Source organism: Geotrypetes seraphini, chromosome 3, assembly GCF_902459505.1.
Source record: "Geotrypetes seraphini chromosome 3, aGeoSer1.1, whole genome shotgun sequence".
NCBI classification, from domain to species: domain Eukaryota; kingdom Metazoa; phylum Chordata; class Amphibia; order Gymnophiona; family Dermophiidae; genus Geotrypetes; species Geotrypetes seraphini.
Window position 1 is genome coordinate 402,870,246 of NC_047086.1, and position 101,664 is coordinate 402,971,909.

General features: G+C 44.1%; 1 protein-coding gene across 1 annotated transcript; it reads right to left on the minus strand.

Annotated features, from left to right (window-relative positions):
* Positions 1–587: 587 nt before the first annotated feature.
* LOC117357305 lies at positions 588–87,423 on the minus strand. Its single transcript, XM_033937676.1, has 19 exons — positions 87,417–87,423; positions 82,760–82,848; positions 69,217–69,392; positions 61,115–61,365; positions 52,077–52,247; positions 51,860–51,950; positions 43,707–43,860; positions 40,101–40,261; positions 35,934–35,979; positions 31,410–31,540; positions 29,590–29,740; positions 24,190–24,350; positions 23,940–24,097; positions 18,846–19,014; positions 14,051–14,119; positions 6,871–7,762; positions 2,916–3,105; positions 2,497–2,666; positions 588–1,133 (listed from the first exon to the last, which is right to left on the minus strand). The coding sequence occupies exons 1-19, from the start codon at positions 87,421–87,423 to the stop codon at positions 1,074–1,076; spliced, it is 3,297 nt and encodes a 1,098-aa protein (XP_033793567.1). The 3' UTR covers positions 588–1,073.
* Positions 87,424–101,664: the final 14,241 nt, after the last annotated feature.

Genomic DNA, 101,664 nt, shown 5'->3' on the forward strand with positions numbered 1-101,664 from the left:
TTAGAAACACAGGGATACATTCTGTATAGATGAGGGGGTAAAACATGGACTGGCCTAGCCCAGGGGTAGGCAATTCCGGTCCTCGAGAGTCGAAGCCAGGCCAGGTTTTCAGGCTATCCACAATGAATATGTATGAGATGGATTTGTATGCACTGCCTCCTTGAGATGCAAATCTATCTCATGCATATTTATTGTGAATATCCTGAAAACCTGACCTGGCTCCGGCTCTTCCTATTCCTGGCCTAGCCTATCACACAGGGCATGAACTTGTCCTTTCACCTTAACTATTTGGTCTAATGTAAATTCACATACCTGCCGCCACAATAAAACCTTGTTTCTTGAGGATAGGAAAAAGGGAGAGTGTGGTATAGTGGTTAAAGCTACTGCCTTAGCACCCTGAGGTTGTGGGTTCAAACCCACGTTGCTCCTTGTGATCCTGGTCAAGTCACTTAATCCCCCCAATGTCCCAGGTACATAAGATAGATTGTGAGCCCACCAGATAGGGAAAAATGCTTGAGTACCTGAATACATTCATGTAAACTGTTCTGGGCTTCCCTGGGATAACAGTATAGAAAATTAAATGAATAAAAAGAACATAAACCTTTATTTATATCCCACAATAACCTTCTGGTTCTATGCGGTTGTCATAAAAAGAAAATTGTACATTAGCAGTGAATTATAACATTCATACATAATTCAAATTATTGAATCAGCAAACATTAATGTCCCACAAATTTACTAAATAAAAGTCTTTAACATACGCCTAAAATGAGGATAAAATGTAGAATTTTTCATCAGTGAACACAATTCAGCTGCCTGGTAGGAAAGCATTGGTCCTAAATATCTCTTGCATGCATCCTCACACAAAAGGAAGATCGAACTGAGTTATTAAATTCAAAATGATCCATAAGAACCATTTTCTTATAGTGATTACCCAGGTGCTTTCATTTGACTGGCCAAAAGACATTTTCTTGCCTATTCTCGTAGACGAGGTGTGTCTTGTGGTGAAAGTCCGACTTCACTGTCTATCTGCTCCTGTGATATACACACTGTCACAGCTGATACCTGTCAGTTCAGTGTAGACTGGGGATCGAGGGCAGGAAGCCTTTCCTTGTCCCGTTTGCACTGTCCTCCTGTCAGAACACACAATCCCACATGAGAACTCATTAGCCGTACATTACAAATTACAGCTACCTCCTGGTGATGTGGACTGACCTTCAGTGACCATGCAGTGGGCTTCAGCTCTCACACACCCTTCCTCTTCCTCACGCTGCCTCACAGAACTTGACAACGGATATCATGCCTACAATATACACCAATAGGAGGCAGGTACACCTGCTAGTTTTAGCACGGATGCTATGGGCAGCTTCTCTGAAGCTAGCCACATTCCTTGTTGTTGCCCGTTTTCCTGACGCCCGAGTAAGTCTACTACTACTAATTATTATTTCTATAGCGCTACCAAATACACAGCGCTGTACAGAGTCACAAAGAGTAAGAAAACAGTCCCTGCTCCAAAGAGCTTACAATCTAAACAGGCAAGACAGACAAACAGGATGTCTTGGATACAGTTAAGGGGAAGGGTTAATCAGCTGGCTGGGTTGGAGGGCAGAGGAGAGTAGGGTTAAGGATTGAAAGCTATATAAAAAAGGTGGCTTTTCAGTCTGCTTTTAAACAAGGGAAGGGGCTTGAAGCTCCTTAAGTCACTTCACTGGCTCCCTATCTGCCATCGCATACAGTTCAAGATCTTATTGCTGACTTACAAGTGTTTTCTTTCTGCTGCCCCTCTATCTCTCCTTTCTTCTCTCTCCTTATACACCTCCCTCTCCTAGGATGTGCTGAACTTCAGCTTGGGAGAGAGAAGAGGGTTTGTTTCGTGGTCCGTAAGAAAGCCCAACTCAGTGAATTAATAGGAAAAAGATTCCAGCAATACAATATCAGCCCCTAGCCCCTTTACAAGGCACAGTTCAACTCATCCTCCCATGAATGAATAATTTCTCTCTTCCTCAGCAATTATAATTCGTTTACCTCCAAGGGCTGCAAAGATTAAGGCAGGGGTTCTCGACCCACTCCTTGAGACACACCTGGCCAGGTGTGTTCAGAATTCCTACAATAATTTACATAGAATGCAGTGTATGCAAATTTATCTCATGCATGTTCATCTTGGATATCCTGAAACCCTGACTGGCTGGGTATGTCCAAGACTGGGTTGAGAATCCCTGGATTAAGCTGTCTCCCTCCTTGTTGTCCTGTAGACCTTTGAGATGTTGACTTGTGTGTTGAAAGTTAATGATAATTGATGTGAAGAGAATAGATCCCTTAGAAGGGGCATCAAAATCTGGGAAGGAGAGAGAGAGGACCAGTGGAGGATGTGTGTACCTGGACTCCGTTCAATGTAGATGTATTTGGCACTCTCATTAGATAATCTGCAGGTCTGCTATGTAGAGAAAAAAGCACACTCTACCCCTAGTTTAGAATGAATATTGTTTGCCCTCTGACCTTAAGGGTTAGGCCGCTGCAGATAGAGAAGTGATAGGTGATACTGGATTCTGCAGATCTCTTGTTTCTTGATAGCGACTGTTTGGAGGGAAGTTGAAATAGCTGGGTTGGGTCTCTTGCCTTGACAAAGTGAGCAAGTCTTCTCTCCAGTAGCCGCTGGGCTCTGAGTTCTGAGGAAGGAGAGAAAGCACTGCAAACAGCGGAACACAGCCTGGAAAACGCTTTATGCTCTTAAATGCGCATCCTTAGTTCTCTGCTATATCTAACCTGCTTTGCCAGATTACTTTATTACTTCTGCTTTCCCTTCCCTGGTGCCATGTCCTAAAATTTTTCCTGAACTCTTTCTACCGATCCGAAATACACGGCACCAGTAACTCTTTCAGTGGTCTCTGATTCTGGATAATGCCCCCCTGACTTACCTGGAGGTCGCTGTGCACTGGCTGAAGTTCGTGACTGCCATGTCTTCCGAAATCCAGCCCAGAATGGCAGCAGACTGTTAAGAAGGACTTCGTGCAGTTCATCAAATAGAGACGGTGAGGTAATATCTTTTATGATTGAACGGTTCACAGCCTTCATGGCACGCTCAAACCTCTCAGTATCCAAAGTGATCTAAAGGAGAGATGGACAACAGAGTGACTTTCCCAGGATATGCCTAAAATCCCCTCTGCTTTGGAAGTCCCGGCTCCTCCATATCAGACTGCATTTATGGAACACAGACTCTGACCATTTTCAGCTTCCTAGTGGTTGACCTCTTACTTCCCGCGACTCTGAATTTCTTTCATATGAATATCCATAGTAGGTCATATCAATGGGCTATCGAGCCTAGTATCCTGTTTCCAACGGTAGCCAATCCTGGTCACAAGTACCCTGCAGAAACCCAAATAGTAGCAACACTGAAAAGATAGAAATGAGAGAGTAGGTTTAAAGGTTCATAGACATAATCGTGGAAGACAAAGGCGCGCGCCGACAACTGAGCGCAAGACGGAGGCGCGCGCCGAAGAAAATCAGTTTTTAGGGGCTCCGATGGGGGGTGTTGTTGGGGAGCCCCCCCACTTTACTTAATACAGATCGTGGTGGTGTTGGGGGGGGGTTTGGGGGGTTGTAACCCCCCACATTTTACTGGAAACTTAACTTTTTCCCGAAAAACAGGGAAAAAGTGAAGTTTTCAGTAAAATGTGGGGGGTTACAACCCCACAACGCGGCGCGATCTGTATTAAGTAAAGTGGGGGGGTTCCCCCCACACACCCCCTGTCAGAGCCCCTAAAAACAGTAATTTTCTTCGGCGTGTGCCTCCACACTGCGCTCAATTGTCTGCGTGCGCCTTTGTCCCGGCGCGCTTTTGACCTGACACCGGTTTAAATGGTCAATATTCTTAATGGAGAAGGGTAAACAGCGGGGTTCCCCAAGAGTCTGTGCTGGGACCACTGCTTTTTAACATATTTATCAATGATCTAGAGATGGGAATAAGTGGTGAGATAATTAAATTTGCTGATGACAAAATTGTTCAAAGTTAAGTCGCAAGAGGATTGTAAAAACTTGCAAGAGGAACCCGGGAGAACTGGGCATCAAAATGGCAAATGACATTTAATGTGAACGAGTGCAAAGTGATGCGTTAGGAGTCACTGCCAAGGAAAAGGATCTGGGTATCACTGAAACCCTCTGCTCAATGTGCGGTGGCTAAGAAAGCGAATAAAATGTTAGGAATTATCAGGAAAACGAAGATGAAAATGTTGGGGGGGGGTGGGATTCATTGATTTATATATTTTGTATATGTAATTTGCTTTGAGATTCTTGAATTAAAGATGGATAACCAAGCACTGCAATAAACAAAATCAATTGCTTATGTTTTTATAAAGCTCTTCAAACAATGTTACTTTCTTTTTTTTTTATTCATTTTAAAGCAATAAGTGCAAAATAAAATACAATCATATAATTCTATAAAAGCACTTAAATCCAATTACAATTATAATCTGTGACAAAAAGATTCTCTCACCCCCCCACCCCATAATTATATCTAAGAACTACACTCAAATTGAGAATTGAAAAATACATTCCAACCCGCCCTGGACGTGTATGACCAAAGGGCATAATCAGCAATCCCTCTTTGCAAAATTTTGTCAATGGCTCCCAAATCTTCAGAAACTTCTTATAATATCCCTGATGTATGGCCATATTGAACAATGTTACTTTCTGATATTTTTGCTGTTCTCAGGAATAGGAGATAAAGGTTGGAGAGACTTCACAGGAAGGGATTACAAAGATGGGACGATGTTCATTTTAGGCTATTTGAAGAATTTCGATGATTGATTATTTTTCTGTGGTATTTAAATTGGAGTGGCCAGTGGGTATGGTTTTATCATTTAAAAAAAAAAAAGTTTTATAATTTAACCAAGAACTTTGACTAGAGGACAAACTGGTTTTGGTAAAGAAACCAACCCAAAAAAATAGTGGTCGCTGCGGGGATGGGGACAAAGCCATTACCAGAGGCGGTTATTGCAGAATCCACCGTTCTAGGATTTAAAAGCAAACTAGATGCACATCTCCTTACAAGAGGCATAGAGGGATATGGGTGACTAAAATTACGCCAGGTGTATACCTGGCTGGGCCTCCACGTGTGCGGATCGCCAGACTTGATAGACCGAAGGTCTGATCCGGAGATGGCAGTTCTTATGTTCTTATGTCTTGTCTCCGAAGTGAAGCAATCATGGATCACACGGTCAAGCATCCCCCACCTGATCATCGCATCCCGTGTCCTGCCATCTCCCTCCCTCCACCTCACCTTAGGTGCTGACTTTAATTCTTCTCCCAGCCGCACGCTTTCAATAAGCCGTGCGCGCAGCTGCTCGAGTTGTTGAATCTTCTCCTCTGATGCAACTTCCTGTTTCCGGTTGGGTCAGAGGAGAACATTCAACAATTCAAGCAGCTGCGCATGCGGCTGGGAGAAAAAGAAATAAATTTGGCACCTAAGGTGAGATGGAGGGGGAGCTGGCGGAACTCTGCGATTGGGCGGGAGGGGGCTGCTGAACCATGTGATCCATGATCGCGCGTGTTCCCGGCTCACACTAGGAAGGAGGGAGTGAAAGGGAAAGAGATTCTGGGCCAAGGGGATGAAGAGGGAGAGAAACAAACCCACAGCATGAAAGAAAGGAGAGGACAGGCAGGTGAGCCAGATGCTAGAAGCAGGGGGGGGTGAGAAAGAGGGAATGAAGCTAGATGGGGTTGCAGAGAAGAGACACATTGGTGTGGAAGAGAGGGGAAATCTGGACACAGGAAGGTAACAGAAACAGAGGGAAATTATGTGCATGGGGGCATAGGGATAGAGACATAAAGGGGACATAAATGGGGATGGGAGCACAGGGGGGGCAATGCCAAATACATAGGGGAGATATTAGAAATGGGGAAAATAGGAACACAGAAGCGAGATGGTTTGTGGGGATGGATCGGGGACTGAGCTCACAGGCTCTGACGGCTTGCATAATTTACATTGTAACGCGCCACGAAGGTAAGAGGGAGAGAGGCAGGTGGATGGATGGTTGGTCGGTCCAACTGACCGACCGAGGGGTGCTGAAGGGCGGTAGAAAGGAACAGATGGTGAAGGGGGTGGCGAGAAGGAAGGGTGGTGGTGGAAAGGAATAGAACAGATGCTGAAGGAGGGTGGAGAGGAACAGACGCTGAAGGGAAATGTAGAAGACAGAGTGGGGAGAAGACACTGAAGGGAAATGGGGAACAGAGAGTGGGAAGATGCTGGAAGGGAAGAAGACAGAGATGCCAGACTAGGGGGAGTGGAGGGAAGAAGATGGGTGCCAGACCATTTGGTGGGGGGGGGGGTGAAGGGAGAAGCATAGTAACAGAGCAAATGGAAGATGCAGAGAGAAGGCAGACAGTGGATGGAAGGAATCGAATGAGAAGATGAGGAAAGCAGAAACCAGACAACAAAGGTAGAAAAATTTCTATTTCTTTTCTTTTCTTTTTTTTTTTGCTTTAGGATAAAGTAGTATATTAGTTGTGTTGATAAAAATTTATAAACAAAGCCCTGCCAGCTGAATATCTCTTTCTCTAGTTCAGCAACCAGAACTTTGATTATAAGGAAGGAATAAGCTAAACATTGCAGTACTGAGGCTTGTATGGATGCGACGGGGACAGGGATGGCGGAGACAGAGATGGGGCAGGGAAGGGGATGGGATGGGGACGGGGCAGTGATGGGGACAGAATTCTTCCCTGTGTCATTCTCTAGCTGTACCATCTCCACAGCTGTGGTCTCAATGCTACTCTGAATCTACTTCTCTTTCTCTATCTGAATCTCTCCTCTTTCTCTTCCCCTCCTTCTTGATCTTTCATGGAAGAACCTCTGCCATTCCTTTCACATTGGTTTACCTGAAGTGATGGTTCAAACTTGGTGGTGAGGAAGCAGTCTCGAATGACCTGAACCTTCTTCTTGAGCAAAGTCCTATCAGGATTGGTCTGGTGAGCATTCCTAAACTTTAGCACCTCTAGGCAGAAGAGCAGGTGATTCTCCAACAGGGGCATCTCCTCCTTGGGACCGTAGGTCTCCAGGTACTTAAGAAAATGGAGCATCTCCAATGTTGGCCAACCTTCTGTAGATGCCTCTAATGCCCTGAATAAGAATTCTTTGTCATCTTCTGTGGGAACAGCCCTACTTCCCTGTCTTAACTTGCCCCCTTTAATTTTTAAGCGCTGCTGGATCACCTTAGAAACTACAACATAGAGAAGGGACTCCAACCGAGTCCAAGCTTCCTGTTCCAGCTGCACAGGTTGGACTCCACACCCTTTTAGACCTTCTGAAACATCCATCCAAAAGCATTCAAATGAGTCAGCCAAGATAGAAGTTAGGGCATTTCTAATCTCATCCAGACTTGCATGGCATATTTTTCCCTGGCTAATCTCTGCCTTTAACTTCCTACTAAGAGCTTTTGGAAGGATGTCCTGGTCCATGAGTTGCATCACAAGGTGCAGCTGCTGTCTTGGGCATTTGGCGTTCTGGCAATTGTTCAGTCTTTGCAGGAAGTCCAGCACTTGCTGAAGTTTCTTGTCCTCTGTTTCTTGCACGGTTTTCTTGTAGGCATTGAAAATTGTTTGGATACGCAGCAGCTCTAGAGGGACCTTGGGGATATCGGCATCTCTCCCCACGGCAGGATCATTGTTGGGATGCTGCAGCTCGGTAGTTCTGACCATCTTTTTCTTTCTCTTCTTCTGCTGTCCTTGGACCCCATGGGTGAAGATGCTATTCCTGCCTCTCTTCTGAGCTCTGTGCATAGTAAACGAAGTATAGAATTACATTCCTGGTCATGTCAGGATAGAAAAATCCTCATATTTTGTATTATAATATGAAACAAGAGAGAACCTCCAGACTGAGATAAAGGATGCCCGATTACTCGTTGATAGTCTTGCTCTGTCATGTTTAGGCCAAACCTCAAAAGATACAAAATCACACTATGTGACATGTATAAGGAGAGCTCTCAGAGAAACAAGTTTAGAACAGACCTTTAAGATTAGGGTTACAGATGTCCAGATTTCCCCAGATGGCTTTTCAGAATCTAGCACTTTGGTTTTGAGAAGCTTCCAACGTTGGGACGGCATCCACGATGATGCAGATGCAATGCGGTGACGTCACGTGCGCAACGTTATCGCGTCGCATGCGTGGATGCCATCCCGACGCACGAACAGGTTAAGGGGGTGGGGATGGGGCGTGATGCAGACGGAACTGGGCGGACCTGGGGGTGTGGCCACGGGTCCAGATTTTCCTTCAGGAAAATCTAGTAACCCTATTTAAGATTTAATATCACACATTAACTACATCCAGGAGGGTCACATTCTGCACACACGTTTTCACTCTGCTAGGGGCACTGACATGGGCGTCCTGCCTCTGAAGCATTTCATTGTACAGTGGTACCTCGGAATCTGAATGCCCCAGAACTCAAACAACTTAGAAGTCGAACTAATTTTGGGATTAAATTTTGCCCCGGAATCCAAAAGTACGTTGATGGTGCGTATGTGCGTACGTTTCTACAGCGTAAATGCCCCCGCACGTTGTTTATGAGTACATTTCCACAGCGCATTGTTCCTGCACAGCCCTCAGGCCATCCAGATTAGCCATGTGTCCAGCGGAAATTAAGAGGAAAACTGTTAGAGCTACAATTGAAGTTAAGAAAGAGCTTATTGCTAAGCATGAAAGCGGTACACGTGTGGTTGATCTTGCTGCTATGTTTGGGATGCCTAAATCGACTGTGTGTACAATTTTGAAAAATAAAGAAGCTATCAAAGCAGCTGATGTGGCCAAAGGGGTTACTACACTGACCTCTAGGAGATCAAAAAGTATGGAAGAGATGGAAAAACTGCTCTCTATTTGGATTAATGAAAGACAGCTTGCTGGTGATGTGATTTCTGAGACAATCATTTGTGAGAAAGCCAAAGTTCTTCATGATGATTTAGTGAAAGGCCTGCCTGATACTGCTGATGAAAAGGTGGAGTTTAAAGTCAGTAGACGGTGGTTCGAGAACTTTAAGAAAAGGACTGGGATCCAATAGCGTTGTTATTCATGGGAGGCAGCCAGTTCTAATCTGGAAGCAGCTGAAAAGTTTATAAAGGAGTTTAATGAGTTTGTGATCAGTGAGGGCTATGTTTCGAACCAAGTGTTCAATTGTGACGAAATTGGCCTCTTTTGGAAAAAGATGCCCAAGTGAACATACATCTCAAAGGAAGAAAAGTCTGTACCAGGCCATAAGCCAATGAAAGACCGCCTTACTCTTTTGGTGTGTTGTAATGCTAGTGGTGACTGCAAGATCAAACCTCTCCTTGTATACCATTCAGAAAACCCACTGGTCTTTAAGAAGAATAACATCATTAAGAGCAAACTTAATGTTATATGGAGATCAAATGTGAAAGCATGGGTTACCAGGCAGTTCTTCACTGAGTGGATGCACGAGGAGTTTGCTCCTCATGTAAAGGCTTACCTGCAGAAGAAAAACCTCCCGATAAAGGCTCTCCTTGTCCTCGACAATGCTCCTGCACATCCACCAGGGCTGGAAGATAATTTGGTGGGCGAATATAGCTTCACCAAGATCAAATTTTTGCCCCCCAGCACCAGTCCTCTTATACAGCCCATGGATCAGCAGGTGATCTCAAACTTCAAAAAATTGTACACCAAGGCTATGTTCCAGAGATGTTTTAAAGTTTCAAATGAAACGGAACTGACTCTCCGAGAGTTCTGGAAGGATCATTACAATATCCTCCATTGCCTAAGAATCATTGAGAGAGCATGGAGAGAAGTGTCTTTGAGAACGTTGATCTCTGCCTGGAAAAACCTCTGGCCAGAATGTGTTGCTGAAAGGAACATTGAAGGCTTTGAGGAACCACCTGTTGTTCCTGACATCGTATCTCTGGGCAAGTCCATGGGTTTGGAAGTCAGCGAAGAGGATGTCAATGAGTTAGTGGATGATCACAGAACAGAGCTGACAATGGAAGAGCTTCAGCACCTCAACCAGCAGCAGCAGAAAGAAGTAGCAGAAAGAAATTTCTTCAGGGGAGAAGAAGGAGATGCCAGTACCATACCCACTGCTGAAATCAAGGATCTGCTCAGATGTGGTCAAAAAAACAGGCAGTCGTAGAGAAGTGGCATCCTGATAAAGCCCTTGTTAACAGGTGTTAACTTATTCAATGGTAACATCATTAAACATTTTAGAAAAGTTCAAAAAGGTCGCCATCATCAAACCACTTTGGATCGTTGGTTCGCAAAAGACACCAGCAGAATGCAGACACCTGAACCACCTGATGCCAACACAGAAGATTTTTCCAAGCCCTCTACAAGTGGTACCTTGACAAAGAGCATAAAAAGGAGCAGAATGCAGACACCTGCCTGGTAACACATGCTTTCACATTCAATCTCCATCTGAACCACCTGATGCTAATCTGGAAAGCGACTTGTCTTCCAAACAATAATCTCCCTCCTGTTCCAGGTTCCACATCATCATTCTCTATCATTGGTTACTTTACATACTGTACTGAACATTACTTTACTGTACTGTATTATCATTGGTTAATATCTGAGAGTGTTATGAATAAATAATTACAAAACAAATCCAGAGTGTTTACTGTTAAATTTATTCGAAAATCTGAGTTTGTGGGACCAAAGAATGAATTAATCCAGTTTGTTATTTTCAATGGGAAAAATTGTCTTGAACTGGAACGGGGTTCTAGAACGGATTAAGTTCAGATTCCAAGGTATCACTGTACATGTGAGTTTTGGGTGGTACTGTTTTTAATATCCTCATTGTTCTCCAGGGAACCTTCTCTCTGTCTTTGTCTCGCACCCAAAACTTCCTGGCAGTTTGCCCATTTGTTATGAACAGAATAGGCAATAGTTAATTAAGTGCTAGCAATCAATGATTGAAGTTAACAAGCACTTAATTGGCATTCATTTGGGTTTATGCATGGATCTGCCATATGTGCACCTAAATTTCATAGTGCCCAAATTAAAAGGGGTTTGACCATGGGAGGGTTGGGCGTGATGATAGAGAATACCTGTACTTGTTCACCTAGCTGCCATTGGTTGGGTGCCAGCATTTACATCGGCTTCCGGAAGGCACAAGTGCTTGTACCCAAAATTAGGTATGAAAAATGTGCTAAGTCAGTATTCTGTAAAGATCGCTCTGCCAGGGAACCGTTTACAGAATACTTCTACATGGAGGAGAGTCCAGGCTCAAAAGAGCCTACAATCTAGTTATGACAGACAAAGAAGGTGTATCTATACACAGTGCTCAGGTGGGGAATTACAGAGGGAATGATAAGACAGATAGTGGCACTTGTATAGTTGACACTCCATGGTGTGACCTCATATGGAGTATTGCTTAGCAGGTGGGTTGGAGTTTGGAATTGAAAACAGCTTCAAAGAAGTGGACTTTGAGCATGGATTTGAACACTGCCAGAGATGGCGCCTGATCTATCGAGTCAGGCAGTTTGTTCCAGGCATATGGTGCAGCAAAGTAGAAGGGATGGAGTTTGGCTGTAGGGGAGAAGGGTACAGATGAGAGAGACTTATCTGATGAGTGGAGTGCTCAAGGGGAGTGTGAGGAGAGAGGAGAGATACTGAGGAGCTGCTAAATGAAGACACTTATAGGTCAGTAAGGGGAGTTTGAACTGTATGTGGAAACGGATAGGGAGCCAATGAAATGACTTGAGAAGGGTAATGTGGGCATAGTGATGGAATATGAGGCGTGCCGCAGAGTTCTGAACATATTGAAAGGGAGAGAGATGGTTTAGTAGAAGGCCAGTGAAAAGCAAGTTGCAGTAGTCTAGGCGACAGGAGATGAAGGTATGCATTAGGGTCTTAGCAGTGCGCTCAGAAAGGAAAGGCCGGATTTTAGAGACATTGTAGAGAAAGAAACAACAGGGTTTGATGGATTAGTGAAGAGAGATGAGTCAAAGATTACTTCAAGGTTGTGAGCCAACGAGACAGGGAGGATGAGTGTTGTCCACAGATACAGAGAGGTGGGTTTAGGAGGAAAGATGAGCTCAGTCTTGACCATGTTTAATTTTAGAGGGCGGTGAGACATCCAGATAGCAATGTACACATAGCTTTGCAAGGATTGTAAAGGGCTTCTAACTTTGGGCACCATGTACTCAATCTGGCTCAAAGAATATACCGGTAATTGAGCTCTTTCTGTGGAAATGGGCTTTCTTGAAGCTGCCTGCCCAGTTTACACAGTTACCTGCTGTGGGAAGAAGTGTTCTTTGGGGTCAGGTAAAGCTTAGTCATGTGCAGATCTTTTTACTGGAATGAGTACCCACACGCCTTATCTCTTAAAATCTGGCAAATTACACCTATTTCTTCAGGATTATACAAAGTTTGATTTTGAGGGGCATTTTTGATATGATGTTTAAGTCTGAGTTTGGGTGTTTTGTGAAGTGCGTCCAAAAATTGGATAGAGAAACTGGTCATTTTCTAAACCACAAAACGTCTTTTATTTATTTATTTATTTTTATTGATCTATTGTAAACTTTTAAAAATTATAATCAAAATGTTGTTATACAGAAATTCAGATTCGATTAGACATGTCCCTCTTAGTGCGTCTTTTTTTGACCATTAAAAAAAAAAAAAATGAAAAGTCCAAATGAGAAATGCAGAAAACAAGCCATTGGCATGTAGGAGGGGCCAGCATTAGTAGTAGACTGGCCAACCAGACATACCTTAGGGGGCACTGCAGTGAACTTCACATAAAGGGTCCCAGGTACACATCTCACCATAGCCCCCTTGTGGGTTCCAAAATTAGCTTTGGAAAAGGATATTGGGTAGGAATAAATTTTGTCCAGAAGGGTATGAGATGGTTAACCTGCATCGAAAGTGCCTCGAAATAGGAAAGTTTTTAATATAGATTTGAATACCGGTAAAGAAGATTCAAGTCTGAGTTGGTTGGGCATTGCATTCCATAGTGTACGGAGAACCCTCCAAAAGCCTACCCAAAACCTACAGGACCACAATAGCCCTTATGCCTGCAGGTGTCACCTATATGTGGGTACAGTAGGATTTGGGTGGGTTTTGGTAGGCTCACACTCTTCACCAGAAGTGTAGTAGTTAAGAGTGGGATACGGGCCTGTGTCCTCTTCTCTGGAATCCACTGCACTGACCACTAGACTACTCCAGAGACCTCCTTGCTGCTCTTGTTGGACTGACCATAACATCTGCAGCTGTCGTACAAAGCACATATGCACTGTTTCATTTACATCTTTGGGGGGTGGGATGGGGTCAGTAATCCCTGAATAAGTGTGAGGGGTCATGCTTCCATCCCTCCAGTGGTCATCTGGTCAGCTTTTTGGCACTTATTTGTTTTTAAAGCAGGTCTAGCCCCAAACATCCAAATTTTGCCCTGGACATTATCTAAAATGTTTGAAAAATGTCCGCGTCATAAGCCTACCCTAGTCTAACCCACACCACGCCCCCTTGAGATTTAGACGAACTGCAGATGAACAGCTTTGAAATCTGTCTAGAAAATAGGTTTCAAAAATAGCCATTTTGGTCGGTTTGGCGAGAAAAAATGTCCATCTGCCACTTTATGGACGTTCTTCTCTTTTGAAAACGAGCCCCTCTCTCTGTCAGTTTTGGGTAATGTGCTTCTCTGATTGCGTTCTGTTTTTTAAATTTAGTTTCTCTGGTGTTGCATTGTGTGCTCGTCTTCTGGATTTTCTCTCCTTCGGTGCTTGTTGCGAGAGACATAACCTAAAATCGGATTTCTTGACCACATCGCCTGACGGTTCAGTGCAGTTAACAAAAGATTAATTTTTTTTAAAAACCCATAAAACATTGTGTAAGGGAGAATCTAGTTAATTAGAAATCTAGAAAAGAGTTTAATTGTTTTCTAAGATTCAAATAAGAACGGGATGAAGGTAAAGTGTGTTGTGGGTCTTTATCATACGAAGCCTGAAAATCAAGAGTTCGATCATGCAATTTTTGGCTCTTGCAACCCTTAACAGATGGAAATACAAAAAGGGCTTGGAGAATGTACTAACCAAATAAAGAAGAGCTTGGCCAAAACCTACCTACCTTCCTTGTGTGTCCTCCTTAACGCTTTGGTTTCTTCTAGTTGAGGAGTCTGCAGATGGCACACATTCCCTGAAAAAGACACAGAAGGACTTTCAACCTGCTACTGCCACTTCTCATCCTATAGCTGTTCTAGGCATTCGCAGCGCTGTACCTAGCGGGTTCACAGTCTAAGGTGGCTTTTTGTAACTGAGCACCAGATAATGAGGACAAAACTATATTAAATGGATTTTTCCGCTAGACCTCAAACACCCAAGGTATTCGTATACTTACTGGGGTGGTGTTTTCATCATTGGTCTTAGCAAGTAGCATGTAAAAAAAAAATTTTTTTATAAATTAATTTTCTTTTCCGGCTCTGCATAAATTATAAAGTGCTATAGAGTGCTGTGAAGGAAAGGCACTTATCTTTATGCCCGACGGCTGCCCAACCGTTTCACTCCTAGTTTCGTAAGGGGCTATGCCTCCTTTAATGCAGACACCATCATTTTTGGTTAAGAAAGCCCTTACTTTGAGCCAAAAACGCCGCTGTTTTTAGCCCTGCACTCAGCCGATGTTGTCTGAAAACACCACCCCAGTAAGGGTACGGATAGAAATATTAAGTAGTAGCTTGGGTGTTTGAGGTCTAGTGGAAAAATCCATTTAATATAGTTTTGTCCTCATCTGGTGTTTATATCTATTTGGACACTTCTAGAAGTTTCCTTATTGGGTTGGTTTTTTTGTACCTGGGGCCATTTTCCCCTCTCTTTGTAAAATAAAGCAAATGTCAGAGAGGTGTAAAGCAAGGGGGAGCCTCTGAGACATACATCTGGCCCCAGGGCTATTGAAAACTGATTCTGAGGGCGAGCGGCTTCACCTAGTCCAGTGGCACCAAAAATTTGGCGTAGTCTGTGCTTGAAATTTGAGGGAGAGCAGAGACCCACAGCGTAAGTTACTTGAAGGAGTATCCTAGTGGTTAGGCAGCGGCCTAGGAACTAGGTTCAATTCCTGTTGCAGCTCTATGTGGCATTCAGTGGCGTAGGAAAGGGAGGGCAGGGCAGGGGGACAGTCCACCCCGGGCGCCCTCTTGGTGAGATCGCAAGCACCCATCTTCCTCGCCACTTCACCCCTCCCCCCCCCCCCCCCGTAACTCTGTAACATTTCTGGCGGGCGCAGCAACCCCCATGCTGCTGTCATGCCGGCATCTGATCACTTCCTGGACACCTACCTAGGAAGTGATGTCAGAGGAAGAGCCGACGATGGCACGACAGGAGCTTAGGGGTTGCTGCTTGCGCCAGGAATATGGCAGAGTTATGGGGGGAAAGGGAAGCGGCACGCATGTGGCAGGAGGGGGGCGAGAAGGAGTGGGTGGAGGTGGAGGGGGGGACCTCTCACTGTCTCCATTGTCCCAGCTAGAAAAGCACTAAATCTGCTTTGACTGTAACCACAGACAGGCGGTCTATCGCGTCCCACCCCCTTTCTTTTGAAATCCCAAGAAATGCTCTCTGTTTTCCCACCACCCCAATATTAACTGCTACTACCAGCCTCATCCGCAAATGTTGCACAGCTGCTCTTCTGCTGTGTTGTTTGAGTGGCGAATTTGCAGGGTTTTTATTGCTTCCCAGAACCTGGGAGTGGAGGGATTTTGTGTTGCTGTTACTGAGGTGATTCCAGAATTTGAATATATATTTGTTTTGTACGACAGGCTGAAACGGGAAAAACCCCAAACAAACTCGGCATGTAACTGTTGATAAAGCCTCACATGGAGTAGCGAAGTTGCTCAGAAGAGTTCTTGAAGAGACTAATGCAGGGATTTTACATAAGAACCTAAGAATAGCCTTACTGGGTCAGACCAAAGCCCAGGAGCTCGTTTTCACAGTGGCCAATCCAGGAGGGGCTGTTCTTGACATATTGAGGGGAAGGGGATATAAGCATAAGCACCTGCCCTTTTGGGGAGGGCTGCGGGGGATATTATTGAGTGCGTGGCGCAGTGGTTAGAGCTATACCCTAAATATTTTCAAATCCCACGCTGCTCCTTGTGACCCTGGGCAAATCACTTAATCTCGCCATTGCCCCAGGTACATTAGATAGATTGTGAGCCCATTGGGACAGTACCTGATTAAATTAATGTAAACCATTCTGAGTTCCCCTGGGAGCACAGTATAGAAAATTGAATAAATAAATAGTGTGATAACCAGAGCTGAGATTGTGATGTCACAATGCCTCATTCCGCCAATGCCCATGAGGCAACCTCATCAGTGATGTCACAATTTTGTAGATAATTGGTGGAATTGCCACTTCCAATAGAAACATAGAAACATAGAAATTGACGGCAGAAAAGGGCCATAGCCCATCGAGTCTGCCCATACCAATGACCCACTCCCTGACTTTTACTCCCCTATAGATCCCACGTGAATATTCCATTTTCTCTTAAAATCTGAAACGCTGTTGGCCTCAATCACCTGCTGAGGCAGCTCGTTCCAATGATCGACCACCCTTTCGGTGAAGAAGTACTTCCTAGCATCACCTTGAAATTTCCCTCCCCTGATTTTCAGCGAGTGCCCTCTGGTTACCGAGGGCCCTGTAAGACTAAAGATATCATTTTTCACCTCTATATGCCCAGTAATATACTTAAAGGTCTCAACCATGTCCCCTCTCTCTCTTCGCTCCTCCAGTGAGTACATCCGCAGTTTTTTTAACCTTTCTTCATACGTGAGTTCCCTGAGCCCCAAAACCATCCTGGTAGCCATTCGCTGAACTGACTCAATTCTCAACACACCTTTCCGGTAGTGTGGTCTCCAGAATTGAACACAATACTCGAGATGAGGTCTCACCATGGATCTGTACAGTGGCATTATGACTTCAGGTTTTCTGCTGACAAAACCCCTACGGATACAGCCCATCATTTGTCTTGCCTTGGACGAAGCCTTCTCTACTTGATTGGCAGCCTTCATATCGTCGCTAATGATCACTGTCCTCATTTGGAGGTTCCACAATAGACACTAATTTCTAAAGGAAGGGAAGTGACTGTGGACGTAGAAATACACCCACACCACTGGGAAACATTGCCCTCATTAGCACATTCTGCCTAGTGTCAGCATTGCAGGTTATACCGAATTCTTCACAGCTTCATGTCTTTTCCTGTTTCAGTGACTGGCTACTCAAGGAAAACATCTTGGGTGGATCATCCATGTAGTGCATCAGTCAAGTACTCTAATGTCTCGGCTGGAACTGAAAGTGGCTGTGGCAGACATGAGTCAATGATGGCTCATTTCAATGCAAACTAAGCCAGCAATATGGTGGTGGGAAACTTGCATTATGTTGCGAATCTAATTCCTGTATCGTATCTCCAATGCAAAAAGCCCAATGGTGCCCAAAGACCAAGTGTAATCAGTTATTCAGGTATGAGAGGAGAGCATTCCGTATCATGAAGACTATTTGCATTCTGCTTTGACTCAAGGTTTATTCTTTCAAATTTTTGTTCCTTTAACTACATCTGGTTCCAACTTGGGTTGGGGATGCTCAGCTACAAAGGCTTAAGAACTTAGGAATAGCCTAACTGGGTCAGACCAACGGTCCATCTAGCCCAGTAGCCCGTTCTCATGGTGGCCAATCCAGATCCCTAGTACCTGGCCAGTAGCAACATTCCAACATTTCAAAGAGTAGCAAGATTCCGGAACCCCAATGAGAGCAACATTCCAGAGCTGAGATTGTGATGTCATAATGCCTCACTCAATAGTGCCTCAGAGCCAACCTCATCAGTGATGTTACAATGGCTTAATTGTCTTATTCTTGGCTCACATAAGAATAGCCATACTGGGTCAGATCAAAGGTCCATCAAGCCCAGTAGCCCATTCTCACAGTGGCCAATCCAGGTCTCTAGTACCTGGCCAAAATTCAAGGAGGAGCAACATTTCATGGTACATGTCCAGGATCATTGATCTCTCCAGGAAAAAAGGATGCACATCAGGCTGATAGAGTTACAGGCAGTCTTGAACATTCAAAAAGGCTTTCAGAAATCAGATGGCCATGTTCAAAGCGAACAAGAAGGGACTAACAGTTTCCATTTTTCGTATCTGGAAACTGTTAGGTTTGGAACTGGGATGTCTCGCACAGGCTGCCCTCATGATCTGCAATCTGGCTATTTGTACCCCCTCCCCAAATCTTAGTCCACTGAGGAGATTTGCCAGGCTGTGAGGGTAGAGTTCAGTTTACATATTTACATCTGAGTGCTGTATGGTCCTGACCTGATCTCCATCACCTCTGAGGAATAAAACCCAATTTCATAGCCTAGAACTCTATGAATGTCTGGAGCAGCGCAGATCATTCAGTGCCCTGGCCTGCGCTAAAAAATGCTTTTGTAGTTTTATAAAAATCGGGGGGTGGGGGGGGGTAAGTTAGGTCTGTTCTATATCTATTGGAGTTCTTTTTCTATTTATTTGATGTATTTTTATTGTAAACCGCTGTGAACAGTTGTATGCTACGGCAGTATATTAAATTTAATAAACAAACACCCCTGTTTTAGAGCTTTCCAGAAAACTTTGGAAGGACCTATTTTTGGTGCCAAGCAGAGTCATGCGCTCTCTCATATTGTTTTATTTACATGCAAGAGTTGTCATTGGCAACACATACACATTTTCATATCAAAGTAGCATCCAAAATGGTTAAAATATAGAGCAAAAATATATAAGTATAGCCATAATTACAGTAAAAATTTTAAAAAAATCATACTCTCTCTCTCTTGACATAATACTTCCTTACACTCTTGCTACTGCTAGGCCCCACCTCATCCTTAACCTTATTCCACAGTCTGGTCACTCACTCCAGAAACGAGGCGATGTCGTAGCGCAGATAGCGGATCCATGCTGCGCAGAGAACAGCGAGAACGCGCTCGGCCACAGGCTCAAAGGCCATCGCTGCAGGCTCTGTTGGACAAGTGCTGAGGAAGATGTGGAGGTTCTTTAGAAAAGCTGAAGCATCTGCGCCGAGCCCTGCAGAGGAAGGAACGTCAGCAACGTAAGCTTTTAACAGATTTTTATTTTTCTCTCGTCAGCTTCCGCCTCTTACTTTGGGTTTCTACTTCTGTTGGAACGAGCTCTCCCGAATTGAATAATGGAACGGGGATCGCAATCTGCCTTAATTTGTACTGATTGAAGTTGATTTGGATTTATTTATTTCATATAACAGTTTTAGTGGATATGTTTTAGATATGTTTTAATGTATATTTTCATTTCTTTGATGCTCTCAAGCTCTGCCAGTGACGGATCTGTGAATTGGGCTGGAGTTGTATTAAGTCCTGCACTAAAATAGGACTGTTTGTTATCAGGCCGCTTCAGAGACTTTTCTATCTCTTAAATTTGTTTTATTTTTAATTTTTAATTTTCTTTCATTATTTCTATTTCTTTGATTTTTGATCTTGGAAATGTATTATATGTTGTTATGGAACAAATCTAGGTGGAAATGTCCAATCAGAAAGGTGCACAAAAAAAGTATCTTTCAACTCATCTGATTGATCCAAAATCTTTATTCATCCAAAGTAACTCAATGACCCGACATGTACATGTTTCGGCCTCACGGCCTGCATCAGGAGTCTTGGAGGTCTTTGGGTCTATAAACAGTTATGTGAACCACTTGAAATGCCGTTTCTATCAAAACGCCGTCATACCGCAGCCTTGCAGCAAATGAAAAGCTAATGGAAATGTTGTTACTTTGGATGAATAAAGATTTTGGATCAATCAGATGAGTTGAAAGACACTTTTTTTGTGCACCTTTCTGATTGGACATTTCCACCTAGATTTGTTCCTTTGTATTTTGTGGATTTGTTTCCAATGTTGTTATCACATATTTTTAGTTTATCAGGTATTTTAGCTAGATTGTGAGCCTTTGGGACAGATACGATTATGTTTAATGTTTATAATCTTTTGTAAACCGCCTAGAATTTTTTGGTAACGTGGTCTATAAGTATAATGTTATGTTTTTTTCAAGTACCTTATTTTATTTTAGTTTGATACATTGCAAACCGCTTAGGTCAGTAAAATGCAGAAGCGGTATATCAAATCTTAAATTAATATAACATATTGGGCTGTGGTGCTATGAGCCTTCAATTGTCACCCCTCTGGAGGGGGTACCCAGATTTTACCCAGTCTCCTCACATCAAAGCAATTTTCTTAGTCTGATTTCCTAATCTACTGCTGTTCTTTTTTTGTTTTTAAATCTTTATTCATTTTCATATATTACATCAAGTAAATTACATGAATTCAACAATAATTTTAATATACATACTTGATAAGCTCATATATTAATATTTAAGTTACCTTTTTATTTAGAAAAAGTGATATAATATTCATATTTATATTTTAGTAATCTAAATTTATATATTACTTAGTTAATGTAATAATAATATCCCCTCCCTTCCCCCCTCCCTTTTTATCAATTGTAATTGAATAAATTTTTTTTTTTTTTTTTTTTTTAATATAATTTCTTTCCATAGTTCATATAAAAATTCAATTATATATATTTATAAATATATTCCCTCCCTCATTCCCTTCTGAACAATTATATATGGGAAAATTAATCATTTTTCACAATACTCAGTTAATGGTCTCCATATTTTTCTAAATTTACTTATATATCCTTTCTGAGTTGCTATAGTGAGTTCCATCTTGTATATATGACATACAGAATTCCACCAGAATACATAGTTCAATCTATCATGTTTTTTCCAATTAAAAGTAATTTGCTGTATTGCTATTCCAGTTAAAATAAACAATAGTTTGTTATTGTTTGATGATATTTGACTCTTTGCTCTCATAGTTGTTCCGAATAATATAGTATCATATGTCAAGGCTACTGGGTTTTCCAACATCCTATTAATTTGGGGCCAAATGGATTTCCAGAATGATAAGATAAATGGACAGAAGAATATAAGATGGTCTAATGTCCCAATTTCAACATTACAGTGCCAGCATCTATTAGATTTTGAGCTATCAATTCTATGTAAACGTGTAGGGGTCCATAAAGCTCTATGTAAAAGAAAAAACCAAGTTTGTCTCATAGATGCTGACATTGTACATTTTAACCTCCAAGACCAAAGTTGTGGCCATTGAGATGCACTAATTTGATGCTTTATCTCAATACTCCAAATGTCTCTAAGACCATTTTTTGGTTTTTTATTTATATATCCTGATATTAATTTATACCACTGTGCAGCTTCATGACCTGTTGAATTAATCTGGAAACATAGGAATTCCAAACTGTGATAATTAGTAAGATTTTTCCATTCAGGGAACCCTACCTGAATGGATTGCTTCAATTGCAACCATTTAAAATATTGAGTTTTATTAAGATCAAATTTATGTTGCAATTGTGAAAACTCCAGCAACTTACCATTTTTTATTACATCATCCAAAATACGAATACCTGCTTTTATCCAATCTTTCCAGATTATTTTGAAACCGCCGATTTTGATCTTGGGGTTTAGCCAAATTGTTTGAGTTGTTGATTTATCAATTGGTATAGGAGTTAGATTATTTACATATCTTAAAGTTTTCCATGTATCCATGAATATTTTGTGTTCTTTGTATAACCTTGGCAATATGATACTAATGCTGTTCTTTTTTTGTATCGCTGTTCAGATGCACAGAAAAGTGTTACTGCCACATGGAGCTCAGAGTCTGCATTGGGACTGTAGATTTAAATTATGTTCCATTCCAAATCTGGGCTCAAGCCGAGTTAGGTATTTTCTTACCCCAAAGAGCCTATAATTTAAGTTTGGAAATAAAGATTAATACACCAAGGCCCTGATCCTATAAATGGAGCCTGCCAGTAGACGCCTAGATGGCCAGTAGACACCTAGATGGCCAGTAGACGCCTAGATGGCCATGCCTACTGAGTTACGCGTCTCACTTATTTTTTTTTTTAGATTGGTTTATTCAATAATTTTCTATTGAATTTTAAGAACAAAATATAGATAACAAAAATCGGCCATTTTCAAATGTTGGTCTGAGCCTTAACATGCAGTAGAGAGGAAAAAGGATGAGTTCCTTTTCGCAGATACTTTGGACTAAATAATTCAAATTTTTTTTATTCAACTGAATTAGTTTGACTGAAAGTTGTTTTTGCCTTAGCTTCGCTGAAAAATTTTGTTTATTACTTTTAGGGGGAGTGAGCCTTGAAACAGCCCTAGTGGCGAAACATGATCGTGTCGGCTTGTCCATTCCCTCCTTGACGCGACCACAAAGCTAAGTTTGCTGTATTTTTAATATTGGAACAGTATGCTGAAGGATATTTACGTATTAGTATATACTGAAGACAACAGTTATGAATTTTGAGTTTACAAGCACGTCTATGCACTTTATCAAATATATAACACAACTTTAAAAATCTAACAAAAAATTCAAAAAAACGGGATTACAGATAAGACACTGTGCTATAGCCATCTTGCTATTTTAGTCCAACTGGCGTTATCTCTAATGTCCTACAAAAAATTGTGTATTATGATTGAAGAGTCTACATAAGCTAGCTTGAAATAGCTATTTAATAAACACATTAAAATCCCCACTATTCTGTATTCCTCTTGGATGACAAAAAAAGACTTCAAGTATGCTGGGACCCATTTTTCTAGACAAATGGTTCTCAATCCAGTCCTTGGGACATACCCAATCAGTCTGATTTTTAGAAAATCCTCAATGAATATGCAGGAACTAAATTTGCATGCACTGCTTTCATTGTATGCAAATTGAGCTCATGTATATTCATTGGGGATATCATGTTTATATTTATTCAAGGCTTATATACTGCCATTCACATAACCATCAGACAGAAAAGAAGTACGATGAAAAGACAGGACAGAAGAAAAAAATATATCCAGGTGCTGCAACGGCCAACCCCCACCTCCAGGCTAGACTCCCTCTGGGAAGGACAAAACAGGTGTACCTTCAGGAGTGCCCATACATCATGTAAGAAAATTCTGAGTGTATCTCAACTGATAAGGAATTCCAAAGCCTAGGGACGGTAGCAAAAAAGGACAAGTGTTAAGTGGAAGTCAATTTTGTAAAATACTCAGATGGTAGTAAGTTGGTGGGCAATTGAAGAGCATAGTGAATGGAGAAGTCTATAGCTAAACAGAGAGGGAAACCTGAATGAAGTGTTTTAAAGGCTAAGGTCAAAATCTTATGGCCAATAAGGAACTTGATTGGGAGCCTGTGGTGTTCTTTCAAAAATGGGGTTACATGGACAAAATGACGAGCATGGGTAAGTAGCCTAATAGCGGTATTTTGAACTGTCCAAAGCTTCTTAAGTGCTGATGCAGGAAGACCTGTGTAAACAGTGTTACATACAGAAGTGTTGCACAGCAGGAGGAGCCAATGTAAGGATGAAAAGACCAGATCTGACAAAGGGAATAAAAACTTGATCTAACAACGGAAGCAATTTGTGGGTGAACAGTAAGAGCAGTATCAATGTGAACACCCAGATACTTCATAGAGTCAATCAACTGGATTGGGCTAGAGCGAAGAGAAGGTGCAAATGAAGGAGAGTGTGGAGTGCTTGTCGCCCAAAGGCCAACAGTCTTTTGGGGATTTAGAACCAGCCTATTCTCGGAACTCCAAGCATCAATCTTGTCGAGTTACGACTGCAACAGAGATAGGTCAGGATCATATGGATTCTCTGTGGATACCGGCATAGATGTAACATCTGATCTAAGATTTCTAAATTAGTAAATCAAGTGGGCTAAGGAAACCATTAAACAGCAGAAGAGATAACACAAATCCCTGAGGGACACCAGACTGGCTAGGTGGGTTGAGAACTCCTTTAGACCCCAGCCTGGAGCACAAAGCCAACCCCTGGTGCCATTCTCCTCTGAAAGGACACAAGCCCAGTCTGTCCTGTCTCTCTTGGTGACTGACCAGGAACTCACCGACGCTATAGGCAGCATCACACAGAAGATACTTGTTGAAGATTCTCCAGGCCAAGCACTGTATATAATGTCTGTCTGCCCTTCTGGCCTCTGCTGCCCGCAAATCTTCCAGGTCCCTCCAGAGCAGAAATGCACGGGTCTTATCAGCACTCTCAAACCTAGAGAGAGAGAGAAACAGGGAGTGACTGTACACACATGGGTTACTGGCTCTCTCAAACTCACTAATTGCAAGAGGAGGTATGCCAGTCACCTGGTGAGGTAATACAGGAATGCACAGCCCATGTCGCTTGTCCCTTTCAGAGCTGTGAGCAGCTTATCCATCAGAAGAGCCTCGGGGATGTTCCCCTGTGCATCTGGAGTCTGGGCAGAACTGGGAACCCTGGGATTCTCATTCTTGTGAGGGGTCAAAAGCTAGAACACACAGGACATATGGAGCACATTACTTTTCATCACCTAAGCGGTACCAGAAAAGAACCTGTTCGACCCTCACACTAGCTAGCGTTATTGTAAAATAGTTGGGAATGGGGAAAATCGAGCATTGTACTTTGTGGGTGTCATCATGCCAAGTGAAGAACATTACAAATGTGGTTTCCAAGTAAATTCTTTGCATGCTTCCAAAAGCAGGGCAGGGTTCAGATGGTGGTAGCCTCGGTGGTGCAGGAAGAAGCTAAAGTTTTGTGCCAGCTGTAATTCCTTTTATTTAGGGTTATCAGATTTCCTCTTTCAAAAAACAGAGGCCTGCACACAAACCTCGTGTCTTCTTCCCTGAGCTCGGGGCTGCGTCTGAAGGGCCTTTGCACATATGCAGATGTCAGCATGATGATGTCATGCACATGCATGCATGCATATGACATCATAACATTGACGTTCGCACTTGCGCAGAGGCCCTCCAGACGCAGTCCCAAGCTCGGGGCCTTCCAAAACCCAGACAATCTGCCAGGTTTTGGAAATCCTGGACACCTGGACAGCCCTCTAAAAACTGTCAGGAAAACATGGACAGAAATCTGCTGGGAAAATTTCAGAAGGATGTTGTTGACCTGGGCTAAAGATTGTAATTCACTTTATATTTGTCTGTTTTGCTTAAGGCAGCCATTCCCAACCCAGTCCCATTGGGTTGTCAGGATATCCACACTGAATATGCATGAGCTAGATTTGCATGCACTGCCTCTCTTCAGTATTCATTGTAGACATCCTGAAAACCCGATGGGACTAGATGTGCCCCGAGGCCTGGGTTGGGAATGGCTGCCTTAGGGATTTCGTATTGATTTTTTTTTTTCTTTTTTAACGTTTAAACACCAGCTTATCTTATATAACAACTATACACATTCTTTAAATACAAATCAATGAGCTTCCACAATTGCAGAGATGATAAAATTACCCATTTCTTGGCTGGAGATTATTGGACGGTCCATGATTTCTGACACCCTCCCCATCCTGGTGCATTATGGGACTTGCAGCTCTGCTTTCTATGGGCAAGGAGCTTCAAACCCTACAATGTTTTAAGACAGGGGTAAGGAACTCTGGTCCTCGAGAGCTGTATTCCAGTCGGCTTTTCAGGATTTCTCCAATGAATATGCATTGAAAGCAGTGCATGCAAATAGTTCTCATGCATATTCATTGAGGAAATACTGAAAACACGATTGGAATACGGTTCTTGAGGACCGGAGTTCCCTACCCCTGTTTTAGGATGTAGTTTCAAAATCAAGACTGGCCTAAAAGGCTCCAGGCTGGAACCACGTGACCTGGTATCTCTGCAATTGATAACCGTAATCAAGTTTATCAAGTTTATTATTAGCATTTGATGAATCGCCTATTTGAATTACTAAGCGACGAACAAAATTTTTAAAATAACGTAAATTACATAAAAACAAACCAAATAAAAGATTCAATAATTTAATACAAACATGAGAAGGGAGGGAAGGAGGAAAAGTTACAATTTTTATCTTAGAAGAAATAGACAAGCAAGGAAAATACAAAAGGAAATGGAGGGGGTTGAGACTAAAGCACATTTTAAATTTAAAATAAATTTAAATGTTAAAAGCATCTTTAAAGAGATAAGATTTTAGCGATTTTTTAAAAAGTGTAAGATCCTTTTCGTTTTTAATATATTGTGGCAGAGAATTCCACCATTGAGGGCCCATTACAGAGAACATGTCTGATCTTCTCATGCCTACTATTTTTAAGGAAGGGACAAATAAAGATTTTGATATGATGACCGAAGTGGACGTATAGTGTTAAGAGGTATTAACATTTTAGATATGAATTGAGGTTCATTAAAAGTTAAAGTTTTAAATATAAGCAACATGACCTTAAAGGATATGTGATGGCTGATTGGGAGCCAATGGGCATCGATCATCAATGGCGAAACATGATCATATTTCTTGGCATTGTATATTAACTTGATCGCTGTGTTTTGTATGATCTGCAATCTTTTTTTTTCTTTTTGAGAGATATTGAGTAAAAGTGCGTTACAATAATCTATTTTTGCTATAATCAGAGAGTGGATCAGTATTTTGATTGATTTGGGGGTAAGAAATTTGGTGGTTGATCAGATTAAGCGTAACTTAAAAAAGCAAGTTTTAACTATGTAAGAGATATGTTCATGGTAAAGTAATTTATCGTCAATTACGACCCCCAAGAATTTTTAAAGTGGAAACTAAATTTAAGGGGGTATTATTAAGGACAAATGGGGTCTTCAAGCCATTGTCCTTTTTCCAAGTGAAGAGCATTGTTTTGGTTTTTTTTATGTTTAATGCCAATTTATTCGAATTAAGCCAGTTTTGAATTATTTCAAGCTTTTTATTGATCGACGGGATGTCATTGATATTTTCTGGATCTAGTGGATGAATAAGTTGAATGTCATCGGCGTAGGAAAAAGGTGTGAAACCAATTGACTGACAGATACTTAGTAATGGAGAGAGAAAGATGTTGAACAGGAGAGGGGACAGAATGGAAACTTGTGGAATTCCGAAAAAAGAAGAGTAGGCTTCAGAGTGTTCATTGTTAAATCTAACTAGTGAGGTACGATTGTCAAGGTACGAAGTAAACCAGTAATCTGCCTGTTAACCTGCTTCTATGATTAAATCTACACGGAGCCACCAAGTTAGCTATTTCCAGGAGAGAGATTGGGGGGGGGGGGCAGTTGTGGGTTTGAGTGCAACATTGCAAAGCAATGTGGGATTTGTAGTCCCTTGTTTTACCCAGTGAAATGAGTGCTGCCAGCCCCATACTGCATTAGGATAGGACTGCCAGAATCCAGGACTCACCTAAAATCTCCAACCTGGGACGTGACAGCATTGTCTGTGCTGCTCTAATTCTTGATTATTCCTGGTGGATAAACTGAAACCCGGAGCTGGCTGAGTGGCCTGAGAAGCTCTGTATCAGAATAAGTCCTGAAAGTAGGATTGCCAGTCCTGGCTTTACCCTGTGTCATGCATGGATTTGCATTTGTATTGTAACTCTGATTGTCCCGTTGAGTTTTCCAAGAAAATCAGAGTTGCCAGTTGCTCCTTATGACATAGAGTCAGGTGCTAACCCTACCTGATGGCTTGCAGGTGCATCTGGAGTGCATGGACATAAATAACCTCTTCCTTTACTAACGCATAGCTCGGGTTTTAGCGCCGGCAGTGGCAGTGACTGCTCCGATGCACATAGGTGAGTGTCTGGCTGTGTCTGATACAGCACACAGAAACTACTTGATAATCAAAAATTCTTTATTTGAGGATTATATCAATATAGCTTCTAGATTGCTAATTAATCAACACTATTGCAAAGCTGTTATTATTTTCAAAATATATAGCACTATAATGTATAAATATTATCAAATCTTTATGCATAAAACATTTCTTCTGCTGTCAAATTCTTGTCCCATCAGAAATATTGAATCATGTCAGAAACATTCCTAATCCCCCTAAAATGCACAAATACATCTTCCATTTAACAAATTACAATCATATTATATATTTATTTATTTAAGACACTTGTAGCCCGCATATACATACATAATCAAACAAAACATAGCAGATTATTCAAATCACAGCATACAATAAACAACTTACACATGTGCCTTAAAATAAAAAGCCAAGCAATTACAAGATGACAAAGTAACCAAATTTGAAAGATATGCGAGTATCACCATATTAAAAATCCATGATTCTATATACAAGTCCAGCTCACTCTTGCTCTTTTCTTCTGTAAATCGTAAGATAAATCAGAGTAAATCTTATCTTGATGAAAAATCCCATCAAGAGTACTTGTTGTTATCCGCATAGATGGTTGATATGCGGGCTACAAGTGTCTTAAATAAATAAATATATAATATGATTGTAATTTGTTAAATGCAAGATGTATTTGTGCATTTTAGGGGGGATTAGGAATGCTTTTGACATGATTCAATATTTTTGATGGGACAAGAATTTGACAGTAGTAGAAGAATTGTTTTATTAAAAAAGATTTGATAATATTTATACATTATAGTGTGTTATATTTTGAAAATAATAACAGCTTTGCAATCATGGTATTGATACAACACAAGGCCATAAATAAAAGTTTTAATAACTAGCTCAGGCATAACTAAAAAAAGAACTAAGACGCCTCCAAATTGTGCAAAACACCGCAATAAAAATTATATTTAACGCCAAAAATTATGACCACGTTTCCCCCCTCCTGCACAAAGAACATTGGCTGCCCGTTGAACATAGGATTAGTTATAAAATTCTATTACTTACACTCAAGACACGCCAAAGTAACCAACCAGAATTTATCATTGGCTTACTAATTCCCCACTGTCCATCTAAACACACTTCGTTCTATGACACAAAACCTTCATGCGATCCCATCTCTAGAGCATATTAACACGATAAGATCAAATAACTTTGCCGTGACTGCGCCATCGCTTTGGAATTCTATTCCTAATTACATTCGTGAAGAAGTATCTCTGCTTCATTTTAAAACACAGCTAAAACCATTTCTGTTTCAAGACGCATTCGATGCCTAATTGCCCTTGTAAGGGCTAAACGCATGCTGACTGCAGATGGCAACATCCTTCCCCTCCCTGTCATTTTTTTCCTTAATTGTTCTCTTTTTTAAAATATTGTAGTTCCTCCCCTTTTTCCATTTGTTTCTGTCCGTCATTGTCTAAGTTTATGATGCAGATTCTGTTTGTCAAATGTTCACTCCTATTGTGTATAATGAAAGCTATATTTTTATTGTATGTCACTCAGAAGTGTTATTGAGCGGTATAAGAAATGTTAAATAAATTTGATACTTGACAAGGCTTCAACAATAGTCCAACCAAGGATTAACTCCACTGACTTCAAGAAAAGCAGAAGCTAAGAGTTTATAGATGAAATGAAGTGAAAGCAGGACTGGCTCGGCCTAACTATTACCTTAGAGAAAGCTATATTTCTATCAGCTCTGTAAATTTCAGAAGCAGTTTGCAGTCCATATTGGCACAAAGTTTGTGGGTGCTGTTTATGGTTAGGCTTTGCACCAATTTTCAGAGAGAGAGAGACTCCCTGATATTCAGACTGCAGGCTGGCCCTGCCCTGAAAGTTCAGGTGCTGTGAGAAAGTGCTTGCACAGATGTGAAAGTTGTTCTGCTCTCATTGCCAGACTCTGCTAAGCCTTTCATTTGTTAAGAGACACAAACCCTCACGCTACACCAGTCTCCGGTTCTCTTTATACAGCTGACGGAGTGACTGCCAGAGACAGGAAGTGATGGAGCAACACTGATACAAGGCATAAAGTCACTGGTATTCAGAGGTCGTGTTTTCATGGCGGAGCTCGGATTCAGGCTTGTTCTAAAAAAAAAAAAATAATAATAATAATAATAATATATGAAAGAAAGAAACAGACCCAGTTTCAAATTAGATATCAAGTACTTACTACTGGACACATTTCTCATAACATTGACAACTCAGTGTTTAAGTGATGGATTGTCACAAGGATACAGAGCTGTTCACCTCTACTGACTCCAAGATACAAAGCTTGTTCGCCTCTAAAAGTGAAGAGCTCAGGAGATGGACATAAGGATACAGAGCCTGTTTCCTATAGGATAGTTACTACAGAGCTGTTCAAATTCGGCTTCTCCTGATGTTCCCTGTGACTGAGATAAAAACATAGAAAGATGACGGCAGATAAGGGCCATAGCCCATCAAGTCTGCCCACACTATTTACCCACCCTCTTAAGTCTACTGACCCCCTAAAGAATAATTGTAATTATACTGTCACTCTACTGACCCGCTCATTCAGTCCTAGTGACCCTATCCCTTGGCATGACCTCGTAGGGATCCCACATAGGTATCCCATTTGTTCTTGAAGTCTGAGATGCTGCGTGCCTCGACCACTTGCACTGGAAGCTCGTTCCAATGCTCAATCACTCTCTCCGTGAAGAAGTATTTCCTGGTGTCTCCACGGAACTTCCCTCCCCTGAGCTTGAGCGGATGTCCTCTTGTGGTCGAGGGTCGAGATACTGTAAGTCACTTCACACTCAGTGAGGACGTGACACTGTTGCTCAAATAGCACCGAATAGCAAACCTTTCTAAGCCTGAGCAGTGTGCAGGAAGCATTTGTCGGTAGGTGCAAACATAAGAATAGCCTCACTGGGTCAGACCAATGGTCCATCAAGCCCAGGAGCCCGTTCTCACGGTGGCCAATTCAGAGAATATAAGCTTTTTTATATATAAACAAAAGTATGTAGCAAGCAGATGAACAGGAAACTGAATGAGGGTGGAAAAGAAAAAAATATATAATCCTTGCTGGACCATTAATGGAACTCGTGTAATGAAAGTTAAATTAAAAGCCTTTCAACCAAAAGACTCCACCCCCCTTTCTTTATTTCTTGTTCTTAGCATGTGGGCTGAGTCCATTTTTCTTGTCTTTGTTCTCTGATGTTTGAACTGTGATAATGCCAATGTTATAATCTTGAGATTACAAGTTCTTGAATATTTTTTAACTTAATTCTCATATGTGTATTGCACTGATAGCATGGCAGCCCCCAGTAAATGCCATCAAAGTGTCAGGGGATGCACTTTGTGGACTGACTGTCTAACCTCCATCTTTATTCTTTCCATTTTCTATCCCATTCTCCCAGGGGAGCTCAGAATGGTTTACATGAATTTATTCAGGTACTGAAGCATTTTTCTCTGTCATGGCAGGCTCACAACCTATCTAATGTACCTTGGGCAATGGGGGGATTAAGTGACTTATCCAGGGTCAAAAGGAGCAGTGTGGGTTTGAATCCACAACCTCAGGGTGCTGAGGCTGTAGCTTTAACCACTGCACTACACTCTCCCTCTTCAAAACTATCATGCTCTATGACTGAGTTTGACAACTTCACAGAGACACCGACAAACAGAACAACGATTCCTGTGCTCAATCGCCATAGTTGCAAATAGAGAGGCCACAGCCAACTTAAATATGCAGGTACACATATGGTATCCTTATCTTTAAAAGCACATATCCATGTACCTAATCCGCTGCTGATGGATGAGAAATCTGGGAACCCAATATGAGCGTAAGCGGCGGAGTGCACCATACTGAGATCTACTGAGGGTCGACAGAGCCAGCTCTGGGTCGTCCTGAGCCACACGCATCTGTGCCTAACGTATGGGAGATAGAGGAAAGCAGTGATTAGTCAATACATAGCAGAAAGTGACAGAGGCCTGGAGCTATGAGAACACTAATCGATTAGCATAGATGCACTCACTCTCCACCTCAGAGGCACCCCCTCCGTGAAAAAAATAGAACTATTTTTTAGTATGTGGTGTGCCTGCACAGAGTTTGACGTGTCCCTCCTCCACTGCTGGAGCTTAGTCAAAAAAGACCCTGAGTTTTGTCTGAAAATTCATCTTAATGTAGGACTTTAAAAGTTATGCTTATAAGTTCGGGTCTCGATTTATGAGCCTAATGTAAGAACCTGGAGCTAAAAATCAATGCCAAGCTTCTGCCTTCTTTTCTTGGACCTAAATTCGCCCCTGTTGCCACCCAGTTTTTATGATTCACCCTTTTGTCCTGTTTGTCCCTCTCTTGCCCCCAGGGCCAGCAGCACTCCTCCCTTTCCCACTCCAATATCACCTTTCTCTCTCATCTCCCCTCCCAGTCCAGCAGCACCTCTCACTCTCCTCTCCAGTTCCATCACTACCTCTCCTTCTCCCCTCCCCTCCCAGGACTAGCAGCACCTCCCTCTCTCATCCTGCCCCAGGGCCAGCAGCATCCCCTATCTCACCCCTCCTCCAGTTCTTCAGCACCCCTTTCTAATCCCCTAAATTACTTTGATCATTGCCTGTAGTGGCAGCCCAGCAATTCATACAAGCCGCCTCGGGCCCTTTGCTAGGCCACGCCCTGCCTCTGAGGAAACAGAAAATTACTTTGAGGCCCTTTGAGGAGGTGTGGCGTGGCCTAGCTAGGTTTACCATATGGCTCCAGTAAAAGGAGGGTGGATAGAGACATCTGGGTTTTACTGCCACTAAAAGCAATGGAAGTAAAACCCGGATGTCTAAATCCGTCCTCCTTTTTCTGAAGCCTGTATGAATCGCTAGGCTGCCACTATCAGCAGCAATCGAGATAAATTCGGACTGGGAGGAGGAACAGAATGGGAGAGATGCTGCTGACTCGGGGGAGAAGGAAGGAGGGTGGGAGAGATGCAACACTTGAAACATGTGCTGCTCGGTTCTGTGTACCCCTTGGGGTATGTTGTATACCTTGTATTGGGAACCTCTAGTCCAGTGGTTCCCAACCCTGTCCTGGAGGACCACCAGGCCAATTGGGTTTTCAGGCTAGCCCTAATGAATATGCATGGAGCTGATTTGCATGCCTGTCATGCCTATTATATGCAAATCTCTCTCATTCATATTCATTAGGGCTAGCCTGAAAACCCGATTGGCCTGGTGGTCCTCCATTTGCGATGTAGAATTGTGGAACTCTGCCTTTAGAACAGTGTCTCTCAAACATTTCGGCCGGCACCACACTAAATCCTACCCCCTGGCCAGAAGGCACCCGGGAGTGCATGGACATCGATGCGATGAGGTCACGTGCATGCGTGACGTCATCACGTTGATGTTCGCGCATGCACGGATGCCCATCCGGCCGCGACCCTGAACCTGTCACTTTGGTAGGGGATCCTGGAGGAAGGGAGGTGCAGGAAAAGGAGGAGAGACATCGGTAATCGCTGCTTAGCTAGCCTGGAACCTTCTCTCCGATGACAGGTCACCAAGAGGTTAGAAAAGCGAAAGGGGAATACGAAGAGGGGCTGGCCAGGGAGGCGAAAAACTTCAAGGCATTCTTCAGTTACATAAAGGGGAAGCGACCAGCGAGAGAGGAGGTGGGGCCGTTGGATGATGGGGATAGGAAGGGAGTGATTAAGGAGGATAAAGAGGTAGCTGAGAGGTTGAACACGTTCTTCTCGTCGGTTTTCACGAGCGAAGACACATCTAATATACCGGACTCAGAGGAGCTCATGAGTGGGGAACAGGCCGAAAAATTGGAGCACATAGAGGTAAGTAAGGAGGATGTCCTCAAACAGATAGACAGGTTAAAATGCGGTAAATCACCGGGCCCGGACGGGATCCACCCAAGGGTTCTGAAGGAACTAAGACAAGAAATAGCGGGCACAATCCAGCATGTTTGCAACCTATCCTTGAAAACTGGTGAGGTACCAGAGGACTGGAAATTGGCGAATGTCACACCTATCTTCAAGAAGGGATCGAGGGGTGACCCCGGGAACTACAGGCCGGTGAGCCTGACTTCAATTATAGGGAAGATGGTGGAAGCTATGATCAAGGACGGCATTTGCGAGCACATCGAGAGGAATGGCCTACTGAGAACAAGCCAGCACGGATTCTGTAAGGGAAGGTCGTGCCTAACGAACCTTCTGTACTTCTTTGAGGGAATAAGCAGTCGGGTGGACAATGGGGAACCCATAGACATCATTTACCTCGATGTTCAAAAGGCTTTCGACAAGGTGCCACATGAAAGGCTGCTTAGGAAGCTGTGGAACCACGGGGTGGGAGGGGATGTGCACAGATGGATCAAGCACTGGTTGTCGGGTAGACTGCAGAGGGTCGGAGTGAAGGGCCAATATTCTGACTGGCGGGGAGTCACGAGCGGTGTGCCACAGGGATCGGTGCTGGGGCCGTTACTCTTCAACATATTTATCAATGACCTGGAAAAGGAGGCAAAGTGCGAGGTTATAAAATTTGCAGACGATACCAAACTGTGCGGTAGAGTTAGGTCCAGGGAGGAGTGTGAGGACCTGCAAAGGGACCTGGACAAGCTGGAAGACTGGGCAAACAAATGGCAAATGCGCTTTAACGTGGAAAAATGCAAGGTCATGCATATAGGGAAAAAGAACCCGTTGTTCAACTACAAATTGGGGGGGGGCATTGTTGGGAGACAGCAGACTTGAGAGAGATTTGGGTGTGCTGGTGGATGCATCACTGAAGCCATCTGCACAGTGCACAGCAGCCTCGAAAAAAGCCAACAGGATGCTGGGCATCATAAAGAGGGGCATAACAACCAGGACGCGGGAAGTCATCATGCCATTGTATCGAGCGATGGTGCGTCCACATCTGGAATACTGCGTTCAGTATTGGTCGCCACACCTCAAGAAGGACATGGCGGTACTTGAGAGAGTCCAAAGGAGAGCAACGAAACTGGTAAAAGGGCTGGAACACTGCCCATACGCCGAGAGGTTGGATAGGCTGGGGCTCTTCTCTCTGGAAAAAAGGAGGCTCAGGGGAGATATGATAGAGACCTTCAAGATCATGAGGGGCATAGAGAGGGTGGATAGGGACAGATTCTTCAGGCTGAAGGGGACAACAAGTACGAGGGGGCATTCGGAGAAACTGAAGGGAGATAGGTTCAAAACAAATGCAAGGAAGTTTTTTTTCACCCAAAGGGTCGTGGACACTTGGAATGCGCTACCGGAGGAAGTGATCAGGCAGAGTACGGTACAGGGATTCAAACAGGGATTGGACGGATTCCTGAGGGATAAAGGGATCGTGGGATACTGAGGGAGGAGCTGGGATGTAACACAAGTATAGAAACCCAACAGGTCGTGCATGTGCAAGACCGGAGGGTTAGGACTACGATGGGAAGATAGGACTTCAATGAGAAACCAAGGTGGCAAGGGAGCCCCTTCTGGTGATTCAGACAGGTCGTGACCTGTTTGGGCCGCCGCGGGAGCGGACTGCCGGGCAGGATGGACCTATGGTCTGACCCGGCGGAGGCACTGCTTATGTTCTTATGTTCTTATGACAGAATTAACATCGGGAGGGGGAAGGCTTGTGGGCAGGCAGCATGCAATTGCTGCACACGCCTGGCCCTTCCTTGCCAAGAGTTGCTGCGGCAGCGAGGGATGATTGGATGGAGCATGTCGGGCGGGGGCGGTCTTGGGGGGGTGGATGTAGCGTATCGGGTAGCAGGGAGGAATCAGTGGAAGCTTCAGCGGGGGGGGGGGGGGAGGCAGGCAGGGAGAGATCCTGGGTGGCGGCTATCCCACGTACCCCCTGGGGTACATATACCATAGGTTGAGAAACACTGGCCTACATGACGTGTCTCTCACTGCAAGAGGCACGTCTTTTAAGCAGTCAACCAAAGCCGGCATCTCTCCTTACCAGCGTTTCGTCAGGGCACGCCTGGAATCTGTGTTTTAGAAGTTAGATCGCTGCCTGGGGTCTTGAAATTTAGAAAATATTTGAAAGCAATTTTGTTTCAATGTGTTTATCAGTAGTATTTATAATTGAATACCTCGGTGATGTAAACAGTTTTATTTCACGTTAATCATGGTCTGTTGTTATGTATTCTATGTATGTTTTATTGTACCCCACTCGAAACTGTTGGATGTAGCGGGTTATAAATTTTAAAAACAAATACCTAAATAAATTAACAACACAGTGACCCCCAAATCACCCCATCCTATTGTTCATACAGTCTGAATCGGTGGTTGATGGCTCATACCCTCCTACAACGAGTCGTCCGAGTGACTGTACTCACCTGAGACTCAGGGCTGAGCTGGTACTTGTACTTGTCCCGAATGCACCTTCAAATAACCCCAAAAGATAAGAAGAGAGGTGATTTAACAACAGCAGCATCCCTAGGAACAAAGAGCGTGAAGTGCTTGTCCCATCGCTGCTCGGAACGCCTACAGCACGGAGGTAAGTCCAGCCCCCTAGAGGGTGATTTTCCTTAGATCGCCTAAAGTCTGGAGTCCGGACGATGCGTGCTAAGTGCAAGTTCTATCTCCGCAATCGCTAGGGTTACCATACGTCTCCAGAAAAAGTAAGATGGATTGAGACATCCGGGTTTTACTTCCAGTGCTTTCCATGAAAGTAAAATCCAGATGTCTCTATCGTTGTTTTTGGTGGAAGGAAAACCCGGATATCTCAATCCATCCTCTTTTTTCTGGAGCGATTGTTGTTATAGAACAGTGGTTCCCAACCCTGTCCTGGAGGACCACCAGCCAGTCGGGTTTTTGGGATAACCCTAATGAATATGCATGAGAGAGATTTGCATATAATGGAGGTGACAGGCATGCAAATCTGCCTCATGTATATTCATTAGGGCTCTCCAGAAAACCTAACTGGCTGGTGGTCCTGCAGAACCACTGCTATAGAATACTAAAGTAAGTCTACAGTTACTTGCCTTGCTTGGCACGGGGGCACCTACGCTAGCTCAAAGACTGGCGTAAACGCTCACGCCTAACTGCTCGTACTCTATCACCTGTGCACATGACCCTGACCCGCTCAGGCCCCTCCCAGGTCTCCCCACCCTGCACTTACGTGCTTTGGATTTTTCATGCACAGCTTATAGAATTTTGACTTAGTTCTGCACGCAACTGCTAATTAGCGCCAATTAACACTAATTGCAGCCAATATGCTCAGTCAAGCTGCACATGTAACACAGTATTCTTTAACTTGCCAAATTTCTTTTTACTGAGTGCCCTTGTATTAATAAGTTCACAGTTTAACTGCCATAACTTCTTGGACTTATTTAGAGGGATAGAAACCGATACTCATGACCTAGACCAGGGGTGTCTAACCTGCGGCCCCGTGAAGTATTTTGTTGTGCCCCGGTCGAGTGTTTTCCTCTGCTGCCCCCGGGTGTTTACCGTCTTGCCGGCTCCCTCCTGTGTCTTGCTGCAGCGTTTGTGCGGCCCCCAGAAACATTTTTTTCGGCCAATGCGGCCCAGGGAAGCCAAAAGGTTGGACACCCCTGACCTAGACCCATCATTCACTTTCCTACAAACATCTGATCTAGCCAAAACAATAACAAGTATAGACTGGTAATCTGTTAAAGGAGAAAAACACACACTAAAATCTAAATTAAATTAACAGAAGCACCAAATATACTAATTAAATTCCTGCTTAAGTCACTGCGCAAAGGAGCGCTTTTATGGTTTTTGCTATTTAGACAATGCTCCACACGGTGCTGTGGCACCATGCAGAGATAAAACAAAACAAAAAAGAATCCAACAGGTTTGTAATACGGAGCCCAACAACAAAACCAAAACGAATACAGTTAGACCCCGGTTTGCGAGTAACGCGGTTTGCGAGTGTTTTGCAAGACGAGCAAAATATTCTCACAAATCTTGCATCGCAAACTGAGCGTTGACTCGATAGGTGAGCCCCCACCTCCAAGAACCGTCATCCCCCTCAAGAACCGTCATCCCAAGCCCTTACTGCAATCGGGCACTGGCACGCATACCAACCCACAGGACGTGCTGATGCCGAAAGAGCCTACCACCTGCCACTGATCTCTGCTGGGCAATTAGAATCTCGGAGAGAGCGAAAGCCAGAAGGCCTTGAGCATGCGCAGATGCTCAAGGCCCAGCAGAGATTAGTGGCAGGATCTCTCGGCACCGGTATGCAGCACCAACCCACAGGACATGCTGGTGCCCAATCGTGGTAAGGGTTTGGGTGGGCAAGCGGATGGGCAGGGGGACGATGCTGGTTCTCGGGGGGGGGGGAGGGCGCCAGAGGCCTCAGGGGGGGTCTTTTTGGGAAGTGGAACAAATCATCTCAGTTTCCCTTACTTTCTATGGGGAAACTCGCTTTGATATACGAGAACTTTGCTTCTGGAATGAATTATGTTCACAAACCAAGGTTCCACTGTAGTGTAAAACGAGTTACAAGCAGAGGAACTTTATTGCAGTCAATAAAATAAGGATGGTTCTCTGTAATAAAAAGACAGGACCCGACATGGTCCGTGTTTCGAAAACACTTCCTTCTCAGGGGGACCAAATTATATAATGTCTCGCATATCAAGAACCATATGAGGTCGAACAATGGCGTTAGATTTGCGAGAAACAGTGACGTAAAGCTCCTGTTTTGCTGTTACACAGTGTGTGAACTGGTTGCGAAAGATCATGCCAAGATCACATAGGGCTACCAGACGTCCAGGAAAAAACCCAGACATGTCCTCTTGACTGTTTGGGTGCCCGTATATTTTCTTAAAAGGGGGGAATCTGTCCGGGTTTTGCAAGCTCTCTTGACTCCCCCTCCCACCCCCCACCCAATACTGAATGATGTGTAATTAATAGAAAAATGGCATCTAATCATGACAGAAAGATGTTAATGGCTCCCATATTTTAATTTAATTACTCAATAGAGAGATAAGTTCCTTAGTAATCTGTGGCTAACAGGGACTATTTTTCAATTTTTTCACAGCTATAAATCATTTAGAATACAAAATACTTGTGGGTGCAAAAATTATAACGATAATAAAATTATATAAATAATTAGTGAAGTGCTCAGACCTGATAACCCATTTAGTAGTGATGTCACCACTATGAGGTTAACTAGGGGACCATCATTGCATTCACTTGTCCCCTGCCATCCCTGAATATTGAATATTATGTCCTAACTAGTGGTGGTACTTATCTTCGTTCAGGGGTTGTTCATGTTGAAGGTGTTAACTCTCATTGGTGACTGGTGTCTATTAAAGTGCTCGTGCTTCTTTAAAAATGTTGTTAGTTTCTTAGGTGATCTCCCGTCCCCCCGACCCGGATTTCGTCTCTTCGTCAGGGAGGGACACTAAGAAATTTCAAACAGCGAACTGATATCGGCTCGCTATAGTCAGTCCATTCTGAACTTCTCTGACTATAGCGAGCCGATATCAGTTCGCTGTTTGAAATTTCTTAGTGTCCCTCCCTGACGAAGAGACGAAATCCGGGTCGGGGGGACGGGAGATCACCTAAGAAACTAACAACATTTTTAAAGAAGCACGAGCACTTTAATAGACACCAGTCACCAATGAGAGTTAACACCTTCAACATGAACAACCCCTGAACGAAGATAAGTACCACCACTAGTTAGGACATAGTATTCAATATTCAGGGATGGCAGGGGACAAGTGAATGCAATGATGGTCCCCTAGTTAACCTCATAGTGGTGACATCACTACTAAATGGGTTATCAGGTCTGAGCACTTCACTAATTATTTATATAATTTTATTATCGTTATAATTTTTGCACCCACAAGTATTTTGTATTCTAAATGATTTATAGCTGTGAAAAAATTGAAAAATAGTCCCATATTTTAATAAAATTTTTATAATTTCCATTCTGTACCGCTATTAATCTTTCCATTCTATATATGTGACATACTGAGTTCCACCAAAAATTAAAATTAAGCCTACTGTGATCCTTCCAGTTATTAGTAATATGTTGGATGGCAACTCCAGTCAAAATCATTAAAAGTTTGTTGTTACACGCTGATATCTGACTCTTTTTTCTCATAGACATTCCAAATATCACAGTATCATATGACAACGCTACATGGTTTTCCAATAAACAATTTATTTGATCCCAGATTGAGTTCCAAAAGGCTAAGATATGGGGACAGTAGAATAAAAGATGATCCAAAGTCCCAATCTCTAATTTACAATGCCAGCATCTATTGGACAAGGAACTATTTAACTTTTATATTTTCACTGCTAGGCCTCTGGCAGCTCACATTTTTCTGTAGCCGTATAAAGCAAAGTGTGAGGCAATATTGCAGTTCCTTGAGAACCCTAAGATCATGGCCTCTGATGTCACAAGCTGAATGGAGCAAGCACCCACGCTCAGAAAAGTTGGGAGATGTTACCAGTCACTGACAGATGAAATGGGTGCAGTGCTCGTGTCAAAACATGGACAGAAGTGCAGCTGCAGCTTTGCTTACCTGAGGAGCTGAGTACAAAGGCGCTGGGCTTCCTCTGGGCGATCACTAGCCCCTACCAGCAGGGTGCGCTCTTTCAGGTCCTCACAGTCAATCCAGAAGTGCAGGAGAGAGATTCCGAGGGTGCCCTGGAGGAACTCCCGGAAGCTCTCTATTCCTTCTCTCTGTGAAACAAAAGGAGAGAGAGAGCAATTAAAAGTCTTGAAAGCAGATCTTGAGTGAATCATGGATTTCCTGTGATCTATAAGACCCAGTGAATCCAGATTTGTCTGATATGTGGGCCTGTTTGGAGATGGTAGAAAATTGTTTGCAAAATAATAAGCTGATACTCATTTTAAAGATAACCAAGGCCTGTTGGCTTTCTATTCAACTTACAAGACCATGGTGGTGCTGGATTTTTAGAAAGATCAGGTACAGTTATGCCAGCATTTTCGTTATCTAAGAGTTATCCTGGATTCAGATTTAAACTACCGGTATTTGAAAAACAGGTTTCTGCATATGCTATGGGCTGTGCACCCTTTTTTGATGAGACAGCATAGAAACAGAACCATAGAAACCTGATGGCAGATAAAGGCCAAATGGCCCATCCAGAGCATCCACTATCTCCTCCTCTCCCTATTGGCTAAGGCTCTTAACATTTGCATCTCCTCTTCCTATAGGCTAAGGCTCTTTACACCTGTATTGTGAGGTCATAGAGCTTTATGGTTATAGAAACCTGATGGCAGATAAAGGCCAAATGGCCCATCCGCAGCATCCACTATCTCCTCCTCTCCTTATTGGCTAAGGCTCTTAACATTTGCATCTTCTCTTCCTATAGGCTAAGGCTCTTTACACCTGCATTGTGAGGTCATAGAGCTTTATGGTTATAGAAACATGATGGCAGATAAAGGCCAAATGGCCCATCCGCAGCATCCACTATCTCCTCCTCTCCTTATTGGCTAAGGCTCTTAACATTTGCATCTCCTCTTCCTATAGGCTAAGGCTCTTTACATCTGCATTGTGAGGTCATAGAGCTTTATGGTTAGAGAAACATAGAAATATGACAGCAGATAAAGGCCAAATGGCCCATCTAGTCTGCCCATCTGAAGTAACCATTATCTCTGTCTCTCTCTAAGAGATTCCACGTGCCTATCCCAGGCTCTCTTGAATTCAGACACAGTCTCTGTCTCCACCACCTCTTCCGGGAGACTGTTCCATGCATCTACCACCCTTTCTGTAAAATAGTATTTCCTTAGATTACACTGGAGCCTATCACCTCGTAACGTCATCCTATGCCCTCTCATTCCAACCCTTCCTTTCAAATGAAAGAAACTCGACTCATGAGGATATTTTTTTTGTGTTCACTTTTGGAATCTAAATTACAGAATGATAGGAATGATAAAAAAGGGGATCACGAACAGATCAGAGAAGGTTATCATGCCGCTGTACCAGGCCATGATATGCCCTCACCTGGAGTACTGCGTCAAGCACTGGTCGCCATACATGAAGAAGGACATGGTACTACTTGAAAGGGTCCAGAGAAGAGCGACTAAGATGGTTAAGGGGCTGGAGGAGCTGGAGGGTTTTTTTAAAACCCTGCTAAGCTAACTGCTTTTATCACATTCTCTAGCAAAAAAAAATTCCGAGTTTAATTACACGTTGAGTGAAGAAATATTTTCTCTGATTTGTGCTAAATTTACTAACTCACAGATTCCACCATAAGTATATTAGTTAGTAGGATATGGGCCTGAATCCCCATCTCTATGGGTGACTACACCACCCACTAGCCTACTCCAGGGACCTGCTTGCTGATCCAGTAGGACTGGCCATAACATCTGGATCTATCATACAGGCAGGTATGTACTGTTTCATTCACATCTTTGGGGAGTGGGAGGGGGGTTAGTGTCCACTGGGAGAGTATAGGGGCATCATCCCTCCAATGGTCATCTGGGTACCTTTTGGCACTTATTCATTGTTAAAACAGGTCTATCTCCTTCAGATTAAATGCACTGCAGACAACCACAAGAGAAATTCATCTAGAGCAGGGGTAGGGAACTCCGGTCCTCAAGAACCGTATTCCAGTCGGGTTTTCAGGATTTCCCCAATGAATATGCAGGAGATCTATTTGCATGCACTGCTTTCAATGCATATTTATTGGGGAAATCCTGAAAACCCGACTGGAATACGGCTCTCGAGAACCGGAGTTCCCTACCCCTGATCTAGAGAATGGGTTTCAAAGATGGTGAATTGGAAGAGTTTGGTGAGAAAAAAAATCCATCTGCCCCTTTAAGCCACTTTTTAGATGTTTTTATTTTTCTAAAATGAGCTTCAAAGTGACTCACCCCAAAATCCCACAGAGAGTCAGTGACAGACAAAGGATTAGAACAGAGGCACAAAGTGATTCACCTCCAAGGGCACATAGAGAATCAGTGACAGAGCTGGGATTAGAACTGAGACTCAGGAAAATAAAGTGAAAAAGTCTGTTATTGAGAAAGACATGGGGGAAGTCACTGCTTGCCCTGGATCGGTAGCATGGAATGTTGCTACTCTTTGGGATTCTAGAATCTTGTAACTCTCTGGGATTCTGGAATCTTGCTATTCTTTGAGATTCTGTATGGAATGTTGCCATTCCTTGGTTTTTGGTCAGGTACTAGTGACCTGGATTGGCCACCATGAGAACGGGCTACTGGGCTTGATGGACAATTGATCTGACCCAGTAAGGTTATTCTTATGTTCTTACATGAGTCAAGTATAGGACAGTTAAGCCAATGTAACATTATTGATGAGGTTGGCTCTGAGGCACTGTTGAGTGAAGCATTATGACATCACGATGTCAGCTATGGAATGTTGCTCTCATTGGGGTTCCGGAATCTTGCTATTCTTTGAGATGCTGGAATGTTGCTACTCCTTGGGTTTTGGCCAGGTACTAGGGACCTGGATTGGCCACTGTGAGAACGGGCTACTGGGCTTGATGGACCATTGGTCTGAACCATTATGGCTGTTCTTATCCTCTTATGTATGCCAAGTAATGACAATTAAGCCATTGCAACATCACTGCTGAGGTTGGCTCTGAGGCACTGTGGAATGAGGCATTATGACATCACAATCTCAGCCCTGGAATGTTGCTCTCATTGGGGTTCCAGAATCTTGCGATTCTTTGAGATTCTGTCCGGAATCTTGATTCTCTTTGGGGTTCTAGAATCTTTTGTTACTGTTTGAAATGCTGGAATGTTGCTACTCCTTGGGTTTTGGCCAGGTTCTAGGGACCTGGATTGGCCACCATGAGAACGGGCTACTGGGCTTGATGGACCAATGGTCTAACCCAGTAAGGCTATTCTTATGTTCTAATGACTCATCCCAAAGGAGTCTTGGAGTGAGCACAGACCTGGGAGTAGAAGCCCATCCATTGCTACAACCACATGATAGGATAACATGGCCATATTACATTCTGCTGTTCCACAAGACCCTGCTGGGTGAGACAGTCAGAATAATGCTGCCCCTCTCAACCTATTAGATGTATTGTACTTTTTAAATTAATTTGTTTGTTATTACAAGTTATGTATATGAATATTGTAATCGGCTTAGTCTATAAGCGGAATAGAAAATTTTAACATAAATAAATATAGTCACCGTCCCCAGAGCTGCTTCCTTCAGCTTCTGCAGAGAGGAATTCCTCACACTCTCAGGGAACTCATACTCTTCCTCATCCTCAGAGTCACCCAGCTCCTCATCCAGGCTGAAGACCAGGATGTGTGTATCTTGGGGGGTGAACTCCAGTTCTCGCCTGTGGAGAAGACGCTGATTATGACCAAGCTTCGAGAGATCCCTGGGCCTTTCTACACCTGGTGCTTGCCGGCTGCACAGTGTCTCCACTAGAGTCCAATCTCCACAATAATAATAAATTTATTATTTTATACCGCCATTACCAAGAGTTCTAGGCGGTTTACGCCATAAGAAACTGATCAGCAAAATACATTCATACCATAAAAATGAAATCACTATAAAAAGTTAAAAATGAATTGCAATCTTAAAAATACCCAACTAAGTAATAAATTTGTCAAACAAAGAAGACTTAACTCATTTCCGAAAAGAACAGTAAGATATGGCTTGATGAATACATTCACAAAACCAGGATTATAATTTACCTGCCTGAAACGCTAAGGTCTTATCAAAAAAGGTCTTATATCTGACACCATTTGGCTTAGGATAGGCAAATATGTAAGAACTTGTATTCCTTGATGGTCTATATAACTCACTAAGACATTTGGGACACTGTGCTACCGGGATACAAACTATACCGCAGAGACATAGTGGCTCAAAAAGGTGGGGGCATTGCCATATATATATCAAAGAGGGAATTGAATCTACAGGAGAGAACACATCACAACTGACAGATAAGTTAGAATCTCTATGGGTCAAAATTCCTGGAACAAATGGAATGGAAACGAAGATCGGTATCTACTACTGACCCCTAGGGCAGTCCGAAGAAATTGATGGAGACATGATGGATGAGATTAAACACAACTGCAAGGGAGGCAACACAGTTATCATGGGTGACTTCAACTATCCGGGAATAGACTGGAACCTAGACACCTTTTCCCTTTGAAAATTTACTATCATGTTCTCAAGAACAAAACTATCCATCCACTTTGCCTCTTCTATTTCGGTGGATGGGGTTAGGCGGGGGAAAGTTCCTCTGTATATTGAAATATTCAGTACAATTAGAAATGTCTACTCACAGAGAGGCCAAATCTAGCCCTCTAACAAAACCAGTGGCTACAGGACTTGAGTTAAATTCCTGGCCAGGGGACTTTAAGTTCTCCCAGTTGGGTGGTAGATCGGATGGTGTAGTGGGCTAGACCAGTGGTTCCCAACCCTGTCCTGGAGGAACACCAGGCCAATTGGGTTTTCAGGCTAGCCCTAATGAATATGCATGAAGCAAATTTGCATGCCTATCACTTCCATCATATGCAAATCTCTCTCATGCATATTCATTAGGGCTAGCCTGAAAACCCGATTGGCCTGGTGTTCCTCCAGGACAGGGTTGGGAATCACTGCATTAGATAACATTATCAAAAATCACAAATTTATAGACCATCAAGGATTACAAGAAGTTCCAAGTTATTTACCTATCGTAAGCCAAATGGTGTCAGATATAAGAGCTTTTTTGAAAGGATCTTAGCGTTTCAGGCAGGCAAACTACAATGTTGGCTCAGTGAATGTCTTCATCAAGCCATGTCAAGTTTCAAGTTTAATGAGGTTTTGATTAATCACTTAATCATAATTCTTTTCGAAAACTAGTAAAGTCTGCTTTGTTTGACAAATTTATCACTTAATTAGATCTTTTTAAGATTATAATTACTTTTTTAACCATTAATTCTGGTTTTATCCTATGATATGTATGTACTTTGCTGATTGTTCAGTTTCTTATGGTGTAAACCGCCTAGAACTCTTGGGTAATGGCGGTATAAAAGAATAAATTTATTATTATTATTATTATTATTAATAAATTCAATAAAATTAACAAAACGTTATACATATTTATCAAACAAATAAGTTTTCAATAATTTTCTAAAATCCTAGTAAGAGAAGGATGACATAACCAGACCGCTTAAATCCTTATTCCATTTACCTGCTCGGAAGGCCAAAGTCATTTCAAGGAATCTCTTACACGTACAGCCTCTTAAATGTTTGAGTACCTGAATAAATTAATGTAAACCGTTTTGCGCTCCTCTGAGAGAACAGTATAGAAAATTGAATAAATAAATAGAGATGGAAAAGGGAACAAAGTGGATGCCACGGGGGCGGTGATTAATATCAGACAATGCGAAAGGCTTTCAAAGGCTCTATTTCTCCATTTCATCAGATGTATCACACTAAACGGTGAGAGATGACAAATGTCCTTGCGCTGAATGAAGCTGCCTGTTTTGGAATGTACTGGCCAATAATTTGGGTCTGTGAAATTGAACTGCTGTAAATGTCAACGCCAGCCATTTAACCCTTTCAGGACCATAAGGATCGTAGGCCAATTTTTGTGGTTTTGACGACATTTTTATGGTAAAAAGGGCTTGCAGATGCCAAAAAAATTGATTTTTTTGGTGAAATATCATTATTTTTTTTTTTAAAAAAATCACACTTCTGGCTTATGGACCGTGTGGCAAGTGAATCTTCTCGTCAATCTGGCAACGACGCTAATGAATGAATGTCGGAAACAGTTTGTTTACATAAAGGCAGTATCCTATGGAATCCGTACATATCAAATTTAGAACTGTAGACTATCCCAATCAAAATTGATAGGATTTTAAAGTTATGGGACAAATAGGTCCCTTGGTCCTGAAAGGGTTAAACTGAATCCTTTGCAAGACACCTTGAGGAAGAGGAACGTGCTAGACTAAGGCGCTGGTGAGTGGCTACTGCTATCTCCTTTTTAGAAAAGGGTTATTAGTGAAAACAGGAAGAATAAAGATGGCGAGGGCCCTATATAATAGCTGCAGTTAAAATACAGTGGTACCTTGGATTACGAGCATAATCCGTTCCAGGAGCATGCTCGTAATCCAAAATGCTCGTTTATCAAAACAAAGTTCCCCATAGACAATAGTGGCAACAGCAACGATTGGTTCCAGAACCCGGGGACTGTACTTGTCGGGGCCGGGTGCTGCAGTGCCGTCTCCTCCGTCCGTCATCGGAAGAAGAACCCGACAGTGCCACTTCAGGGGTGATGCCAGCCGCCAGAGAACCCCACAGTGCTACTTCGGGGGGGGGATGCCAGCCGCTGGAGAACCTCGCAGTGCCTTCAGAGGGATGCCTCCTCCATCCGCCGGCCAGCCCTCCACGTCGGATGCCCCTCGCATGCTGGAGAGCCCCTACCCGAGCCCACGCAGCCGAGCGCTGCCCCACCCGCACGCAGCGCATGATACGCACAACGCCGATGATTGACACTATGCGCGTCACATGCAACGCACAGGAGGGACAGCACCCAGCCACACAGGCCCAGACAGAGGTCCTCCAACCTGAGGAAGGTACCCGATATAGAAGGCTGGCCGGAAGACGGAAGAGGAATCCCCTGTAAGTGCTCATTGATCGGGGCAGTGCTCGGTTTGCGAGTCAAAAGTTTGCTGAGTGTTTTGCTCGTCTTGCAAAACACTCGCAAACCAGGTTACTCGCAAACCGAAGCATACAGTTTAGGGGGTGAAGAACTTTTGTGCAGGAAAGAGGAGCAGGGCTTGGGTGATGATCCTAAGCTCAACAGATTGAAAAGACAACGGCAAAAGCTAGAAGGTATGGCCAGTAGGAAAAAGAAAGTATTGATGCCCTTGTACAAGACTAGTGAGACCTCATGTAGAATATTGTGTACAATTCTGGAGACCACATCTTCAAAAAGATATAAACAGGATGGAGTTGGTCTAGAGCAGGGGTAGGCAATTCCGGTCCTCGAGAGCCAGAGCCAGGTCAGGTTTTCAGGATATCCACAATAAATATGCATGAGATCGATTTGCATCTCAAGGAGGCAGTGCATGTAAATCCATCTCATCCATATTCATTGTGGATATCCTGAAAACCTGACCTGGCTCTGGATCTCGAGGACCGGAATTGCCTACCCCTGGTCTAGAGGAAGACTATTAAAATGGTCAGTGGTCTTCATCATAAGGCGTATGGGGACAGACTTAAAGATCTCAATATATGTACGTACTTTGGATGAAAGTCGGGAGAGGGGAGATATGAAAGGAAACTCTGAATTGAGGGGGCATAAGACGAAGGGAACCTCAGAAAATACTTTTTCACGCAAAGGGTGGAAAGGCCTCACAGTGAAGTGGTGGAGATGCAAAACGTATCTGACTTCAAGATAGCTTGGGACAAGTACGTTGGATCTCTAAGGGAGAAGGACAGCAAACGCCATAGATAGGCCAAATGGTCTTTGGCATTTTCTGTTTCTAGACGGGTAATCTATATGTCCCTAGTGTTTATAGTAAAAACAATTCTTTAGCTGTCTTCAAGACTGGCAGAGACTCAAAATCGTAATGGGCACTTGCTCATTGTCAAGCAGACGCTAGTCAAGCCGCTGCATTTTGAACTAGTTGCAGAGGAAGCAGCCAATTCGCTGGCAAGCCCACATTACAATAATCCAAGACGCTAAGTACCGCTGACCAAACGACTGTTGAGAGAGTCTATCGGGACCAACCGGGCTAGACTGAGCAGTCTCTCATAGGGTTGCCTCTTGAATATAGGTTTTCTCCATGGTGGCTGCATCAGCCTTGACCATGTGGACAGAATATTACAACATTTTTGCAAGATCTCTTCTGCCCCAATCTTTGTGTGACCAGAATCAGAGGCAATAGGATTGTGGGGTGAAGGGTGGTCTGGAGGGAGGGGCAGAGGTGGCACGGGTGAATAGAAACAGAAAAAATGAAGGCAGATAAAGCCCATATGGCCTAGCCAGTCTGTCCATCCCTTTCTCGACCTGAGAGATCCTGTGTACTTCTAAATATTACCGAACTACCACAGGATTATATGGAAAATATTTACGCGGGGGTGCTGAAAAGTTCTCAGGCCAACCAACCAACTTTCTAAATTCTGAGTGTTATTTTGCCACTGTAGCTGAAAAGAGCGTTATCTTATTTCCTTAAGTGCCAATCTGCAGAAACAAAATACTACATTTTGACCTTGTTTCAGATCATTGATTGAACCATAATCCACGTCATTCTCTTCTTGGTTGAGTTGAGAACTTTTCAGCACCCCCTCATAGTCAAAACAAACCATAAAAATTCCTACATAAGCAGTGTTTCTGCTGCTGTGAATTTTTTTTTTCCCATAGAGGAAGATTTTTTTTTTTGCTGATGAAGATATCGTTCTTGGAAATTTGAGAAAATGCTTGTTTAGCTCTCTACCGGGACTCAGAGGCTTTGTCCTTCCCACAGCCAAGTTTGAATTATAAGTACCGTATTTGCCGGCGTATAAGACGACTTTTTAGTACCTTAAAATCCTCCCCAAAGTCGGGGGTCGTCTTATACGCCGGGTACAGTTTACATGCCCTTACTTGCGGGGCTGGATGTACTCAGTCGCGCGGCTCTTCTTCTCCCTACCTTCTCTGCTTGCAGCACAGAGCCGAACGGAAGTCTTCCCGACGTCAGCGCTGACGTCGGAGGGGAGGGAGGGCTTAAACAAAGCTTAAACAAAGCCCTCCCTCCCTCCGACGTCAGCGCTGACGTCGGGAAGACTTCCGTTCGGCTCTGTGCTGCAGGCATGGCAGGTAAGGAGAAGGAGAGTAGCCTCGCGGTACCAAGAGAGAGGGGCGGCCGCCCCGCCCCGGTTGCAGCACAGCCGGCCAGGTTCCCTTACTTTTGTGGCACTTCCCCGACCGATCGATAACAGCCCGGGTCCGACAATCCTCCCTGCCCTGTAGCCGCGAATCTAAATTACCTTCTTACAGCAGCTGTAAGAAGGTAATTTAGATTCGCGGTTAAGGGCAGGGAGGTTTGTCGGACCGGGGCTGTTGTCGGTCGGTCGGGGAAGTGCCGCAAAAGTAAGGGAACCTGGCCGGCTGTGCTGCACCCGGGGCGGTAGAGAAGGTGTGCGGAAGAAGGGGTCGTCTTATACGGCGAGTATAACACAAAACTCTATTTTTTAACTAAAAGTTGGGGGGTCGTCTTATACGCCCAGTCGTCCTATACGCCGGCAAATACGGTAGTTTGCTCCGGCCACATCTGCGTGTGTCATGTCATCTGCACATGCTCAGAGGCCCTACAGGTGCGGCCGGAGCTAATCAGGGCTTTCTAAAACCCAGACAAACTGCTGGGTTTCGGAAAGTCCTGGATTTTCCCGGACATCTGGTAACCAAATTTAAATTGCAAAACATAAAGGAAGTAGATATAAATTACATTTTCTATTTGCTTAAAAATAAAATTATGTGTGCTAGATTTGTTCTCTAGCCATTTTATTCATGTATGTCAGTCTCCAGTTACTGCTTTCCTGTGCCTTTTCTTAGCTCTTTTTCCACTTCTCTCCTTTCCTATCTTATTTGTCTCTTCTCTTACATCCATCTCTGATTTCAGTCTTTTCCTTTTAACTCTCTTCCTTTTAATTTCTGCCTCTCAATGGGCTCAATTGTATTCATTCTTACTATCCAGTCTTTAATCTTCCTCCTTTTCTGCATCAACCTACAGTTTTTCATCTCCCTCACCCCAGCCTTCCATTTTCTCATTCTTTGATTCCCTGGTTGTTTTGGTAACAGTTTCCCTCTCTCTCTTCTTCCCTCTATCCAGTATCTCCTCTCTTTCTCTATTCTATTCCGTATAGTACCCTTCTCTCTCTTTTCCTCGTCTGCCTATTATCTCCTGCCTTCCCTCCATCCAGCATTTTCCCATCACCCTACTGTTCCCACCTGCCCATCCATTTGTCCAGGTTCAGCATCTCCCTCCATTTCTCTCTTCCTTTGTCAGGATTTGCTTTCTCCCTATTGCCTCCACATCCAGTTTCCTCATCTCTATCCCTATTCCTGACCAATGTCCAGCATCTCCTGACCTTCTCCATGTCCCCTATGTCCAATATCTCCCTTCTGTCTTCCTACTCACTTCATATCCATTATTTCCTGTTACCCCACAATTCCCATTCCCAATAATTTCTAGGTCCCTATACTCCCATGTTCTTTTTATCTCCTTAACCAATCCAGCATCTCCTCCTCTAAGCCAGCATCTTCCCCTATCCTCTCTCTTCCCCTATGCCAATCCAGCATCTCCCCTGTCACCCTCCTCATGTCTACCATCGCTCCTTCTCTTCATGAACAAACATCCCCTTTCCCTCCATCCTTCCCTAATTCAGAAACTCCTCTCTCTTTCCCCCTTCCAAATTTTATCCAGTGTTTAGGTTGTCATGCTTCTCCCCTTCTAATGTTCAGCATCTTTCCCATCTCCCAACTGCCCACCCCATCTTCCTCTCTCATTCTCCTCTCTATAGGGTCCAGCATGCCCCTTTGTCTCCCTACCTCCTCCACCCAATATCTCATTCTTAAACAACTTTGCCACTTAAGTTAGGCACTGGTAGGATGCTACTGGTGCCTAAGTTAAAGATGCCATTTATAGGATATGGACCGAATCATATTGCTATGTTTGTTAGTGTGTCGATTAAGGCTTCATTGCATTATAGGAAAGACAGGTATAAATTTCACGAGTAATTATGCATCTGTGGTGTTTGCCAGCCCACATTTTCAAAGAGAGATTCATCAGGGAGGTTCCCTTCGGAAACTGGCATGCAGGGCTGCAAGTGACCTGGCCAGTGCAAACCTTGTCCCTTTATGCCATAGATTAACCGATTTACACATCACGCAACAAAAGCCCACCTCTTCGAGACTGCTTTCACCCTGGGTTCTGCATCCTTAACCCTATATGTCTGTCTGTCCAAGTTAGATTGTAAGCTCTTCCGGACAGGGACCATCTACTAAATGTTAAAATGTACATTACTGCGTACGCCTTTCAGCACTATAGATGTGTGAAATAGTAGTAGCAGCAGCGCATGGTTTAACTACTACAGATGAAGGGTAAACACATATGGACAGAGCGTTACCTTTCACTTAGGGAATGAGAAGACTCTTCCTCTAGGAAACACACTTGATCCTTCTGCTTCCAGCTAGGAGATTCCTGTGGTCTTATAGAGTTTGTCCTGCTGAGGTGTCTCTCTGTGAACATATGGTAACCCCTCCTTAAATGAGTTCTATAATTACATAGTAAATGACTGCCAATGATTTACCAAAATGGTCCATCTTGTCAGCCCGGCAATGATTTGCTTCTTACGTGTGTCCTTGAAGCATTATATAAATGTTTAGTAGTACTAGCTGTGATACTGGTGAGGTGAATTCAAGGAACAGAACTGGAGAAATTAATCCTGCAAAACAGGAAGTACTTTCAAGAGAGACAGGACTATCAGGAGGGGGTTTCTTTTGTAGGGGGTCATATGTCATAGTAGATAGACATGCTCTGTTCCAATCAGAAATCTTAAAAATAACCTTACCATCTGTGACTCCTAACCATGAGTCTGAGACCAGCAGGTCTCTGCTATCATCACCGGAGGAGTGTGGGGCATTGCCCGGTTCCTGGAGATCCAAAAGGATGTAATATCCCTGCAACACACCCTGCCTGGTGCTGTCCGTCAGGTACATTTCAGTGAAGCGTGAAAGGCGGCCTGTGAAACCAAGGCAACGGGTAATTGTAGTAAAAGGACCCGGGGCCTGTAAGCCTAAGAACAGCATTGTATAGTTTCATGACTCGTTTGTATCTTTTGACCATTGCTCTAGGTGACTCGTAGTTCTAGCTAGTTCCACCTGAGTTCTTGTCAGTATTACCTGCTGATACCTAGTAATGTCTATTGGTTGCTATGCAAAGAGAGCAGATATCCTTTGTATACTGCTAACAGCAGGCAGATGAATTGGTTTTAGGCATGTGCTATCCTGTGTGTGTTTGAAAGGTAAACATTGCATGCGAATGTTAGTATAAAGGAAGCCCCTCAGCGTTGTCATGCTTGTAGCTCATCTGCGGAGTGAACACGTGCACTGCCCAGAAACCCCTCCCATGGAAGAAGCTCCTCACCTGACCGTAAAGGGCTACCTGGTTTGTGAGAGGCGGAGGTTGCAGGCACCCATGGTGAAGTATTATTTGTTTTCTCTGTAAATAAATATTAGACTCATTCTTAGAAGAAGTTAGTGTGTGCTGTTCTATTCTCTTTATAGAAATCAGTGGGTTGTCAAGCGTGTTTTGCACTGGCCTGTTGTGACAGTCTGGTTAGGCAAAACAGTAATGTAATCAGACATATTTCCATATACAACGCAGAACAGATTGGATGTACAGCTCCACTTAGAATCAGACCCCATTATTCAGCCAGTCCAGATGCTCTTGCAGCATTTGTCAAGGAAAAAGTCAAAGTGGATTTACAAGAGTTAGAGGATCACAGAATTCTGGTTAAGATGTAGGAGCCATTGCATTGGGAAGATCACAATATGCATAGATCCAAAACCACTCAACTGGGGATGTCATAGAAAGACCTTCTTTCCAGGGGAAAAACATAGTTTTTCTTTTGGATATATTTAGAACCAGCATATTTTCATGGAGCCACTGACTAATTTGTTTGACCTTCTGGTTAATGCTTATTATATCATTAGGTGTGAGCAGCGACCCCCCCAAGCTGCTGTCGTGCCAGTGTCGGCTCTTCCTCTGATGTCACTTCCTAGGTCCAGGTCCAGGTCCAGGTCCAGGAAGTGATGTTAGAGGAAGAGCCGATGTTGGCATGACTGCAGCTTAGGGGTTGCTGCTTGCCCCAGGAGCATTACAGAGGTACAAGGGAAGGGAAGCAGTGTGCATGTATGGCAGTGGGGGTGGGGAAAGAGCAGAGGCGGGAAGGAGGGTGCCCGTACCCTCATCAAGACAGCACCCACGGTGGACTGCCCCATCCCCTTACTATGCCACTGGGTTGAAATGATATGCCCAGGAACACAATGAGCTGCAGTGGGAACTGAACTCAATTCCCCAGGATCTCAGTCCACTGCACTAACCATCAGCCACTGGATATTTGAGAGTTTTACAACTTCTGTGAGGAACTAAACCAGGTAGCATGCTCTGTTCAATTTCCCTTCTGTAAAAGGTTATAAAATCAAGAAATTCCTAAATCACTCTTTAGCATCTCAGGCAGCTTCTCGTGAAAAAGAATTTCGATCATTGTTGCTCACATTTTAGAAAACAGCTAAAAACCTAACTTTTCTCCAAATACCTGACTAGCTGAACCATTCAAATATACGATTGTGTTTAATGTTTATAATCCTTTGTAAACCGCGTAGAACTTTTTGGTAACGCGGTCTATAAGTATAATGTTATGTTATGTAGCAGATGTTGAAAGAGTTCATGCCGGTGATAATTGCTATCAACAGATGCATTTCATGAATTGTGAATCTGAGCCCTTTGTCCAGAGCTGCTATATGTAACATAGAAACATAGAAACATAGAAAGATGACAGCAGATAAGGGCCATAGCCCATCAAGTCTGCCCACACCATTTACCCACCCTCTTAAGTCTACTGACCCCTAAAGTACAATAATTATACTGTCATTCTACTGACCCGCTCATTCAAGTCCTAGTGACCCTATCCCTTGGCATGACCTCGTAGGGATCCCACATAGGTATCCCATTTGTTCTTGAAGTCTGGGATGCTGCGTGCCTCGACCACCTGTACTGGAAGCTTGTTCCAATGCTCAATCACTCTCTCCGTGAAGAAGTACTTCCTGGCGTCTCCACGAAACTTCCCTCCCTTGAGTTTGAGCGGATGTCCTCTTGTGGTCGAGGGTCCCTTGAGAAGAAAGATATCCTCTTCCACCTCGACCCGTCCCGTGATGTACTTAAAAGTCTCAATCATGTCTCCCCTCTCCCTACGCTCTTTGAGAGTGTAGAGCTGCAATTTGCTCAATCTTTCTTCGTACGGGAGACCCTTTAGCCCCGAGACCAACCTGGTGGCCATCCGCTGAACCGATTCAATTCTGAGCACATCCTTACGGTAATGTGGCCTCCAGAATTATGTAAGTTCAGATACTGTGCAAAAACCCCTGCACCCTCACCCAGAATTTATTAGACCTTGGAAAAAGGTGGAAACAGACATTTCAGAAACGATGAGAACCTCCTAGTGATTTACTATTAGAGTAATTACTTTGAAATCAATCGCATGGCTAGCACCATGTTTAAAGATGTTAAATATTGCCATAAGATGCATCATGGTATTCTGGAAGAAGTTTTTAGTACAAATTCTCCATTCAGCTCGAGAGTCTGTAGGATTTTCATAATGATTTGAGTTCTAATATGCAACATCCTCTCCCATCCTTAGTTGAATGGGGAGGCAGAAAATGCTGTCCAATCAGAAACACTTTGAGGCCTGAGTCTGCTGAATAAGATTATGTATAAAAAGATAGCACTTTAAAATATAATTAGAAAATGTAACTAAGACCAATGATGACTTTGGCATGTATAGTCTGCGTGTGTTGAAACTCTTATTACACCGCTGAGGTTTGAAAACGAATGTAAGACTGTTATTTGCTGAATGGAAAGTGTTTGTCTATATAGACCTTGAAGAAGTTGAAAAAAAAGTTTGATGCCTTTACTATATATATATCTATATCTATATATATCTATAATAATAAAACCCTAGAGTGCGCATGCGCTCTTGAAACTTCGTGAGTCCTGGCGCCGTGAGGTGTGCATCCGTGCCGAATTCGATTTTCGAACACGGAGGCAGGCCAGAACACGGAGCAATTCCCCCCTCGCCGTCACTCACCGCCAGAGTGCCATCTCACTGCTGCCGCTGATTCGAAGGCGGGGGGCACAGGCGCACCTGCCAGCATCTTCCCTCTTGCCTGCTCACCCGCCCGCTGCGGCTCCTCTCTCGAACGGGTCGGGGACCATGGGCGGGCGGCCCGCAGACAGGAGGTTGCCAAAACGCACCAAGCTTTCCCGGGGGGGGGGGGGGGGGGGGGGGGAAACGGCAAGCGATGGTGAAGAGGGAGTCAGAGCAGGCCGCAAAGGCTGTCGGTGCTTGCAGGCCACGGCGGCTTCAGGCGGTTGTCGGTGGAGGGCAGAGGTGTCGGTGTCGGCTTCAGGCGGATGTCAGTGGAGGTAAGGGTTGCTGCTGGACATGGGAAGAGGTGCTGATGGACGGGGGGGGGGGGCAAAAAAAAGGAAGGGAGGCCTATTGCTGGACAGAGGGAGCAGGAAAGAGGTGCTGCTGGACAGGGGGGAGTTAAAACAAAGGGAGAAGGGCTGCTGCTGGATAAGGGGAGCAGGCAAGGGGTGATGGACAGCCGAGGAAAAAGAAAGACAGAAAGAAAGAAATACAGAAATAGGCTAAGGAGAGAGAGAGAGAAATAAATAAATACAGACACACACACATATTCTAGCACCCGTTAATGTAACGAGCTTAAAGACTAGTATATATATATAGTAACATAGTAACATAATAAATGATGGCAGATAAAGACCCGAGTGGTCCATACAGTCTGCCCAACCATATATGTTCCATATATTAATTTAGTTTAAATGGTCCTTTTTCTTAGATATTTCTGGGCCAGAAACCCAGAGCCCTGCCCAGTAGTGTGCTTAGGTTCCATCCAGTGGCGTACCTAGGGGGGGGGCCGGGGGGGGGCGGGCCGCCCCGGGTACCAGCCCTGAGGGGGTGTTCCCGGCCTTGCCGCTCAGTCCCCCCCCACGCCCGAAGGACCGCTCGCCCCACTGACCTTCCAGCACACCTATGAAGCAGCCCGCAGCAGGATCGCGCCGTCAGCAATCCCTCAGCTGCTTGGGCGCTGCTTCCTGCGCCGCGGTCCCGTCCCTCCTCTGACGTCAGAGGAGGGGGCGGGACCGCGGCGCAGGAAGCAGCGCCCAAGCAGCTGAGGGATTGCTGACGGCGCGATCCTGCTGCGGGCTGCTTCATAGGTGTGCTGGAAGGTCAGTGGGGCGAGCGGTCCTTCGGGCGTGGGGGGGGCAGTAGCTTAAGGTAGCCCGGCGCAGGAAGCAGCTCCTAAGCAGCGCAAAGATAGCTGACGTCGCGATCCTGCTGCGGCTGCTTCATAGGTAGTGCGGGGAGGCCAGGGGGGCGAATGGTCCTTCGGGGTGGGTCGGGGCATCAGGCCTTCAGGGGGGGGCGGGCGGGCGGGCAGGCAGACTTTCAAGGGGGAGGGGGGTGACAGGCAGGCAGGCAGGCCTTCAAGGGGGGGTGCAGGTCTTCGGGGGGGGGGGTGCAGACCTTCAAGGGGGTGCAGGCCTTCAAGGGGGGGACAGGCAGGCAGGCCTTCAAGTGGGGGGACAGGCCTTCGGGGGGGTGCAGGCCTTCGGGGGGGGTGCAGACCTTCAAGGGGGTGCAGGCCTTCAAGGGGGGGACAGGCAGGCAGGCCTTCAAGGGGGGGACAGGCCTACAAGGGGGTGGGACAGGCCTTCAAGGGGGTGCAGGCCTTTGGGGGGGTGCCAACCTTCAAGGGGGGGTGCAGGCCTTCAAGGGGGGGGACAGGCCTTCAAGGGGGGACAAGCAGGCAGGCCTTCAAGGGGGGGACAGGCCTACAAGGGGGTGGGACAGGCCTTCAAGGGGGGGCAGGCCTGTGGGGGGGGGCCAACCTGCAAGGGGGGGACAGGCCTTCAAGGGGGGACAAGCAGGCAGGCCTTCAAGGGGGGGTCAGGCCTTCAAGGGGGGGACAGGCCTACAAGGGGGTGGGACAGGCAGACCTTTAAGGGGGGACAGGCCTACAAGGGGGTGGGACAGGCAGACCTTTAAGGGGGGATAGGCCTTCAAGGGGGGACAAGCAGGCAGGCCTTCAAGGGGGGGTCAGGCCTTCAAGGGGGGGGACAGGCCTTCGGGGGTGCAGGCCTTCGGGGTGGGTGCAGGCCTTCGGGGTGGGTGCAGGCATTCGGGGTGGGTGCAGGCCTTCGGGATGGGTGCAGGCCTTCAGGGGGGGACAGACCTTCGGGTGGGGGGTACAATCCTTCGGGGAGGGTGCAGGCCTTCAGGGGTGGGGTTTAGGCGTTCAGAGGGGGACAGACCTTCGGGTGGGAGGTAAAGTCCTTCGGGGGGTGCAGGTCTTCAGGGGTGGGGTGTAGCCCTTCTGAGGGGGGACAGACCTTCGGGGGAGGGGGGTCCTGGTGTAAAAGTACACAGAGGGAGAGAGGGAAGGGGGGGTTCAAAGATACGTGCATATGCCAGACTTTGGGGGTTAGAAATAATGGGTCTAAAAACAGAGGAGTGGGAGAGAGATGGTGCATAATGGGATTTAGGGAGGGAAGGAACAGAAAGGGAGAGAACTTGGAAACAGGGGATGGTGTGGAGGGGGGATAGAGATACTGGATAGGAGGATAGTTGGGAACAGAAAGGGAGAGATGGTGGATCCTGGGGTGGTGGGGAGTTGAGAAAAGGTGAATCTGTGGATGGAGACAAAAAAAAGGAAAGATGCCAGATCTCCGGGAGAGGGAAGGGAAACGGAAGGGGAGAACAGAGATGGCAGACGGATGGTTAGCACGGAGAAAGGAGACCCTGGCAAGCAAGACAACAAGAGCCTGGGACCAACAAGATTTGAATATTGATCAGAGAACAAAAGGTAGAAAAAATAATTTTATTTTCTGTTTTGTGATTACAATATGTTAGATTTGAAAAGTGTACATGAGACAGCTTGAAATAGGAACTTTTCTATTTTTGTGAATGGCAAGGCTGAGTTCAGTTAAAATATATGCTTTATAAGAAAATATAATAATGTGTTTTATAAAGTTTATAAGCATTGCTGGCATACTCGGTGAGGTGTTCCTAGTGTTGGTGGTGGTGGTAGCATGTCAGTGTGTTGAGAGGAAGAGGTAGTCTGGGAAATTCTGCTGAGCAAACTCTGGGCCCATTTCCACCCCCAGTTAGTCCACTCCACTCAACTGGTTCACACACTGAGTGGGTCTTTGGGTGTTATTTCTGGGTAGTTGTTTTAGAATCTCTTCCAGTGGTTTGTCAGTATCTCCTTCTGGTCCAAGGAAGGAAACTTTGTCAACCTTAGCATTGACCTTCAGAATATGTTTGTAACAGCGCTGCTTGTGTGGCATTAGGCTATGTAGTGATCGAAAGAAAAAAACAGACCTTTGCACATTTTTGCACTATATGGTGGGTGTATGAGGAGATTCATTTCCTGCACAGTTAAGTCCATGTGAAGTTACCTTGTGCTGTATTTGACATCTAGCAAGGTCTCTGTTTGGAAGGAAAGATCTAAGCTTAAAAATGAAGTGGCCAGAAGTTATGTTAAAAGTAGATAGCGTAGCTGGTTTTAAGAAAGGTTTGGACAAATTCCTGGAGGAAAAGTCCATTGTCTGTTATTAAGACATGGGGGAAGCGTCTGCTTGCCCTGGATTGGTGCACTCAGCAGCAACAAATACTAGTTTTGGCTGGCTCTTTCCCCGCATTTCTCCTCTCTTCCCCACGATTTAATATCCAGTTCAGGCAGTAAGTAAATGCATCGGCAGGGGGGGTCTGGTAAGTCTTGGGGGCTGGGGATGGAAGGTGAGAATCAGTTCTGTAGGCTATCAGAAATTTGCTTAATTATCTACTCACACAGAAAAGCAGTAAAGTCAATAGGTTCTCTGAGTGGGAACAACCTGTTTGATCTTGCACTCTTGTGATTGACCAATTGTTTATCACTGTTTAATTTATCACATTGATTAATTTGAGCACACCTGAGGTGTCCTATGATGGTGTGCACTGCAGGCAGAGGAGCCTTATTGTGTAAAGCACTGGAGAATTCTCTCCTCTCGCTTACCTCTCACGCTGAGGACACCCTGCTTTAGTATAATCATTTATATGATTTATCTTATAAACATTATTACGTGGTCTTTTCCTCAAGTGCTGAGACATCAGGTTGTTCCCACTTGGAGAACCTATTGACTTTTACTGCTTTTCTGTGTGGCTTTAACATTTTTGCTATTCAGTATACCTAAACTATTATTCAGTAGAAAAAATATGGTTTGTTCAATCAAATCCTGTGTGGACATTGGACTTCTATGAGTGAATGTTCTGCTTGATTGAACAAACTAAATTTTTTCTACTGAATAATAGTCTAGGTACAATGAAAGTAAATAGCAAAAATGTTTGAGTAGATAATTAAGGAAATCTTTTTCATATTGCTTGCTTATGGACTGGGAAAAAAGACTGTTCAAGCAAATGTCTCCAGAACTGCTTTAATGGAAAAATGTGATTTTTTTTTTTTAAGTACTTTGTGAAATTTATTGTTGTTGTGAAATTTATTGTTATACTTTGTTTAAACTTAAAAAGCGGTGTCATTAACAGTGAATCTAATCGAAAAATCGATTCAACAGGGTGAATCGAATCGAATGAAATATTTTTCTCTGAATCGGGCAGCACTATTGGCTACCATGAGAATGGGCTACTGGGCATGATGGACCATTGGTGTGACCCAGTTAGGCTATTCTTATGTTATGTTCTCATCTGTAGGGGCCTTTGTTTTCACTTCTTATTTTAATGTATTTTTTTCCTGGGAACTTATCAGTGTTTTTTTATAATGGGAACAAAAATGGAAGAGAATTAATGTGTGTGGAATGGGGGGGTAACTAATTTCTTCAGCTAAATAATTCAATCCACTTCAAACAGACATAGGAGAACTCACGCACCATTCACACACCCTCCAACCAAAAACGTCAAAAGAAAAAAACTGTTCGACAACCTCCTAGCCATTCGAGCTGCAACACTTGACCCCCAACTCTACAACCTATTGACCTCGACCACAAACTACAAAACCTTAAAAAAAGAAATAAAAACCCTTCTATTCAAAAAACACATAAAACCAAACTAACATAATCAGAACTGTCCCAAGCATCACCTGCAACTACTCCATATGTACTTCTGATGTCATGACAATTCCGACATAATTTATGTTATGTTATGTTTGGAATAATGGTTACATAAATGAGGTTCAATAAAAGAAAATTTTCACTGCCTGTTTCTATTCTGACCATTTATTCCATTTCATGGTTATTGCAAAAAAAAAAAAAATTTTTCCATGGGGGGGGGGGGTGTCAAAAAAATGATGGGCCCCGGGTGCCACATACCCTAGGTACGCCACTGGTTCCATCTACTGGAGTCTCCATCGAAACCCTCCCCAGCCCGTCCTCTGAATCTGAAATACATCACAAGTTGTCTCACATGCATGTTTTTTCTCTGCTCTGGAAGGAACATTCTAGGCCAGGGGTAGGCAGTTCTGGTCCTCAAGAGCCACAGGCAGGTCAGGTTTTCAGGATATCCACAATGAATATGTATGAGATGGATTTGCATGCACCGCCTCCTTGAGATGCAAATCTCTCGCATGCATATTTATTGTGGATATCCTGAAAACCTGACCTGGCTCCGGCTCTCAAAGACCGGAATTGCCTAACCCCTGTTCTAGGCTATACATTCTAGGGCAAAAGAAAGGGGATGTTTACTGTGAAAAGTAAGCAGACGAGAATCTCAGAGCTACCACTGGACATCATCACCTATACACCGTGACATACCTATGTTGGCAGGGGTGCTGTGTGTGCGGCTGGGCATCCTCTGAAGCGGTGCCGCGTTCATCCCTGACAGTCCCTGTGAAGGTGATGGCTGTGGGGCTCCAGGTGTGGAGGAGTGGCTGGGGAGACTGGATACCGTGGTGCTATTAGAGTGACAGCTGTACCCGCGAATCCCATGGCGACTCACCGGGTGCTGATCGTCCAGCCGACGGAGCAGTAACTTTGCCAACTTGTACTCCAGGTAAAGAAGAGTTCTGGGGAAAAGCAGTCAAATCAAGAGCTGTAAAGCTTGGCTAGAGCGCCAGGAGTAGTGACATTTGATTCACCACCTACAATGTCATTCCCATATGACTTATGGGACAAGACTTGGTGCAAACAGCCTCCTAGCCCATGCCAGCCCCTGACACACTTAAAGTGACCCACTCAAGCTATCCAGACAAACTAAAAAGATTGCATGGAAGAATTAGTGGTAGCTTTACTGGATGGCTGATGTGATGGAAATTTTGCTTTAGATGTGATGCGTTACTGTGCATGTTTTTCAGCTCTTATTATTTCTTCTTTTTTATGCATTACTACAGGTGTTTTTCAGGTTTTATTGCTTTTTTCAGCTTTGCTTAGGAGTTTCATTTTATCTTTATATCTTTTGTGTCCTTCCCCTTCCTATTGTTTTTGATTTTAATTGTCTTTCTTTTTATTAATCAGATTGTATTTCTTTCCTATTCTTTCCTTGTGTTTTATTATGTTTGCAAAGTTGGTTTTTATTATGTTTCGTAGATTTAGTCTTTTTTGTTAGTTATGTTTGTCTCCCCTAACTTTGTAATTTTATCGATTTGTTCATCGCTTAGAATTTGGAATAAGCGATTAATCAAATTTTATAATAAACTTGAAACTTGCATTAGTGCAGACATTTTTCTTGTTTTAATGTGATGCATTACTGTGCATATATTCTGTGGGGGGTTTTGTTGTTTCTTCTTGTTTTCACATGCATGTTTTTCAGGTTTTATTCTTTCTTCCTGTTTTCATGTAATGCATTACTGATTTGTCTGATGTTGATATCACAAGGTATTTCTACATTCAGGCAGCTCAGACTCTGCTCAGTCTCACAGAGCCTGAGCACTAGTGCTGCCCGATTTCCGATTCAAATCGATTCACCGATTCACTTCGGGTGAATCGATTCAAATCGATTCCCTTTTTTAAAAAAATTGACCTTGTCGATTCGGTGCCCATGGATTGGCTGCTGTTGCTTCGGGGTGGGGTTACGCGTGGCACGGATTGTATCTGAGGTGTGTGAGTGGGTGTTGCTCTCGCCTTCTTTCTTCCCCTTCGGGGAGAGAGCTGGTAGGCGATTGGTGGGGCGGGTGAGTTCCCCCACTTCCTATGGTGGCTCGCGGCTGGTGAGGGAAACGGTGGGCGAGTGAAGGTTAGGCCCCTTTCTACTAAACCGCGCTAGCGGTTTGTATCGCCGGGAGCCGCGCTGAATGCTGCACGTTGTTCCCGATTCTCATAGAGTTCCTATGAGCGTCGGGAGCTGCGTGCAGCGTTCAGCACAGCTCCCGGCGATAAAACCCACTAGCGAGGTTTAGTAGAAGGGGGCCTAGTCTAGAAACGGTTCCGCATCTCCCCTCGTTGTCTGTCACTGCCGTTATGGTGAAGAAGCCCGCGAAGGAGCAGGACGAGGTCGGGGGTCGGCGAGTACAGGAGCTGGGCTCCAGCCTGCCCAACCGCCACTGCTTTGAGTGTGAGCAGCACGGGGGGGGGACATAAATTGACATCACCGTCAGAAGCTTCGTGTGCACCTCCTGCTCCGGCCTGTTGTGAGTATCCTTTAATAAAGGTCCCAGGGTATCTATGAGACAAACTTGGTTTTTCTTATTACATAGAGCAGTTTGGACCCCAGTTCGTTTGCAGAAATTAGACATCTCGAAGCTGGGACATTAGATCATTTATTATTCTATTGTCCATTGATACTTAGAGCTCCTTTTACAAAGGCGCGTTAGCAGTTTAACGCACGTGATAGTGCACGCTACAGCGCCAGACGCGCTGGCCGCTACCGCATCCTCTTGAGCAGGCGGTAGTTTTTGAAAACAAAAATTGTGGAATACAGATGTTCTGGAGATAATTTATTAAACACTGACATATAAAAACATGAAAATTCAATTAAAAAAGTACAATGATAAAAAATACTGTGATAAAAATCCACCCGGACCCTATACGGTCCGTTTTTTGGCGAACACGCCTTCCTCAGGGGTCCAATGTAGAGAGTTGCACGGGGACAGAAATCCCACCCGTCCCCGCCAAAGTCCCACCCGTCCCCGCGAGGAATCCCACCCGTCCCCACCCGTCCCCGTGAGGAATCCCTCCGTCCCCACCCGTCCCCGCGAGGAATCCCCTCCGTCCCCGCCCGTCCCTATAAACTTCAGAAATAGTTATTTCATTTAATTATGCTACTGAATTAAAGGCTCTGGTAGAAACCCATTTACAAATAAGCAAAAAGACTTTATTAATTTGAAAATATTAATTGGGAAGAATACATACTTTGTAAACGGGTTTCTACCAGAGCCTCTAATGTTTATAAATTTTTATCAACACAACTAATATACTATTTTATCCTGAAGCAAAAAAAAAAAAAAAAAAGAAATAGAATTCTTTTCCTACCTTTGTTGCCTGGTTTCTGCTTTCCTCATGTTCTCATTCAATTCCTTCCACCCACTGTCTCTCTTCCTTCTGCATCTTCCATTTGCTCTGTTACTGTGCCTCTCCCTTTCTTCCCCCTTCCAAATTGGTCTGGCACCCATCTTCTTCTCTCCGCTCCCCCCATAGTCTAGCATCTGTCTTCTTCCCTGCCAGCGTCTTCTCTCTACTCTCTCTTCCTCATTTCCTTTCAATGTCCTTCTCCCCCCATCTTCCCCATGTCCTTTCAGCGTCCTTCTCCCTCTCTGTCTTCCCCATGGCCTTTCAGCGTCCTTCTCCACCCCTTTGTCTTCCCCATGTGCTTTCAGCATCCTTCTCCCCCCTCTGTCTTCCACAAGTGCTTTCAGAGTCCTTCCCCCCCGCCCTTCCCATGGCCTTTCAGCGTCCTTCTCCACCCCTTTGTATTCCCCCATGTGCTTTCAGCGTCCTTCTCCCTCCTCTGTCTTCAAGTGCTTTCAGAGTCCTTCCCCCCCCTGTCTTCACCATGGCCTTTCAGCGTCCTTCTCCCCCCCTCCTTCTCTACCGCCCCGGGTGCAGCACAGCTGGCCAGGTCCCCTTACTTTTGTGGCACTTCCCCGACTGACCGACAACAGCCCCGGTCCGACAAACCTCCCTGCCCTTAACCGCAAATCTAAATTACCTTCTTACAGCTGCTATAAGAAGGTAATTTAGATTTGCGGCTACAGGGCAGGGAGGATTGTCGGACCCGGGCTGTTATCGGTCGGTCGGGGAAGTGCCACAAAAGTAAGGGGACCTGGCCAGCTGTGCTACAACCGGGGCGGGGTGGACCGCCCCCCTCCCTTGGTAGCCACTCGAACCGCGAGGCTACTCTCCTTCTCCTTACCTGCCCTGCCTGCAGCACAGAGCCGAACGGAAGTCTTCCCGACGTTAGCGCTGATGTTGGAGGGAGGGAGGGCTTTGTTTAAGCTTTGTTTAAGCCCTCCCTCGCCTCCGACGTCAGCGCTGACGTCGGAAAGACTCTGTGCTGCAAGCAGAGAAGGTAGGGAGAAGAAGAGCCGCGCGACTGAGTACATCCAGCCCCGCAGGAGCCCCGCGACCCTCGGAGGCGTCCCCATGGGATCCCCGCGACCCTAGGGGGTGTCCCCACGGGATCCCTGCGACCCTAGGGGCGTCCCCACGGGATCCCCGTGACCCGAAGGGGGAACCCGCGGGATGCCCGCGGGTCCCGCGGGATTCCTGTCGTCCCCGTTCCCGTGCAGCTCTCTACACCGCAGACAAGCTGAAGTAGCAAAAAAAAAAAATGCTAAGGTGGTAGTTTTTGGCCAGCGTGGGGGTTAGCGCGTGATGAAAAGTCACGCACGTTAACCCTGTTAGCGCACTTTTGTAAAAGGAGCCCTTAGTTTTTGGAAATCCATTTGGGGCCAAGTGAACAATCCGCTGGAAAATTTGGTGGCATTATCATATGACGCGGTGTTGTTTGGTACTTCCGTGAGAGCCAAGAGTCAAATCTCTTCTAATAATAATACATTTTTGCTCATCATGACAACAAATTATGAAAAACTGGAAAAATTGGGATTGGTAGAATTATAATTTTGGGTGGAATTCGTTATGCCAAATCTTTAAAATGGAGCGGGCATTTTAAGAAATTTAGGGATGTTTGGGAGCCATTAACAAAATACTATACAGAATGATTATAATTTATTTTTTCCCCCCTTTTTTGCACATACGTCCAGGGTGGGGAGGGGGGGAGGGAATACTTTATGATCTCTTATGCTTAAGAACAAATGTTGGGTATAAGGGGGGAGGGATATTTGATGTGAGTTTGAATTTGATGGTATATTAAGTGATGTATCTTATGTTACACTCATTGAAAGTTTAAAAATGAATAAAGATTAAAATAAAAAGAGTCCCAGGGTATTAATAATCGTCTTGGCTGTTCCTATGTGTATTCCCTGGCTGTTCTGTGCCCTTTCTGTGAATTCTAACACTATAAATGTCTGTGGAAAAAAACATAATTGGCCCTGGACTTTGTTATTCCTGCCCACACTTCTCACATGAATTGATTGCTTTCCTACATCAGCTTTAAAAAATGAGCGAAAAGAAGAAATTTTCTTGTTTGGGTAGGAGAGGGCAAATGGGGTGAAGAGAGTATAAAATAAACCCACTAGGATGTTTGCAAAAAACACCCAATTGGGAAGGAAAATCGAATTGAAAAATTGATTCAATAGGCTGAATCGAATCAAAATTTTTTTTTTCCTGACTCGGGCAGTACTACTGAGCACAGCTGATGCGGGCTCCTTTTATCAAGCTGCGCTAGCAGGGTTAGTGCGCACGACTTTTAATCACGCGCTAACCCCCACGCTGACCAAAAAACTACCACTTGCTCAAGGCAGGCATTAGTGGCTAGCATGGCCGGCGGTTTAACGCACGCTCTTATGTGCATTAAACTGCTAGCGCGGCTTGATAAAAGGAGCTCAAAGTGATCTCTTTCAGACAGATTTGCCTTCCAGGTGTGACGTTTTATAGCTATGCAGTTGATATTATAATTGCAATGCCAATATAGTCATCATTTTCTCAAGCTATGCAGTTAATTTCCACTACAATTACAACTGTAGAATTATGGATGACCAATTTTAAGCTAAATCTTAACACAGACAAAACAAAATCCTTTTATGCCACCCCTTCCAAGACTAGGACTAGGGGACGTGCGATGAAGCTACTAAGTAGTAGATTTTTTTTTTAAACGGAGAAAATATTGCTTCACACAACGTGTAATTAAATTCTGGAATTTGTTGCCGGAGAATGTAGTGAAATCAGTTAGCTTAGCGGGGTTTAAAAGAGGTTTGGATAAATTATTATTGAGCCATTATTGAGATGGCTTGGGGAAACCCACTGCTTATTCCTAGAATAAGCAGCATAAAATCTGTTTTACTACTTGGGATCTAGTTAGGTACTTGGGACCTGGGTTGGCCACTGTTGGAAACAGGATACTGGGCTTGATGGACCTTCAGTCTGTCCCAGTATGGCTATTCTTATGTTCTTACGTGAGTCAAGTATAGGATAATCAAGCCATTGTGACATCACGGATGAGATTGGCTTTTGGGCATTGGTGGAATGAGGCATTATGACATCACAATCTCAGCTCTGGAATGTTGCTACTCTTTGGGTTTCTGCCAGGTTCTTGGGACCTGGGTTGGCCACTGTTGGAAACTGGGCTTGATGGACTTTCGGCCTGTCCTAATATGGCAACTCTTATGCTATTATGAAAAAAATCAAAATGAGCATAAATTTGAATGGAATCTTGTACCCAATCAATCCTACTATCAGAATTCTGGGGGTTATTCTAGATCAAAATCTTAGAATTAATTAAAATAAGATGCTTTAGAAGGAAGAGTTTCTATATGTTGTGGAAATTACGAGCCATTAGACCGTATTTTGATATTTCTTTCACTTTGTTGGTGCAGTCTTTAAGCATTTTGAATTACTGTCATATTGTATATTGAGTGGGTTATCAGGAGTTGCAGTTCAATTGCAGTTCAATTGATTTTCAGTCTGAAAAAGTTGGATCACGTCACACCTTATTAACCAAAAGTTACATTGGTTACCAATTAAAGAGAGGGTTCGATTTAGTTTGGATGCATCTGATTATCTTGTGGAACATTTCTCCATTCAGGATGCCCAAGATGTAATTGTAATTTCTTTGTTTTTCCATCAGTATAGGGCCGCTTAAATAAGAATTATTTTCTCTTTCCAGGCAGCTTCTTCGGACAGAGTTTGTAGGTTTCACAATCAGCTCTGTCTCTTATCAGCAGTTTAGGAAATTATTAAAAAATTATTTATTTAAACCTTTTTTGTAATGTAGGTCATTCGTTCTTCTTGTTATTGTTTTAATTTTCATAAGAACATAAGAATAGCTTTATTAGGTCAGACTAATGGTCCATCAAGCCTAGTAGCCTGTTCTCACGGTGGCCAAGCCAGATCCCTAGTACCTGGCCAAAACCCAAGGTGTAGCAATATTCCATGCTAGCAATCCAGGGCAAGCAGTGGCTTCCCCCATGTCTTTCACAATAACAGACTATGGACTTTTCCTCCAGGAACTTGTCCAAACCTTTCTTAAAACCAGCTACGCTATCCGCTCTTACCACATCCTCTGACAACGCATTCCAGAGCTTAACTATTCTCTGAGTAAAAAAATATTTCCTCCTATTGGTTTTAAAAGTATTTCCCTGTAACTTCATTGAGTGTCCCCTAGTCTTTGACATTTTTGACAGAGTGAAAAATCGATCCACTTTTACCCGTTCTACTCCAGTCAGGATTTTGTAGACTTCAATCATATCTTGCCTCAGCCGTCTCTTTTCCAAGCTGACGAGCCCTAACCTTTTTAGTCTTTCCTCATACGAGAGGAGTTCCATCCTCTTTACCATCTTGGTCGTTCTTTGAACCTTTTCTAGCGCCACTATATCTTTCTTGAGATAAGGAGACCAGAACTGAACGCAATACTCCAGGTGAGATCGCATCATGGAGCGATACAGAGGCATTATAATATCTTTAGTCTTGTTAACCATCCCTTTTTAAAATAATTCTTAGCATCTTGTTTGCTTTTTTGGCCGCTGCCGCACATTAGGCAGAAGGTTTCATTATATTGTCTACAATGACACCTAGATCCCTTTCTTGGGCGCTAACCCCCAAGATGGACCCTAGCATCTGGTAACTGTGATTTGAGTTATTCTTCCCAATATGCATTACTTTGCATTTGTCCACATAAAATTTCATCTGCCATTTGGACGCCCAGTCTTCCAATTTCCTAAGGTCTGCCTACAATGTTAGATAATCCGCATGTGTTTTAACAACTTTGAACCAGTTTAGTGTCATCTGCAAATTTAATCACTTCACTCGTCGTTCCAATTTCCAGATCATTTATAAATAAGTTAAATAGCATGGGTCCCAGTATAGATCCCTGCGGCACTCCACTATTTACTCTCATCCACTAAGAAAAATGGCCATTTAACCCTATCCTCTGTTTTCCATCAAATAACCAATTCCTAATCCACATCTGAACTTTGCCACCCATCCCATGACTCTTCAATTTTCTAAGGAGCCCCTCACGAGGAACTTTATCAAAAGCTTTCTGAAAACCTAAATACACAACAGCAACCGGCTCACCTTTATCCACATGTTATTCACACCTTCAAAGAAGTCAAGCAAATTGGTGAGGCAAGATCTAACCCATGCTGACTCTGCCCCATTAAATCATGTTTGTCTACATGTTCCACAATTTTATTTTTTTATAATTTTTTCCAGTTTTTCTGACTGCTCAAGGTTTGTGAATGAAGCCTATTGTGAGGTGAACATGTAATGCCTTTCTTAGTCAGCTGGGGTCACCCTGGTAGCAAAAGCCCCAGCCGCACTGCTGCCATCAGCTCCATTATCACAGATACTGCCTTAATACTCACGTTTTAAACGGGGGCCAGCGTTCCTGTTTCAGCCACTCCAGTGTGCGTTCTCGCTCCTCATCTGTTGCTCCATAGCTGGGGAGTTTTGGTTGCTGTCCTGATTTGCTGGAAGAGTCTCTGTCTAGCTCATACACTTTACTTGTCAGCGGATCATAGTGCAATCTGATGGGAAAGGCCTAGAACAAATGGGAGAGCATTCCTTACCTGCTCTCAGCACACACATATCCCACACCCATGGCATCCTGCTGGTTATGGGCTGAGGGTCAGCTCATGGGAAGGACAACTGTGGCTTCCTAGGCTTAGTCCATTCCAGTGGTGTAGTAAGAAGAGGTGGTCCCCTTCGGGCGCCATCCTAGTGAGGGTAAAGGCACCTGTCCTCTTCTCCGCCCTTCCTGCTCCTTCCCTTCTCCGCCCTTCCTGCTCCGCCCTTCCGCTCCTTCCTGCTCCTTCCCTTCCCTTCCCGAGCCTCTGTAATGTTCCTGTTGGGAGCAGCAACCCCCAAGCTGCTGTAGCACCAGAATTGGCTCCTCTTCTGACATGACTTCCTGGACCCGTGCCTAGGAAGTGATGTCAGAGCCAATTCTGGTGCGACAGAAGCTTAGGGGTTGCTGCTCACACCAGGAATGTTACAGAGGTACAGGGGAAGGGAAGCAGCGTGTGTGCCGCAGGAGGGGGCGGGGAAGGAGCATGTGGAGGGGGGGCAGAGAAGGGGCACCATCACCCCGGGTGCGTCTCACCCTTGCTACGCCACTGGTCCATTCTTATTTCTTTTTCTTTTGACCCACCCTTTCCTCTTTGCTCCTTTATGCCCTGAGTTGAACAAAAACCAAGGCTGGGATCCAGTAGCATAATCGTTCATCTCTCAATCCACAATAAATCTGCATGAGAAAAATAAATCCACATGCACTACCTCCATTATAAGGAAATTTCATGTATATTAATTGCAGTACAACGAGAAAAGGTAAGGGAAAGGTATTTTCAACCAACCAAAGTCTTCATTGATATAAAAAAAAGTCCCAACAAGGATCCTGGTTTCGGTGTTAATAAATGCCTTTTTCAGGGGACACCATAAAAGCATAAAAACATATAGAGCATATTTGAAAAACATTGAAAATGTAAAACTTAATATATGAGAATACTTAAATTTTGGAGATCTATTTGGGATCAAGTGAATGAAGTACTGGAAAATCCTGTGGCATTGACGTATGATACTGTATATAATTAGGGCTAAAAGTCAAATATCTTCCCATAATAATAAACTCCTCTTTATTATGACAGGGGTTGCCATTCAACTTATTTTGAGGAATTGGAAAAACTGCGATCGGTTAAATTATACTTTTTGGTGGGAATCTCTATGTCATACTTTTAAAATGGAACGTATGGTGGCCATACAACAGGGACATTATAGGAAATTTATGGATATTTGGGAGCCATTGACAAAATTCTGTAAGGAGTGATTGTTGATTTTGCCCTTTGATCATTCACGTCCAGGGTGGGGGGGGGGAAATACTTTTGAGTGCAATTGTTGGATATGTAGAAAGGGGGGATGATATATGTATGTCATAAAATAGAATTTGATAGAATTTAAGTGCTGTTAAAGTATAAAATGTATGTATATGTTGCACTTATTTTTGGTTTTAAAATGAATAAAGATATTTAAAAAAATATACAGTAGTACCTTGGAATCCAAACTTAATCCGTTCCAGAACCCCATTCGAGTTCCAAGATTTTTTTCCCATTGAAAAGAATAGAAACTGGATGAATCCGTTCTTTAGTCCCACAAACTCCGCAAGATCGGGCCTACCTGGCAGAAACAGCAAGATCGGGACCCCCAGCAGCAGAGGCAGCTAGATCGGGATCCTCAGTGGCAAGACAGCAAGATCGGCAATGGCAGCTGCAAGTGGTGTTCAGCCCAAAGCTTCCCCCCCCCCCAGGCGGAAACAGGAAGCTGCGTCAGAGGGGAAGCTTTGGGCTGAGCACTGCTTGTAGTTCAGATTCCAAAGCAGCGTTTGGATTCCGGAGCAAAAATGAAGAAAAAAAATGTTTGGATTCCAAATCGTTCAAGCTTTGGGGCGTTCAGATTCCGAGGTACCACTGTATATATATATATGAAAATACCATAACATCTATATGCATATTCATTGTGCATTTCCTGACTGGCTGGGTGTGGCTTAACTACTGGGTTGAGCATCCCCCCCTTCGTCAGGGAATGCATAGGGAATTCCAGTTAGGTTTCTTAATGTTCTAATGCCCACTACACTGTTTGTAGGACCGTCTTATGGACTTCTGAGGAAGGCATATGACACACGGTTCTCTTTAATGTTTTATCCCTTGTGTTTCATATAATGTATTTTTATTCAAGTTTTTCATCTTGCATCCTGCAGTCATCCCGGTGCTTTCTGTTTTAATCCACTCTTTCTGTTTGTGGACTTCATTTTGTGGATTTTACATACCCCCTCCCCTTTTTTTTGTGTTTCATACTGATAGTCCCTGGCCAGGCGCCATAATCCAGGTCTTCTTCCAGAACCTTATAATCAGGGAGCCTGAATCCAACCACAAGGTGTCACGTTTCAATAATGACCTCAACCCCTCCCCTGCCTCCTCCCCTCACTCCAAATCAAGCCCAGCACTTACAATCCAGGCAACAGAAGGCTAGCTCGGGGCTTTTGCACATGGCAGTGTACAATTTAAGCCTTCAGGTTGGCCATGGACCTGGATTTCTAACTCCTAGCCCAGTGCATTCTGGGTCTCAGTGACCTACTTTAGCTCCATGTCATCAGGGCTGGGTCCAGCTTTGATCTGTGTCCTTTTGTGAGGGCCTTTTGACATCATTATACAACATGGGGCCACTGCTGCAGGGGAACATACCAAGCAGAGGTGCAACAGCACCCCCGGAAGGTTGCTGCAATGGGTACTTCCCAGACCTGTGTGACCACCTTGATCTTTTAATTGGTTTTGGTGAATATGGGCGCTCTTCCTTTGCGCACCACCAAGCTGTAGTTTCAGTTTCAAAAGGAAGGAGATTTTGATCCATCCTTCCTGTCCAAAGAAAATGTAGAGAAATGAAGTAGGTACCTAGGGGTCTCCCAACCAGCTAACAAGGTCAAAGGAGAAGGGGGTGCAGTGCAGAGAGAGGATGAGCTCATGGTGCTCACCTAGAGGAGGAAAGAGCTGGAGATATCGACAAGATACAAAGGACGTAGATATGGGGAGGGCTCAGAGGTATCCTTTCTGGTGGGGATGCTGAAGCCCTGCCAGCCAAACCTCATCCTTCTGCTATTGTAGTAAGAAGAGCTTGGTGGTCTGTCTCCAGCCCCCCAATGCTGGGACTCCTGAGCACGCTCGGTTCTTCTGTACACTGAGCACGTGTGAGGAATTTAACCATTTAACAGCAGCTCCACATTTGGAGGGAGCCTGAGCCCAAAGGAGGGGGGCAGGCCCCCAATGACCCCCCATCCCTTTGGCTACACCACTGGTGAGGAATGAAAGCACATGAACAAAAAAGAATCCCAGGTATGGAGGTGGAATTCACTATGAGGAGGAGGAAGAGGAGGAGTCTCCCATTCACAGAATCTAGAGGCTGTGATGGAAGAGGCTGATATGGATTTAGTGGCAGTCTTGGAGACAGGGCTCACAGAGAACCAGGACCCACCCCCAGGCCCACCCTAGCCCCACTGCCTGCTCTTGTTGGAGGCGGGGCGGGGATGTCACGCGATGACATCACATGCATGTGGGCATCATCACGTGGCATCCACGCATGCGTGGACTTCCTCCCTGCCCGATGCGATTTGAGGAGTCTTTCCAAAATCCGGAGAAGATGCCAGGTTTTGAAAAGCCGTCCAGACCCCCGGACATGTCCTCAAAAGGAAATCCAGATGTCTGGTAACCCTAGATATAATTATACCAGGCTATAATCTATTCAGGAAAGACAGGGTAGGAAGAAAGGGAGGTGGAGTAGCATTATATGTTAAAAAAAATATTAAAGCCACACAATGTGTATTTACAGTGGTGTGATATACAGGTTTCTTTCACGGGCAGACGAAGTGGATTTAATTGAAGACTTTCAAAATACAGGTGTGAAGGGGGAAGTACTACTGACAGGTGATTTTAATAGTCCAGAGTTTGATTGGAGTATCCCTTTTCTGGACTCTCTACAGGGAGAACTGTTCCAGCCGTTGGTAATGGAACCCACGTGAAACATAGAAACATAGAGTGTGACGGCAGAAAAGGGCCGGCGGCCCAACAAGTCTGCCCACTCAAGAACCCTCCCTCCTCGAGAATCCATTTTTTTAAGCATTCCTCTGGAGCGACCTCACCAGATAGTCCCATCGTCCCTTGAAGTTGAGCGTGGTACTGGCCTCAACTACCTGACGTGGAAGACCATTCCATCGATCAATTACCCTTTCGGTGAAGAAATACTTCCTGGTGTCCCCATGAAATCTTCCCCCTCCCCCCCGAGCTTTAGCGGGTGCCCTCTTGTCGCCGTGGGCCCCGTAGGATAAAAGATTTCTTCCTCCACCTCAATGCGTATTTGAATGTTTCTATCATGTCCCCCCTTTCTCTGCGCTCTTCGAGAGAATATAAGCGTAGCCTACTCAGACGTTCTTCATATGGGAGATTTTTAAGTCCTGAAGCCATCCTAGTGGCCATTCGCTGAATCGACTCCATTCTCTTCACATCTTTTGATAATGTGGCCTTCAAAACTGAACACAGTACTCCAGGTGAGGTCTCACCATGGATCTGTATAACGGCAGTATAACTTCAGGCTTTTGGCTGATAAAGCTTCTTCTAATGCATTCTAGCATTTGTCTAGCCTTTGCTGACGCTTTCTCCACCTGATTGGAAACTTTCATATCATCCCGGATGATTACTCCCAAGTCTCGTTCTGCTGCTGTTCTTGTTAGGTTTTCACCATTCAGGGTGTTTGTTCTGCATGGATTACCTTTACCAAGGTGCATTACCTTACATTTTTTTGGCATTAAAATTCAGTTGCCAAGTACTGGACCATTGTTCTAGTAAAATTAGGTCCCGTTCCATGGTGTCGGGCATGGTTGCGTCGTTAGGTGCTGCAGCGCTGCCCACAACGTTGCATAGTTTAGCGTCATCTGCAAATAACGTGGGTTGAAACCGTACTGGACTTAGTGCATCTGAATGGGTCAGTGCTTCTGGGGTAATGCTGAGTGACCGTCTGGCATCCAGTGATCACCGTATGGTGTGGTTTAAGTTTAAGATAGGGGTGGACAGGGTTCATTCAAAAGTGAAGGTCCTAGACTTCCAAAAAACTAACTTTGTTCAGATGGGGAATGTTGTTGTCTGGATGGGAATATTTGGAAGAAGTAGGGAAACAGTGGGCAAAAGTGAAAGGAGCTTTAGAAGGGCAACAAACCGTTTTGTAAGAAAAGTAAGAGGAAAAGAAGGCTGCATTGGGATACATCCGAGGGTTCTAAACCCTCGATTTAATGGAGGGGGAAGGGTGTCCATTAAACGCGATTGTCTGGAAAATCTGAATGTCCCAAAAATGACGGAGATATGCGTGCACTGAGGGCTCCTTTTACAAAGGCGCGTTAGGGCCTTATCGCGCGGAATAGCGCATGCTAGCCACTACCGCCTCCTCTTGAGCAGGCGGTAGCACGCTAATCCTTCGTGAAAGAAGCCCTGAGTTAAGAAAGTAAAATACAGTAATAAAGCAAATCCATATCGTAAAAGTAAGATGTATTTATAAACACATCGTAAGAAAAACTCATTTACTGCATTGCAGTTGAGGATGAGTCGGGTTAGGGCGTTTTTTTCTCGTATTGGCTGAAAAAACGCTTCTAACGTCACTTGCCCTTTGGAACATTGTTGTTTATTAATGATAATTTCTCTGTGGGTCCATTGCCTCGTATGCTAGTTCAATGTTCTCAGCTCAAGATTTCTTGAGAATCCCATTTCCACTATATTAATGATCCGAGAGCCGCTAAATCTCAAAATGATTGTTTTAGGACAAGAGAGCCTCACGCAACCCCTCTCGCTTGCTTAACATATTACTGTTCTTGGCCATCAAAAACATGTTGTGCTGTTGGAAGACTCTATCCTAAGTAGAGTTCATGGCATGGTGGAACACTGTGGGCTCCTTTCACAAAACTGCGTTAGGGCATTAACGCGCGGAACAGCGTGCGCTGAATTGCCACGCAAGCTAGACCTTAATGCCAGCATTGAGCTGGCGTTAGTTCTAGCTGCGTAGCACGCAGTAATATTTTGGCGATCTATCTGGGATCAAGTTACCGTATTTGCCGGCGTATAAGATGACTTTTCATACCTTAAAATCCTCCCCAAAGTCGGGGGTCGTCTTATACGCCGGGTACTGTTTACATGCCCTTACTTTACATGCCCTAACATCTCCTTCCTTACCTCCTTACGGTGCTTACGGTACTAGTAAACCTGCCGGGACATCAGCGGGGCCATGGCGGGACATCAGTGTGACAAGGGTGCCAGCTCCTTCATCCTGCGCAGCGGGAAACAGCGGCGCTCTGGCCCCACCCCTTTTCTCTTTACTACGTCTCTCGCACATGCGGCCGTGTGTGGAGTCTAGCCCTTAAGGAAGTTGCGGGGGCGAACAGGAGGCTTTTGAAGGCTTTTAAAGGGAAACTGTCATGCCAGCAAACTTGCTAGGGACTTGCCCGGCACTTGCTCTCTCCCGCTATGTGTTATCTTCCTTCTATCATTGACAGTTTCAGTTTGGTTAACAGTTTAGAAAACAAATAGCATGGCAGCTCCCATGGGTTTATTGTTCTATTCAGCTTTAGTGAATTAATTAAAATTGTTGAAATAAATTCTGATGTTCTTTTAAGTTTTATTTGTTGTGCAGAAGGTGTGCGGAAGAAGGGGTAGTCTTACATGGCGAGTATATAACAAACTCTATATTTTAACTGTAAAAGTTGGGGGGTCGTCTTATACGCCCAGTCGTCTTATACGCCGGCAAATACGGTAATAATTTATTGGAGAATCCAGTGGCACTATCATATGATACCATTTTATTTGGTACATTTATGAGAGCGAAGAGTCAACTTTCTGTGAGAAGTAACAAACAGGGGTTGCCTTGCAGCTTATTTTTTAAAAACTGGAAAAATTGGGATAGACTAAGGGGTCCTTTTATCAAGGCGCAGTAGGGGGTTTAACGCGCGTTAAACTGCCTGCCGCACTAGCCGCTAACGCCTCCATTGACGAGGCGTTAGTATTTTGGATTGCCGCGGGGGTTACCGCGTGATGAAATGTCAGACGCGCTAACCCCCATAGCACACCTTGATTAAAGGAGCCCTAAATTACACATTCTGGTGGGAATCCCTTTGTTATATTTTTAAAATGGAGCGGTTTATGGCCATTCAGCAGGGAACTTACAAGAAATTTATGGATGTTTGGGAACCGTTAACTAAATGCTGTAAGGATTGATCTCTTTAGATGTCCCTTTAAACATACACATCCAGGATGGGAGGGTGGGGAAGGGAGTATGTTTTGAAGTTGTTTAAACTCGCAGGGATCTCAAAGTCCCTCCTCGAGGGCCACAATCCAGTTGGGTTTTCAGGATTTCCCCAATTAATATACATGAGATCTATTTGCATGCGCTGCTTTCATTGTATGCTAATCGATCTCATGCATATTCATTGGGGAAATCCTGAAAACCCGACTGGATTGCGGCCCTCAAGGAGGGACTTTGAGATCCCTGGTTTAAAGGGTATGTATTGATTGTTCTTGAAGGTATTTATTTATGGTTTAATAGTTGGAAAGGTGGGGGGAAATAATTTTCCTTTTCATAAATTATTGTAAGTTTAATGTGCTTTAATTTTAATATTTTATGTAAGAGTATTAATTATTGTGCACATCTGTAGTTTAAAAATTGAATAAAGAATAAAAAAAAAAAAGAAAGTGTAATTGCAGAAAAACATCATTCCACTAGCACAGGGCTAGGAAACTCCGGTCCTTGAGAGCCGTATTCCAGTCGGGTTTTCAGGATTTTCCCAATTAATGTGCATGAGATCTATTTGCATGCACTGCTTTCAATGCATATTCATTGGGGAAATCCTGAAAACCCGACTGGAATACGGCTCTCGAGGACCGGAGTTCCCTACGCCTACGTGACTAGCACATTCCTCAAAATATGGAGTCCGGTTCAAACTTATTGCGCTTTAGACCATTGACAAACAGAATTTCATAATATATTACTATTCTTATTTTGTTTAGCTGATGATACCTCCTGAAATTTCCTTTATATTTTAATATGATTGCTGTATATCATATGCCGATAATATATGTGCTGGTTCCTCTTACTCATTTGATATATATACATAATGACTTGCACATATGATCTATTTCTTGTTTTATTTGTATTTATTGTTTTGTACATATGATTTGCTTTTTGTTTTATTTAATATTTGTACATTTATCTTATAACAATAATAAAAAATTGCTTTAAAATTGTGGAAATGAGAATAATAATGCTGCAACTCAGGGTCCGATGACGAGTCAATAAACGAAACCAAGTCATCACGATGACTTCTCACTTGACTCGGTTACATTTTTTTTCTTGTTGTAGGCTCTTCTTCATCACTCTCGTCATCTGTCAGTTTTTGGTTCATAACTTCTTGAGCTATCTCACTCTCCGATATTATTTGATACCCAGGGTCTCCCCGTCTTCTTCCAGCCACTCTAATACAGCTTCTTCTGTTGTATTACTTTTGCCAGCATTTTTCATTGTTGTGTAAAAACCTGATTCCAATTTCTCGATGAGATCCAATTTTTGTTTGATACTCAAGTTTGTGCATTTTCGTTTTTTTATTTTGACTTCCCTCTTTGCCTAATTAGCTGCTGGAAACGGATCTTTCTGTTGTAGAGGCTTGTGTATTTTCTGGCTGTTCGCATGCCCCAACTTCAATTGTCAATATTTTGTCTGTTAAATCTGAAGTCCGGATAAACGAGGTCCGGATAATCAAAGGTTTACTGTATTTCTATAGAACTACCAGATGTACGCAGCACTGTACAGAATCACAAAGAAGAAACAGTCCCTGCTTGAAAGAGCTTACAATCTAAACAGCCAAACAGGATGCCATGGATACAGTTAAGGGGAACGGTTAATCTGCTGGCTGGGTTGGTGGGCAATGGGGAGTAGAGTTATGGATTGAAGGCTATATCAAAAAGGTGGGTTTTCAGTCTGCTTTTAAACAAAGTAAAGGAAGGGGCTTGGCAGACAAACTTGAGTAATTTATTCCAGGCTTGTGGGCAGTTTGATGAAAGGAACAAAGTCTGGAATTGGCAGTGGAGGAGAAGGATACAACTAAGAGCGGCTTATCTGAGCAACAAAGTTGTCTGGGAGGTGTATAAGGAGAGAGAAGAGAGGAGAGATCTTGAGGGGCAGAAGAATGAACTCACTTGTAGGTCAAGAAGATACTGAATGAACTTAGGGAAGTTCTGGCAGCTCTGATGGCTGACCTTTTCCATGCTTCTCTGGAGCTGGGAGTGGGCCTGGAGGACTGGAGAAGTGCAGATGTGGTCCCTCTCTAGAAAAACAGGCCAATTAGTCTAACCTCTGTGGTGAGTAAATTAATGAACCTGCTTCTAAAACGGAGAACAGTGAAGTTTCCAGAATTTGAAGGATTTTATGATCCGAGGCAGGTCTAGTCAGACAAAGATGATGATTTTCGTTGATGAGTGACCAGAGAATTGGATCGAGGGGGAGCAATAGATGTGGTATACTTAGATTTTAGCAAAGCCTTTGACACTGTTCTGTATAGATGACTAATAAAGAAACTGAGGGCCCGAATCTAAAAATGGTGCCCACGGTTAGGTGGCGGTAAGCGCCCTAAATTAATTGGTTTCATCGATGCACTAATTGACCGTGCTGATTAAAAACCAATTAAAACTCAATTTAAAAAAAAGAGGCGCCCCGAAAAGGTCACCATTATCCCGCCTAATGAGCTACATCTTGACGCCTGGTGCCGCTGTAGGCGTGGTTATCATCATAAAGCGCCTCCATAGTCATGATTCTTGAGAAAGTTAGATGCCAGAAATGTAGGCCTTTAAAACCTACATTTCCGGCACCTGTCTTTCGCGTAGCCAGGGATCTGTAAACAGCTCCGTTCCGTGACTGACACACAGCTGGTGGCCATTTTTAAGGTGGCCACTGATAACAGCGCCATTTACAGAATCCGGGCTTGAGTGTCCATGGCATGGGCCATAGAGTGACTGACTGGGTTAGGAATTGGTTGAATGGAAGGCAACAAAGTGGAGCACTTACCTCGTCGGCCCGCGCTAAAAGTCTCTAGTGCAACTTGATAAATGGGGGGGGGGGAGTTGTTACTATGTTACATCTATAGAAATTATAAGTAATGGTAGTAGATGTTTAAATAGCTACAGGGCAAAGAAAGTTCTGGAATGAGGAGGAATAGGATAAAGGTAAAAGGAGACAGACTCAGGAGAAATCTAAGGAAATATTTATCGATGGAATGTAAGAGCAGAACCACTGGGAAGGTCCATCAAGCCCAATATCCTGTTTCCACTAGTGGCAAATTCAGGTCACTACCTGGAAAGATTGCAAAAGAATAAAATAGATTTTATGCTGCTTATCCTAAAAATAAGGTGTGTTTTCCCCAAGTCCATCTTAAAAATGGCTTATGGACTTTTCTTATAGGAAGTGGTCCAAACCATTTTTAAACCCTGCTAAGCTAACTGCTTTTACCACATTCTCTGACAAAGTCTAAAATTTAATTACACATTGAATGAAGAATTATTTTCTCCAATTTCTTACAAATTTACTGCTAAGTAGTTTCACTGCGTGCCCCCTAGTCCTTGTGTTTTTAGAAGGAGTAAACAAGCGATTCACGACCACCTGTTTCACACCAATCAGTATTTTGTAGACCTCTGTCATATCTAATCTAATCTTCCATTTGTGAGTCGCACATACCTATACAGGCTCAAAGAGGAAGGGGAAAGAAGGAGGGGAAGAGGACATGGAACGATAAGAGGAGGGACTTGACGTAAGGGATGCTATACAGAAACTGAGAGAGTTAGTTGTCAAAAAGGTGAGTCTTCTTCAGGTTTTTTTCTGTTTGTCTCTTTCCTGATAGCTTCTGGTAGGTCATTCCAGATTTTTACACCCAGATAGGTGTATCTCCCCTGAGCTCTCTTTTCTCCAGGCTGAAGAGCCCTAGCCGCTTAAGCCTTTTCTCACAGAGAAGTCATTGTCATCGCCCTTCTATGTACCTTTTCTTTTTTTTAGTTCAAAGAGTTTTATTTTATTTTTTTTTTAAATTCTTTATTCATTTTCAAGATTACATTAAGTATTAAAATATATTCATTCACATAAACAATAAATACATCACTTATAAACAATCATTAACATATTTCATAAATTTTTATCTCCTCCCCTCCCCCAACCCTCCTTCCCATATATTCCATTATTATATAAAACACATAACAATAAAATCCCCCCCTCCCTGCTCCTTAAATTAATAAAATATAAGGGAAACAATTTTTTTTTTTTTTTTTTTTTACTTAATCCTTACAATATTTTGTTAATGGTTTCCACACATCCTGAAATTTCTTAAAATATCCCCGCTGTAATGCAATAAACCTTTCCATTTTATAGATATGGCATAAAGAGTTCCACCAAAAGGTGTAATTTAATCTCTTCCAATCCTTCCAATTATATGTAATTTGCTGAATGGCAACCCCAGTCATTATTAGTAGTAATTTATTATTATTTCTCATTTCCATACCAAATATCACAGTATCATAGGATAATGCCACTGGGTTATCTAGTAAATTATTAATTTGGTCCCAAATTGATTTCCAAAAATTCATAATAAATGGGCAATGAAACAATAAATGGTCTAAAGTTCCTGCTTCTAAATGACAATGCCAACATCTATTAGACAAAGAACCATCTATTTTTTGCAACCTAACAGGGGTCCATAACGCTCTGTGCAACAGAGAAAACCAAGTTTGTCTCATAGATGCTGACATCGTGCACTTCATCCTCCAAGACCAAATTCGTGGCCATTGAGATGTCATTTGAGTCTCAAAGAGTTTTATTGATTTTATAAGTATGAACTACAAAGCCAACAATATGGGTGCTCCAACAAGGAACACAATATAACAAGATCATTAACGAGTGTGAAGTGCATCCACAATAAAATAACGATCATAGACGGGTAAATGCATAAATAAGAAAGAGGTGAGATGACACAAATCAATGGAAAGAATATGGAATACATTAGGTGAGATGTTCTAACAATGTACCAGAATAATCAGTCTAACAAATCCAGACAAAAAAGAAAGTAATACATACAATATATGGTACGTCATGAAAAGTGCCTGAAATATCATTCGACAAAGGGTGAGGCAAGACAGAGATTATACAAATGAATGCAGAAGTCAAGGATCTGATTTACAATATTCAAGTAAGGGGGACCAGGTTTTTGCATAAGAGGTCATGGAGTTATTGCGTTCAGCAAAATGACATTCATATTTCACTAGGAGACAAATTGAGTTCCACCAAAGATTGACATGCAGTTTAGTAGAACCAATGCCAGGAAGTTCTTCTTCACCCAGAGAGTGGTGGACACATGGAACGCACTCCCGGAGGTTGTGGTGGGGCAGAAGACACTACAGGGATTCAAAGAAGGTTTGGATAAATTCTTGAAGGAAAAGGGGATTGAAGGATACAGATAGAAGTAAGGATAGGTTTTTTTAGGGCAGGGAACACTTTGACAGGTCATGGACCTGATGGGCCGCCGCGGGTGCGGACCGCTGGGTGCGATGGACCTCTGGTCTGATCCCGGTGGAGGCAACTTCTTATGTTCTTATGTTCCAATTGTGGAGGATAGTGGAAAGAGCAGTAAATAGAAGCATAATTAGCAGGCGTTCATGAGTGATGGATAGAGGGGAAGAAAGTATCGAGGAACCAGTAAATAGTAGATCCAAAGAAAAAGCATCAGTAATATGAAAGATGCGGGCAATTGTAGACCACACATTCGACCAGAAAGAGGAGACATGTGTACAAGAATATAACATATGAAATAAGGAGCCATCAGGAGATTTACAAGTCCAACAGCAACCGATTCATTTTGGCCGATTTAGCCGGGGTCCAAAAAGCCCTGTGGTATAAAAATACAGCTGTTTGTACGTGTGAGGCTGATCGAAGTGACTTCAGTTTAGGCCACATGAGTAGCCACGAGTGTTCGGTGAATGAAGTATGTCCCATTTAGCTATGGTATGAGATTGGATGTATTTATACCACTTGGAAGTCTGACCTTTCGTGTTAGAATAGGAAAGAAACAAATTAGGTAAGTCTGGAGGGACAGTGAGAGAGGTGGGAGATGGAAAGGCAGATTTGAGGCTATGATGAAGTTGAATCCAGAGAAAGTGTTGGGATTGAGGAATGTGGAATTTGACCTTTTCTAATTGCATTATATAGTAACAGAGACAGTCAGAGGTTAGGGGCTGGAGAGAAGAGCGGGTAGTAACATAGACTGAGAACAGGAGTTGAACAGAAAGACATTTGCTGACTTACTGGAAGAGCAAGGAAGGCATTGAAATAGTCCAGGAAGAGGTCACTATAGGTCAGCAGCTCCTCCAAACTGTCCTCCAGCACCTCAGCACCTGTCACAAGAGTACCAGTAACAAAGGTATCATCATGCAGCTTATCCACTCCTACTGTATCTGAGATTAGGGTTACCAGACGTGTCCTCCACCCTGCCCCCTCTCCCCCCCCCCCTTGGCATTTGTCCGGGTTTTGGAAAGCTCCTCCGAGCTCCGGCCACATCTGGAGGGCCTCTGAGCATGCGCGGATGATGCCAGACACGTCCCCGCGCATGCTCCAGGCCCTCTAGATGTGGCCGGAGCTCGGAGGAGGAGGCTTTGTGGTGGGGGGCGGGGTTTGGGACAGAACTGGGCGTGGCTAGAGGCAGAACAGGGCGGGTTCATGTGTGCAGGGTTTCCCAGAGAAAAATATGGTAACCCTATCTGAGATCATTTTCAGGCGCTTTTCTGATTCCACAAGCAACTTTTCCATACGGTAATCTCCTTATTTTCTATCTGCCGTTACTTTACCTTATGGGGCTCATTTTCAAAAAAGAAAAACCATTTTAAAAAAATGACATAAAGGGGAACATATTTCTCCTCAACCCCTTCCAATTTGGTATTTTCGAAACCTACCATCTAGATGGCTTTCTGTGCAGTTTGTCTAAATCTCGAGGGGGCATGATAGAGGCGTGGTTGGGGCGGGACTGTGGCGGGCTTATGACTTTGATCCTTTTCTGCCACAATCAAACATTAAAGAATTCGTCCAGAGCGTAATTTGGATGTTTGGGGCTAGACCTGTTCCCTCTGACGTCACTTCCTTGTCACGGGACCCAGAAGTGACGTCAGAGGGAGTGCCGATGCTGGTGTAGGCGACAAGTTGGAGATGCTGCTCGTGCCAGCGAAAAGCTAGAGGTATGGTGGAGGGGGGAGTGAAGGTACGCATGCAGTGGGGGAAGGAGCAAAGGGCAGAGAGGAGGAGAGGTGCTGGCGCCCCCACCAAGACAGCGCCTGGGGCGGTCTGCCCCCCACCACCTCCCCTACTACGGCCACTGTGGTCTGGTCTGGTCTGGTGTATGTGCAACTTGCCCTACCTCTGCTTATTGATCCAACTATTCCAAAGGTGGCATTTAATTGTGGGCAAGGGGCAGCAGGTCTCTACTACTACTATTAATGATTTCTATAGCGCTACCAGGCGCTCGCAGCACTGTACAGAGTCACAAAAAAGATAGTCCCTGCTCCAAAGAGCTTACAATCTAATTCTAAACAGACAAACAGGATGTCATGGATCCAGTTAAGGGGAAGAGTTAATCAGCTGGCTGGGTTGGAGAGCAGAGGACAATCGAGCCATTGTGACATCACTGATGAGGTTGGCTCTCATTGGTGGAATGAGGCATTATGACATCACAATCTCAGCTCTGCTTCCCAAAGACTGAAACTCTTCACACTACTACTAGGAATTATTTCTATAGCGCAACCAGACGCACAAAGTGCTGTACAGAGTCATAAAGAAAACAGTCCCTGCTTGAAAGAGCTTACAATCTAAACAGACAGGATGTCATGGATACAGTTAAGGGGAAGGGTTAATCTGCTGGCTGGGTTGGAGGACAGAGGGGAGTACAGAACAATCTAGCCATTGTGACATCACTGATGAGGTTGGCTCTTATTGGTGGAATGAGGCATTATGACATCACAAGCTCAGCTCTGCTTCCCAAAGACTGAAACTCTTCACACTATTACTATGAATTGTTTCTAGAGCTCCACGAGACGTACGTGGCACTGTACGGAGTCACGAAGGAGACAGTCCCTGCTCCAAAGAGCTTACAATCTAAACAGACAGGAAGTCATGGATACAGTTAAGGGGAAGGGTTAATCAGCGGGCTGGGTTGGAGGGCAGAGGAGTAGGGTTACGGATTGAAGGTCTCTGGCAGCCTATCCCATGGGAGGAAAGGGAGTTCATGGTTTGGGCGGTGTCACCGCGGCCACTTCAGTGTTTTTCAGGCCATTCTTCATTCAATGCACTTAGCATGGAACATACGAACTCGGTCCATCTAGAGCAGAAGAACCTCCCCTGCTGAATAACTGTTGCAAAGAGGATGGGAGTAGACAGGGAGGCAGATTCGGTAGTTTGAAAAGGATTTGTAACGCTGTGGAAGTTAAGGTCCATTCGTTCTTATTGTGAGCCTTATCCGTTTCAACTATTGGCGCTATCTCTTTTGTCAAGTATCCTGGATTATTGCAATATAATGAAGTTAGCAGGTTCCTACAAAAATTCTGCAAAATTCCGCAGTGCATCTGCTTTTTAATCTGAAGAAATCTGATCATCTTTCCATTTTATACCAGAAATTACATTGGCTCCCAATACAGGCCAGGGATGGGCTTGTTATAAGATCATGTTTGATTTAGCTCCTTCTTACTTACATGCTCATCTTTCATTTTCGGTCCCAAAACGATCTTTGTAAAATATTACTTATTTCACTTTGTCATCAGTACAGGAATGTAAGTAAAAAGATATGGAACCAAGTTACTTTCCTACTGGTGACCTGTCATTCCTGCGCCAGACAAAAACGCACTGACAATCCCGCGCAGGACTTATCCACGCTGGCTTAAAACAGTTACTGTTAGCGTTGTGGGGGGGGGGGGCGTGGGAGGGGAACCCCTCACTAAACTTACAAGTCTTCGCACTTCTGTTGAGGGGGGTGTGGGAGGGAACCCCCCACTACCCTAAAAACTGCCAAATACCCCCTACACTAAGCAAAGGGCAGCTTTCAGGGTAGTCCCCCCCCACACCCCCTCACAGCGCTAGCAGTAACTGTTTTAAGCCAGCACGCATAAGTGCTGTGTGGGATTGTCGGTGCGTTTTTGTCCAGTGCGCTTCTGTTACGGCACCCTAAAAACGTTTGCAGGTGTTTTCGCTTTCATTCGTCTGACTTTTTAGCCCCTGCATCCTGCATTTTAACGGAGTCGTCTACATTTTCAGACCCTATTAGGGGCATTTTCAAAACACGAAGACATCCAAAAGGCAGCATTAATGGGCATTTGGATGTTTTTCTAGCCTTAACGGCCAAGTGTCAATTCTTTAAACATTTTTTTCTGGACATCTTGCAAGGCATCTTAGCCGCTGTACGTCCAAAATTAAAGTGGGGGTGGGGTGTAGATGTGCTTTGGGCAGGCATCTTGCGGTAAAAATCAAACCTTTCCCAAGACATCCTGGACGGAACTTAGATGTTCTGAGTTAGACCTGTTTTAAAAGTCTCTAAGTGCCAAAAAAGGTACCCAAACTGACCAGATGAACACTGGAGGGATTAAGTTATGCCCCCTCCCCCCCCCCCCCACACACACTCCCCCAGTGAAACAGTGATAGTTTTCCCTCTTGGATTTATTAATTGTGTTGATTTTGATCATGAAATTCTACATCCCCCTACCTTGTGTTTTTTCCCCTAACTATTCTATTTATAATATTTTGTAGTTCAATTCCCTTTTTTTCCCCTTTTTCTTGTCTGTGAAGTTTGTTAATAGTCCTGTTTGTTTTTAAGTCTATGTTAAATATTGTATTACCCCTTAATATTGTAATTTTAATTGTGAGCCCGCCGGGACAGATAGGGAAAATGCTTGATTACCTGATTGTAAAACCGCTTAGATAACCTTGATAGGCGGTATATAAAAAATCCTAATAATAATAATAATAATAATTTATCGCTTTGAATTGTGATTAAGCGATTAATCAAAAACACTAATAAACTTGAAACTTGAAACTACATACCTGTCTGTAGAACAGCAACGTCTGGTATGGGAAAGCCTAGTAGAGCATGAAACAGGTGTCTTAAGTAGCCTGGTGGGTGGGCTAGTGAGCCATAGGAGGACCAAGCCCATAAGCCACTCTAATCACTACATTTATGGTGGAAAGTGTGAGCTCACCAAAATCCTACTTTATAGGTGCTATATAGGTGCCACCTGCAGCCATAAGGGCTAGTAGGGTGGTAAACAGGTGGGTATAGTAGCTTTAGGGGGGGGGTTTGGAGGGGTCAGTATAAATTATAAGGGGGTTATGGTGAGATGTACTTCTGGCACCCTTTATGTGAAGTTCACGGCAGTGCCCTCTGAGGTGCCCCACTGCTCTGTTGGGATGTCTTTGTGGACAGTCCATTCCAATGCTGGCCCCTTTCACGTCCAAATGGTCTGGATTTGAAATGTTTTGAACATGGACGGTTTTGTGGTTGAAAATGGCAAACAAAGTTGGACTTCCTACGGCTGGATGTCCTGGCGGCCAAAATGTCTAAGTAGATGATTTTAAAAAAAAAAAATTGTTTTTGCCGATTTTGAAAATGGCTGTTTCTCCACCTCTGACTTTGGATGTCTTGTGGGAAACGTCCAAAGCCAGACTTAGACATCCTATCGCAAATGCGCCTCTATGAGCCCATTTCCTGTATCTGTGTCCAATAAGATTAACTTAAGTGCAGCAGAATGTCTGAAATTTCCACTCTAGTTGCTATGGACAGCACAAATCCAATTTACTGAATATTCTCTCCATAGTGAGAGGATAGTGGAACCTTCTAACCCACTAATTTAATCTCCCTTGAAAGGACACCTGCTTATCAGGCACATTAGGTAGCCACCAGGTCCAGGAGCTCAAAGTAACTGTTACTCACCTGCCATTTGGGGTTGATTTTCCCCAATCACACCTGCCTGGTTAGGAATTGATCAGTCCCCCTCAGAACTGAGGTGACTCCAATGGCATGCATTCCCCTCCTGTGACTGCAGACAAGCTCACTGGTGTCGTCTGTGTTGCTTTTCTGGAGAATAGCTATTGACATACGGTGGTGGCTAAGTTACCAGATGGGTGAGGCAGAAAGCTGAATGCTTTTAAGTATACAGAAACTCTGTTCTGAAAAGAGAAGGCTCCACTTCTGTTTGGAAAGAAAATGGGATATCCATGTTCACAAACAAGTCATTTAATTAATGTTCTAGAAACACAGACTGTGACGGCAACTAAAGATCTCCAGGTCATTCTTGTCTCCTAGTTCTCTTTGCTACAGCAGAATTGTGGGAATTGGCTTTACCTCACTGCTGAAGTGAAGGTCCTGCCACGGGGAGATGTCACAGCTGCTTGACACCAGGCATTTTTCTCTATTTCTACCCCCTGCCCCCACCCCCACCTATTCACAGCAAGCATTCATGGGAGAGTCAGAATTTGAATCCTGCTTACCAGATCTTTGCTCTGGCACCACTGCAGACACAGGGGCTCAGACCTTCAACCTTCCCCCATAGAATTGATAATTAAACAACACTCATAACCACATTTCCCACCCCATAATATTCAGATTCTGGTATCGGTAACAACTTTATGTAGCTCCCCCCGCTATCCCCTCCAGAAAAAAACTTCACACAGGGCTCGTAGAGCAAATCTGCCATATCATTACAGTATGACTCCCAAACTCCACACACCGGCACTCTTCACCTTATCACACCAGGCTCTACAATACAATCAACACCGTACACCATTCACTCAAAACAAAAATCAACCCCGATTTTTGTAGATTCTTATACACTAGCTGAATCCCTCCCCTCAATCACATATGCAGAAGATAGACAAATCTACGCCTGACTACAGATTAGAAAGAGTGACATACAAAGATATACAAGATGCACATTCCCAAAGCTGTCAAATCACTAAACTGAAAATAAAAATGCATTTTTACCTTGTTATTTTTCTAATTGCATTGATCTCAGTCTCTCTTTTCTGCTGTCCTCTTTTCTATTTTCTCTCTCTTTTTTTCTATAGTTTTCTTTCCATTCCCTGTTTCTTCTCTCTCCTATATTTATTTATTTAATTTGGTTTCTATCCCATCCTCCCCCAAAGAGCCCAGGTCAACATACACAATATACAGTTAAAAGGTGACAATTTACCATAGTTACAGTACAAATTTTTTCAGGTTCAACTTTTTATCCTAATGCGACACATTCCAAGGATCTTGTATCAATATACATTTCTTTGTAATCTGTTGGTCGTTGGCGGGGCAGTTAGGTGAACAGGTATATTTATATCGCTTTCCTAAAGTCGAGGAGTCCTTCAAGGGACCTAATCGGTGGAGGCAGTTGATTCCAGTGGCTCAGTATGAGTTCACACCATTTGAGGCCTCCCAGACCTACTCCTTCCCTTACCCGTCTCTATATTGATCTCTCCCTTTCTTCTCTCTTTTCAGCCTTTATCCACTTGGTGGTAGATTCTCCTCCTTCTTTCTCCAGCCCCAAGTCTCCCTTTTTTTCCTCCGCACTTACTTGCCATCTTTCTAGCTTTCATTCTCTTCCCAGGTCAGCTCTCCAATGGAAAAGCTGCATGTAGATGGTTGAGAGGGTGGCTTCTACCATTAACTTAAAACTCTGCCACACAGGAAACTAAATAGATGCAAATTTCGTGCATACAGAACTTGTAGGCTAATTAGAGAAAAGCCTGCCAGATACATGCGCACAAAGTTTCCGCAGTAAGTGCAGCTTCTTTTGTGCATGTGCAAAGAAATGTATTAGCTGTCTTTTCATGAAGTCAATGCAGTTTACAATACATTGAATAGCAACCAGGTACTCTGTAAGTATCTTCCCTATCTGTCCAAGCAGACTCACAATCGAACTGTGGTACCTGGGGAGATGTAGGGGTTAAGTGACTTGCCCAGAGTCACAGGGAGCAGGCTGGGATTGAACTCACAACCTGAGGGTGCTGAGGTGGCGGCTCCATCCACCAGGCCACTCCTCCCCTCCTGGTGCTCTGTATATAAAAATTAGCATTGCAAAACTTTCACTGCTTGGCCATGGTTTGCTGCCTCCACAGAGGTAATTCTATAAACTGGTGCCTTGCCTGGGCTGTGATGTTGTGATGAAGGAGCAGATCTTCTGTTTGCAGATTATTTACACTAGTGTTGCCCGATTCAGGAAAAAAAATTTTGATTCGATTCGATTTTCCTGCCCAATTGGGTGTTTTGTGTTTTTTTTTTTCAAACATCCTGGTGGGTTTATTTTATAGCCTCTTCACCCCCTTTGCCTTCTCCTACCCACACTGGCGCTGTGATGTAAACAAAATAAACAAAAAAGACTTTTCCTCTCTCTATTAAATCCTAGCTCATGTTTGCGGTCTAACACCAGCTCTGGCAGGATACACTTTTCAAATCTGACATATTGTAATCACAAAACAGAAAATACAATTATTTTTTCTACCTTTTGTTGTCTGGTCATTATTCAAATCTTGTTGGTCCCAGGCTCTGGTTGTCTTCTGCTAACTCGCTTGCCAGGGTCTCCTTTTTCTCCGTGCTAACCATCCATCTTCCATCTCTGTCCTCCCCTTCCCTCCCCCGGAGGTCTGGCATCTTTGCTTTTTTCATCTCCATCCATGCAGCTGCAGTGATGGACCCCCACCATCCCCAGATCCACCATCTCTCCTTTTCTCAACTACCCTTTCATCCAGCATCTCTCCCTCCTTTCCCAGAGTAACATTTCTCCTTCCCTCCTTTCTGCCTCACCATCCATCTCGCTCTCTCCATGAGCCCAATACTTTCTGCTTCCTGCATGCTTTCTCTCTCTGTCCTTGCCTCTTCCCTTGAGTGTCAACCCTCCTTCCTACCCCCAACCCAACATGATCTCTCCCCATGCACCATCTCACCCTCCACTCCAATGTGTAGCACCTTTCCTTCCCCTCCCTTTCTGCCAGGTCCAGCAGCACCTCTTCTTCCTTCCTTTTACCTCCCCCCTGTCTAGCAGTACCCCTTCCCCTTCCCTTCCCTGCTCCCCCTGACCAGCAGTACACCTTCTCCCTTCCTTCCCTCCGTGTACTCCCTCGAAGGTCTGCCCCCCCCAGGGCCTGGCCAACCCCCCTTATTTGCAGGTCCTCCGGCTTCCCTAGTGCCTCCCACTCTTACCGCAGCCTGCATAGAGGATCGCCGGTGCTCTACGTGATCCTTGTAGGCTGCCACAGTCCTCAAAAGCACGTTCCCTCTGATGTGGTCCCGCCGCTCCTTTGACAGGGGCAAGATCGCGTCAGAGGGAATGTGTATTTGAGGACTGTGACAGCCTACAAGGATCGCATAGAGCACCAGCGATCCTCTCTGCAGGCTGTGGTAAGAGTGGGAGGCCCGGGGGGGAAGTCGGAGGATGCAGGAAAGAGCGCCAAAGCAGCCAAAGCATGGAACAAGATAAAATCCGCTTTTTTGCAGCTCTTCCCAACTAACCCTCCCCCCTTGCCCCCTAAAGCAGGAGCGGCAGGCCAGCAAGAGGCAACCCTGCCGCTCATGCTTTAGGAAGGCACAGGAAGGAGGGTCGTTCACTGAATCGGCCAGGCTTATTTTTTTTAGAAAATCAAATCGATTCAAATCAATTCACCCAAAGTGAATCAGTGAATCGATTCAAATCGGAAATCGGGCAGCACTAATTTACACTAAAAATTATACTGGATATGTTGTACAGTCTGCATCAGCTGTTATACTGTAGTAATCCCCATTTTCATGTTGACATATATTTATCATATATTGAGGTAACCTGACTCCTGAGGCCACAATATGGCTCTTGGTCAAGTCATTTTTTTTGTCTTATTGAATAAACTTGGTTTGATATTATAAGTCCATTGTTTTGACTCGTCTTTTTTTGCATGGCCTTGTCTTATGCACCCCATATGCGCATCATAGATGGGGAATGAAGGCTTTCCGACAGTGGGCTGTCACAGAATGGAATAGGCCATCCTTTGAGATCAGGAAAATACCATCGTATATAGAAACATAGAAGATGATGGCAGAAAAGGGCCACGGCCCAACAAGTCTGCCCACTCTAATGACCCACCCAGTGGCGTACCTAGGGTATGTGGCACCCGGGGCCCATCATTTTTTGACACCCCCCCCCCCCCCCATGTAAAAATTTTTTTTTTTTTTTTTTTTTTTTGCAATAACCATGAAATGGAATAAATGGTCAGAATAGAAACAGGCAGTGAAAATTTTCTTTTATTGAACCTCATATATGTAACCATTATTCCAAACATAACATAACATAAATTATGTCTAAATTGTCATGACATTACAAGTACATATGGAGTAGTTGCAGGTGATGCTTGGGACAGTTCTGATTGTGTTAGTTCGGTTTTATGTGTTTTTTGAATAGAAGGGTTTTTATTTCTTTTTGAAGGTTTTGCAGTCTGTGGTTGTAGAGTTGGGGGTCGAGTGTTGCAGCTCGAATGGCTAGGAGGTTGTCGAACAGTTTTTTTCTTTTGACGTTTTTGGTTGGAGGGTGTGTGAATGGTGCACAAGTTCTCCTATGTCTGTTTGAAGTGGATTGAATTATTTAGCTGAAGAAATTAGTTACCCCCCATTCCACACACATTAATTCTCTTCCATTTTTGTTCCCATTATAAAAAACACTGATAAGTTCCCAGAAAAAAAATACATTAAAATAAGAAGTGAAAATAAAGGCCCCTACAGATGAGAACATAACATAAGAATAGCCTAACTGGGTCAGACCAATGGTCCATCATGCCCAGTAGCCCATTCTCATGGTAGCCAATCCAGGACACTAATACCTGGTCAAAACCCAAAGAGTAGCAACATTCCATGCTACCGATCCAGGGCAAGCAGACACTTCCCCCATGTCTTAATAACAGATTATGGACTTTTCCTCCAGGAATTTGTCCAAATCTTTCTTAAAACCAGCTACACTATCTGCTTTTACCATAACTTCTGGCCACTTCATTTTTAAGTTTAGATCTTTCCTTTCAAACAGAGACCTTGCTAGATGTCAAATACAGCACAAGGTAACTTCACATGGACTTAGCTGTGCAGGAAATGTGAATCTCCTCATACACCCACCATATAGTGCAAAAATGTGCAAAGGTCTGTTTTTTTCTTTCGATCACTACATAGCCTAATGCCACACAAGCAGCGCTGTTACAAACATATTCTGTAGGTCAATGCTAAGGAGATAAACCACTGGAAGAGATCCCAAAACAACACCCAAAGACCCACTCAGTGTGTGAATCAGTTGAGTGGAGTGGACTAACTGGGGGGTGGAAATGGGCCCGGAGTTTGCTCAGCAGAATTTCCCAGACCACCTCTTCCTCTCAACACATTGACACACTGCCACCATCACCACTAGGAACACCTCACTGGGTAGGCCAGCTATGCTATAAACTTTATAAAACACATTATTATATTTTCTTATAAAGCACATATTTTAACTGACCTCTCTGACATCCTCAGCCTTTCCATTCACAAAAATAGAAGGAAGAAAAGTTCCCATTTCCTGCTGTCTCATGTCCCCGGCCTATACAATATTTTTTTTCTGCAGACCCTTCAAAAGTCTGACCAAATCCTCGTTTCACTTGCATTATAAAGTACTGAGGATGCCATCTCTCCCCAATCCCAGGTCCTAAAGTCTAAGACAGTAGCGCAAACTAATGCTGCCAGATACAGGAAAAAAAAATTTTGATTCGATTCAGCCCTATTGAATTGGATTTTCAATTCGATTTTCCTGCCCAGTTGGGTGATTTTTTCAAAACTCCTGGTGGGTTTTATAGCTTTTTCACCCCCTTTGGCTTCTCCTAACCACACTGGCGCTGTGGTGTAAATAAAATAAAGAAACAAAAAGGACTTTTCCTCTTTCTGTTAAATCCTAGCTCACGTTTGCAGTCCAACACCAGCTCTGGCAGGATACACATTTCAAATCTGACATGTTATAATCACAAAACAGAAAATAAAATTAATTTTTCTACCTTTTGTTGTCTGGTTATATTTCAAATCTTGTTGGTCCAAGGCTCTGGTTTTCTTCTGATAACTTGCTTGCCAGGGTCTCCTTCTTTCTGCATGCTAACCATCCATCTGCCAACTCTGTCCTCCCTTTCCATTTCCCTTCCCTTCCCAGGAAGTCTGGTATCTTTCCTTTTTTTCATCTCCCTCCACAGATCCACCTTTTCTTAAATACCCTTTCATCCGGCATCTCTCCCTCCTTCCCCACCATCCCAGAGTCCACCATCTCTCCGTTTCTTTTCCTAATTACCCTCCTATCCAGTATCTCTATCCCTCCTCCACACCATCCCTTGTGTCCAATTTCTCTCCCTTTCTGTTCCTTCCCTCCCTAAATCCCATGGTCCATCCCTCTCCTCTATTTTCAGACCCATTATTTCTTCCCCCCCCCCCAAAGTTTGGCATATGCATGTCTCTTTGAACACCCCCTTCCCTCCGTGTACTTCTAAATCATGGTCCCCCCCCCAAAGGCCTGTCCCCCCTTAAAGGTCTGCCTGTCCCACCTTGAAGGCCTGCACCCCCCTTGAAGGCCTGTCCCTTCCCCTTGTAGGCCTGTCCCCCCCTTGAAGGCCTGCCTGCCTGTCCCCCCCTTGAAGGTCTGCACCCCCCGAAGGCCTGCACCCCCCCGAAGGCCTGTCCCCCACTTGAAGGCCTGTCCCACCCCCTTGTAGCTTCTCCCCCCCCTTGTAGGCCTGTCCCCCCTTGAAGGCCTGCCTGCCTGCCTTTCCCCCCTTGAAGGCCTGTCCCCCCTTGAAGGCCTGCACCCCCTTAAAGGCCTGCACCACCCCCCTCGAAGGCCTGCACTCCCTTGAAGGTCTGCCCCCCCCCCCCCGAAGGCCTGTCCCCCACTTGAAGGCTTGTACCACCCCCTTGTAGCTTCTCCCCCCCTTGTAGGCCTGTCCCCCCCTTTAAGGCCTGCCTGCCTGCCTTTCCCCCCCTTGAAGGCCTGTCTCCCCCTTGAAGGCCTGCACCCCCCTTGAAGGCCTGTTCCCCCCCTTGAAGGCCTGCACCCCCTTGAAGGTCTGCACCCCCCCAAAGGCCTACACCCCCCCCGAAGGCCTGCACCCCCCTGAAGGCCTGCCTGCCCCCCTTGAAGGCCTGCACCCCTTGAAGGTCTGCACCCCCTCCCCGAAGGCCTGTCCCCCCTTGAAGGCCTGCCTGCCTGCCTGTCACCCCCTCCCCCTTGAAAGCCTGCTTGCCTGCCCGCCCGCCCCACCCTGAAGGCCTGATGCCCCGACCCACCCCGAAGGACCGCTCGCCCCCCTGGCCTCCCTGCACCACCTATGAAGCAGCCGCAGCAGGATCGCGAAGTCAGCGTCAGCGATCCCTGCGCTGCTTCCTGCGCCACGGTCCCGCCCCTCCTCTGACGTCAGAGGAGGGGCGGGATCGCGGCGCAGGAAGCAGCGCAGGGATGCTGACGCTGACTTCGCGATCCTGCTGCGGGCTGCTTCACAGGTGGTGCAGGAAGGTCAGTGGGGCGAGCGGTCCTTCGGGGGTGGCGGGGGACTGAACGGCAAGGCCGGGAACACCCCCTTAGGGCTGGTACCCGGGGCGGCCCCCCCCCCCCCCCCCCCCCCTAGGTACGCCACTGGACCCACCCCCTAATTTCTTCCTTGAAGTGATCCCACATGCTTATCCCATTTTCTCTTAAAATCCAGAACACTGCTGGCCTCAATTACCTGCAGTGGAAGACCATTCCAATGATCAACCACCCTTTCAGTGAAGAAATACTTCCTGGTGTCACTATGAAATCTCCCACCGCTGAGTTTCAACGGATGTCCTCTTGTTGCCGTAGGTCCTTTAAGGAAAAAGATATACTCTTCTACCTTAATACGGCCCGTGACATATTTGAACGTCTCAATCATGTCTCCCCTTTCTCTACGTTTCTCGAGTGAGTATAGCTGCAACTTACCCAGCCGTTCCTCATACGGAAGATCCTTGAGTCCTGAGACCATCCTGGTGGCCATTCGCTGAACCGACTCAATTCTCAGCACATCCTTTTGATAATGTGGTCTCCAGAATTGTACACAATATTCCAGATGATGTCTCACCATGGATCTGTACAACGGCATTATAACTTCGGGCTTCCAGCTGACGAAACTTCTTCGGATACAACCCAACATTTGTCTAGCCTTGGATGAAGCTTTCTCCACTTGATTGGCAGTCTTCATGTCTTCACTAATGATCACTCCCAAGTCTCGTTCTGCTGCAGTTCTTGCTAAGGTCTCACCATTTAGGGTGTAAGTTCTGCATGGATTTCTGCTGCTAAGATGCATGACCTTACACTTTTTGGCATTAAAACTTAGTTGCCAAGTTGAGGACCAATGTTCCAGTAAGAGTAGGTCTTGCGTCATACAGTCGGGCACTGTGCTTTTGCTTACTATGTTGCATAGTTTGGCGTCATTGGTGAATAATGTAATTTTACCTCGAAGCCCCTGAGCCAGGTCCCTTACGAAAATATTAAATAGGATCGGACCCAAGACTGAGCCCTGCGGCACTCCACTGATCACTTCTGACGTTTCGGAGAGAGTACCGTTCACCACCACTCTCTGAAGTCTACCTCTGAGCCAGTCTTTTACCCATGCAGTTAATGTTTCTCCTAATCCCCCTTTAGGAAGGCCCTGAAAACATGTTTCCTAGACTTCAAATTTTTATTTTTATGTGTTTTATTATTGTGCTTTTATTATTTTGCTGTATTGTTCACCATCTTGAATGGCAATTTGTTCACCAAGAGGTAAACACAAGCAAAGAATCCAGCAAAACTGCACAAAGATAGCAGTAAGATATCGATACGAAGAACAAAAGGAGAAACTTCAGGAATGGTGTACAAGACGCCAAGCCTTTAATGAACAAACATAAATATGATCATGAAACAGTTTGTATCCAAAAAGGTTGGTGAACCGGGAGCAGACATGGTCCGTGTTTCGAAGAAACACTCCTTCCTCAGCGGTCCAAAAGCATATCATATACAAGGAAACCTTATGGATAACAACCGGAAACAGCGGTATGAACAACTGAGCAGGGTGCAGGAGCTCACACAACTTGCTCAGTTGTTCACCACACTACTGTTTCCAGTTGTTATCCATAAGTTTTTCTTGTATATGATTCGCTGTCGGCTCCCGGTTCAGCAACCTTTTTGGATACAAACTGTTTCATGACCATATTTATGTTTGTTCATTAAAGACCTGGCGTCTTGTACACCATTCCTGCAGTTTCTCCGTTTGTAATTTGTTCACCAAGAGAATGGTATGTACATTTTTAAAAATAAAAAAAATATGAAATAAATATTTGGTAGTAACACATGAATGTACATTAGGCATTATTCTATATGGTGGCGTCTAAATACAGGGCAGATCATGAGTGGACCATGGACATGCCTTCAAGTGTCACTTGGTGTAGATAGTGATGCCCATCTACACTTGCCACTGTCATGGCACAAATGGTCGTGTGGCACAGTGGTTACATTACATTGATGTCTTCTATCTCGCCAATACCTTTCTGTTCTAGGCGGTTTACAACAAGAAATTAGCCTGAGCATTCCCAGGGAGATTACAAGGTTGATAGCTATAGTATGTGTCGGGATCTGGGAATGGTCGATACGGTTTGGTTAGATCATTTGACAAATTTCTTGAATAGTATGTTTTCAGTTCTTTCCTGAATATTTTGTAGTTGGGCGTCGTGGTCAGCAGATTTGAGAGGTGCTGGTCTATTTTTGCTGCTCTAGTGGCTAATAGACTGTCATATATTTTTTTTTATTTGCATGCCTTTGATTGGGGGGTGGTTAAAGTGTGCTTGAGTTCTCCTTGGTCTGGATGTGTTTTTCCAGATTAGGCGGTTGTTCAGATAGCTTGGTCCATTTCCATTTAGGGATTTGAATAAGGTACAGTAGAATTTATGTTGTATGCGTGCTTCTACTGGGAGCCAGTGTGAGTTTTGGAAAGCTGAGGTCATGTGGTCGTATTTTTTCAGCGAGTATATTAGTCTTAGGGCTGTATTTTAGACTGTTTGTAATTGGTAAAAGCTATAGCCTCAGCACCCTAAAGTTGTGGGTTCCAACCCACGATGTTCCTTGTGATCCTGGACAAGTCACTTAATCCCCCCATTGCCCCAGGTACATTAGATAGATTGTGAGCCCACCAGGACAGACAGGGAAAAATGCTTGAGTACATGAATATGTTCATGTAAACCATTCTGAGCTCCCCTGGGAGGGTATAAAAAACTGAATGACTAAATAAATCAACTCTGGTGCACCCATGCCAATGTATGCTAATATTTTCTAATGGCATCTTGGTACACAGATGCCATTATAGATTTAGGCCCTGATTCTATAAGTAACACCTAGATTGGGGCTGCCCAGCCGAGTTCTCTGCAGAACTCAAAATTGTTTGTCTTAATTGGTGTGGTTATTGACTACACTCTTATAATCTAATTTTAAACAATTTAAAAATGAATATTGAGTTCCATGTGGAACTTGGTGTGACCCCTACTGATGTCTACAATGAGGCGTCTACTCGAAACATAGGCGTGGTTAGGGGCAGAGAATAGGCGTGAAGAAAGAAAAATGCTGATGAATCCTGCTACACTAGTTTGACCTGCACCATCTGCTGGAGACAGAGAAATACTGACAAGTTCTAGGCTGCATCACTTCTTTTTTTTTATTTTTTTTATAAGTTTTCAAATTATACATTCAAGATTAACTTGTACAGAAAGAATGTTCAAGACATAGAAAACAAAATTATATTCATCAATCCTTACAAAGCAATATGAAATAATTAACTTAAATCTTCTCATGTCCTCAAAGGGATCCAAAATGTAAATTAAAGTGAGAGAAAGAAAGAAAATACTTCTTATAAGAAACTGATTAGCTAACAAAGGTTAGGGCATCTAATTTTTATAGAACATTGTCTTTCTCCAGACGAGATAGGGACAGGAGTGTTGTCAATTGGGGAGTCTCAAAGAAAACAAATTTCTGAGTTTTATAATGAATTACACTCTTATACGGATGGCGAAGAAAAAAAGTAACCCCTAAGGCCAAAACACCAGGTTTTAGTAATAGAAATTCTCTTCTACGCCTTTGTGTATCCCTTGCTAAATCTGGGAACATTTGTATCTTATGGCCTAAGAATTCTTTTTGCTTATTTTTATAAAACATTCTCAAAAGCCAAATTTGATCAGAGCTACAATAAACAGTAAAGTAGCTGGAACAGCTACATCCCTATGAGATGTTTCCAATAAAGTTGATATGTTCATAGATTCCTGATTTGTCTCTTATTGATTATTCTGCATCTTACTTGGAAGATAATAAACTTGTGTAAATGGAGGTAATGAAACCTCAGGAACCTCCAAGATTTCCAAGAGATAGCGTTTCTACATTTCTCTAGGAGTTACCAGTGATGTCATTGGGAAGTTCTAAACTGCAGCACTCTTATACTGGTGATGTCACTGACAAATTCCAGACTGCATCTAGGACCAGTGTTTAGGCATAGAGGGGATGTAGGGCAGAAATAATGAAGGGGGCCACCAAGTCTTCCTTCAGGATATACCACCTTCAGCTTGAGGTAGGCTTGGAGCCCCCTGTGGCATGGGACCCAGGGCAACTGCCCTGGTAGTCACCCCTCAACACTGGCCCTGGCTGCACCATTGTTTATACTGGTGATATCAATGGAAAGTTCTAGATCACATTGCTCCTTATATCAGTGATTGCAATAACAAGTTCCAGGCTGTACCATTCTTTCCACTGATGATGTCACTGACAAATTAAGCATCTCTGTCTCCCTCTGCTGTTAATGTGGCACAACCCATCAGTCTGGACTGGTCTAGCAGGATGGAAAGGAATATATTTTAAGGAAGCAAAAACTGAGGTATCGGTCTGGAACAACAATAGTTTTCCCAGCTGAGAGCAGATCAGGAGATGTATGAAGATCAAAAATTGCATCAGGATTGGGTGACTTCCTAATCTAATCTTCATTTTATATACCGAATCTACTCCCTAAGGAGCTCGACTCGGTTTACAGTTCGTTAAAAAATGAAGCATAACAAGTAAAAACTGTGGGATAAAAACAGAAATTGGTTAGATTAGATGGAAGGAGAAAGTTAGAAAAGAATATGTTGAATTGCTTAAAATTATTATACGACAGCTAAAATCAAATTAGCTATTGTGAAAACAACCAGGTTTTTAAACTTTTTTGAAATTGAAATAATTGATCTACCAGTCTTAGAGAATCTCCCTGTCAAGGCATTCAGAGAAAGACTTATCCACCCCCTTGAATTTTAAGTTCAAGGAAAAGACACATTTGAGGATCACAGAATCTGGCTAAATGAAGTGGATGTGTCTTTGGAACTGTAAAATCAGTCTAGAGCATCATTGTTGCCTCAGCTCAATCTTTACTACCTGAGACTTTAGACAAAGAGTCTCTGCTAGGCCCTGAAGAACCCTTCCCTCCCCCAGAAGAACCCACAACAGAAGTGAAAAAAAAACACCTGAGGGGTGACAGTGACCCTGCTCCATTTCAAGAGGCCTCTGAGGATGAACGAGAGGAAGAGCTACACATGTTTCATGATCTGTCACGGGAACAAAGAAACTGCATGATGGGAAGGGAGCTGAGATTTTGCTTCTCTCTGATGAAGAAGCCTGAATAAATCCTCACAAGAAAGCCCCAGAGAGGACGTATTGGTGCCCGTTTGCTGAGGTAGTTTGTTTTTTTGCGTAGCTTGCCTGTATGAAAACCTCACCAGGACTGAACAGTGGGATATGACAGCCAAAAATGCAAACTGCTCTTTCAGCTGGGGTTGCCAGCGCTGGTTGGAGTGGTTCCTGGAATGCTTATTTGATGAAGTAATGGCTCCAAAAACTTGCTGGTCACGGGCAGAATGGATTACTCAATGTTTGCTCCCACAGAATGCAAGCAGCAGTGAGTGGAGGTCAGAGCCAGCATACAAAACTGAAGAACATTACAGAAATCACCACCCAGAGAGTGGTAGAAAACTGGAACGCTCTTCCAGAGTCTGTCGTAGGGGAAAACACCCTCCAGGGATTCGAGACAAAGTTAGATAAGTTCCTGCTGAACAAGAGCGTGCGCTGGTAGGGCTACTCTCAGGGCGCTGGTCTTTGACCAGAGGGCCGCCGCGTGAGCGGACTGCTGGGCACTACGGACCACGGGCCTGACCCAGCAGCGGCAGTTTTTATGTTCTTAATAAGCCAAATCGTTTAAACAAGTTTAAGGGTTTCCTTTTCAGTGCATTTTAAATGCTGCATGTGTGGGTCTCCGTGGCTGTCCTGGTGCATAGCGGTTGGTAGGAGGAAGGGCACATGTGAGATTGTAAGACTAAGAGGAAACGAGGAGAAATAGATGGAAAGTGATGAGGAAAACCCAGCAATGTCTGCATTGCTTTCTCGCTCTTTGCTTTTCTCTTTCCTGTCTCATGATTTGTAGCTCCTTTCTGTACTATTTCTGTGTCTTATTTAATTTATTGTATACTGCAAAAGGTGGTATATTACATTTTTTAAAAACCTGTTTGGTATTTACTGAAGAAGAGTTTGGGAAAGGGGCATCAGTTGTTGGCAGGGGTACATAAGATAGTGGGACTGATGCCACAGCATTTTTGGCCATTTCTCGCCCCTCCCCCTTTGTGGCGTACTAAGGTTCCTCGTATGTAGATGGCAGACTGTATTGCTAAAGTAGCTTCCTTTTAGGACCTTATAATTATTATGCATGTAATTGTAAACATCTTCTTGGCACTAAGAATCTAAGAATAGTCTTATTGGGTCAGACCATCAAGCCCAGTAGCCCCTTCTCACGATGGCCAATCCAGGTCCCTAGTACCTGGCCAAAACCCAAAGAGTAACAACTTTCCTTTATCTCAGAGTAAGCAAGATTCCGGAACCCCAATGAGAGCAACATTCCAGAGCTGACATTGTGATGTCATAATGCCTCATTCAACAGTGCCTCAGAGCCAACCTCATCAGTGATGTTACAATGGCTTAATTGCCCTATACTTGGCTCACGTAAGAACATCAGAATAGCCATACTGGGTCAGACCAATGGTCCATCAAACCCAGTAGCCCGTTCTCACGGTGGCCCAATCCAGGTCACTATGCCCTGGCCAAAACCCAAGGAGTAGCAAACATTCC

Bases quoted from the DNA above. Each gene is read 5' to 3' on its own strand.
- LOC117357305 (XM_033937676.1), bottom strand. The intron at 40,262-43,706 runs GTGACTATATTT...TTTGTTTCACAG, and splicing joins AGGAAGCAGCTCTGGGGACG to AGAGAAGGAATAGAGAGCTT. The intron at 35,980-40,100 runs GTAAGCAAAGCT...GGTTATTTGAAG, and splicing joins CTTTGTACTCAGCTCCTCAG to GTGCATTCGGGACAAGTACA.